Here is a 144,179-nt window from a genome sequence, read left to right on the forward strand (position 1 = left end):
ACTCCAGCCTGGTAACAGAGTGAGACTCCATCTCAGAAAAAAAAAAAAAAAAGGTGTTTTATTAGAAACCAGTATTCTGGTCATTGGCACCTGGGGGAATCCTGAAGTCCAAAACCTACTTGTCACCAGAGCAGAAATATGAACCGAGTTTGCCCTCACATGTTCTTCACGCTCCATGCCACTTGCCAGATGCTGTGCCAAACCACCCCTGGGGACCTGCTCACTTCTGCCTTTTGTCCCAGGGAAAGGGGACTGTTTTCTGAGGGACGGGGCAGTGGTGGGCACCAAGCCTGTCTGCCTGGGGCCAGGCTGGGCTCTGCCACTCACTAGCATTGACCTGGGGTCTGCTGAGGAGGCTGCTGTGAGGACATCGTGTGCAAAAGGCAAATCAGGTCAAGCCCACTGCAAGAAAACCCAGCTACGTGATTGCCCTTCTGGAACCATCTCTCTCCTGACGCCAGAGCGTCTTCCAGCTGCTGGCCCTCTTCTCTGCCCCCTTTCCAGCAAGACTCTGCAAAAGACTTGGTGCTTATGCTTTCTACCTTTTTCCCCCTTTTGTTTCTTGAACCCACCCCAACCAGACTTTTAACCCCCTAGGCCACCAAAATGGCTCGTCAAAGTTGCCAGAATTCAGCTGCCTTCTTGACCTCTCTCCCAGGGGTTTAACAGGCACCTCAAACCAACACTTCCAAACCAAATCACTGACGATCCCCTCTAACCTATTCCAAACTCACTGCACAGTTCGGTTACAGGTAACGTCACCTTGCCAGGTTCTCAGGCCCAAAACTCTGGGATCATCCTTGGTGTTCCGCTTTCATATCCAGCACTCCTGCATGTACTGCTGGCTCTTCCTTCAACAGATGCAGGGATTTGACCCCTTCACAGGGGCTGGAGTGAGCCTTTTTTTTTTTTTTTTTTTTTAGATAAGATAAGGCCTTTCTCTGTCACCCAGGCTAGAGTGCAGTAGCATGATCTCGGCTCAGTGCAACCTCTGCCTCGCAGGTTCAAGCAATTCTCGTGCCTCAGCCTCCCGAAAAGCTGGAATTCCAGGTGTCCACCACCATGCCCAGCTAGCTTTTGTATTTTTAGTGAGACAGGGTTTCACCATGTTGGCCAGGCTGGTCTCAAACTCCTGATCTCAAGTGATCCTCCTGCCTTGGCCTCCCAAAGTGCTGGGATTACAGGTGTAAGCCACCAGGCCCGGCCCGGACTGAGCCTTTTAAACATAATTCAGTCTGACCATGGTGGCTCATGCCTATAATCCAAGAACCTTGGGAGGCCGAGGCAGGAGGATGGCTTGAGCCCAGGCATTTGAGGCTGCAGTGATTAGTGATCGCACCACTGTGCTCCAGCCTGGGCAGCAGAGTGAGGCCCTGTCTTGAAAAATAATAATAGAAATAAAACACAATTTAGATTGTGCCATACTGTTCTTCAAAATGGACCTCCATCTCATTTTAAAGTGGAAAGTCCTTACAGTAGCTTCCGGAGCCTGTGTGACCTGCCCTTCTGCATCTTTCTGGCCTCAACTCCCACACTTCTCCCCCTTGATCATGCTGAACCACACGGGCCTCCTGGCTGTTCCTCAAACGGGCCTAATACAATCCCACCCCAGGGCCTTTGCACTCGCTGTTCCATCTGCCTGGAGGCTCTTTCTCTCAGCTAGCTGTGAGGCTCTCTTCACGTTTCTGGCAAGCCTATGCTGACCCTCTCCAGGAAAAGAGCCCTTCCATCCCATCACCCATATGAACCTACTTAGTTCTCTGTGGCATTGATCACCACCTGACACTGAACATAAACTCAGTGAGGCTTTGTCTGTTTTGGTCATTGCTACATCCCTAGTACCCCACACAGTCCCTGGCACATGCTCAATGTTTGTTGAATGAGTGAGAGAATAACATTACTCACTGTTCAATAAACACCCTTTTTGTCTCCTCATTGCTATCTATCTATCTATCTATCTATCTATCTATCTATCTATCTATCTATCATCTATCTTCTATATGTATGTATTTTTTTTTTTGAGACAGGATCTCACTCTGTTGCCAAAGCTGGAGTGCAGTGGTGCAATCTTGGCTCACTGCAGCCTCTGCCTTCTGGGATCAGGCCATCCTCCCTCCTCAGCCTCCTGAGTAGCTTGGACTACAGGTGCATGCAACCATGCCTGGCTAATTTTTCATATTTTTTGTAGAGACAAGGTTTTACCATGATACCGAGACTGGTCCTGAACTCCTGGGCTCAAGTGATCTGCCCACCACAGCCTCTCAAAGTGCTGAGATGACAGGCATGAGCCACCATGCCCAGGCTCCTCATTGCTAGTAAATGACAAAACCCCAAATTCCTCGATATGGTCACGAGACATAGCCCCACTGATCTCTGGTTTTATCTGGCTGTGTCCAGCCCTTGGCAAACATGCTGGGCGCATGGCTCAGGCTGTTCCCTCCTCTGACCCCAGGGCCTTTGCACTCACTGTTCCGTCTGCCTGGAGGCTCTTCCTCTCAGATAGCTTCGAGGCCCTCTCCACGTTTCCTGCAAGCCTGTGCTGACCCTCTGCAGGAAGACAGCCTCTCCTGTGAAGTCCCCACCATTCTCCCCACTATCTCTTGAGGGGACCAGCACGGAGCCTGTGACCCCCCAGGGGTTATTGCTGCAGCTGACAGATGAGGCATTCAGTAGCCACTGAAGCCAAATGCTTGTCTGAAATATAGATGACTAGAAACGAAATCTAGAATTCATGTAGAGATTAAATTAAAATTTTAATTAATTTTAATTAATATAAATTAAGTCTATCTGAGAGCCTCTAACCTATGATTTTACATGAACACAAGTAAGAATGGACCCGGATGATGTCTGCAGGAAGTTCAGGAGTTCAATGTCAGTTGAATGTGAGCTGCCCTTGTTTCCGGTATCCTGAACTTCTCTGGACCCAAGTCTGCGCATAAAAATGGCACAAACATTGCAGTATTCGAAGCACACACAAACATATTCCTCACAGATCACCCCAAATTATGATATTTATTTGGCAATCAGTGAATAGGCTTTAAATATTTGGCAAAGTCAATTCCTATCAATTTCTCTTCATGGAATCCCCACAACCAAGGGGAATCAATGTAACCTCATATTCAGAAGTTATGACCAGCTGGGCGTGGTGGCTCACACCTGTAATCCCATCACTTTGGGAGGCTGAGGCAAGTGGATCACTTGAGGCTAGGAGTTTGAGACCAGCCTGATGAACATGGTGAAACAACGTCCCTACTGAAGATACAAAAATTAGCTGAGTGTGGTGGTGCATGCCTGCAATGCCAGCTACTTGGGAGGCTGAGGCGTGAGAATAGGGACTCACTTGAACCCTGGAGGTGGTGGTTGCAGTAAGCTGAGATTGCACCACTGCACTCCAGCCTGGGCGACAGACTGAGACTCTGTGTCAAAAAAAAAAATTAATAGAAGTTATGAGCATATTATACAAGGACAAACGTGTCAGCAGGGAGAGGGAGTTTAGATCAATTTCAAAACAAAAACTGAAAAGAGGTTTGTAATTTTTATGATATGCTTATCCAGTGGATAGGAGTGCTCCATGGACAAAGCCACTCCAAATATTAATGGTTTGCTTCTTTATGACACGCAGAAAATGCCCCTTTCTTTTCAGAATGTACTTTGTTTGCAGCTAATTAGAGGAATCCCACTTCTCAGGGTGGTTGTTGTTCATATATGTCCTGGCACAGATGTGAAGCCATGCTGCTTAATGCGAGGGCCATTAGGGTGGAATGACGTGCTCAGTACATTTCTGGGACAAGGTGACACTGTCATTGACGGTCTGTTGAAGGAAAGAAGCTAATTTTCTTTTAAGCGTAAGCCTTTAGTAGTAACTTAATTAGGCCATGCTGTAAAACCATCACTAATAACTGTCAGAGGTACCCCCTGAGTCACCAGGGAATGACAAAGCTTGGCAAACAGCCTCTTCCTTGGAGCCTAGGAGTTCACCTCCCACCTCATTTTGAAATGGTCCTCACGGGTCTTCAAAGACCCCCTGTCTCTTGGCCTGAGTCCCTCCTTCCTCTTCGTGAGACTTCATGAGTGCTTTACATATATATAAACATGCATGCGCATAAACATGCACATGTAATACACAGAAAGACAATGTAAAACAACTTTTTTTTTTTTTTTTTTCTGGAGACTGGGTCTCACTCTGTTGCCCAGGCTCGAGTGCAATGGCATGATCACGGCTCACTGCAAGCTCAACCTCCCAGGCTTAGGTGATCCTCCCACCTCAGCCTCCCAAGTGGCCCAGACCACAGGTGTACAACTACTCCTGGCTAAGTTTTGTATTTTCTGTAGAGACAGGGTCTCACTATGTTGCCTAGGCTTGTCTCAGACTCCTGGGTTTGGCGATCTTCCTGCCTCAACCTCCCAAAGTGCTAGGATTGCAGGTGTGAGCCACCATGCTCCACCAAAACATTTTAAGAAAAGAAAAAAATCCCTTTATTTTCAATTCTGTAAAATGACACCACCAGTGCTTGCCCACAAGCTCATCTTTTTTTTTTTTTTAACATAGTAGTAACTACCTGATATTCTACTTCTTTTATTATATTTTCCAGATTTTTATAATCTTTTAGTTACTATTTTAATGATTACTAAAATTACATTTTGATACTTAATGCACATATTTTGGGCATTGAGGCCAAAAGGTTGAATTACAGGAGAGATGGGGGATTGTGGGGAGAGCAAGGGTGAGTAGGGAGAGGAAGGAGGGAAGAGGGAGGAGTCAAGTCACTGAGGGCAGAGGGCAGAGTTCAGAAGGCCGGTGGGATCCTGGTCCCTGCTCCTCCACTTTTCCTGGGATTCTGGAAGCTATCCAGTGTCTTTCCAACGTGCTTCGTTTCCTCCCTTCCTTCCTTCCTTTCCTTCCTTCCCTTCCTTCCTTCCTTCCTTCCTTCCTTCCTTCATTTCCTTCCTTCCTTCCTTCCTTCCTTCCTTCCTTCCTTCCTTCCTTCCTTCCTTCCTTCTCTCTCTCCTCTCTCTCTCTCTCTCTTTCTGTCTTTCTTTCTTTTCCTACAGAGTCTTCCTTTGTGGCCCAGGCTGGAGTGGAATGGCGCGATCTCAGCTCACTGCAACCCCCACCTCCTGGGTTCAAGCGATTCTCCTGCTTTAGCCTCCTGAGTAGCCGAGATTATAGGCACCCACCACCACTCCTGGCTAATTTTTGTATTTTTAGTAGAGATGGGGTTTCACCATGTTGGCCAGGCTGGTCTCAAACGCCTGGCCTCAGGTGATGCACCTGCCTTGGCCCCCCAAAGTCCTGGGCTTACAAGTGTGAGCCACCGTGCCTGGCTGTTTTCTTAAATTGGATCGAAGTGGTTTCTCTTGGACGTTCGGTTCCGTCCTCTGTCCGACCCTGCTGGCACATGGGGGTGCTGAGAAATATCTGTCAAAAGAGTTAACAAGTCTTAAGTGATTCGAGCACTTTCCATCTTAGAGGACAGTGTGCGAGCACTCGCCCTGGGCACTCCTCCAAGGCCTCCAGGCGCTCCCACACAGCCAGCCTGGGCCTTCAGGAAGGTTCCCCAACTGTCAGCAGCAGGGGCCCCCCAGGGACTCTCTTCACTTTATTTGCCGTCCGGGAATCTTCTTTCAGTTCCTCCTCCTCGGAGGCCACGCTTCCCCGACTTCTCTCGCTGGAGGCTCCACACTCCACTCACCACTGAACGGATGGCTGCCCTGTTCCTTTCGGTTCCTGCTCAGATGCCCCTTTCCCAGGGTGCCCCGAGGGCCCTGTCTGAAATCACGCGTGCCCTGACCACCTGCCCCTGTACTGTCTCCTTGTTATTGCTCTTCATAGCAATAAACAATTCCTACAGCGTATGTTAATGTTGTTGTCTATCACCTCCAGTCAGAAAGTTCATGAGAGTAGAAACTTTTTATTTTGTTCACCACTCTTTCCCCTAAACAGAGACTCCCATAGGGCTGGTGCCGCGCTCACTGATTCAACAAGTATTTATCGAGTCTGCCTACTGTAAAGGATAAATACATAAAATAGTGTGATAGCCAGGTGCAGAGGCTCACACCTGGAATCCCAGCACTTCAGGGGTCCGAGGCATGAGAATCGTTTGAGCCCAGCCTGGGCAACATAGCAAGACCCTGTCTGTACAAAAAATAAAAAAGCCGTACATGGTGGCTTGCGCCTGTAATCCCAAAGGGTTGGAAGGCTGAGGCTGAGGCAGGAGGATCGCTTGAGGTTAAGATTTTGAGACCAGCCTGGGCAACACAGTGAGACCCCATGTGGAAAAAAAAACAATTAGCTGAGCATGGTGGCATGTGCCTGTGGTTCCAGCTATCTGGAAGGCCAAGGTAGAATTGCTTGAGCCTGGGAGGTCAAGGCTGCAGTGAACCATGATCACGCCACTGAACTCCAGCCTGGGTGACAGAGTGAGATCCTGTCTCAAAATAATAATAATAATAGTAATAGTAATGGCCAGGCGTGGTGGCTCACACCTGGAATCCCAGCACTTTGGGAGGCTGAGGCAGGTGGATCACTTAAGGCCAGGAGGTCAAGACCAGCCTGAAGTCCTTTTCAAACCTTTTGTATATCGCCCAGGCTGGAATACAGCGGCATGATCTCAGCTCACTGCAACCTCCGCCTCCCAGGTTCAAGCTATCCTCCTGCTTCAGCCTCCCGAGTAGCTGTGACTACAGGTGCCCGCCACCATGCCTGGCTAATTCTTTTATTTTCTGTAGAGATGGGGTTTCACCATGTTGGCCAGGCTTGTCTCAAACTCTTGGCCTCAGGTGATCTGCCTGCCTCGGCCTCCCAAAGTGCTGGGATTACAGGTGTGAGTCAGCACGACTTGATCAGCTTTTTCATTTTCTTACCATTATCTTGAGCAAATGTTTCTAATTTTGATAAAGTCCAATTTAGCACTTTTGTTCATCTATTAATTTACAAAAATGGAATCTATGGTATACATCATGACTTGTTTGTTTGTTCGTCTGTTTTGAGATGGAGTTTTGCTCTTGCTGCCCAGGCTGGAGTGCAGTGGTATGATTTCAGCTCACTGCAACCTCTGCCTCCCGGGTTCAAGCAATTCTCCTGCCTCCCAAGTAGCTGGGACTACAGGCACCTGCCACTACACCCAGCTAATTTTTGTATTTTTAGTAGAGATGGGGTTTCACCATGTTGGCCAGGCGGGTCTTGAACTCCTGACCTCAGGTGATCCACCTGCCTCGGCCTCCCACAGTGCTGGGATTACAGGCGTGAGCCACTGTGCCTGGCCATTATTATTATTATTATTATTAGTTTGATGTTTCGATATATACATACATTGTGGAATGGCTGAATCAAGCTAATTCGCATGTGTATTACTTCCCATTTTTAGCATTTTTTTGTGATGAGAACACAAAATCGATTTTTAGAAATCTTCAACTATACATTGTTATTAATCAGAGTCACCCTGAGGTACATAGATCTCTTGAACTTATTCCTCCTGTCTCAATTTTTTTCCTGTGTGATTTGTGTCTTGTCTAAGAAATATTTGCCTAACCTGAGGTTGTGAAAGTGTTCATGTTTTTTCCCCTAGTCGTTCTATCATTGTGTTGTAACCATTTTTTTTCCTTTCTTTTTTTTTTTTTGAGACAGGGTCTCGCTCTGTCACCCAGGCTGGAGTGCAGCGGGGCAATCTTGGTTCACTGCAGCCTCAACTTCCCAGGCTCAAGTGATACAGGCATGCACCACCACACCTGGTTAATTTTTGTATTTTTGGTAGAGACAGTGTCTCTCTCTCTTTTTTTTTTTTTTTTTTTTTTTTTTTTTTAAGACAGAGTCTCACTCTGTCGCCCAGGCTGGAGTGCCGTGGTGCAATCTTGGCTCACTGCAACCTCCGCCTCCCGGATTCAAGCAATTCTCCTGCCTCAGCCTCCTGAGTAGCTGGGAATACAGGCACGTGCCACCATGCCCGACTAATTTTTGTATTTTTAGTAGAGACGGGGTTTCATCATGTTTGTCAGGCTGGTCTCAAACTCCTGACCTCGTGATCCATCCGCCTCGGCCTCCCAAAGCGCTGGGATTACAGGCATGAGCCACTGCACCCGGCCGAGACAGTGTTTCTCTATGTTGCCCAGGCTGGTCTTGAAATCCTAAACTCAAGTGATCCTCCTGCCTCAGCCTCTCAAAGTGCTGAAATTACAAGCGTGAGCCACCGTGCCTGGCCTATCTTTGTAACTTTTGTGTTTAGGTCCACAGAAAGTTTTGAGCAAAGAACTACCAAGATCTGACTTATGCAGATGCTTCTGGCATCACTCTGCTGTGCTGAGCCTGTGGCAGGCCCGAAGGCAGACTTGAGGACGCCTGTCGGGGACCTTTCCACCCATCCGGGCTTGGACCAGCCTGGGCAGAGTACAGTTGGGAGTAGAGGCCACATTCTGGAAATGTTTATCAGCGAGTTTTCTGGTGTAAGTCCTTCCTCCCTCCTTGCTGAATAGTAATCAACTTTATGAAGTTATTTCCTTTCTCTGAAGACTGAAGTGCTTGCGGCTTCACATGAGGCCATGTGTATGTACAGAATTGTCTTGAGCCTGGAGCAATGTTTGCTATGTATTTTAACTTTTCACTGTTTTAAAGGAAATAGCTGGTTTTAAGTTTTAATCCACAGATTGTCATTCTTCAGGAATGGCAGCCCCAAACACAACATGACAACTCATCTACTCACTCATGAAAGATTAAAAAATGGAAACCAACGTATTTCATCTTATGCTCTGCGTCACTTCTGCTCGGACTCATAAATCCATGTCTCTTTGCTTTGGCCACTTCAATTCATATCCAAGCCTTTCTTTAATTCATGATTTATTGCTGTAAGTTACCTCTTTCGCCAGATTTATAAACTCACTGTTCTTTATATAATACCTACTTTGTACACTAGGCAACAAGATAGTTAATTTATTGTCTATGACTTGTTACCTTGAAAAATCACATCAATGCAAAGTGATTGCCTTTTAGCCTCCATAGCCAATAAATTAATTTTTTTTTTTTTTTGGAGAGGATGATGTAAGGTCATAGGATGATATATATAATCAGTGAGCAGGCAGAATGAGGAGAGAGTTGAAAGTTCTCTACAACAGAAGCCAAGAAGGAAGCCGTCTACCTTGTAGCAATCATGTATAAGCTGGCCTCCTGCTGTTTGCTTTTCATAGGATTCTTAAATCCTCTCTTATCTCTTCCTCTCCTTGACTCCAGGGAAATATCCTTTCAACTCTCAGGTAAGACTTTTTTTTTCCCCTTATGTTAGTCTTGAAAGAGCCTTTACCAGTCTTAAATTCAATGTTAGAGATAAGAATGGGATTCCTGTTCAAAGGAGTCTTGAGTCTTGTTCTATCAATAGTCCCAGCTTTGAAAAGAATGTTAAAGGATCCTTACTGCACACTTTAGATGTAGTAATGCATATAGTTTTTTTTTTTCTATCTCTACAATGTAAAAGGAGAAGACGATAATTGCTTGTTTCATGTTACCTCTGCAGTTCAAACTCTTGTTTTGGGTAATATATATATTCTTCCAATTTTAAAAATTGCATGAAATTTAAAACATGATTACTTTTAGTTTTTACTTTAAATGAACTGGTTGAATGTAGCACTGGTTGTTCTAATTACAGATTATTAATGGATTTGTTTCATCTTATGTTTAAAAAACCATCTGATATGTGTTCTATGAAACAAAAATGTTTACTAAAAATTTTTTAAATGACAAACTAGGGAGCTAGGGAGTTCACAGACTTCCAAGTATATTGATCGTTTCCTTTTGATTTATGTTAATTCAGTTTAAGTCTAAGTTGAGTTAAAGAAATACGTATCAGTCAAGTAGGTTCTCATTTTGCCATTATCTTTCCATTTAGTTTAAGAAATGAGAAGGCTAATGCTTGGGGATTAGGTTCCATCAAAAACTTAACTAGATTTAATCTTATCTTTAATCTTGAGTACTTCTAGCCTTTTTTTAAATAAAGAAAAAAAAAAACCCCTCTTTTAAGCCAAGGATTTTATAGTTTCTGGTCTCTAAAAGTTCATCCCGAGCAGCTTTCTGATGATCGTCAAGCACTGTCATCAGGCACTGCCAACCAACTTCCCGAGTCACTGAGATGATCATTGGCTGTCCTACTAATGGTTAAACACAGGCATTAACTTTACTGAATCTCTGCTGCTTACAAAGAAACAGCACACATCTCAAGATGAAATAAGTGAAAATATTCAGCTACTACTGTCATCTTAAAAAATTTACAAGTAATTTAAGAAACGTAGATGAAATGAGTGTAGCATCTCACACAAATTCTAAACAAGTGGCAGCTTATCTCAGAATTTGTTCTCATTTATTTCTCCAGAAATGAGCTTTCCTATCAGCATTTATAGATGATCAAATTTTAGAGATTTTCGTTAACAGTCTTCAGAAGTGCTGTGAATGTGCTCAGATGCCTTTATGATGATCTGCTCACTGTCCTGCAATCTGCTCACAGTCAAGGTTGCAGCTATTTGTAAGCCTGCGGCACGCCAGTGCCACACATGGCCTCCTACCCTGACTCCCACAGCCTGGAATCGCAACACAGCAGCAGGTCTGCATTTACCACACGTCACACGCACTTCATTTAGCACACTCCGGAGTGCCCTTCCCACCACCTTAAGCACACTTACCATGCATTCTATATGCCATCTGGTCGACCACATTTCACATAGGAAACGCCACAATCAAGTTCCTTACAGATGATTTTGAAGCCGATTCTAAGTATAATAATCGTATTGAAATCTTGAAGTTCAGTAAGAGAAGAGGTGATACCATCCCACTGGCTTTATAGGAAGATCGTAAACAATCTTTTTCCTCTCCAATTTCACCACCCAAATATCTAAAAGCAAAAAGGCAGTAGGCAGCAGTAGGTAGGTAGAAATGAGGGAGAGTCAGACTTTTTGAACCAAAATGGTTTTGAGAGAGGCTTAGCCCTCAGTTCTCGTTCAAGGCAACTGAGGGGCTCGGCGCATCACGCGGGTGTCAGATCCATGTCTCCCGGCTTCCCGTTCTGCTGGCTGGCACACAGGCTGATAGCATTTCCGCCTCTTTTAGAATACCACTGATGGCCGGGCGCGGTGGCTCACGCTTGTAATCCCAGCACTTTGGGAGGCCGAGGCGAGCGGATCACGAGGTCAGGAGATCGAGACCACGGTGAAACCCCGTCTCTACTAAAAATACAAAAAAATTAGCCGGGTGTGGTGCCGGGTGTGGTGGCGGGCGCCTGTAGTCCCAGCTACTCGGAGAGGCTGAGGCAGGATAATGGCGTGAACCCGGGAGGCGGAGCTTGCAGTGAGCCGAGATTGTGCCACTGCACTCCAGCCTGGGCGACAGAGCAAGACTCCGTCTCACAAAAAAAAAAAAAAAAAAAAAAAAAAAAAAAAAAAGAATACCACTGATGACACATCATGAACTTAGCGTTGGAAGTTTTTCTACTGTTCATCTCCCTATCTCTGGTACTCGCCAAAGACACAAGGAACAGAAATAACTAACTGAAGGATGAACCTAATTGTAAGTATCTGTTTTTACTCTGTAGCACCTCATGAAGATGCGCGCTTAACTCCGGAGGAGCTAGAAAGACCTTCCCTTCTACAGATACTGCCAGAGATGCTGGGTGCAGAAAGAAGGGGTGTTCTCAGGAACGCAGGTAAAATGCTTCTCGTGTTTATAGCGTGTCTGATTTAATTGCTACTGAACTTACCATCTGTCCTGATCCGGAAGAGGTAAAGCCCTATTTTGGAATCTAAAGATGAGCTATATAAAATAAGTAATTACCAACACTCTCCCCTCCCGGCCTGTGCAACCTTCATTTCCCCAGCAGCTCCTTGCATGCACTGTGCTCTTTGGTACCTCAGCATTTTGTCTTTCTGTGTGGACTTTTATTTTTGCAGGGTAGGGGTTGGTGATAATTATTCCAGTTTCCAGTGAGTGCAATTTAAAATCCTAGTTTCCCATTTACTGAAACCTTAAATTAATCTTTCTGTACTCCAGTTTCTTCATCTGTAATCAGGAATGATTAAGTTTCCACCTCAGAAGGTAACTTGTGAAGAGTCAATGAGTCAAGGCCAGTAAAATGCTCGAGTCACACAGAAAGTAATTAATAAAATGTCAGCTTATTCTCCCGTGGCCACATTCCTCCAAGCATTGACACAAATGCTCAGGAAGTTCTGGAAACAAAATTGACCCTTTGCTGGGCGCAGTGGCTCACACCTGTAATCCCAGCACTTTGGGGGGCCGAGGTGGGCGGATCACTTGAAGTCAGGAGTTTAGGACCAGCCTGGCCAACATGGTGAAACCCCATTTCGACTAAAAATACAAACATCAGCTGGGCATGGTGGCGGGCACCTGTAATCCCAGCTACTAGGGAGGCTGAGGCAGAAGAATTGCTTGAACCCAGGAGGCGGAAGTTGCAGTGAGCCAAGATCTCACCACTGCACTCCAGCCTGGGTGACAGAGCAAGACTCTGTCTCAAAAAAAAAAAAAAAAAAAAAAAAAATTGAGCCTTTCAGATAGGTATTGTTTAATAGGAGTTTATTTGTTATAAAATATCTTTGACGAGCTACTGGACTGCTAAGTTACTGAGGACAATGCAGTGACTTTTGTGAACTCGAGATAAGAACAGGAGTGCCTATCTGTCTGCATTCATGAAAAGCTTGCTGCAATGTGGAAAAAGACCAGAAACTAGACATAATTTAGTAATATTATTTTGTATATTTTAAAACAAGCATACAAGAGAAACAACAGATCTGATGCTTCAAAACTGTTTTTCAGACTCAAGTACCAACATTTTTAACCCAAGAGGAAATTTGAGAAAGGTAAGTGACTCTATTTATGAGTTAGGTTTAAAAAGGCGAACATTCTGTACTGATTTTACAGGACTCTGAATTCATGAACTAGAGGAGTGCTCTTGGTGGAAACCACACCTTAAAATAATTGGCCAGCATGGCCAGGCACGGTAGCTCACGCCTGTGATCCCAGCACTTTGGGAGGCCGAGGTGGGCAGACCACCTGAGGTCAGAATTTTGAGACCAGCCTGGCCAACATGGTGAAACCCCGTCTCTACTAAAAATACGAAAATTAGCTGGGAGTGGTGGCGCCTGTAATCCCAGCTACTCGGGAGGCTGAAGCAGGAGAATCGCTTGAACCCGGGAGGCAGATGTTGCAGTGAGCCGAGATCACGCCATCGCACTGCAGCCTGGGGGACAAGAGTGAGACTTCATCTCAAAATAATAATAATTGGCCAGCATTATTTCAAAGCATTAATTTTTCCAAATTTTGATTGATATAAGATCTGAATGCAACAGGAATCTACCCAGTGCCTGTTTTGGATAAATCAAATAAGTTGTGAAAGAATGAAAAAAATAGGTGGGGTCCCTGCTCTCAAGTCTGGCATCCACTTGTGCTGTCATTCACCATCTAATGTGCGGCCCACCGCCAGCAGCACTGGGAGCACCTGGAAGCCAGTGAGAGATGCAGAATCTTAGGCCCACCTAGGACCTGCGTAAGCAAAATCTGCATCTTAACAAGATTCCCAGGTGATTCACATACATGGGGAAGTGTGAAGGGCACTGCAAGATAACATCTAATAGAAGAAGGCCATGCTCTAGACATTGACCTGAACCACGTACAGAAGGCCGGGCGCAGTGGCTCACACTTGTCATCCCACACAGGAGGCCGAGGTAGGCGGATCGCTTGGGGCCAGGAGTTCAAGACCAGCCTGGGCAACATAGCGAAACCCCGTCTCTACAAAAAATACAATACTTAGCCGGGCATGGTGGCATGCACCTGTAATCCCAGCTACTCGGGAGGCTGGTGCAGGAGGATCACTTGAACCTGGAGGTGGGGGTTGCAGTGAGAGGAGATCGCACTACTTCAGTCCAGCCCTGGGAACAGAGCAAGATTCCATCTCAGTACAATAGAATACAGTATACACAATACACACAATACACAGAAGACAATGAATGCACAGAACATGTTATTTTTTATTTTTTGAGACAGGGTCTTGCTCTGTTACCCAGGCTGGAGTGCAGTGGTGTGATCTCGGCTCACTGCAACATCCACCTCCCAGGTTCAAGCAATTCTAATGCCTCAGCCTCCCGAGTAGCTGGGACTACATGAGCCCGCCACCACACCCAGCTAATTTTTGTAGAGACAGGGTTTCTCATGTTGCCCAGGCTGGTCTCAAACTCCTAGGCTCAAGTGATCTGCCCGCCTCAGCCTCCTAAAGTGCTAGGATTATAGGCGTGAGCCACCTGCCCAGCCGCTGAAATGATTTAAGTAGAAATCGGTCAATGAGGGTTTAGGAAAATTCAGGACAATCACTGGGCTGAACAGACTGGAAGGACACTCATTAGAGGTGGGGAGGTGGGCACAGGAGCCCCACAGGCCTGGGACACTCTTGTTACAATTACAGTCCAGGGAAAAATGCAAATACTTTTAAGAAGTCCAATGTCTTGACTCAAGATTCCTTTTTCTTACAGGAATCTTCACTCATTGGTAACTTACCTGTTTTTCTTTTTTTTTTTGGGTTGTTTTAGTTTCAGGATTTCTCTGGACAAGATCCCAACATTTTACTGAGTCATCTTTTGGCCAGAACCTGGAAACCATACAAGAAACGTGAGACTCCTGATTGCTTCTGGAAATACTGTGTCTGAAGTGAAATGAGCATCTGTTAGCTCAGAAACACCCACCTTAGAACATGAAAAATAACACAATGCCTGATTTGAAAACAGCGTGGAGAAAAACTAGGCAAACTACACCCTGTTCATTATTACCTGGAAAATAAGTCTTCTACGTTTTGCACATATCATGAGTGGTTATTTTCCCTATAAACGTGTCCTGAAAATTTATCATTATTCTTTTCTTCCATTTATCCTTAGAAAATTCTTTGAAAATTCAGAAGCAAAGCTAATGAATGAACAAAAGCAAACACTAAGAAAAAGTCACGAAAGTTAAACTTGTTAAATGGCAAATCACTTAAATAAACTACATTATTGTAGCTATGATGTCCTCTCAACCTTTTAAAAAGACAACATATTACTTAAAAAATAAATCATGGCCAGGCATAGTAGCTCACGCCTGTAATCCTAGCCCTTTGGGAAGCTGAAATGGGTGGATCACTTGAGACCAGGAGTTTGAGATCATCCTGGGCAACATGATGAAACCCTGTCTCTACCAAAAATACAACAATTAGCTGGGCATGGTGGCGGGTGCCTGTAGTCCCAACTGCTCAGGAGGCTGAGGCATGAGAATCACTCGAATCTTTGGGGCGGAGCTTGCAGTGAGCCGAGATTGCACTGCTGCACTCCAGCCTGGGCAACAGAGGAAGACTGTCTCGAAAATAAAAAATAAAAAATAAAAAATAAAATAAAAAGAAGCCAGTATCTTAGCTTGGAAAAATCTCTAGTTACGGGTGTCTGAGATGAAGGGTGGGAGCGTCTGATGCTCCTTAGTTTCTGAAGTTTGTGGGGGGAAGTTCATGTGCTGAGATTCTTTCTCTTGGCTGACCAAAGTCCTGAACACTTGACAATTTTAATCTTTTAACATTGAAACTTGTATGATCTCAGTTTCTGTGAGCTCAAGGATCACAGTTTCTTACACTGGGAAAAACACCTTGTCTCTTACAGAGAGAAGAAAGCTGAGGCAAGATTTAATTGTGGAAGAAAGAGCCTGGCTTACGAATTTTTGAAAACTATGTGTGTAAGTACTGACTTCTATTCCGTGAATACATCTGTATAAATGTGGTTTGTATATGTATAGAATACACAGTGTGAACTCCTGAGAGTTGTGTGTGGTTCTCACACAGAACCATGTATAGGGGAGGCCTGGATGTTTATGAGAAACTCGTTTCTCTCATTGAGCTGACATCCCACCACATTCCAGAGGGGTCTGCACCAACCAAACAGCAACACGCAACTTGTGTCAATCTTGTCACTGACCATCACAAGTTTCCTAGAGAGTACAGGTCTGAGAGAGTTTACCCTAAAGACATCAAGAACTTGGCCGGGTACGGTGGCTCACGCCTGCAATCCCAGCACTTTGGGAGGCTGAGGCGGGCGCATCAGAGGTCAGGAGATCGAGACCATCCTGGCTAACATGGTGAAACCCCGTCTCTACTAAAAATACAAAAAAAAAAAAAAAAATAGCCAGGCATGGTGGCGGGCGCCCTGTAGTCCCAGCTACTCAGGAGACTGAGGCAGGAGAATGGCGTGAACCCAGGAGGCGGAGCTTGTAGTGAGCGGAGATTGCACCACTGCACTCCAGCCTGGCAACAGAGCAAGACTCTGTCTCAAAAAAAAAAAAAAAAAGACATCAAGAACAAATCTAAGGGAGAGATGTTTTAAACGAATGAATACACAAGCTCAGAAACATGCTAACATTGAGGATAGCTATGATAACACTGTGGTGTGTCTCTCAGTGTTGAAATTAAACCAGTACTAGTTCTCTGGAACAGAATGTTGGCACCATAAAACTGTTCCTGTATCAGAACTTAGAAGTGGAATTCCACTGCAGAATTCTGAAATCCCTACTTATTTTAGTGTATCAGGTGATGATTCATACAGATTGGGGCTCTGCATCAGGTTTCTAGGGTCAGATTCCTACTCCTAGTGCACACCAGCTGTGAGTCTCTGATCCAGTTACTTGACTCCCCCTGCCTCAGTTTACTTCTCTGTAAAATGAGAACAATAACAATGCTTATTTCACAGGGCAGTTGTGAGGATTAAATAATTCATGTCAAACAAACACTTAGACCAGCACCTGTCAGAGTAGTATACACACAAAGTACACTTAGCTATTTTTCTTCTTGCTCTTATTATGGTTTTTGTTATAGAAAAGAAAGGTGCACATGGTCTGAAAGGTGTAAACTTTAAAAAGCTCTGTTGGCTTCAGGATCTTGTTCCCTATTTTAATTTCTAGATTTTGTTGCCACCAGTTACACAGTCAGATCTTGTACACAGGTTCACCCTAGCTCCCATATGCTTAGCGTTCCAATAATGGAACACTAGGTGTAAATGGGCTAAATAAGCCAATACATTTCAAAGTGCCTGCATCTTCATCCTCCACATAGTAGGTGCTCGGAAACATTGGCTAAGGCAAACACAGAATGTGGCTGAGAAACGCAAGGTTAACTAATATGAGGGCCCTTCAATAGATCATAAGAAACAGTTCTAAATGATACAGAATACACATTCAAAGATTTGTTGTTGACACAGGGCAGGACAATTTCTCACGTTTTACATGTACGGAGTTTATTTGTTGTTTTTACTTAAAAAGATACCCAACTGAAATATTACTAATGATTAAAAACAAATTCAGAGTTAATTATAAACTTAGTTGAAACAAAATTTCAGTTTGGATTAAATTTACACTGTGAATTACAATGAAGTTTCACTCAATTGCAAAATGATTTCCATTCATACAGCATCTTGTTTTTCATAAATCTTGACCTCTGACCAAAGAAAAGACAGCTTTTTGGGTAACATTCATGTAAACACTGAAGCCTATAATATAAATTTTTATTACCACTTTCAATAGTCATTAATATAAAAAGTTAATAAATTTAAACAACAAAGTTTAAGCTGGGGAGAGCCCCCTCAGGGGGCAGCGGTCAAGCTGCTGAGCCCCCTGCTCACTGCCAGCAGCAGGTGCAACCTGTGAGTGAGTGAACGCGTCCACCCACAGGAGGAGCGCTCCTCATGCTCTGACAGTACTGCAACAAGCACCAGTTTCAAATCAAACCTAGTATAACAAGTACTCCATAAAATGTGTGCTAAGGCAAAGAAATAAGCACATTTGGATAATACAAATATCCAGAAACAATGGAAAAGAAAGGCTTCTATTAGAGAACATAAGGCTTAGCATATATGAATGCGCAATGATCCTGATAGCTACAGATACCGTTTTTATTTACATTGGCAAAAACTTTATTACTACAGAAGGTCACTGACAATCTACTGGCTGGTTAACTGTTTCAAATTTGATTCTTTATCAAGCAAAAATATCACACAACCTGATCCACACACACACAAACGCTTCAGAAATCACTTAACTATCAAGATGGAGGAGGCTATGACAGCTATTTATAAAATAGGAATATTTGCATGGAACTGCTTAATATTAGAAAATTCCAAGAACTGTCAAAGGCAGCATTTGAAAATAGTTCTGACACCTTAAGATGGAATTACCATCCAGAAAACCACTACTTCGAAAGGAAATCTGAGCTACAAGGATGGTCATCATGGATAAAAAGGTCAATTTTCCTAACCATTATTGGGATGCATTTACAAAAAGCTGTAAAACTTCAAAACTTCAAAGGAGAAAGAAGTGTTTTCCTTAAAAAACCATAAAAAAAAGAAAAAAATAAGTTAGTTTGTTGCAAGTTATATAAAGACAAAAGGTTACTGTAACCTTCATTTTCTTCTATTTGTTTTTTCTGACCTGCAGGGGTGTGAATTTCATGTATCAATCAATCATTCCAAGTTTAAGAAGGAAATCAGGGACTTCTCTAAAGAGCACCAGAGAGTGAGCTGATTTATCAAGTAAACAATCACACTCACTTCTTAAAAGACACAACTATAAATGCCACAGAAAGCAGTGACTGATGGAGCCTGCAGGGCCCCGTGGGCGAGGACAACTGGGCTCGCCTGGACGTTTTCTCTTTTGCAGTCCCCAAGACACTGACCCCTGTTCAAGGGCAAACAAAAGGCAGTGCCAATCAGACCTGTGGTAGGGCTGGAGTGACCTTTTTTGTATAAATTGATTGGAAAGAGTTAACTGTTAGTTTTGGTAAGAATGAAAATTTAAACACAGAATGATACTAGCTTTTTTACCTTACTTGTAAAACTTTTTACATTATTTTAAAAACATTCCAAAGGGCAACAGCACTGGGTAAGAAGCTCTTTCATTTCAATATTACACATGCAAATGCTAATTGAAACTCTCACAAGAATAGGCCCATGGTAAGCTGATCGATTTTTAAGATAAGACTTTCAGAATTTCACTGGAAGGTCGAAATCAATAGGAAAGGGATCTACAAGGATGGAGGTCAAAACTCAACCCCCAAAATCTGGTTATCCCAGATATGCTAATGGACAATATGTGCTAATGTGTTGTGAGAAAACCGGAATGTTTTAATTATGGAGGGGAACGCCAGGTTGAATGAAGCCTATATGAACGTACTACATTCATGGAAACCATTATGAAAAGTATACAACCTGTAGGTGGGATTTCTTCAAGCACTCTAAGAGGAAAATGACTTATGAACAGAACAAAATAAATGAGGCTAAGGTTTGGGGCTCATTCTAGCTATACTTCTAATTATAATTTACGCTGGGTGACATTTGAAATAAAGATACACATACCTCTTTAGAGGCCATCCAATCTCTTTAGAAGACAATTCAACTACAAAAAGAGCCTAACTGGCCATTTTAACATATCAGGAACAAAGAGAAGATTTTGTATACAATGTCTGCTTCAAAAAGATTATGAGTATTTAAAAATCAAGAAGAAGAAATCTTAACGTTCAATAACTTCATGGTCATTTAAAAGTCTGGGACTTAAAAAGGTCTGTATGTGTAACATGTCTTGGAAAGGGTATGAAGGTTCATCCTCACAGTCACTCAACTGCTGTCTTCTGCCAGAACCTGATCACAGGATGTGGCCGCACCATCAGCTGAATCTTCATTTTCGCAAGGGACACAGGCCTCCAAAAAAGAACAAAAGCAGGCGAGTTACTTGATGTCAATGTCACCTAAAGAGTTTTAAAACAGTAAAAGGCTGGTCACATGTTTCTAACTCCCTAACTTGTTCACGTCTGAAAATATTTCATTATAGTTCATTCTTATTAATATAACTATTTTTTTTTTTGAGACGGTCTTGCTATGTCGCCCAGGCTGGAGTGCAGTGGTGTGATCTCAGCTCACTGAAACCTCTGCCTCCCGGGTTCAAGCGATTCTCCTGACTCAGCCTCCCAAGTAGCTGGGACTACAGGTGCCCACCACTGCACCCAGCTAATTTTTGTTTTTTAGTAGACATGGGGTTTCATTATGTTGGCCAGGCTGGTCTTTGAACCCCTGACCTCATGATCTGCCCACCTTGGCCTCCCAAAGTGCTGGGATTACAGGTAGTAGCCACCACACCCAGCCTCATTCTTAATTATTAAAAGGCAAATGACAAATTGTTTAAATACAGTCATGTGCCACATGATGTTTCGGTCAAAACTGCATATATGATGGTGGTCTTGTAAGATTATCCTACCACATTTTTATGGTACCTTTTCTATGTTTAGATACACAAGTACCACTGTGTTACAACTGCCTACAGTATTCAGGACAGTAACAGCTGTACAGGTTTGTAGCCTAGGATCAAAAGGCTGTCCCACAGAGCCTAGGAGTGATTGTAGCAAGCTACTCCACCGAGGCTTGTGTGAGTACACTCTAGGACGCTTGCACAAAACATCGCCATTACTAAGTGGCGAAAGGACTGTGCTTTTGTTTAAATTGCTGTGGGGCTCATTTTTCATATACCTGTTTATTTACAACCAGAACAACACTGAAAAAAACAAAGACACTTACAATAACCAGCCCAGCTCATGCTTTGTGGTGAGACTGTACCCAGCCATTCTTATATGACTGACACTCATTCTTTTCTTTGAAAATGGAGATGGGGAGATTATTCTGAGAACATGGCAGAGTAGGAAGACTAGGACCCTGTCTCCTCACCTAGACAACAACCGGACTGACAAAATCAGTCCGAGGTAACTATTTGGAACTCGAGTCTATCTGAAGGCCTGCAACTTTCTGGGAAATGCTTAGAGGGTAAGCTGTGGTTGCCTGTGGTCAATTTCAGCTTGAAGCACAGCAGCAACTACCCATCCCTGACTCTGGGCAAGGCACGTATTCTGGAGCAGCTTGCACAAAGCTTGTGGGAGTCAGTCAGCATGGGTAATAAGGACCCTGTCTTCCAACAATCAAAAAACAAGAATCAATAAGCCCTGGGAAAGGGGAGAAGCTGGTTTCCAGAATTACTACGTTATTAGATTCAAATGTCTAGTTTTCAATAATAAAAAAAATCATTAAGGCATACAAAGAAACGCCAAAATACAGCCCCAGCTTGTCCAACCCCCTGCTGCCCATGGGCCACACGTGGCCCAGGATGGCTTTGAATGTGGCCCAACACAAATTCGTAAACTTTCTTAAAACATGATTTTTTTTTTTGGTGATTTCTTATTTTTTAGCTCATCAACTATTGTTAGCGTTAGTATACTTTATGTGTGGCCCAAGACAATTCTTCTTCTTACAATGTGGTCCAGGGAAGCCAAAAGATTGGACACCTCTGGTATAGGCTATTCGAAGGGAAAAAAATAAACCAATAGTAAAAGTCTCTGAGAAAGACCAGATAAAAGAATTGGAAGACAACGATTTTAAAACAACTGAAAGATGATCAAAGAACTGGTAGGGCACAGTGGCTCATGCCTGTAATCCCAGCACTTTGGAAGGCTGAGGCAGGTGGACAGCTTGAGCCCAGGTGTTCAAGACCAGCCTGGGCAACAGACTGAGGCCCCATCTCTGGAAAAAAAAAAAAAAAAACTAGCCAGGCATGGTGGTACACACTTGAGAGGATCACTTGAGACCAGGAGGTAGAGGCTACAGTGAGTCGTGATCATGCCACTGCACTCCAGCCTGGGTGACAAAGTGAGACTGTCTTAAAAAAAAAAAAAAAGAAAAAGCTGGGTGCAGTGGCTCATACCTATAATCCCAGCACTTTGGGTAGCTGAGGCAGGTGGATTGCTTGAACTCAAGAGTTCAAGACCAGCCTGGGCAATGTGGCAAAACCCCATCTCTACAAAAATTAAAAAATTAGCTGGGCATGGTGGTGTGTGCTAGCTACTTGGGAGGCTGGGGTGGGAGGATTGCTCGAGCCCAGGAGACTGAGGCTGCAGTGAGCCATGATCATGCCACTGCACTCCAGCCTGGGTGACAGAGTGAGACCTTGTCTAAAAAAAAAAAAAAAAGAATTAAAAACATGGAGAAAAATCAAGAAAACAATGTACAAACAATGTAAATATCAATAAAGAGATAGAAAACCTAAAAAGAAGCCAGAAAGAAATTCCATAAATAAAAAGTACAAAACTGAAATGAAAAATTCACTAGAGGGATTCAAAAGCCGATCTGAGCAGGCAGAAGAAAGAATACATGTACGAAGACCAGACAATTGAAATTGTCAAGTCTGACCAACAGAAAGAAAAAAGACTGAAGAAAAGTCAACAGAGCCTGGAGGACATGTGGGAAACCATCAAGTGGACCAACATAAGCACTATGGGGGCCCCAGAGGAAGGAAAAGAGAAAGAGGCAGAAAGATTATTCGAAAACATAATGGCTGAAAACTCCCCAAGTTTGATGAAAAACATGAATGTAAACGTCCAAGAGGCTAAATGAATTCCAACTAGGATGTACTCAGAACTCGGAGATCCACACTATAATTAAATACCGTGCAAAGATAATCTTAAAAGCAGCAAGGGAGCAGCAACTCACACATGCAGGAGATTCTCGATAAGATTATCAGCAGATATCTCGTCAGAAACTGTGGAGGCCAGAGGGCAGTGTCCCAGTGTATTCAAAGTGCTTAAAGAAAAAAACTGTCAACTAAGAAATCCTTTGGCCAAAAGTAAGGGAGAAGTGAAGACATTCCCAGACAAACAAAAGCCAGGGAGTATGATACCACTAGACCTACCATCCAAGAAATGCTAACAGGAGTCCTGCGGGGTTGAAATGAAAGGACACTGACAGTAACCTGAAGCTGTGTGAAGAAATAAAGATCTCAGTGAAGGTAAGTATGACTGCAACAACAATGCGCAATTCCACTTTTTGTTTTCTACATGATTTAAGAAACTAATACATTCAAAGAAAACTAGTAGTCTGTAAAATCCAGTATTATTTTAACTTTGATTTGTAATCTCATATTTTGCTTTCTATATTATTTAATAGATTAATGCATAAAAATAATTGTTTTTGGAAACACAATGTATAAAAACCTAATTTTATAACTTCAGTAACTGAAGAAGATGGAGATGGAGCTCTATAGAAGTGAGTTTTTGTAGGTTATCAAAATTAAGCTGGTATAAACTCAAACTGGAGTGATATGTTAGAATGCTAAATGTAATCCCCATGGTTATCACAACAAAAATAGCTACACAATATACACAACAGGAAACGAGCAGGGCATTACATTTCACTTCAAAAAACCAACACAAAAGATGACAGTAATGCAGGAAATTAGGGAAAAAAAAATCTTTTAAGGCACATAGAAAACAAATAGCAAAATGACACAAGTAAGTCCTTCTTTACCAGTAATTACTTTAAATGTAAATGGGCTAAATTCTCCAATCAAAAGACAGAGATCGACTGAACCGATTTTGAAAGGCACTATTCAGATACATGCTGTCTACTCACTTTAAATGTAGACACAAATAGGTCAAAAGTGAAAGGATGTAAAAAGTTACTACATGCAAATAGTAACCAAGAGAGTAGGTGTGTCTGTCAGTCACACCAAGACAAATAATGTATGATTCCACTCATATGAGGTGTGCAGAGTAGTCAAATTCATATGGCTCTTGCCTGTAATCCCAGCACTTTGAGAGGCTGAGGCGGACAGATCACTTGAGGTCAGGAGTTTGAGACCAGCCTGGCCAACATGGTGAAACCCCATTTCTACAAAAATTAGCTGGGCATGGTGGTGTGCACCTGCAATCCCAGCTACTCTGGAGGCTGAGGCAGGAGAATCACTTGAACCTAGGAGGCAGAGGTTGCAGTGAGCCAAGATCACGCCACTGCACTCCAGCATGGGCAAGAGAGCAAGACCCTGTCTCAAAAAAAAAAAGAAAAAAGAGAAAGTAGACCAGTGGTCGCAAAGGGTTGGGAGAAGGAGGAATGGGGAAGTTATTGTTAAATGGGTACAGAGTTTCAGTTTTGCAAAATGAAGAGAGTTCTGGAGATGGATGGTGGTGATGGTTGCATGTGAAAATATTTAATATTCTTGAATTATACACTTAAAAATAGTTCAGAAGGTAAATTTCATGTTATGTGTATTATACCACAATAAAAGTGTTAATTTTTAGAAAGAGGGGGTAGTAGAATTTCATTGCCTTGCTTACTTCATAAGCCTTAATATCATACTTTTTTTTAACACCTAACTTTACTCTCTTTTTTAAAAATATTTTTACACACACACACAAATTGTCTTTTTTGAGACTGGCTGGAATGCAGTGGCGAGATCATAGCTCACTGTAGCCTCAATTTCCCAGGCTCAAGCAATCCTCCTGCCTCAACCTCCAGAGTAGTTGGGACTACAGGTGCACGCCACCACACCTGGCTAATTGTTTTGATTTTTATTAGAGACGAGGTTTGGCTATGCTGCCCAGCGTGGTCTCTAACTCCTGGTCTCCAACTCCTGATCCTCTCACCTTGGCCTCCCAAAGTGCTGGGATTACAGACGTGAGCCACTGGACTAGGCCTACTTGTTATTGTTGTTAACTTGACTCTTCAACCTCCCATATCTTGATGTATGTGGGAATAAAGATCTCACTACTAGTACAACCATCACTACCACTACCACAGCTGCCACCAACACTGGTTGGGACCATTGGTAAATCAAAGCTTTACTGTTCAGGCTATTCACAAATAATCTCATTGAGAAGAACTCATAACAGCAAGAAGACACTTAGGTCCCATTAAAGTTTCTGCTTGGTATGAATACTACCTCTGGTGTGAATCTTACATCTTTTTTAACTCTTTTCAAACAATGCAGACATATTTGAAATACATAACAAATGACCTATCAAATGCAGTCAATCACACATCAAAGCAGGTGTTTTTACTCTTTATCATCCCATAACATTCCAACTGGTAGAAGAAAAAACCACCTGGAGGCAAAAAGACCTGTATTCAAAACCCAATGAACTGCATGGCCTTGTATGTTATTTAACAGGTGTATGCCTTACTTGTTGCTTATTGGTAAAGAGGGAATAATAACACCTACCATAGAGGCAAACTGTGAGGATTACAGTTTTTAGTGGGATCATGCAAGAGCATGACCTATATTAAAAGCACTACTTGGCCAAACTACATGAGTATATGACAGCCATTATTACTGTGCTTACTTGAATGTCGATTTCTTGAGCGACAGTCTGGCTTTGAATCCAATTATACACCTTAGCCAGCTCCTCCTTTTGCCCATGAGAAAACTGGGGCTGCTGCTGCCTCATACTTTCTAGCTTTTCTAGGTCTTCTTTTAGTACAACTTCTTTAACCCTGAAAACAAACAAACAAACAGAATCTTAACAGTCCTGAATAAGACACAGGGTTCTTTTCCTGTCATCTAGGAATAGCACTTCTTTTTGGTTGGTAATACACCTTACATTTTCTAACACATGAGGCATACATTAAAAAAATAACTAGATCATTTCCTTGTCAAGTTGGTAAAGGCTTTTTTCTTGGTGGAAAATATCTATATGATGTTTTAATGAGGTGTATGGAAGAAAGAGATTTCCCTTAGCTCTTTTCTTTTAGAAGGGGCAAAAAAATCAAGAGTCTAAAACAAAAAGTTCTTGTACTTGTGTGCCATCTTGGAAAGCACAGACTTTGTTTCTTTGTCTCATGATGTGTAAGATCTGTTTAGTCTGGATCTGAATATAGGTGACACTACCACTGCCACCCTTATTTTAAGAAATCATTCATCACGACTTCAAATGAATACATTTGAAAATACATTTCTCAAAGGGAATTTATAAAACATTCAATAATTATTTTGTCTTTAAAAACACATTAAGAAACCATAGGCTGGGTGCAGTGGCTCATGTCTGTAATCCCAGCACTTTGGGAGGCCGAGGTGGGCAGATCACCTGAGGCCAGGAGTTCAAGATCAACCTGGCCAACATGAGGAAATTCCATCTCTACTAAAAATACAAAAAACGAGCTGGGTGTGGTGGTGCATACCTGTAATCCCAACTACTTGGGAGGCTGAGGCAGGAGAATCTTGAACCTGGGAGGCGGAGGTTGTAGTGAGCTGAGATGGCACCACGGCACTCCAGCCTGGGTGACGGAGTGAGACTCTCTCACAAACAAACAAACAAACCCTATCTCTACCAAAAATACAAAAATTAGGCGTGGTGGTGCGCACCTGTAATCCCAGCTACTCGGGAGGCTGAGGCAGAAGAATTGCTAGAACCCAGGAGGTGGAGGTTGCAGTGAGCCGAGATCGTGCCACTGCACTCCAGCCTGGGTGACAGGGTGAGACTCCATCTCAAAAAAGAAAAGAAAAGGAAAAAAGAAACCATAAAAATATAAGAAGTGGGTCTTCGAAAGTGCTTTCTTACCTCTCAGGTACCTGATATGTCATGAGAACGCGCTCAGGTGTCTGCCGTATCATTCTCCAGATGGGTTCTTCGGCGACATTAGGAAATGTTTCTTTTTTCTGTACATCCTGAGATTGCCGCCCATTTGGGGAGATTTTAGAAGAGTAAACACTACTAGTAAAGTATATACTGCTGTCGCTGCTTCCTGTCAAAAATCAACAACAAATAATTAGAAAAGACCTGTCTGACTGATTTGCCAAACTGGCTCTCATTCTTCAGACTCTTGCTTTGGACAGTCCTCCTCCTCAGCCAGCCCAACCATTATTTCCGGGAAACTTCCTCCTCCCTGTGGACAGCCTCCTGGTTCTTTGGTCTTCCTGAGATCTCTTTTTCCATTCCTAATGAGCTGTCACTCTCAAAGCTACACATATTGTCCTTTATCATCACCCATAACTGTTCCATCTCCAAAATCATTAACATCTCAGCTTCACTCTCTCATTGGCTTGTTCTATTATTTCAACTATAAATGTGTTAATGGCGTCTTAGTCTTCCTGTAGTGGAGTCCTCAGTTCATCATTCAGTAACACACCTTGCAATACCTTAGACTTCTTTTTCCCTCTGAATTTTCATAACTGTCAAAATGCCAACTCCAATAAAGCCAATTATTGACTTTGTTCTTACCTAAACCCAAGTCGCCAAATACATACAGAAAGTCACATATAACAGGGCACAGTGTTTCTACAATAAACTCATCATCACCAACCTCAAATGCACCATCAAAATGCCTGGGAATCCTGCTACAGTTCTCTGGTCATGCACTAACCTACCCCCAGCAATGATTATTTGCAACCTATTTCCTGCCTCAATCTCACCTATTTTTTAAGGAAAAAAGAAGCCATCAGAAAGCAAATTAATCACCTTTATGATACCAAACATACACAATTAATGACATATGTACCCCCTCCTCACCTTCCTCCTGTCACAACAGAGAAATTGTTCATCCCAAGGACCATCCCTTTATGGCTGCTATGAAGCTTTATGGATCCTTCTTTTCCTATCTTGCATTTGACCCTTCTAGATCCTTCTCACTGACTTTGAAGGAATTAAAAATACAAAACACAAATATTTGTCTAATTTTTTTTTTTTAAAGTAAGTATGTAAATAAAAAAGTAATACAAACATTTTCCTCATTAAAAAATATCTTTAGGTCAGGCGTGGTGGCTCACACCTGTAATCCTGGCACTTTGTGAAGCCAAGATGAGAGGACTGCTTGAGGCCAGGAGTCTGAAACCAGCCTGGGCAACGCAGTGAGGTCCATCTCCATAAAAATAAAAAATTAGCTGAGTGTGGTGGTACATGCCTGTAGTCCTAGCTACTCAGGAGGCTAAGGTTGGAGGATTGCTTGAGCCCAGGAGTTTGAGGCTACAGTGAGCTATGATTGCATCAGTGCACTCTAGCCTGGGTAACAGAGTGAGACTTTGTGTCAAAACAGCAACAACAACAACAACAACAACACCCACACAAAACAACTTTAAGAGGTTGTTACTGTTTAAAGCAAAAATAACAACAATGTTATTGTGGGTTTTTTTTACACGTTAAAATGTATGACAAAAATAGCACAAAAGACAAAAGGGATATGGAAGTACTCTGTCTTAAGGTTCTAATATATAAAGTGATACAATAGGTATAATATTTGAAGGTAAACTGTGATAAGTAAAAGATGTGCACTGTAAAACCTAAAGCAGGCTGGGCATGGTGGCTCACACTTGTAATGCCAGCACTTTGGGAGGCCGAGGCGGGCGGATTGCCTGAGGTCAGGAGTTTGAGTTCAGTCTGGCCAACATGGTGAAACTCTGTCTATACTAAAAATACAAAAAATTAGGCGTGGTGGTGCACGCCTGTAGTACCGGCTACTTGGGAGGCGGAGGCAGGAGAATTGCTTGAATCTGGGAGGTGGAGGGTGCAGTGAGCCAAGATGGCACCACTGCACTCCAGCCTGGGTGACAGAGTTAGACTCAGTCTCAAAGAAAAAAATAAGATAAAATAAAAATAAATAAAAAGTTAATCCTAGAGCAAAAACTTAAAAAAAAAAAAAAAAAAAAGAGGTATGCTTAGAAGCCAATACACAACCCAAAAGGAGGAGGGTAGGAGGAAAAAAACAAGGGCAGATGAGACAAACAGAAAATTAGTAGCAAGATGAAAGATTTAACTTAAACCTAACCATATCAATATTCACATTAAATGTAAATAGTCTAAGCAAGCATTGCAGTTAAGAGGCTGAGACTCTCACATGAATAAAAAGCAATACCCAACTATATGGTGGTTACGAGAAACTTACTTTAAATACAAAGACACAGATAAGTTAAAAGTAAAAAGATGAAAAAAATTTACCATGCAAACACTAATCAAAATAAAGCTGGACTGGATATACTGATACCAGACAAAGCAGACTTCAAAGCAAGACATATTTCAGGATAAAGAGAGCAATTCATCAAGAGGATATAATAATCTTAAGTGTATATGCATCTAATAAAAGAGCTTCAAAATACATGAAGCAAAAACTCACTGCACTATGAGAAAAAATAAATTCGCATTTATACCTGGACATATAAGAGCTGTATCATAATAACTTATAAAACAGATAGAAAATCAGTTAGAATAGAGAAGGATGGATCAACATTATCAACCAACTTGATCTAATTTACAGAACAACTTGATCTAATTTACAGATCTAATTACAACTTGATCTAATTTACAGAACACATGACTCAACAACAGCAAAAAGCATATTCTTTTCAAATGCACATGAAACATTTATCATGATGGACCAAATTCCAGATCATTACGCAATGTCTTGGTAAATTTAAAAAATACAAAACAATGTTCTCTGACTGCATTTAAATTATAAATAAAATAAAAATATCTAAAAAAATCTCCAAATATTAGGAAATTAAGCCTTTCTAAAATAACCAAAAGATCAAAGAAGAAAATACAAGTGAAATTAGAAATATTTTAGACTGGCCAGGCACAGTAGCATATGCCTGCAGTTCCAGCTACTCAGGAAGCTGAGGCCAGAGGATTGTTGAGCCCAGGAGTTTGAGGGTGCAGTGAGCTGGGATCATGCCACTGCACTCCAGCCTGGGCAACAGAGTGAGACCTTGGTTCCAAAAAAAAAGAACTATTTAAGCTGAATGAAAATAAAAATACAACATACCAAAATTTGAGGGATGCAATGGTTAGAGCATTCAATAGCATTAAATGTTTATATTAGGGGGGAAAAATCTCAATTCGAAGATCTAACAAGTAAGCTTCTACCTTAAGAAATAAGAAAAAAAACAAAATCCAAAGTAAAAAGAAAAGAACTAATAAAAATTAGAGCATAGGCTGGACACGGTGGCTGATGCTTGTAATCCCAGCACTTTGGAAGGCCGAGGCGGGCGAATCATGAGATCAGGAGTTCAAGACTAGCCTGGCCAACATGGTGAAACCCCGTCTCTACTAAAAATACAAAAAATCAACTGGGTGTGGTGGCGGGCATCCATAATCCCAGCTACTCAGGAGGCTAAGGCAGGAGAATCGCTTGATCCTGGGAGGTGGAGGTTGCAGTGAGCCGAGATCGTGCCACTGCACTCCAGCCTGGGTGACAGTGCCAGACTCCGTCTCAGGAAAAAAAAAAAAAAATTAGAGCATAAATCAATAAAATAAAAAACCAAAAAAAAAAAAAATAGGAAACAAAACCCCAATGAGATCAAAAGTTCTTTGAAAAGTTATTAAAATTGATAAACATACAGTCAGATTGATCAGGAAAAATATCAATACCAGCAATAAGAGGGGTACATTACTATAAAACCTACAGACATTAAAAGGAAAAGGGAATATTAAAAACTTTATGCCAATATATTCAACAAATTAGATAAAATATACATTTCTTTTTTTTTTTTTTTTTTTTTTTTTTTTTTTTGAGAAGGAGTCTCGCTCTTTCACCCAGGCTGGAGTGCAGTGGTGCGATCTCGGCTCACTGCAGTCTCCGTCCCCCGGGGTTCACGCCATTCTCCTGCCTCAGCCTCCCGCGTAGCTGGGACTACAGGCGCCCGCCACCTCGCCCAGCTAATTTTTTTGTATTTTTCAGTAGAGATGGGGTTTCACCGTGTTAGCCAGGATGGTCTCGATCTCCTGACCTCGTGATCCGCCCGCCTCGGCCTCCCAAAGTGCTGGGATTACAGGCGTGAGCCACCGCGCCCGGCCAAAAATATACATTTCTTAAACGATACAAATTACCAAAGATCACTAAGAAACTGATAACCTGATTAGACCCATATCTATTAAAGAATTTAAATTTGTTGTTAAAATCCTTCTCACCAAGAAAACTCCAGGCCCAGAAACATCCACTGGTAAATTCTACCAAACATACAAAGAAGAAATAATATCAGTTCAACACAAACTCTTCCAGGAAACAGAACAGCATAGAATAGTTCCTAGCTCATTTTTTGAGGCCAGAATTACTCTGATACCAAAACCAGACAAAGACATTACAAGTAAAGAAAGTAAATGGACCAATATTCTGCACAGAGATGCAATAATGGGTAACAAAATATTAGGAAGATAATCCAACAATATATAAAAAAGGATAAAAGAGCATGACCAAATGCAAGGTTAATTTATTATCAGAAAACTGATGTAATTCACTCTATTAATAGAGTAATGGAGGAAAACCACATGATTATCTCAACAGACGCAGAAAAGTCAACTCAGTGGAGCAGCAATAGAAGGGAACTTCCTCAATCTGATAAGGGCATTCAAGGAAAACTTATATTTAACATCATACTTAATGGTGAAACACTGACTGCTTTCCCATTAAGACTGTGAACCAGGCAAGAATGTCTATTTTCCTATTTCTATTAAACACTTCACTGTGGGTCCTAGCCAGTTCAATGAGGCAAGACAAATAAAGACATACAGACGGAAAAAAAGAAGTAAAATTATATTTGCAGATAATAAAGACTATGTAGAAAAGTCCTGCAGAATCTACAAAAGAGCTACTAAAACTAATCAATGAGTTTAGCAAGACTGCAGAATACAAGTTAAAAATACACAATTTGATTAAATTTCTATATGCTAACAACAAACAATTGCAAACTGAAAATTTTAAATGCCATTTTCAGTAGCATCAACAATTATAAAATCCTTAGAGATAAATTTAGCAAAATATATGTAAGAATTGTAGGCTGAAAACTATAAAACACTGTTGAGAAGAATTAAAGACCTACATAGAGAAATCGTACTTGTGGATCAAAATACTCAATATCATCAGGAAGATAATTATTCACAAATTGATCATCTACAGATTCAACACAATTTCAATCCAAACACCAGAAGACTTTTTTGTAGAAACTGAGAAATGGAGTCTATAATTTACATGGACAAAGGACCTAGAATATTCAAAATCATTTTGAAAAGAAGAATTAAGTTGAAGGACTTACTTCACCAGGCTTCAAGACTTACTTGAAAGTTACATTACTCGAGTGTGGTATTGGCCTAAAGCTAACCATCCAGATCAGTGGAACAGAAAAGACAGTCCAGAAATAGACCCACACGTATATGGTCAAGTTATTTTCAACAAAGGTGTCATGGCAGTTTAATGGGGGAAAGATTAATCCTTTGAACAAACAGGGCAGGAACAGTTAGATATCCCAATGTAAAGAAAGTATATTAACCCTTCCTCATACCATACACAAAAATTAACTCAAAATGGATCACAGATCTAAGCTATAAATGCTATTGAGGGTGCATCTCAACAGCATCATGCTAACTGAAAGAATCCTAATACGAAAGACAGCATACTGTCTGATTCTATACATAAATCACAGGAAAAGCAAAACTAAAGTGACAGAAAGCAAACCAGTGGCTGCCAGGAGACCAACGGGCAGGGCAGAGATGGACTGGTGAGGGTCACAGAACTGTTTGGAGTGACAGAAATGTTCTATATGGTGATTGTGGTAGTGCTTACACTAAGGTACACATCTGTCAGAATTCTTGTTTGTACCCCTAAAATTGGTGAATTTTATTGTGTATAAATATACCCCAATATACCTGACAAAAAGGAAAAAGGGAAAAAGAAAAAAAAACCCTGTACTTCCACATCAGTGCCTGGGGTACACAGTGAGAGCTCATCACATAGTGAATGCCTGGCAATGGGGTTTGAAACATTAGTTGTCCTAATCCACTACCTGATGCTGCTGAACCAGTTCCGGATGGAGATTCGCTGGGAGGTGACCCCGTGGACAGAACACTGGCAGTAGGATGGGATGGAGTCCTGCTGGGAAGCAATCCCGTGGACAATGTGCTGGCAGTAGGATGGTATGGATTCTCTGCGGGAGGTGATCCTGTGGACAGAGTGCTGGCAGTAGGATGGGATGGATTCTCCCTGGGAGGTGACCCCGTGGACAGTGCACCAGTAGTGGCAGGACTGCTCTCACTGCCACTGTTGCCTGTAACACACTGCTAGAAAGTAAGGGCACATGAAAAGACACTTTAATCTTCTTATCACAAAATACAGTAGTCCTCCTTTATTCATAGTTTTGCTTTCTGTAGTTTTAGTTACCTGTGGTCAACCGAGGTCCAAAAATAGTAAATGGAAAATTCCAGAAATAAACAGTTCTTAAGTTTAAAATTGTGAGCCATTCTGGTAGTGTCATAAAATTTTGAGCTGTCTCATTGCTTCCAGCCTGTGATAGGAATCATTCCTTTATTTCACACCTCCACACTGTATGTGCTACCCACTTGTTAGTCGCTCAGTAGCCGTCTTGGTTATCAGATCTACTGTTGTGCTGTCATAGTGCTTGTGTTCAAGTAACACTTATTTTACTTAATCATGGCCCCAAAGTGCAAGAGGAGTGATGCCAGCAATTGGGATATGCCAAAGAGAAGTCATAAAGTGCTTCATTTAAGTGAAAAGGTGAAAGTTCTCAAGAAGGAAAGGAAAAACCCATATGCTGAGAGTGCTACAATTTTAGGCAAGAATGAATCTTCTATCCGTGAAACTGTGATGAGTATATTGTTATCACTCTTCTATGTTATTAGTTACTGCTGTTAATCTCTTACTGTTCTTAATTTATCAATTAAACTTTACCACAGATATGTATAGTATGTTTAGGAAAAAACATACTGTATATAGGGTTCAGAACTATCCACGGTTTCCGGCATCCACCAGGGGTTTGAAACATATCCCCTGGGTAAGGGAGAGACTACTGTAACTGGCAGATCTTCAACTCCATATGTTAAACAGAATAAAATTTACATATATAACTAAGAAGTAAAAACTTTCCAGCCTATCCCTAAGAAATAAGTTCGTTTGTAAGTAATATTAAGGCACTACTACTTTCTCAGTACCTGCTACATGCCAGGCACCGCACAAGTAGTTTTTTTGTCACTCAGCAAATACATATCGAACATTTTATATGTTCTAGGCACTGCGTCAAACACTAGGAATATAATAATGAACAAAACAAAGTTCCAGCTCTCCAGGAGCACCTACTGCATAGGGAGAAGTACTATATAAATACATCATTTAGCCCTCAGAGTAAGCTATGAGGGATTCATCTTTCCATTTTCCTAATAAGGAAACAGAAGCAAAGAAAGGTTAAGTAACTTGTCTAAATGAATCCTCCTAACTAGTGACTGAGCTGGGATTTGAATCCATGTCTTATTCCATAGCCCAGGCTTTACTCACTGTAATATACTGCCTTGCCTTAGATTTTTAGCAAGCACACTATATACCAGGGTTTCAAAAGTGAGCATATTTTCTTGATTTGTATCACTAGATTTTGAATATCTGTTAAAGAAGGGTATTACACCTTAAAGAGAAGGTCAAAGAAAAATCTGTGTAAATATTCACACTTGCCTTGGATTCTATACCTAAATACAGGAACATCAGATTCCAAAGTTTAACCTGCTAAATAAACCTGAGAATGGCTTTTTAGGCAAACGGAAGAAAAGTTAAAGGAAGCAGACCAAAAAAGCTTTTGGTTTTGAAAAAATGACATGTTTAAGTGGGAAACTAGGAACTGCCTACTCTACTGATAACAACAAATAAAATAGCTCCTACCTCTTCATACACACCTGTTGTCCTGTGACTGTGCATGAAGTACAATCGTTAAATTGTCAATATGGCTTATTCCTATCTTACCAGACCATAACCCCGGTTGTAAGTAAACAAATACGTATTATAGGCAATGAACACTTACACGTAATACCTGGATCGAATTTTAAAGAGTGGAGGGAATCCAGTTCACATGAAAACTTAAAAGATAGCACTTTGGAAAAAACCTCACAAAGTATGTAAGAAACTAGAATATAGATGATTCTTTCGTGTCTACTTTCCAAACAGAGCCAGGCAGATGTGTTTCGTGTTTACACAGAATTAGGCTAACAGGATCACTCACAGTAGCCATGCAGATTACCTATTGAGGATGTCAGCGCTGAGTCCCAACGCGACCACCTTAACTTTAGTAAGATATTCACTTTCTCACTTGAGTGTTGAAAATGAGCATCACTTACATACTCAGCTTGTGGGCACGTGTTCCTTCTCATCTGATCTGCAGATTCAGAGGGTCTGGGCATCTCTTCCTGAAGTAAGTTTAACTGCAAGGGTGAGCTGCTTCTCGAAGTAATGAACGGGTGCCCCTCGCTTTGTGCCTCCCACTTTTCCTCCTCTCTCCTTTGGTTGGTGACTGAAGGGGGTGGGTTCAGGGTTGGATTCATTGCTGAGGACATTGAGGGTGATATCACAGAAGAGGCTGTCGCCCCCAGAAATGGACATGGAAAGAACGATGGCGACAACAGAGGACAGACAGGGGGGTCAGGCAGGAAAACGGTCATAAAAGTATCCAAGTAAGGAAAAGGGAAAGCTGGGTAAGGCTGCAGGCCCTCGGACAAGGGCGGCCCATGCAGGCCTTCCGGTGCAGTTCCGGGGGCTGCGTATTCTCTTCTGGGAGAGGTCGCGGCTGGGAGGGGAAAAGCTGGGACGAGATAAGGGGCCTGGCTGGGCACCATGGCGGCAGGTGGGAAGGTCGGGCTCGAGGTGTGCGGAGAGGAGGCCGCGGAGGGGCAGCAGGGCTGTGCGTTCTGATGCGCTCCCCTGCGGGGACCAGAGCCCCAGTTCGAGCTGCTGCTGTCCGGCGGCTCCAGCAGCTTCTTCCGCTTGTGCTTCCCTTTCCTGCAGCCGGCCGACCGTGTCTGCTTGGAAGTAGAATCTCCTGGAAGGATAAAGGTAGAGACAAATTATGGAAAATTAAACCCAAAAAGAAGAGAAGGATGCCACTTACAGGTAGTTATAGGTAGCTGACAAATGAATGCGCATTTGCCAATACTACCAGAATGGCAAAAAGTGGCTCTAAAAAGATGAACAAAATTCCGGATAAAAATAGTTGCTATCGAATAAACTTATTTCAGCATCTCTCGATCAGTTTCTCACAAAAGAAGTTTCTCAGATCTAGGATCTAAGAAAGAATTTACCTAAATTGTTGATGTAAATGGATTGTTTCAGCATCTCTCCATCAGTTTCTTACAAGTAAAACTCCTGTTGTTCACTCCTTATCTCCTGGTCCTTAGATATAGTTTGTAACATTTACAAAGATTAATGGCATTTATTTTTAAAAACTTACGTACCTTGAAAATATGAATATTTGGCTTTGCTCCTGCTTTCTTGCTGAAGATAGGAGCTGTAGGGTGATGACAGGATCTTTTCTCGGAATTTATCAACATAATTCTGCTCTTCCTTCTGGGTGTGCGCTGACAGAACAGCCGCTGTGAGCCCCACGTGTTTAAATTCTTCCGAAGTCAAAGGGGCTGGCTGCATGTTCAGGGTCCAGGGCTCACAGAAGAGGGTGGCATCCCTGGCTGAGGTGGAAGAAGACATATTTAATTTTAATTCCTATCAATTATTTGTATTTATTTATTTTACTTTGTTAACTGCCTTTCATTTTTACAAACATTATTATAACTGCTGGAATACAAAAAATCTTCATTAGCCTAGCACAGAAATTCTTGATTTTCTGTCTTCCTTTATATTCTTTGCACCAATGCACATACATTTTACAGTTGTAATAATATGTACACATTTATTTAAATCTTGCTTTTATTGGAAACATTTTTCTCTCTCCTTGAATTCTTCAAAATTTCTTTTTGTCTTTGAACTTACCTTTTAAATAGGTAATATATTCATGTGGTTCAAAAACCAGGAAGTATTAATAAAGACATGTAGTAAATTCCCCTCATCCCTGTCCACGCTCTGTCTAGTTCTCATTTGTTTCCCCTGCAGAAGACCATTCCGCTGGAGTGCAGTGGCACCATCATGGCTCACTGCCACCTCTGCCTCCCAGGTTCAGGCGATTCCGCCTTAGCCTCCCAAGTAGCTGGGACTATAAGCGTGCGCCACACCACGCCTGGCTAAATTAATTTTTTTTTTTTTTTTGAGATGGAGTTTCGCTCTTGTTGCCCAGGCTAGAGTGCAATGGCATGATCTTGGTTCACTGCAACCTCTGCTTCCTGAGTTCAAGTGATTCTCCTGCTTCAGCCTCCCAAGTAGCTGGAATTACAGGCATGTGCCACCACACCGGGCTAATTTTATATTTTTAGTAGAGACGGGGTTTCACCGTGTTGGCCAGGCTGGTCTCAAACTCTTGACCTCAGGTGATCCATCTGCCTTGGCCTCCCAAAGTGCTGGGATTACAGGCATGAGCCACCGTACCCGGCCCTTCCAGTTTATTACATATGAACAAGGATGAATATGGATTATCTTCCTCTCTGACCCCATCTTTACCCAAAGGCACATATGTACATTAGTCATCAACGCACCTTTTTCACTTTACCATATCCCTTGGAGAACTTTATCAGTGGCTAGACAGTTGTCTCATACTTCTACACTGCTGCGGAGTTCCAGTTTATATGAATAGCACAGTTTACTAAAGTGAACACCTGTGGATGGATTTTGGGTTGCCTCTTTTTTATTATTGATATATAATAGTTGTACATTAAAATTACTTTTATTGATATAGAATGGTTATATCTATTTTGGGGTTGCTTCTAAAAAATTACTTCTAACAACAAAAGATTTTGTGGTGGACACTGTAGAGGGCTCCCCCAATATCCATTCCGGCTCACCCCTGTGGTGCAGTTATCTGGGTGGTTTGGGTGGGTGTGGCCCACTCCACATCCAGAAGTGGCCTGTGACTAAATCAGTACCACAGGGGGCTTTGCTTCCGGCCAAGTTGGAGTAACAGGGACCAAACTTACCTTCCTGAGATTAAAAAAAAAAAAAAAAAAAAGCCAAAATATATAAAATAATAGGTTTCAGACACTGAAGGAAAGTGACCCCCGAGGATAAGAAACAAGGGAGGTGAGCCCGAGGACTGCCCCAGCGTGCAGCCTGGAGGGTTTCCAGGGACTCACCAGGGCATTCATGGGAGGAAAAAAACATCTGAGAGGATTAGCAGGAATAAGAGCTGAAGCTCACGCAAGCTGCAGAGTAGTGCCAGTTCCCATCTGCCAGACTAGAGACTGTCCTAACTCCTGAGGCACCACAAGGAGCACTCAGGAAGGTCTTGCCTTGGTAGCAGAGGAAAAATAGGCCTAGACTACACACTATTTGTCCTGCCTAGCAAATTTAAAAAGCAAAGCCTGAAAGGATCGATCTGTTTACAGGTAACTTCACTGGGACCCAGAATAAAGATCAAGAATATTTATAGGAATACAAATATATTTGGTACCCATTCACAGTATCTGGCATCCAATTAGAAAGAATCACCAGGCATGCAAAGAAGCAGGAAAATACAACCCCATAATAAGGAAAAAAGGCACCGAGAAACTGAGTCTACAGTTTATACAAAAGACCTAACAGTCAAAGCAATCTTGAAGAAGAATAAAGCTGAAGGATTTAAACTACCTGATTTCAAGACTCACTGTACAGCTACATGAACCAAGACCACTCTATACTGGTATAAGTTTATCAATTTTGTTCATCTTTTCAAAGAACCAACTTTTAGCTTTAATTTTCTCTATTGTCTGTTTTCTATTTTGTCGATTTTTGCTTTTGTCTTTATTATTTCCTTCATTCTGTCTTGGACTTATTTCACTCTTCTTTTGCTGACTTTTTAAACCGTAACTTTAGATCATTGATTTGAGACATTTCTTCTCTAACAGCATTTTTAAAGCTATTGATCTTCTTACAGGCCCCATTTTTAGCTGTATTCCATACATTTTAGTATGCTATACTTTCAGTATCATTGATTTGGAAATATTTTCTGATTCTCTGTGATTTCTTTTTTGAATCACACTTAGAAATGTGTTGTCTGATTTATAAACATTTGGGTTGAAACATCTTATTACTGATTTTTAATTTAATTCACTAGCCAGAGAACACAGTTCACACACCATCAATCCTTTTAAATCTGAGACATACTATAGCCCAACATGTTGTATTTCTCAGTGAACATACTGTGTGTACTTGAAAAGGTTGTGGATTATGCAGTTACTGGGTCTCACGTTCTCTGTCAATTAGATCAAGGTGGTTGATAGTGTTGTATGGATCATCTGTTTCTTATTTTTTCTCTATGTTTTTATCAGTTGCAGAGAGGGAGTGTACAATTTTCCAAATATAATCATGGAAAGTCTATTTCCTTATTTTTGCTTCATAGCTTTTTTTTTTTTTCGAGACGGAGTTTTGCTGTTGTTGCCCAGGCTGGAGTGTAGAGTGCAATGGCGTGATCTTGGTTCACTGCAACCTCCATCTCCCAGGTTCAAGCGATTCTCCTGCCTCAGCCTCCTGAGTAGCTGGGATTACAGGCATGCGTCACCATGCCCAGCTAATTTTGCATTTTTAGTAAAGATGGGGTTTCTCCATGTTGGTCAGGCTGGTCTTGAACGCCTGACCTCAGGTGATCTGACCGTCTGGGCCTCCCAAAGTGCTGGGATTACAGGCGTGAACCACCGTGCCCGGCTGCTTCACAGCTTTCAGAGCTGTTACTAGTGAATATACATTTATGACTGTTATGTCTTCCTGATGAATTGACCGCCTTGTCATTATGAAAAGATGTCCTGGAATCTATTTTACATATATTAATAAGGCACTGCAGCCTTCTGATGCTTACTGTTTCACTTGTGCATCTTTTTCCATTCATTTACTTTCAATCCATTTGTGAATTTCATTTGTATTTTGCATATAGTTAGCTCTTGATTTTTTAAAATCTGTTTTGAGAATTTTTGCCTTTCATGTATTTACTTATTTTTAGAGACAGGGTCTTGCTCTGTCACTCAGGCTGGAGTACAGTAATGTGATCAGAGCTCACTGTAGCAACGAACCCAAGATGGGCTCAAGCTAGGCTCAACTGATCCTCCTGCCACAGCCTCCCAAGTAGCTGGGACAACAGGTGTGGTTCACCACACCTGGCTAATTTAAACATTTTTTGTAGAGATGGGGTTTCACTGTATTGCCCAAGCTGGTCTCAAACTCCTGGCCTTAAGCAGTCTTACCTCCTTGGCCTCCTGAGTCCCTGGGATTACAGGTGTGAACCACTATGCTTGGCCCAATTTTTGCCTTTTAATTGAAGTGTTGAGTCAATTTTATGTCATTATTGACATAGCTGGATATAGAGCTATTATCTTATTTGGTTTGTTCTCTCTGCTTCTTTTTTGTTAATCTATTCCTCCTTTCCTGCTCTTCTTTGGGATTGAGTATATTTTAAAATTTCATTTTATTGATTGGCTTAGTCATTGTATCTCATATCCCATCTTTTAAAAAATTATTTTAGGGCTGGGCACTGTGGCTCATGCCTGTAATCCCAGCACTTTGGGAGGCCAAGGCAGGCGGATCACCTGAGGTCAGGAGTTCGAGACCAGCCTGGCCAACATGGTGAAACCCTGTCTCTACTAAAAATACAAAAACTAGCTGGGCGTGGTGGCGGGCACCTGTAATCCCAGCTATTCGGGAGGCTGAGGCAGGAGAATTGCTTGAATCCCGGAGGTGGAGGCTGCAGTGAGTTGAGATCGCACCACTGCACTCCAGCCTGGGTGACTCCTTCTCAAAAAAAAAAAAAAAAAAAATTTAATTTTTTTGTAGACAGTCTCACTATGTTGCCCAAGCTGGTCTCAAACTCCTGCATTCAAACAATCCTCCTGTGTTGGCCTCCCAAAATGCTGGGGTTACAGGCATGAGCCACTGTGCCTGGCCTACATTCCATCTTAATTAGACCCTGCTTTAGGTTCAAAATATCTGTAATGGCAATGATCCTAGAGACTAATGGTCAACACTTGATTCCCTACTCTACTACTCAGGGCTGTGTGATATTGGGCAAGTTAAGTTACTTTGCCTATTTGTGGCTTAATTGTTCCACACATAAAATGAAGATATTAACTTGCAAGGAAATGCATTTGTGACCATCGTCCTTAGACACAACTCATCTGAGTCAGGATGCAAACTGAGCTAATGAATATAAGCTTTTCAGAAAGCAAAAGACATAGAGATATGTTTTAAGGAATATCTGGGCTCTGATTCTGCTTTTTCTCCATGGAATAAAGATGTGGCCCTGTAAATGTTGAGGCTGATTGAAGATCAGAAGAAACTAACAGCAGTAAAAATTTCCTAAAGCATACGGACTTTAGTATAAATTCATTAAAAATGGTAATATAAGAGCAGAGTATAGAAAGCAGAGTGGCAGAATATAAAAAAAAGAGCTTTTCATATTGGGTGATACCCTCCCTTCCTGTATGGGCTGTATTATGAACAGCTACATGCCCACACAGGAATGCAAAATATTAAAAGGCACACTAAAAAATGTGCATATGCTCCTCTGTGGAGGGGCTAGCTCAGTTCCAGTGAAAGTCTACTTTTGACTAATTAGAAACGTAATGCTCTCTGATCTTTCTTCACCAATCCACAGATCTGTCAATACCACGCTCTCCATCTCACAGGTTGTTGGAAAGATTTCATGAGATCACACCAGTGAAGAACTAAGAGAAGACAGTGGCACACAGAAATGGCTCAACACATATTAGCTGATAGGCCACTGAAGACTAGCAAAGATAAAGCAGAGATCATGTGAAAATCCAATTTAACATATTCGTCACCATTCCTTCATCTACCCAAATTGTTATGAGTGATGAAAATGTCAAAAGGACAAGTGGCAATAAAGAGGAATAAGAAAGTAGAATAATTTACCAAGAAATTATGGTGTTAAATGAAGAGTTTTAAAGTCCTCTATTCATTGCCATCACACCAATACAAAAATCTGAATGTATGTGTGACTGAGCTCATCACAACAATACAGGATGGTGAAATGCAGGTGAAAGGAACATATTCTTTAAAAGTCAGCAAGGATTGACTTGGCGATGCGGGCTCTTTTTTGGTTCCATATGAACTTTAAAGTAGTTTTTTCCAATTCTGTGAAGAAAGTCACTGGTAGCTTGATGGGGATGGCATTGAATCTATAAATTACCTTGGGCAGTATGGCCATTTTCACGATATTGATTCTTCCAACCCATGAGCATGGAATGTTCTTCCATTTGTTTGTATCCTCTTTTATTTCATTGAGCAGTGGTTTGTAGTTCTCCTTGAAGAGGTCCTTCACATCCCTTGTAAGTTGGATTCCTAGGTATTTTATTCTCTTTGAAGCAATTGTGAATGGGAGTTCACTCATGATTTGGCTCTCTGTTTGTCTGTTATTGGTGTACAAGAATGCTTGTGATTTTTGTACATTAATTTTGTATCCTGAGACTTTGCTGAAGTTGCTCATCAGCTTAAGGAGATTTTGGGCTGAGACAATGGGGTTTTCTAGATATACAATCATATCATCTGCAAACAGGGACAATTTGACTTCCTCTTTTCCTAATTGAATACCCTTTATTTCCTTCTCCTGCCTGATTGCTCTGGCCAGAACTTCCAGCACTATGTTGAATAGGAGCGGTGAGAGAGGGCATCCCTGCCTTGTGCCAGTTTTCAGAGGGAATGCTTCCAGTTTTTGCCCATTCAGTATGATATTGGCTGTGGGTTTGTCGTAGATAGCTCTTATTATTTTGAGATACGTCCCATCAATACCTAATTTATTGAGAGTTTTTAGCATGAAGGGTTGTTGAATTTTGTCAAAGGCCTTTTCTGCATCTGTTGAGATAATCATGTGGTTTTTGTCTTTGGTTCTGTTTATATGCTGGATTACATTTATTGATTTGCGTATGTTGAACCAACCAAACACCGCATGTTCTCACTCATAGGTGGGAATTGAACAATGAGAACTCATGGACACAGGAAGGGGAACATCACACTCCGGGGACTGTTGTGGGGTGGGGGGAGGGGGGAGGGACAGCATTAGGAGATATACCTAATGCTAAATGACGAGTTAATGGGTGCAGGAAATCAACATGGCACATGGATACATATGTAACAAACCTGCACATTGTGCACATGTACCCTAAAACCCTAAAGTATAATAAAAAGATTTAAAAAAAAAAAAAAACAAAAACAAACACTACAGATTAATAACTCAATAAAAAAAAAAAATAATAAAATAAAAATAAAAGTCAGCAAGGAAGTAACCTAACACAGTCCCATCAATAATTGCATTAATAATGGCTAACACTAATTGAGGGCTTACTAATACCCACCTACTAGGTACTGTATTAAGTGCTTTATATGTGTCAACTGATTTCACTGACAAATAACGTAACTGAGAAATACTGTCCAAAATATGTAACCAACATAAACATGATAATGTTTCCAGAAATACTTTAACTGAACTAAAGAAAGGAAAAAATGTGTAGTTTAGAAGTTATAACCGAGCAAATGGTATTCATGACTTTTGTTTTCTCATCACAATGTAGTTAAAGTTGAGTATATTTTCAAAGTAAGAGGTGAGTGTGGTACCTGTCTCTGGGGGTGGGACATGGACAATGGTGCTGCTGTAACTGCACTGGCTTATGCCCGACCCCAAGCTCAGCATCGCCGTGGACAGGATCTGTGGAGCTCCTCCTCCTGTGTCTGTGGACCGTCCATTTGCTGGCATTTCTGATTTAGGTATGCCTGGGATTTGCAAACCAGCTGGTGGTGTAAGAGAAACCGACAGTGAAAAGAAACATTCCAACGAGAAATTTATATAAAAGACCCAGTTTACAGAAGTTTGTAACTGAGAAATTAAACCTTACTGGCCATAAAGAGGTAATATGAAACCAGAATTTTATGCTTACAACAAAATAAATGTAAGACATTAAAGAGAAACAAGAAGGATGTATTTACAGTTCTTTGAATTTAACTCTGAGGGGCATTCTTGTTACCTTGTAAGGTTTGGACATCATCTGCCTTGTGGTTCTGTCTGTCTTCTTCTGAGGAGGAAGAAGTTGTATTTGTACAGGAGATACACTTTCTTTTCAAAGCTGGAATGTTGTAGCTCTTCAGGTATCTGTAACAACATAATTAGGCCACACATTCTTACCTGTTCCCTAACTGTGCCATTTCCCACCTCTTTGCTTTTCTCATGCCACTTGTGTTTGGGATACTTTCTACTTTCCTCTTTGATAAAGTCTTCCCTGACCATCCCAACCTCCATCACTGGATTCTAACATTTCTTTTACTGTAGTCTTGAATTAACCTTCATATCTTATACCACAGGCGTCCAATCTTTTGGCTTTCCTGGGCCACAATGGAAGAAGAATAATTGTCTTGGGCCACACATAAAATACACTAATACTAATCATAACTGATGAACTAAAAAAAATCACACAAAAAAAATCTCATAACGTTTTAAGAAAGTTTACATACTTGTGTTGGGCTGCATTCAAAGCCATCCTGTGCCACATGCAGCCTGTGGGCCATGGGTTGGACAAGCTTGCCTTACACCATTTAATTTTGACAAAATTAGGTCTTGTCTTCTGAACTATACCACAGTTCCTTCAAAGAAGGGATGCATCTTCTAGCTTTTTGTGCCTTCTGAAATGTTCAGCGTATGTGTTAGGCATGCCATAAACATCTACTGATTTATAATGAAAAACCAAGTCAGAGCAGCTATTAAAAATTCTATAAAGTCTCTACAGTGACAGTGTATGCTTCTGGAACAGACTTACATGGTATCTAAACTTGCGGTCTCATACCTGATGACACTGTCGATACAGTTGATCTGTTGATAGGATGGGCTGTGCTCATCGTTCCTCAAATCCTCACAGGGCTCAGTGTACACACTATTATTTTTCAGTGTTTGGTGGAAGGAAGTAAAGGTCTTACATTCACCTGAAACAGAATAAAGGGATGTACAACTAAAAGTACCCAGCATGTAATTAAGAACATATACTTTCTTACCAAAATTAAATCATGGCACTTTATCATGTATATATCAATAGAATATTATGCAGCTATTAAAAATGAGTGCAGATCTAAAATGCACTAATAGAAAGATATCCACAACAAATAATGTGAATAAAATAAGGTGCACAGCACATTACACATAGGATGGCTACAATTGTATTTAGAAAAATAAGGAATGAAACAAAAATTTCCAACAAAGATTATCAAGGAATGAAACCATAGGTTTACGGTTGATGGGGAACTTTCCAATGTTAAGCTGACGCTGCCTGTACAACTGATCAACCCTGGCAATCACTAAGGGTGGAATGTGGGAAGACCTGCGCGTCTTACGTGATGCTGTGTGAAGTACACCGCATCTCCCACGTGGAGCCTGTGTCCAACAGAACTTTCTGTGATGACTGATGGATTATTTGTGCTGACTAGTATTGTATGTGCTAACGTACCTATTAAGCACTTGGAATATGGCTAGAGCAACTGAGAAACTAAATGTTAATTGTATTACCTTTAATTGTATTGAATTTGAATTTAAATTGCCAAATGTGGCAAGTGGACATCATTGTAGATGTAGGTACAGAGAGGAGAAAAAACCTCCAGGCTTCAGCACTAAAAACTTCCTATAAAGGACATTGAGCCAATAAAGGAGACTGAAAAAGGGCAGCTGGAAAGATAACAGAAAATCCTGCAAGGTTCGGCCTCACAGTGACCAAGAATGAAAACTTTCTCAAGGAAGGAGTAACCAATTATGTCATTAACTACTGAGTTACATAATTAACTACTAAGTTCCCCATTAACCTTTCACCTCTAGTTTCATTCCTTGATAATCTTTGCCTGAACCATCTGTTTTATTCTTTATTTATTTGGTATAGTATACTGACCCGTGTCTATCCATCCCTCTGTATATTAAACAAAAGAGGCATGAGTCCACACTGAAACTGTTCTCGCCAGTCCAGCACCATGGAGTTCCTTCCCTTCCACTTTGTGTGGCTTTCCTCTGATAGTGAGGAGTCTGGTTATCGTTATCTATAGCGGCTTCCACAATTTGTTCAACCCTAGTATAAAGTTGCTTTGGAATTGCTAACCCGTACTCTGGTGGGAAACGAATACACCAACTTGAGTATAGTGTTTGTGCACATTCATAATTTTGTATTTAGCCCTAGGAGATCCAGTTGAAGCACTGTTTTCCAAAGCTACTGAGCTCCGTTCTTCCCCACCCCTTCCGTGTGTTTAGGCCTGTCATCTGTAATGCAGTTGGACTCAGTTGTCAACGCCTGCATCTCATCTTGGGTTCTCTCTGCATTTTGGGGTGAGATGGAGTGCACAAATCTGTGGGTTTTGGCAAATGCATGGAAAGGTGTGTATCCATCACCACAGTAACCAAAAGAACATTTCAATGACTTAAAAATGTTCTTACAGCTGTCCCTCTGTAGTCACCTCCTCCTCTACCCAATCATAGTAAATACTGATCTGTTTTCCAGAGCTAGAGCATTCCAGAAAGAACACTTTTCCAGAATGGAATTGTACAATATGTAACCTTTTGGTTCTGCCTTCTTTCACTTAATGAAACGTATTTAAGATTTATATATACAATGGTCTGTGAATCAAGTTCATTTCTCTTCACCGTTAAGTAGTATTTCACTGTGTGGATATACATAGCTTATCCATTCTCCTGCTGAATGACATTTGGGTTTCTGTGTTTGGAGAGTAACAGTGTAATAAATATTCACGTACAAGTTTTTGCGTGAACTTAAGTTTCTATTTCAGTTGGGTACATCACTAGGAATAGAATTGCTAAGTTACAGTGGTAAGAGTATGTCTAACTTTATGGGAAATGTCAAACTTTCCCAAAGTGGCTGTACAATTTGGCATTACCTCCAACAATAGGTGAGTGCTCCGGTCACTCTGTGTCCTTGCCAACACTTGGTACTGTTTTTTAAAAAAACCTTAGCCATTCTCACAAATGTGTGGTGTTATCTCATATGGTTTACATTTTCTTCATCTAATGACTTAGGTTCAGCATCTTTTCATATGCTATTTGCTGTTTATGTATCTTCTTTGGAAAAATGTTTCTAATTGGGTTGTCTTCTTGAGTTTTGAGCGTTCTTTATGTACACTGGATATAACTTCATTATTGTATATATCATTTGCAACTATTTTGTCTTTTCATTGTCTTATCAATGTCTTTCAGATAAGATTGGGTGCGTTCAGGGTGGTATGGCCACAGTTATCAGCTCTTTCAAAAAGGAGAAGTTTTAAATTTTGATAAAGCCCAACCTGTCCTTCCTTTCTTTTCTTTTGTTCAGTATGGCTAAAGACTTATTAATTTTATTACCCTTTAACTTAGTTTCTCTTCAATTCCATTGATATCTGGTCTTTATTATTTCCTTCTTATTGCTTACTTGAGATACAATTTGTTCTTCTTTCTCTTATTTTTAAGGAGGAAGCTTAGATTACTGAGTCGAGACCATTCTTCTTTTTTCCATATAAACACTCAATGCTGTAAATTTCCCTTTAAGCAGTGTTTTAGGTATATCCCACATATTTTATGTTCTCTTTTCATTTTGTTCAATTTTTTTTTTTTTTGAGACGGAGTCTCACTCTGTCGCCCAGGCTGGAGTGCAGTGGCGGAATCTTGGCTCACTGCAAGTTCCGCCTCCTAGGTTCACTCAATTCTTCTGCCTCAGCCTCCTGAGTAGCTGGGACTACAGGTGTGTGCCACCACACCTGGCTAATTTCTTTTTTTTTTTTTTTTGTATTTTTAGTAGAGACAGAGTTTCACCGTGTTAGCCAGGATGGTCTCGATTTCCTTACCTCGTGATCTGCCCACCTCGGCTCCCCAAAGTGCTGGGATTACAGGCGTGAGCCACCACGCCCGGCCCAAAATGTTTTTATTTCCCTTGAAACTTCCTCTCTGACCTGCGGATTATTTGCAAGTATGAAGTTATTTCATTTCTGAACATTTGAGGATTTTCTAGATACCTCTGTTACTGATTTCTAGTTTAATCCATTATGGTTAGAGAATAAACAGCTCTGATATTAGATACATAAACATGTAAGACTGTTCTTACATTAAGGAATCAACTCCTTTATCTGTTATACAGTCTCTCTTTCTAACTATGCTAACATTCCTTGTTCTGAAGTTCACTTTGTGTAATAATACAGCTTCCCACTTTCTTTTGTGTTACCATGGTATATCTTTTCTACTCTTTTGCTTTTAACCTGTTTATCTTCACAATGGGTTCTTGTAGATAGTATGTAGCTAGATTTTTTCATCCAATTTGACAATTTCAGTCTTGTAAATTAGTGTACTGAGATTAATATTGAATATGAATAACTGAATTGAATATGATTCATATCATATTCAGTACATTCAGTGATTGTTGATGTTGTGGATTAAAATATGCCAGCCACTAGCTGTTTTCTATTTGTTCCATTTGCTATTTATTTTTAAGTGTATTTTTAGAGATAAGGTATGGTTACGTTGCCCAGGCTGGACTTGAACTCCTGGGCTCAAGTGATCCTCTCACCTCAGTGTTCTTAGTAGCTGGCACATGGCACCACTCCCAGCTTCAGTCCATTTGGTTTCTGACCACCATTTTGGGTTAAGTGTCTTAAATTCCATTTTACCTCCTCTATTAACTTATTATTTATACTTAAAAAATATTTTCGAATTGTTTTCCGAAAGTTTCCAATATATATTCTTGAGTACTTAGTGTCTACCTCCAAATTATAAAATAGTGTTTCAAATACAGTGTAAAGACCTAATAACAGTATATTCCCAATACCTTCCTCCCACTCTCTGTAGTATTGTTGTTACAAAGATTACTTTTATATATGCTATAAATCCAGTTTGCTGGTTTTGCTTTAGTCCATTATCTTTATGAGTAATTTTAAAAATTAAAAAATAGAATTTCTTTTATCTTCATTTATTCCCTTTCCAGTGCTTTTCACTTCTTTGTGTAGATCCAAGTTTTTGGTCTGGTATCATAATCTTTCTGTCTTAAGAAATTCCTGGCCGGGCGCGGTGGCTCACGCTTGTAATCCCAGCACTTTGGGAGGCCAAGGCGGGCGGATCACGAAGTCAGGAGATCAAGACCACGGTGAAACCCCGTCTCTACTAAAAATACAAAAAAATTAGCCGGGCGTGTTGGTGGGCGCCTGTAGTTCCAGCTACTCGGAGAGGCTGAAGCAGGAGAATGGTGTGAACCTGGGAGGCGGAGCTTGCAGTGAGCCGAGATTGCGCAACTGCACTCCAGCCTGGGTGACAGAGCAAGACTCCGTCTCAAAAAAAAAAAAAAAAAAAAAAAAAAAAGAAATTCCTTTAGCATTTCTTATGGAATAAGTGTGCTGGAAATAAATTCCCATGATTTTTGTTTGAGAAAATATTTATATCACCTTTATTTTCTTAAAGATCGTTTTCACTAGGTACAGAATTCTGTGCTGACAGTTTTTCTGGTTGAGGATGCTACTCTATTGTCTTTTTAGTGTGCATGGTTTCTGAAGAAATGTCTGTTATAATTCTTATCTTTGTTTCTCTGTATGTAATCTGTCTTTTTTCTCTGCTTTCAAGATTTTCTTTTTTCCATCAGTTTGAATATGATATGCCCAAGTGTTTTGTTTTTGTTCTGTATTTAACTTACTTGATGGTCTTTGGCTCAGTAGAAAATTCCTGTTATTTCTTCAAATATTTCTTCTGAGATTCCAATTACACCTATGTTGGATAGTTTGAGGCTGTCTCCAAATTCTTAGAATGCTCTATTCTGTTTGCTTCATTCTTCTTTCTCTGTTTCAGCTTGAATAATGATTCTTTTCCAGGCTGTGTTGAGTGCTATCAAATGCGTTCCTCATCTCTGGCATTGATGTTACAGATGTTACATTTCCATTTGAGGATTTCTTTCATGCCCATCTCTATGCTGCGATTACCCACCCAGTCCTGCATGGTGCCCACTTTGTCCACTAGCCTTTAATACATCATTCATAATTATTTTACGTTCTCTGTCAGATAGTTCCAACTTCTGTGTCCTCTCTGAGTCTTGTTCTGATGATGGTTTCGTCTCTTGGGAGGTTTCTTTTTTCCCTTCTTGCCCATCATATGCTACATAATTTCTTGTTGAGAACTGTGTAACTTCTGTAGGACACAGAGACCGGGCATGCCTCTCCTTCTTTTAGACCTCTGAATTAACCTATTTTTTAGGCAGGTTTGAGTATTGTAATGGTTTTACAGCATGTACAACAGCTTTCAAATTCCTCTAGTTATACTTCTTGTCTCAGCTGGTGGCTGGTTTGGTGGATAATTTTTTTGTTTTTTCTCAATATCTGCTCCACTTTCAGCTTTTGGTCTTTCCTTGGCATTGTGCCTTGGAGAGGGTCTGTCTTTTGCAAGTTACTTAACTCAGGCTGTCAGTGCACTGGAATCCAGTGCTGCATCTTGCTCCTCCCTGCAAATATGTTTCTCTCCTTAGATTTTAGGCCTGCTGGCTGCTCTGTAACCTCAGCACTCTGAAGTCAAGAAAGGTCTTGAACTTGTCTTTCATCTAGATTTTTCTGTTGTTAAGTTTGGGGTGATGCTGTTTCTGGCTCTCTACATCCCTGAGCAGAAACTGGAAGCAATCTCACTCTGAACCTGTTCAGCTTATGGGTCATCTTCTCTCCTTCAGACATTACATCACCCTAGACATGGACACTTACTTTTCCCAGATTTCCTCAATGATGTCTCTTGCAGTTGGCCTCTGTACATGTAGCTGAAGGGGCTTTACATATCCCTGTTATTCCTTGCCCTCCCATATTAACTCATACTAACTTTTAAAATCTCTCTTTAAAGCATTATTTGCTCTTATGTTGTAAGAAAGGTAAATATAAATTTTAAACTTAAGTTCCTATAACATGTAAACAATGATCATGCTTAACTAAGCATTTTCCTTTTCATTGGTATATATCTCTAGTCAATTTCTAACATTTATATTATAACATTTTTAAGTTGCATCCTCATGTCTCTCAAGCAAAGAGTATAAAGGTTTCTGTAGCTCTTTAAACTTGTAGGTCTCCAAATGTTAATAAAATCAAGATCTCCCAGAAACATTGGTTCTCCAAAGCTGTGCCAAATGGCAAGAGATCTTCTTTCTTCTCCAAAGTCACATCCTGTGTGTGCTATTACAGCCAAATGTAAGAATCTATCTAAGGAGTGGGAACATTTCAGTTTCTAAAGTAGCTGCATAAGCACACGGAGTTACCTGCAGCTTCAATTTTTTTTTTTTTTTTTTTTTTTTTTGAGACAGAGTCTCGCTCTGTTGCCCAGGCTGGAGTGCAGTGGCGCGATCTCGGCTCACTGCAAGCTCCACCTCCCGGGTTCACACCATTCTCCTGCCTCAGCCTCCCGGGTAGGTGGGACTACAGGCGCCTGCCACCACGCCCAGCTAATTTTTTGTATTTTTAGTAGAGACGGGGTTTCACCATGTTAGCCAGGATGGTCTCGATCTCCTGACCTCGTGATCCGCCCGCCTCGGCCTCCCAAAGTGCTGGGATTACAGGCGTGAGCCACTGCGCCTGGCCACCTGCAGCTTCAATTTTATAAAAAGTCAATGATGGAATATTGCTGTCTACTTAAAGATATAGCCTTCAAAAAAAAAATAGTACCGATGGCATTACAAGATCCATGGTAGATGATAAGAAATTGAATAATGCAGCAAGTGAGAAAGGAAGCTATACAGAGATGAGGACAGAGGTCAGTGTGTGAAACTGTGATACTACCATGAGATCCTAGGCCCAGGCAGCTGTGAGCAGGACTAGCAGGACCAGACAGTGAGAAAAACATTTAGAGACTTCAGCTTTAAAAACCTCCTAAAAGAATTCTCTCTGCTAGGACATGGAATAATAATCTATATAGTAAAAATTGTATTTAAGATAAATTCTTTTGCAGAAGAGAAATGTGGGGGTTTCAAGGGACAATAAAAAAAGCAGCTGTTATTCCTATCTTGTGCCCTTACATGTAACAGCAGAAGAAACCAATGGAATGCTCAACTTCCTATTGAGGTGAAAAGAAAAAAAATGAAAGAACAGGACTTGCTCTATCTGGGGAGTCCTATGGGCTCTACTATGGCTTGAATGTGTGTGTCCCCCATGATTCCTATGTTGCAACTTAAAACCCAATGTGACAGTGAACAGCCACAGCCTTTAGGAAGTGACAAAGTCATGAGGACTCTGTTCTCATGAATGGGATTTGCAACCTTCCAAAAGGGCTAGAAGGAACTAGCTAAGTCTCTTTCTGCCTTTCTGTCCCTTGTGCCATGTGAGGACGCAGCATTTGTCCCCTTCAAGGAAGTGATGTTCTCTGAGAAGCACAGACCTGGTCCTCACTAGACACTGAACCTGCCGGTGCCCTGATCTTGGACTTCCTCGCCTCTAAAACTGTAAGAAATAGGTTTCTGTTCTTTATCCATTATCTAGTCACAGGTATTTTGTTACAGCAGTACAAACTAAGAAGGTTCCCAGTGATGTCACCTATGGGAGCAGCAGTTTGACTTTTTGTGGCGTAAATCATGTCAAGTCCTGAAGCATATAGCTGTTATCATTATTGACCTTAGAAATTTCACCCCACTGTGTAAAACGTCTACATTTGAAAATGATAGAGGTTAATAACATTTAGTGACCAAGATCCATCACAACTTCCAAATTATATTAACATTCAGGAAGAAAAATGAAGGGAAAGTTAGCTAAATTTAAATGTCAATCTAATTTGATTTCTATATTACTGAACTTCCCCTATGCCATACAATGCAACTAGGTTAACTTTTCAATATGATGCCAGTTTTACTAGTGATCCAGCTCTTTTTGAGTGCTCCTTACCTTGTATTTGAGAAAAGTAAATACATGTCAAGAAAAGAGCCAAAGTTTTTCACTGAATTTAGGTCACAAAGATTTTGTTTGAAATGACAGAAAGGGATTTTCATTTTAATATACTTCATTATTTAAAATGCATTCTAAAATCCACTCTTTTTGTTTAAAGAGATGCCCATGTAGGGAGGGAAATCTATAATTTGTTGGTATTTACAGAAAAGTTAATTCTTCAGTAAAAGTGAACTGCAACTATTACAAATACATTCTAATACCATTTCCTTTCAGAACAGTATTTGCTGCTGCCATTATTATTACTACTATTACTATTACTATTGCTATCTAGGCAAATCAAGAAATATGAAAAGCAGCAACACAGGGTCATGACTTTATGCTCACGAATCACATACGTGACGTCTATGCAGACAGTGACAGCCCATGGGAGGAGATCCTTGGGGCTGCCGGCTGACTCACCACCACCATTCACTGACTCACCACCACCATTCGCTGACTCACCACCACCACTCGGTTCTGTGCGTGTCCCCGTCACTGGCTTGAATGATGATTTGGTCATTGATTCAATGTAGAGCTGCTGACCCAGATTCTTAATTTTGTTCACACTGGCATAGACCTGCTGCAAGGTCATCTTAGGGAAAGGAATGATAAAATATGTTTCAAAAATTATAAAAATGTCCACTAAAAGATACATAAAGAAAATACACTTAGCTTCTGTTTCTGTGAAGATATAATAACTGAAGCACAGTAATCACTTTAATTCAGTTTCCTGCACCATGCCACAGTATACTGGTACCAACAAATTCTAAATAAATCTGTTCACAATATGCTGATTTTTAGAACGCATACAATTAATTCAAATATCACTTTCCAAAGGTGATATTTTCTTTTTACAGACTTTTTTTTTCCAAACCAAAATGGATGAAAATATCTGTTATCAGATGAGGTCTTCAAGTCAGGAATATATACTAAGATGTCACCACATGCAGAACCGAGGTAGTACAGAAAACACGATAAGAATGTGACATAAGCCCATGCACCTGCTCCACTTTCGTCTCCTCCACGCAGTGCCCGCTGGCCTCACTGGAGGAGGCGATGCTGACAAGCTGCTCCTGTGACCCACTGCTCCCCAGGCTCCCGTAGCCGCTGGACACACTCATGTGAACTGGCTGGAAGGACAAAGAGGAACAAGTCCAGAATTGCTGGGTGTTAAAATGCAGCCACCTCAGAGCTCACCTAGAATCATGTAAAAATTAAGATGACAATTCCTGAAATCCTAAATTAGGTGTGTGCAGGTTGGTTTTTTTAATGCTGACGCTGACACAAAAGGCACTCCTCTGTCATTTCGGTAATTCTCAAGGGCAAGGTCTTATGTTCTAGTCTAGGTAGGTATTTCCAGGACAACACATTGTTAAAAAGCCACAGTATAATTAATTTTTTAAAACAGGAAAATAAACTCTAGTTCTTTATGCCCAGTTTAGAATAGAGAGAACAAACTAAATATATATTATACTTTTTCCAAGAATGTGGCAGGTGTCTCATGCACCCTAGAGATTTTATGGGAGACATTCTGAAAACCGCCGAGGACAGTTACTCTACGTGACACCATTAGTTCTATTTACCACTTATTCATTGAATCTCTTGTAGAAAACACCTTTGGTTATTTCAACACATACATTTTCCCACTTTTACCTTACAATAGTTAAGAGAAACTGAGACCTACCATCCCTCTCTTCCCATCTTTAAAACTGAAATTATTTAAAAAATCCTGACGCCAAAACCCAAAGGCTGAGCACGCTGGTGCCTCTGGAATGCAATAATTCTCTCAGTCACATGGTTTGCTGTCTTACAATGGGTTCTTACAAAAATATTCTGTGTAACACAGAATAAGGAACAAAGGATAAAATTTAATTTAAAAACGAAAAGAGAAAGACAAAAATTTATGGAATGTAGAGGGCAAAGATTTGTCTCCCTTTACAGTTTATTTTTGTGAAGTGACTTTACTGAGCATTAAAACAAAACACAATTCAGGGAATTTTGCATTTTTAAAAATCTCACCTTACCTGTAAGAGAAGTTTGTAAATTTGTTCTTGTAATTCTGTTATGTCTTTGTCATTATTGTTCATCTTTTTAATTTTGGTAGCAAAAACATCCTCATTTAGTGGGCTCCTAGAAAATGCCCAGTGAGAGACTGAGTCAAACAATTTAAATGAAGTCGAAAATGATTTTTAATAGACTATTCCAAGAATAGATCTATGCTTTTACAAAACAATTCTTTGACTCCAAAGAGAAAATATGAGGCTAGAATTCTATTCATGAAGGTACAGAAAATAATAAGAAACAAATGAGACATTAACAGGCCCCTTAAGTTTCTCTAAAGCACTCATCTTTCTGTAATGGTTTCAGTGCTATATATGTACAAATTTAAAATCAGGGACAAGTAACCTCCTTACCTACTAAAATATCTTCAGCAAATAACTGGTTTCAAAATTTGACAGTAACTGAGTAACTTACTGTAAGAATTTTAAAGACCCCAAGTTTTCCAAACATTTAATGTTTACTGCACCTAACACTTAAGCTATCTAATTAAGACGGTTCTGCAACCCACCCTAGTGGTGAAAATGTAGCTATTACAATACCTTCGGTCTTATACTCAAATTTTAGAGCATCTTCAATCTATGACCTGAATACAGTGAATGGCACACATGCCAACAGAGAGGATCACAAAGAAGGGAAGGAACTGATGTTTACTTGGACCTTCTATGTGACAGGCACTGTACTGTTTTTTTTTTTTTTTTTTTTTGAGACGGAGTCTTGCTCTGTCACCCAGGCTGGAGTGCAGTGGCATAATCTTGGCTCACTGCAATCTTTGCCGCCCAGGTTCAGGAGATCCTCCTGCCTCAGCCTCCCGAGTAGCTGGGATTACAGGCGCCCACCACCATGCCCAGCTAATTTTTGTATTTTTAGTAGAGACAGGGTTTCGCCATGTTGGCCAGGCTGGTCTTGAACTCCTGACCTCAACTGATCCACCCACCTCGGCCTCCCAAAGTGCTGGCATTACAGGAGTGTGCCACCGCACCCAGCCTGTACTAGTTTTTATAACACACAAGAATACCTAACATTTTGAAAATCCTTATTATTCCAAGTGCTTTACACGTATTTTCTCCTTCACCTGATTAAATACCTTTTCCAGGTGGCCTGGCAGGTAAGGGGGAAGCAGGTGTTGACGAAGGGACCAGAGTCTGGGCTCCAGAGTCCACCCTGTGTGCCACCACACTGTACTGCCTGTGGGTACCTTGGTAAAGCAAGTCCCATTCATGAGGCATACTGAATCAGCTGCATCAGCTCACGGAGTTCTCACAACAACCAGAAAGTAGGAATTATCCCCAATACACAAAGTCAGGGGATGAGATAGTCTGAGGAACTGGCCCAAGCTCACATAACCGAGAAGCAGCAGTTAGGATTTGAATCCGCCTATGTCTGACCCCCAAGCCTGGGCTGTCCTTTTTCCATTATGCCAGCCTGCCGTTTCTCAACTGATACATGCAGCTCAGTTACCTAAAAACTGAAACAGTTTCCCAAAGGCAGAAATTATCAAGAAAATCACAGGATGCTGACAGTGTCATAAAAGCAGTCAGGAATATCTCCACGTGTAGGGACTATTCACTCACCCTGCACATTCCCATCACAGTGGAACAGCTGCACCAATTGCCTTTCTCTCACTTAGCATCTAGACTGTATCTAGATCAATATCTATCTGCATGGCGTCAGGTACACCATATGTCTGTGGCAAGCAGTACCTGAATATATAACCTTATTTCACAACCTAACACACTATACGTTTTATGTAACTGTCTCTCCCTATATGCCACTGCCAGATTAAGCACCACGGGGTGAGGTATTTTGTCTATTTTGTTCACTCCTGGATCTTCAGTACCTAGAACAGTGTCTGGTCCATAGCAGGCACTCACTACATATTTGCTAAAGGAACAAATACATTATTGATTGATCTGGGAATAAAAGTACACCTGGTTCCTAACATAAACACATTGTGAGCTTGAAAACCTTTCAGAGGTATTTGGAATTTGTTTTTTGAGTGAAATGGAAATAGAACAGATTGCTTTATGAGATTTACATATTCCTAGTCGTGAAAATTTCTACAAAACTAAATTGTGTATATATGTGTATGTTTGTGTGTATGTAATATATATATATATATATATATTTTTTTTTAAGAGACAGGGTCTTGCTCTCTTGCCCAGCCTGGAGTGCAGTGGTGCAATTCTGGCTCACTACTGCCTTGAACACCTGGACTCAAGCAACCCTCTTGCCTCAGCCTCCTAAGTAGCTGGGACTACAGGTACGTACCACCATGCCCAACTAATTTTTGCTTTTAAATTTTTTGTAGAGATGGGGTCTTACTATGTTGCCCAGGCCAGTCTTGAACTCCTGGCCTCAAATGATCCTCCTGTCTCAGCCTCCCAAAGTGCTGGGATTATAAGCATGAGACACTAAAATGTATTTTAAATCAGTAATTATGTAATGCAAAACTGATTAATCTGCAGGCAATAAGGAGACAGCCTTCATGAAATAGCAACAAAAATACCATGAAGTATTTATTATGTTGCTGTGTATGTGAAGTGAAGTAGGAGTAAGAGAGAAAACTTGGCTGCAGTCTCCACTTTCACTCCTCCCGAAGTGATCCCTGGGAAGGCTACTCTAGTTTACCGAGTATGGATTTTACCTGTAAAATGAGAGCTGAGGACACCTGACCTGCCCGCCGGCAGTGCTGCTGGGAAGGACTGAGAGAGATACAGGCAGGGTCCCTTGCTGAACAGTCTCGCAGCCCCCTTCCCATTTCAACTGTCACACTTACCAAACTCTAGTTATACATGACAGTGCCATTTTTATTTACTGTCTCTCCCATTACAGTGTGGGTTTCCTGATGGTAAAGAGAACGTTTTGATTACCATCACATTCTCAAGGCCCGGCACACTGTCTTACACAGAGCTTTATACTTTATAAATATAATGAATAATTATTATTTTATGAGCGAGATTAATACGTACTAGACCTTAAATCCCTTCCCTCACATAATCTTTGTCGTTAAAATGTAAATACTGGTGTAATTTTTTAAAATACTGAAAACATTCTGAATATTCATTATATGTTGGGTAATTTCACATATATTTCATCAAAGAACTGAAAAGAGAGCTTCAGAAATCTAGGCCGTATCTTTAACCCTGACTGGGGCAGGGGAACACAGACCATCAACGAGCCCCAGATGGAAGCCTCATGAAGGCATCTTACTGGCTGAGGTTTCCTACATTCATGCCAAGCAACCATCGGACTTCATGTTCATTTCCCAATAGGTTTCCATACTTGGGGGGTATGGGGTGGGGAGAAGGGACAAAGTCCTTTCTGAGCAATACCAATGGTAATTACTTGGCAGCTGTATTTCTTAATACTCAAATTCGTTTTCTAGCACAAATCAGTCTCATGAGTTAGGGCGGCCAGGAGCCCATTTCTTCCATTAAGTTCTAGCCGTGCTCTGCGGAGAGGCCAAACCCTGGAGTAGAAAGAGGTAAGAGCAACCTTGAGACCTCTTCTCACCATGGCTCTGCATCATCTCTACTGTAATATTAACAGGTGATCAAATACGTCTTACTGATAGATCTACTATTCTCAGTTTCATGTTCATGTAGACAATGCTGTATAACAAGATACCAAAAAAACGTAACTTCTCGATCTCAGCATGATACTGAAGTAAAATTTCCATGCTTAAAAAAGATAGACATCAAAGGGAAAGCTAGAGCCAGGTCAAAAGGCCTAGAGTTCAATTAAAAATGGACCAAAGGGTTGGGCGTGATGGCTCACACCTGTAAGCCCAGCACTTTGGGAGGCCAAGGCGGGTGGATCATTTGAGGTCAGGAGTTCGAGACCAGCCTGGCCAACATGATGAAACCTGTCTCTATTAAAAATACAAAAAATGAGCTGGGTGTGGTGGCGTGTGCCTGTAATCCCAGCTACTGGAGAGGCTGAGGCAGGAGAAACGTTTGAACCCAGGAGGCGGAAGTTGCAGTGAGCTGTGATCACGCCACTGTACTCCAGCCTGGGTGACACAGTGAGATCCTGTCTCAAAAAAAAAGGACTAAAGATTCAAGGGCCTGGGGGTACTGTAGCCTACAAGAAGTCGTGGGCCAGGTTGGTCTTGTTCCATTCCACATGATGCTGTTATGTGGATGGGCAACAGCAAGCAAACAAGCTGGTGTCAGCTGTGCTGGCAGGAAAAGAAGTATTAAAAAATGGACACAGGCTGGGCACAGTGGCTCGCACCTTCAAAATTCCAGCACTCTGGAAGGCTGAGGTAGGAGGATGCTTGAGCGCAGGAGTTTGAGACCAGCCTGGGCAACATGGCAAAACCCCATCTCTACAAAGAATACAAGAATGGGCTGAATGTGTTGGCACGCACCTGTGGGCCCAGCTACTCGGGAGGCTGAAGTGGGAGGATCACCTGAGCCAGGGGAGGTTGAGGCTGCAGTGAGCTGTGATCGCATCGCTGCACTCCAGCCTGGGCAACAGAGTGAGAACCTGTCTCAAAAAAAAAAAAAAAAAAAAAAAAAAAGACACAAACAAGTGGAATTTGATGGCAGAAGGCTGATATAAAAAGTTTTACACGCTCACTAAAGACATCTTAAAAAAAAAAAAAAAAGAAAAAAAACACCTGTAGGTCCTAGTACCTACACTTAACCAAAATTCATATTTTATTTCCTTTCAATTCTCTTTTCCTTATTTCATAGTATGTTTGTTTCAAAGATAATTATAATCATAGGTATAAATAATTTTGTATGCGATTTTTGTATTTAAAAATCAAATATTTTTCCATGTTATGTGATATCTGCAAAAATTTTCATTGACCAATATAATAATACATCAAGCAAATATTCCAGAGTTTACTTAATGATGGACATTTAAGCTACTTTAAGGCTGATATTATGACTTGTTTTAGTGGTTTTTTTGAGCTTGAGTCTCGCTCTGTTGCCCAAGATGGAGTGCAGTGGCACGATATTGGCTCACTGCACCTTCCGCCTCCCAGGTTCAAGCAATTCTTGTGCCTCAGCCTCCTGAGTGGCTGAGATTACAGGCATGCACCACCATGCCTGGCTAATTTTTGTACTTTTAGTATAGATGGGTTTCACCATGTTGGCCAGGCTGGTCTCCAACTCCTGACCTCAGGCGATATTATGACTTGTTTTAAGGCTCACGGTACACACTGTCAAACTATCTCCCCAAAGCACCGAAAACAAATCTGTGCTTTATTTAGTTTATGTGTCAACTGAGTCAGAGGGCAGTCAATAAGCTAAGGAATATTATTTTATACAAGAGATGTTTTAAAAAATATGAAAACTGCTGGCTTACGTTCGAACTTTATGCCGACCAATGATGAAAGAAACCTTCCGGCTCCAGGGATTCACAAAGCTGGACCAACTGGAATCCAGTATGATGTAGTCTCCATTTTGAGTACAAAATCGAATGGGAGAATGTTCAAAGGGAGGATGCCCTGCATACTTCAAGACTATATAAAAGAAGAAGACAAAAATAGGATTTACTTAACACAGATACTGATTACAAATGTCCTTTTTAAGCCATTTATTGGCCGGGCCCAGTGGCTCACGCTTGTAATCCCAGCACTTTGGGAAGGCCGAGGCGGGCGGATCACGAGGCCAGGAGATGGAGACCACGGTGAAACCCCGTCTCTACTAAAAATACAAAAAATTAGCCGGGTGTGGTGGCGGGCGCCTGTAGTCCCAGCTACTCGGAGAGGCTGAGGCAGGAGAATGGCGTGAACCCGGGAGGCGGAGCTTGCAGTGAGCCGAGATCACGCCACTGCACTCCAGCCTGGGTGACAGAGCGAGACTCCGTCTCAAAAAAAAAAAAAACAAAAGCCATTTATTTGTAAATGTTTTAGTGGTTTTTTTGAGATTGAGTCTCGCTCTGTTGCCCAGGCTGGAGTGCAGTGGCACGATATTGGCTCACTGCACCTTCTGCCTCCCAGGTTCAAGCAATTCTTGTGCCTCAGCCTCCTGAGTAGTTGAGATTACAGGCATGCACCACCACGCCTGGCTAATTTTTCTATTTTTAGTATAGATGGGTTTTACCATGTTGGCCAGGCTGGTCTCCAACTCCTGACCTCAGGCGATTTGCCTACCTCGGCCTCCCAAAGTGCTGGGATTACAGGTGTCAGCCACTGCGCCTAGCCTGTTTTAGTATGTTTAAATAGAAAACAATTGCTTTAGCAGCTTCAATATAATGCCTCTCTGGTTAAAGGTTGTGCTCTAATGAGATGAAAAGAAAAATTAGAACAAATCAATTAGAGAAAAACATTTCCTCCTATAAAGGAGTAGGTCCTGACCTTTTTGGTGTACGGCAACCATCAGAGAACGATCTTCAGGGTGCAGGTAGCTTAGGATCGATGTTCCGATCAGGTCCTGAGGTAGGTAACCCAGCAAAGGCACTGCTCTGGGATACAGATACAGAACACAGGTGGCATGTTATACTCATCAGGGTAATTCTTATATACTTCTAAAAATACTTCTGTATTTCATTCTAAATGTGAGACAATTTTATGCAAAGCTGTTTATCTTAGCATTTATAAAAACAGCAAAGAACCCAAGTGCCCATCCTGGGGGAAATGGCTGTATAATGTAACACATGTTGGTTATCTGACACACTGCATCAAAATCATCTAGCGAACTTGCTAAAATACAGATCCACAGTCTCACTGTAAGCTTACTAAATCAGCAGCTCTGGAAATAAGACCAGGCATCTGTATGTTTAGCAAGTTCCTTAGAGGACTCTGATGCCCTCCATAATTATGTTTATGTTGCCATTTAAAAAGTCTACAAAAAGCATATCGTAACGTAGAAAGATGCTGATGATGTTAAATGAATAATGCAGGTTGCTAATTCATACAGCATAATTAAAATTACATAAAAACAATGTCACCTAGGCCAGGCACGGTGGCTCACGCCTGTAATCCCAGCACTTTGGGAGGCTGAGGCAGGCAGACTGCCTGAGGTCAGGAGTTCGAGACCAGTCTGGCCAACATGGTGAAGCTCCATCTCTACTGAAAATATAAAAAAATTATCCAGGCGTGGTGGCGTGTGCCTGTAATCTCAGTTACTCGGGAGGCTGAGGCAGGTGAATTGCTTGAACCAGGGAGGTGGAGGTTGCAGTGAGCCAAGACCGCACCACTGCACTCCAGCCTGGGCAACAGAGTGAGACTCCATCTCAAAAATAAAACAAAAAAACAATGTCACTCAAAAGGTAGTATCAGATAGACAGACAGCTAGTACACAGAAATAGTTTCAGGATAAAGGTTCATGGGAAACTTACAATGGTAAGACTAAGGATGCCTCAGAAAAAACTGGATTCCATAAATAATTTCCCTGTGTAGAAACCCACAAATATTTTCTAATACAAGAGATATAAGCTATTTTTAGCATTATATTTAGCTGAATTTTCTTACTTTATACAGATTAAGTATCTCACACATTACTATTTGGTTTCAGGGTAAACTATCAAATACACTGATTTTCAGATGTTAAATTTTTTAAATAAAAAATTATCAAGAAAATGTTTTTGCTTTACAGTTTTTTGTTATTATCAAGAAAATGTTTTTGCTTTACAGACATTTTTGCTTTACAGTTATGTGTGGTGTGGTGCGTTGGTTCCCAGATTTTTGAATTTCATGAGTAAGTAAAATGCTAAAATAAATGTGGGGAAAAAATGTGGGATACTGATGTAGTGATACTGATATTTTCTTTTTCCAAATAAAGATATTAAAAAACAGCATTAAGCAATAACTACTACCTACTATCACTATCCTTTAAATAACAAAGACTATTTCAACATCCCCCAAAAGTAGGAAGCACAGAAGTTCAAAATAAAGAACAATTCTTTACAAAAAATAATCTGTTCTCCCCACCTTTGCCCCCACTTTGGACTAACTGAAATTTCATCATAAACTGATTTGAGAAGCACTTGGCAAGTGGAAATAACACCAGAATAAGTGCTAGAAGACCAGAGTCTTGGTCCCAGTTTGAGTGCAATCAGATACTATACATCTGTTCTCAGCAAACTGGCCCAAGGGTTCATTGTCTTCTCTGTAAAATGAAATAATTCTTGGCCTACCTAAAGCATACTGTTGAGAAATCAAATACAACTTGTAATCACTTTATAATATGCAAGATATTTATATTAAAAATTTAGACAACATACATTTCCATGTAACAAAAATCAAATAGGCAAATGGACAGATTTCAATTATATAATGTATAAACATGCAAACATAATGTAAACTTCACATTTATATTTATTTTCAGAAACAAATTTCTTTTAGGCTTAAAAAAGTACTTACCTTTCATCTACTTCAAGAAAAACACACCCTGGGGTGTGTGTTGTGGTGAAGATTCTTTTATTCACTGGGATCCGAGGAGCTATGGAAAAAAAACAAAGACCCATTTAAAGGCAAATATCTAATTAATTATCCACCTAACTAACCACTTAACATATTAAAAAGAGAACCAAATCTATATGAAATGGTAGAAATCTCATTTAGGGGCCTGGCCTTCAAGCAGCCAAAGCTACAGTTAAATGATAATAATTTCATTACTAACTACATTTTAATTAGGTAAAAATGTGAAGCCTATTAAAGTCAATTTTAAACAGAGAGAGAAAGAATGTGCACATTAAATAGTTTTCTCTCTCTTTTTTTTTTTTTTTTTGGAGACAGAGTCTCGCTCTATCCCCCAGGTTGGAGTGCAATGGCAGGATCTCAGCTCATTGCAACCTCCGCCTCCCAGGTTCAAGCGATTCTCATGCCTCAGCCTCCTGAGTAGCTGGGATTACAGGCACCTGCCATCACACTTGGCTCATCATAAATAATTTAATAGTTAAAACTGGAGTAACTAAAAAGTTTAATCAGATTTAGTAGCTGCATATAACTAAACAAACGAAAATACTACAAATGTTATTTAGTACCATATGGATATTCTTTGTGTAATAAAATTGGTATGGTCAGTTCTATTCTAATGCTTGCTTTAAAAATGAAGTGTGGCTGGGCTCGGTGGCTCACGCCTGTAATCCCAGCACTTTGGGAGGCCGATCACTTGAGGTCAGGAATTTGAGACGAGCTTGGCCAACATGATAAAACCCTGTCTCTACTAAAAATACAAAAATTAGCAGGGTGTGGTGGTGGGCGCCTGTAATCCCAGGTACTCGGGAGGCTGAAGCATGAGAATTGCTTGAACCCAGGAGGCGGAAGTTGCAGTGAGCTGAGATCGTGCCACTGCACTCCAGCCTGGGTAACAGAGCAAGATTCAAGAAAAAAAAAAAAATGAAGTGATTGATATATTAGTGAACAATATGAGCAAATGCTAATATCTCATTTGCTTGTGCACTATTTCATTTTCAAAAAACCTTAAGGGAAGGCAGAAAACGCATCCAGTTGAAAGGAACCACTTACAAATACACAAAAACAGGTGTGATGGCTCACATCTATAATCCCAGCACTTTAGGAGGCCAAGGCAGGAGGATCACTAGAGCCCAGGAGTTTGAGACCAGCCTGGGCAACATAGTGTGACCCTGTCTCTACAAAAAATAAATAAATAAATAAAATTAGTCAGGCGTGATGGTGTGTGCCTGTGGTCCTAACTACCCTGGAGGCTGGGGTGGGAGGATCACTGAAGCCCGGGAGTCTGAGGCTGCAATGAGCCATGATCACACACTGCACTCCAGCCTGAGTGACAGAGCAAAACCCTGTCTCAAAACAAAGCAAAACAACAACAAAAAAAGAATACACAAAAATATGCATACACACCTCAAACATCTACCTGCTACTTCAGTCCGTCCTGTGGTATGAGCCATATCTATTGTAGTGTTTGTATATTTCCTAATCATTTAACATGTATGAAATTATTATCTTTTTTTTTTTTTTTTTTTTTTTTTTGAGAGTTTCACTCGTTGCCCAGGCTGGAGTGCAATGGTGTAATCTCAGCTCACCGCAACCTCCGCCTCCCAGGTCCCAGTTCAAGCAGTTCTCCTGCCTCAGCCTCCTGAGTAGCTGGGATTACAGGCACACGCCACCACACCCAGCTAATTTTTGTATTTTTTAGTAGAGACGGGGTTTCATCACATTGGCCAGGCTGGTCTCGAATACCTGACCTTGTGATCCACCTGCCTCGGCCTCCCAAAGTGCTGGGATTACAGGCGTGAGCCACCGCGCCCAGCATGATTATCATTTTTATTTGATTCCTGTCTTATTTTTAATATGCAACTAAGCTTTTGAGTTTTGTGCTCCTAAACCCATTTTTCCCATAAGCCCTGTGGTTTTTATTGTGTGACTGTTGCATAGGATGGTAATTTGCAGGAAAGCATATGTCATTTTACATCTGAACTGACTTTTCAGTAATACATGGAAGCTGCCTATGTATTGATATATGCATTTAGAAATACAGTTCTGCTCGTAAAAGATAAAATACACGTTTTACTCGGGGAGTTTCAGACTTCAAAAACATAAAATCACTCTTGTGGCCTCTCTGGGAAACAATTTCAGCACTCTTATTTCACACAACACAAGCAAAAGGCTACACTGAATGGGTCACCAGCAGAGAGAGGACTAGAAAACTATATCTGTCACCAAGTCCTGTGCTGAGACCATTCGTTCAGCCATGCTGACCATGAAGGCAATGACCATACAAGAAGCCAAAAGTCAGTAAACAGAGACATCAATGAAAACCAGCTTCAAATGCCTGAAGAGTTTAAGGGTCAAATTGGAGACCCAAGAGCTCTTTTTTTGTTCTATGACTGATGTAAACAGACTTTCCCATGTTCCTATCTGATTGCTGACATTTCTGCATCTTATCTAGTGACCTACCTTCATAACCAGAGTGAATCTTTTCAACCACAGTGAGACAGCAAGGTTCCGATTCCGATTCTGGCTGGGCAGGGTGATGTACATGAATCAGATACGGGATGATCCGGAATGGGGAGTGACGCTTCTCTTGCTTTCTGTCTTCACCTCCACTGAGGAGATTAAAGACATTAGTGCTGGTCCTGACGCATCCTACTAGCCCACGGCGAAACAAGGCTGGGAGAAATATTTTATTGGTAATTTCCAAGAGAGACATACCCACATCTAAAATGTTTAAACATGTTTGTTTTCAAAAGAAAGAATGTTAGCTTAAATTTTCGATATTATTCAACGAGTAAGAGGTTGTGTAAAGAACTGGCTTAGATTACTGTGAGTGTAAAAACAGAATTAGTGGTTCCATGACTTTTCTCCTGGCCTCCATGTGCTGAATTCCCAGTTTGACTTTTCCCCTTCTTCTGTGAAGAGGGACAAGCATAACTGTCTAATTTCACATATCTACATCAGATGTCACAAGAGAGAAAACAGGGTCCCCTGCAATCATGCCCCGGGGCTAGTTCTCAGTCGTCCCTTTCTACACTCTCTAAGAACCAATTTCATCTCCAGCTTCAGTGATGAGGGCCCTTGCATGATGTCATGCGCTCCATCTATAAAGGCATCTGGCTGAGGAGGAAAGAAAAAGTTGAGGCTAAAACTGAGCTCAGCAAGCCCTGCCCCTGGCCCGGAGGGCGCACCCCTTTCCACTCCTCACAAAGAACCTCTCGGCAGGGGCGGCTCTGATTGATGACTTCAAAGATCACCACCCTGTGTTACCACTGCAGCTGCCCAGCGGATGCTTCTACTGGGAGATGCCACTTCACCTAGAAGTCAAAAAGCCCAAGATTGAATTCACACTCCCCAACTTTTACCAATCACCCGCTTACTCTCTCGCCAGCACGTAAAGGTGTGACTGCCAATCCTAAGGGGGTCTTTAGTGCTGCCAGAGATTCTCTAGTCTGTTCCTATTTCCATCTCGCTTTTTTCTTTTTTTTTTTTTTTTTTTAAAAGACGGAGTCTCACTCTGTCGCCCAGGCTGGAGTGCAATGGCACAATCTTGGCTCACTGCAACCTCCACCTCCCAAGTGCAAGCTGATTCTCCTGCCTCAGCCTCCTGAGTAGCTGGGATTACAGGTGCGTGCCACCATGCCCAGGTGATTTTTGTATTTTTAGTAGAGATGGGGTTTCACCATGTTGGTCAGGCTGGTCTCAAACTCCTGACCTCAGGTGATCAGCTCGCCTTGGCCTCCCAAAGTGCTGGGATTACAGGCGTGAGCCACCGTGCCCGGCCCCACCTTGCTCTTTCTCTTCTACCACACACTCCAGAATCTTCTCCCACTCTGCACCCTCAACTGATGACCTTGCTTCCCATTTCACCAAGAAAACAGAATCATCGGGAAGTGAGCTGTGTCCCGGTGCTGCCGACCCACATCCATGCTCACACCTTCCAGCTTCCCTCCACATCCACGAATGCATTTTCCCGGCTCATCCAGTCCAAAGGTTTTAAATGCCATTTACATGCTGATGACCCAAATATCTACCTCTAGCCTGGAAATTTTCCTTAACTCCAGACTCTCACAGAGTCTCCACTTGGATATTCAACAGGTATCTCAAACTTAACTCATCTAAAACTAAGCACCACATTCTTTCCCTCCACCTCCAGGAAGTTGCTTTTCCTACAATTTCGTCTGCCTCAAAAAATAACTCTAGCCCAAAACTCCTCTTCCTTCACACTCACTCCAAACATAACCCATTAATAAATTCTGGTAATTTCTTTAAAAATATCCAGAATATCGCTTCTTGGCCTTTTGGCTAAGATCAAGTGTAAAAAATATCCAGAATATACAAATATTTATACCTTCCCCTGGAACGCTGGCCTATACCCTGTACCTCTGTGACAGCCTCCAACTACCCTCCCTGCCTTCCCTCTTCCCCCTCCAAAGTATCTTCAACACTGCAGCCAATACCAGCCTTTAATAATGGAAACTGTTTCCGGGCCAGGCATGGTGGCTCACGCCTGTAATCCCAACACTTTGGGGGGCCAAGGAGGTTGGATCACTTGAGGTCAGGAGTTCGAGACCAGCCTGGCCAACATGGAGAAACCCCGTCTCTACAAAAAATATAAAAATTAGCTGTGGCAGTGCATGCCTGTAGTCCCAGCTACTCGGGAGGCTGAGGTGGGAGAATTGTTGGAATCCAGGAGGTGGAGGCTGCAGTGAGCCGAGATCGTGCCACTGCACTCCAGCTTGGGGGACACAGTGAGATCCTGTCTCAAAAAAAAAAAAAAAAAGAAACTGAAATGAACATTTCCTACCTCCGTTCACTGAAAATTTCTAGAAGCAATGATAACCCTGTAGCAATAACCATCCCTACCATCCAGATTTGGCCTCCAAATGTGAATGCCATTTCCCACCACAAAGAACCAGGGATCCTTAGAGAAATGACTGATGCCAAGTCTGGGTTAAGGAATGTCTAAAATGAGTCTGGGGCGTCTCATGCTTAAAACAATGGAAACTGTCAAAGACCATGGGGCACTCTCACAAGGGTACAGGGGCCAACCCGAAGGGATTCCTACTGGCCAAAGATGGGACCATTTTGAACCTCACAAACGTGAATGAGAACTGTGTCTCTTAGAATGACATTCTGAAATACTGATGCAGGAAATCAGACGAGATCTGAGCTATGCTGCCTGGTAACCTGGGAAGAGGGGGTTAAAGAACTGGTGCTGGCAGATATGACGCCAGACTGGCCAGGGTTCAAGTTCTTAAAAAGCTGGGTGATGAGACCGTAGCAGTTCATTACATTATCTTCTCTTCTTTTGTGTTATGTTTGAAAATTCCCAAAGTAAAACGCTTTGAAAATAAGTAAGTGATGAACTGAAATAAAACACTTCGTGCAGAAGTCACTGCTTCCTGTGGTGTGGCCCATGCTTGCCCGTCTTCTTCCATCCTCGTTCCTTCCTCCACTCGGGCCACAGCAGCTGCGTGTCACTCCTCCCACAGGCCAGGCATGGCCCACCCCAGGGCCTCTGCGCCTGCTGCTCCCTCTGCCTGGAACACACTTTCTCAGACACTTGCCACCCCTCAGATACTGGTGTGGCTCACCCCCTGCCCTCCTTCTGGTCGCTGTTTCCAATTAGGCTTCCTAAGAGTTCCTGGATCACCCTGAATACAACAGCAATCTCCCACTTCCCAGAACTCCCGCTCTTTGCTTTACTGTCTACACACAACTTATCACCAGCCAACACAGGCATTTGAACATGTGTTTATTATTGGTCTCCTCCTCACAGAATTTAAGGCACATGAGGCAAGAACTCTGTTTGGATCCCAGCACTGATAAAGTGCCTGGCTCAGAGAAAGCACCCCAAAATATTTATTAACATCAGAAACACATATAGCACTTATTAGGAGGCAGGAACTGTTCTAAGATCTTCATACAACTCACTTGTGAATGACCCACTGGAACAAGACAGCCCCTCCCACCGCTGTGCCCTTCCTCAGGCCGTCCCTCCCAAGCATCCAGAGCCTATGAGCTCCAGTCCCCCAATTCCATGGAGCACTGGAATATTAGACTATTTCATCATGAGGGTTTTTCTTCTCTCTAAACATCTTGAGCATTTAGTAACTTCAATACTAAAACTGGCAATCACGATGTCATTTTAAAATATTTGTTTTATTATGAAAGAACATAATATATTATGTCATCTTATATACATAATATATAACATAACAGAATATATATATTACATATATTATGTATATAACACAAAAGGAACACTAATAATATATTGCAGCAAATTTAGAAGATAAAAAATTCAGTAGTAATTCCTACCAGCAATCAACTACTGTTAAAATTTTCATCTATTTTCTTCTGGTTCACTCTCTCTAGATCTTTTAAATCCTTCTCACAAATATAAATCTCTTGCTTTCTTTAAAGCTATTAAAAATTTCAAAAATTAATTTTAAATGTGACTGAAAAACAAAAAGCTAAACAAAAAAGCGCCCAAAACAATGGTCACTTTAAAGTGTACTTCACATCTAGTGATTCTTATACGCTCCTAGAGTTAAGATTTTTCTAGACTTTTTTCCTATCGCATTTATTATTATTATTATTTATTTTTAGTTTTTTTGAGACAGAGTCTCGCTCTGTCGCCAGGCTGGAGTGCAATGGCGCCATCTCGGCTCACTGCAACCTCCACCTCCCAAGTTCAAGCTATTCTCCTGCCTCAGCCTCCCGAGTAGCTGGGACTACAGGTGTGCATTACCACGCCTAACTAATTTTTGTATTTTTAGTAGAAACGCCGTTTCACCATGTTGGTCAGGATGGTCTCGACCCCTTGACCTTATGATCCACCCGCCTTCGCCTCCCAAAGTGCTAGGATTACAGGCATGAGCCACTGTGCCCAGCCTCCTATTGCATCATTATCTAGTTTTCTCATGAGTATGTCTCTTCTTAATCAAAATACGAACTCCTTGTGGCAAGAACCAAGTCTTATTTTTTGTATCTCACAACAGAAGTGAGCTGAATACACAAGAATCAAACTAACTGCAAAATAAACTCAGAGCATAATCTACTGTTGCTGGCTTCCACGAGCCACTATACTTACCGGATCCTGCAGAAAAAAGGTTTCACCGGAGCACATTCATAACGTGGAGCTGCTAGAAAGAAAGATGCCTAGTCAGTCACTCCCTCTTAGCCAGGTCTTTCTCAGTGAAACAATGTTGTACCATTACCGAACAACAAACTATTTTTTAAAAAAGAGAGAGGCCTCCTTGATTAAAATAGAACCCTCTTCCTTCATTTTGAGATCCAGTCACAATACTAGAATTGGGAAATACTAGTATTGGTTTTCGTACTGGAACTGTGAGCCTCAGGTACAACAGTGAGAATCGGCTTTATCTCTTCCCCTTACTACTTTTCATAGTTTCCAAACTGCCCATGTTCATCATCTCAAAGGTCAACGTAATGATCCTTGGACACAATTATTCTGGTGGTTAATATTCCATCCCATTGTAATAGTCTGGACCTTTCTAAAAAATTGGGAATTCAGACTATTTTCAGCTTCTTAGCTGTATGATATATAATTTTCTTTTTTTCTTTAAGCTCTTTGGATAAATTTCAAAAAGTTGTGTTCCTAGGTTAAATGATAGAATCGTTTTATGACTTTATTGTGTATGGATAAACCTCCAGAAAACTGTACCAATCTTCAGAGTTTTATTAATGTTTTCTCACAACCCTCATGCCAATCATTTGCTAGCAATTCTTTTGATTTCTGCACCAGTTTTACTGATTTATGAGGTGACAATTCAGAAATGTCTAAACTTGCCTTAGGAGATGAGGAGACTGAAATTTCTGCCCAGTGTTTGTTGACTATATGTATTTCCTCTAATTAGAGCTTCCTGAATATCTTTTGGGCATTTGTTCACTGAAACAAGAAGTCTTCAGTTATAGGAACCATGGAAAACTGTGAGAAGTTCAAAAAATGTACACTGAAGGTAGCATAAACAGTGAAAATCCAAAAGAACTAAAATATTGAATAAGCAGCCCAGGTCTTGATACTTCTAAGAGACGATCACCGAAGAGTCAGAAAGCATTAATAAAGCACTGAAGATTGGTATAATCTTCTACAGAAAACGGCCTCTACTGTGAGGTCAGTTTGCTTATACCATTTATTCATCACACCAGACACCTGAACTCCAACTGCACTCACTGGAAGTCCTGGACCACTGAAAGCCAGACTACGTGATCTAAGACAGCAGACATGAGCCCACAATGTATTTCCATTCCTAGGCTGTAAATATGTGATGCTTGTTTCTAAAAGCGTACTCTGAAGAAGTAATGGTCAGATCCTTCTAACAGGTTTGTACAAGACATGTTAAATAGAAACAAATTCTAATATAGGACCAGAGGTTGACAACAGCTGAGTGGATGGCTTCCTAAGTCCTCTTGATGTTCTATGTGCTCAAAGTAAGGAATCGAAGGGGGTAACACAGGCATAGCCTAGAAATGGGGTGGCATTAACCAACTGCTCTCAGTAAGAGTATCAATCCTTGAGATTCATAAGGCAGAAGTACAATATAAAGAGTAAACTAGAATTACATCGTGCCTTATGGCATAAGTGAATTTTGGGATCCAAAAGAATTATTTCAGGGCATATTAAGATTTTACATAAAAGGTGATATGGTTTGGCTGTGTCCGCACCCAAATCTCACCTTGAATTGTAGTTCCCATAATCCCCACATCAAGGGAGGGACCTGGTGGGAGGTAACTGAATCATGGGGGTGGTTGCCATCATCCTGTTCTCGTGATAGTGAGTTCTCATGAGCCCTGATGGTTTTATAAGAGGCTTTCCCCTCTTTTGCTTGGCGCTTCTCCTTGCTGCTGCCACGTGAAGGACATGTCCCCTTCTGCCATGATTGTTAAGTTTCCTGAGGCCTCCCCAGCCATGCTGAACTGAGTCAATTAAAACTCTTTCCTTTATAAATTAGCCAGTCTTGGGTATGTCTTTATTAGCAGCATGAAAATGGACTAATACAGTAAACTTGTACTGCAGAGTGGGGTGCTACCATAGATACCCAAAAATGTGGAAGTGACTTTGGAACTGGGTAACAGGCAGACACTGGCACAGTCTGGAGGGCTCAGAAGAAGACAAGAAAATGTGGGAAAGTCTGGAACTTCCTAGAGACTTGTTCAATGGCTTTGAGCAAAATGCTGATAGTGATATGGACAATGAAGTGCAGGCTGAGGTGGTCTCAGATAGAGATGAGGAACTTGCTGGAACTGGAGTAAAGGACACTTCTGCTATGCAAAGAGACTGGCAATTTTTGCTCCTGGCCTAGAGATCTGTGAACTTTGAACTTGAGAGAGATGACTTAGGTATCTGACAGAAGAAATTTCTAAATGGCAAAGCATTAAAGAGGAAGCAGAGCCTAAGAATTTGGAAAATTTGTAGCCTGAAGATGCAATGGAAAAGAAAAACCCATTTTCTGAGGAAAAATTCAAGCCTGCTACAGAAATTTGCAGAAGTAACAAGAAGCCAAATGTTAATCACCAAGACAATGGGGCAAATGTCTTCAGCGCATGTCAAAGACTTCACAGCAGCCCCTCCCATCACAGGCTGAGGCCCACGATGGAAAAAATGGTTTTCTGGGCCTGTCCAGGCCCCCACTACTCTGTGCAGCCTTGGGACGTGGTGCCCTCCATTCCAGCTGCTTTAGCTCCAGCCATGGCTAAAAGGGACCAAGGTACAGCTCAGACCATAGCTTCAGAGGGTGCAAGCCCTATTCCTTGTCAGCTTCCATATGGTGTTGGTCCTGCAGGTGTGCAGAAGACAAGAACTGAGGTTTGGAAACCTCTGCCTAGATTTCAGAGGATGTATGGAAATACCTGGATGTCCAAGCAGAAGTTTGCTACAGGGGCGAAGCCCTCATATAGAACCTCTGCTAAGACAGATGTGTAAGGGAAATTTGGGTTTGGAGCCCACACAGTCTTCACTGGGGCGCTGCCTAGTGGAGCTGTGAGAAGAGGGCCACCATCCTCCAGATCTAAGAATGGTAGATCCACTGACAGCTTGCACTGTGTGCCCAGAAAAGCCATAGACACTCAATGCCAGCCCATGAAACCAGCCATAAGGGAGGCTGTACCCTGCAAAGCCACAGGGGCAGAGCTGCCCAAGGCTGTAGGAGCCCACCTCTTGCACCAGCATGACCTGGATGTGAGACATGGAGTCAAAGGAGATTATTTTGGAGTTTTAATATTTAATTATTGCTTCAGCAGATTTCAGACTTGCAAGGGGCCTGTAGCCCCTTTGTTTTGGCCAATTTCTCCCATTTGAAATGGGTGTATTTACCCAATGCCTGTATCTCTATTGTACGTAGGAGGTAACTAACTTGCTTTGGATTTTACAGGCTCATAGGTGAAAGGGACTTGCTTTGTCACAAGAGACTTTGGACTTTTGGTCTAATGCTGGAATGAGCTAAGACTTTGGGGGACTGTTGGAAAAGCATGATTGTGTTTTGAAATGTGAGGACATGAGATTTGGGAGGGCTCAAGAGCAGAATGATATGGTTTGGCTGTGTCCCCACCCAAATCTCATCTTGAATTGTAGTTCCCATAATCCCCATGTGTGGCGGGAGGAACCCGGTGGGAGGTAATTGAATCATGGGGGCAGTTTCCCCATCATGGGGGCAGTTTCCCCCATGCTGTTCTCATGATAGTTAAGTTCTCATGAGATCTGATGGTTTTATAAGGGGCTTCCTCCTTCACTTGGCTCCCATTCTTCTCCTTCCTGCCATCATGTGTAGAAAGACATGTTTGCTTCCCCTTCTGCCATGATTGTAAGTTTCCCAAGGCCTCCTCAGTCATGTGGAATTGTGAGTCAATTAAACTTCTTTCCTTTATTAATTACCCAATCTCAGGTAGTTCTTTATAGCAGCGTAAGAATGGACTAATACAGAAGGGAAATATCCCAGTAATTGGCAAAAATGAAAAGGTTGAAAAGACACAGGCAGTGCTGAAGGAAAAATACCTGGGGGAAAAAATGGGAAAGACGTGGCAGACAATATTGTGTATGTCCTGTTCACAGCTGTATCTGCATCCAGACTAGTTCTTGACCCACAGTGATTATTAAATAAATGTTTACGGAATGAACAGCTAACAAAAGCAGAGAAACAAATACAGACAATTAAAGGTTGAAAATGTGTATTTAGGAAAGGGGATGAGAAATAAAATCAATATTTTTGAAAGATGGGAAAAGAGATGAGCTAGAAGCAAGCAGGGATAACACGCATGTTTTCTGGAGCTTATGTAAAAATATTTTTAAAAGATGGGGCAATCTATAATTGGAAGAAGAAACATGCAAAGCTATCCTTCATTAAATTAACTACTGGGTAAAAAATTAGAAATAGTAGATAGAATTTCAGATATGAAGATGAAAAAGTTATGGAGATCTGTTTCACAACAATGTAAACATCCTTCACAGCAATGGAGTGAATGCCTAAAAATGATTAAGATGGTGTATTAGGTCCGTTTGCATGCTGCTGATAAAGACATACCCAAGACTGGGCAATTTACAAAAGAAAGAGGTTTAATGGACTTACAGTTCCACATGGCTGGGGAGGCCTCACAATCATGGCAGAAGGCAAGGAGGGGCAAGTTACATCTTACATGGATGGCAGCAGGCAAAGAGAGAGAGCTTGTGCAGAGAAACTCCCATTTTTAACGCAATCAGATCTCATGAGACTTATCCACTATCACGACAAGAGCATGGGAAAGATGCCCTCATGATGCAATTATCTCCCACAGCATTCCTCCCACGACACATGGGAATTGTGGGAGTTACAATTCAACATGAGATTTGGGTGGGGACACAGCCAAACCATAACAGATGGTAAACTGTATGTGTTTTTTACTACAATGAATTTTTTTTTTTTTATTAGAGAGAAAGGCTTGGAATCAAAGAGAAGGCTGATATATATAGATACATGTATCTATATATATAGATATTTAAAGCTCTTTAAGAGACACTTCACGAAAAATATAAAATAATAAAGGATGACTAAAAAGAAATAAACTAAGATCACACGAGACTGAATGTCACAAAGAAAACTGCAACAGGCATCTCTGAATTAGGAAAAAAAGGATTCCAGAAGGAAAACAAAGTAATAAGACTCATAAGTTTCAGGGGCAAGAAAAACTGTAAGAGAGCTAATGATCTGAATTTTTTTTTTTTTTTTTTTCAGAAACAGAGTTTCACTCTTGTCACCCAAGCTGGAGTGCAATGGTGTGATCTTGGCTCACTGCAACCTCTGCCTCCTGGGTTCAAGCGCTTCTTGTGCCTCAACCTCCTGAGTAGCTGGGATTACAGGCATGCACTACCATACCTGACTAATTTTTGTACTTTTAGTAGAGATGGTGTTTCACCAGGTTGACCAGGCTGGTCTGGAGCTCCTGACCTCAGGTGATCCATCTGCCTCAACCTCCCAAAGTGCTGGGATTATAGGCGTGAGCCACCATGCCCAGCCTAATGATCCGAATTTTATCTCCAAAGTAAAATTTCTCATACAAGGAAATCATGAAGGAGGAAAAACATTTAATTTTAACTTAAAGGAAACAGAGCCTTCATAGCAACTAAACCACTATACAATATGCTGGGAATGAAATAATATTTATGACATATAATCTGTGAAACAGACATGACAAAATGGAAACAAATGTATTGAGTCTTTATGTTATCAGAAGCTTTTAAAATGCTGTTTTCATCACATGACTTTCTATAACAGGAATAAGAAAAACCAGATAGTGTGCATGTTCTAAATAATGTTAATTTCTGTACTATTCCTTTAAGAATGAAACTGATCTTGATGAGGAAAGATAGACATCTGAACATTGGTCCTGTTACCTCTTTGGGTCCAGTTGTTCCAAAAAGGAAGCTGAGCTCTGGCAGTGTGCGCGTAGAATACCCTCACGTCCTGAGGTGCCAGCAGGTCAACAAAGTGAGAAGATGCCAGGACATCTTTCTTACGATTCAGGATCAAAGCAGCCTGTTCAGAAATGTGCACTAACCTTCCAGACAGAAATGAAAATACTGCCACAAAAGTATCCTATGAAAAACATTTAAAATAAATGCAAATATTGAGATATTCACTAGCAATATTCCCTGAAAGGTAAATTTCTTCTGGATCTCTAACATGATCAGTATCTTAAAATACACAGGCACAATCTACAAATGCAACAAAACTCCTCAAATAATTTTCTCCAACATCCTTCTTAAATATTCTCCTAAGACCTGCACTTCACCTACTGAAGGTTCAATTTCTACGCCAAAAAATATACTAGCTTATTCTATGCAGACTAAACATACGTATGGCACATAACTTCTCTGCAAACTGTGCCATACACCTGGGTGGACGGTGTTCTCGTCATCAACGCAGATTCTATGCTTTAAGACATGCTGAAGATTCACCTTCTTCAAGAAGCTGTCCTTGACAAACCTCATTACATAAGCATCACTGCTCTAATTTCTTCCATTACACATAAATGAAACTTACTTATAATCAGCAGTTTGTGTTTGCTAGCATTGGCATACTTTCCTCTCTAGCTTTATTTTAAATATCTTACAAGACAAATATTTTCTTAAGCTATCTTAAAAAATCTCCATAGCACCTCCTGCAGCACATAAAATAAGCACTGTTATAATAGTAGGGATAGCTCATGTTCCACTATTACAAAATCTTTAAGTAACAATTATGTTGAGGTCTGTACATAAAAATAAGTAATCTCCACTGTAACAACCAAACATGAGGCTCAATTACTCTGTCAAACAAGAAGAGAGATTAAAAAGATATACTAAAGGTCTCTTCCAAAATTTTAGGAAAAATGACAGCATCTCAACTCACCTGTTCTATAACATCCAGTTGTTACAACTTGAAGTAGTAGGTATTGGAACTAAGAATGATATAAATAGAAATTAACAATTTGGAGATTAGAATAAGATGCAGGAAATTACTCTGCAGTGTAATTTTTGTTTTCTCTTAATTCAAGAGAGCTCAGGAATGCTAAGGAGCTAAAAGCACCTCATAACCAAAGTCACTGAACTGCACAGCACACAGAATGGGCTGCTTCTGCTTTTAGATGTTTTCTCTGGCAAGGGCGGAGAAGCTACACCATGCCTCTTTAGCAGTTCCTCCTTTGCTTCTTTCAAATTGTGGTTGCTGAAACGTTGTTATCCTTCTTAAAACCTACATCTAGAGCAGGCCCTTAGGAAAAGTCACCCAGGTTGATATGGCAAAATGCATGAATTCTTACTGTGTTTTTGGAAGTGTGTTCTGAAGCAATAGTGGCCAGCTCCTCAAGACTGTACATGGTCACATCTGCCTGAGGTGCTCCATTTTGACTGAGAATCTGGAAAAACTCACTGTTTGCTAAGAAACACAGGGAGATAAACAGGTAGTCCAGTGACAACAGTATCTTCAGGAAACCATTTTATCACTATCAAGCTGGATTATTTTTTTTCGGATGAGAACACCTCAGTGCATTTTTCTCAAAAACAGATCATTTTCTGCTTTTACCTAAAATACTGATAGTTGTGCAAACTTAAGATTTGATTTTATGAATTCTGCATGTTCTGGATCACAGGAAGCAAGATACATTTAAGGTACTAACTAAAAATTTCAGATGCATACACAATTTTTTTGAGGGGGAGCAGAAACAGTACTCCATCATTCAGGAACATATCATATATCAAGCACTGAGGTTTGTGCTAGACAGAATATGGCTTTAATGAAATCCCTTGAAATGTCAGAGAGAAGTGTTTACAATGGTTCATTTTTAGTTTGGTAAATTCCTAATATATCATTACTGCATTTTTATTATTATTATTTTTTAGAGACAGAGTCTCGCTCTGTCGCCCAGGCGGGAGTGCAGTGGCGCGATCTCGGCTCACCGCAAGCTCCGCCTCCCGGGTTCACGCCATTCTCCTGTCTCAGCCTCCCGAGTAGCGGGACTACAGGTGCCCGCCACCACACCAGGCTAATTTTTGTATTTTTAGTAGAGACGTGGTTTCACCGTATTAGCCAGGATGGTCTGGATCTCCTGACCTTGTGATCTGCCCGCCTCGGCCTCCCAAAGTGCTGGGATTACAGGCGTGAGCCATCGCGCCCGGCCTCATTACCGCATTTTGAAAGTATGTGTATGGCATGTAAAGGTAACTATTTCGTGGAATGCATTTTTTTCCCATAACTTCCATAGAAGACAATGTTTCTTTAAAAGGTCAGCCTTCAAAATGTGCTTATGCTAAACTCTACTCTCTTGCAACAAATCCGCAAAACATTGCATAGTTACTATACACTATTATAAAGGTTTCCTGGTCTTTCACATGTGAACAATTAAGACACGAATGGAATCGGCGTAGATCTACTCATCTTCCACAAAGCACCAGAAAAAGCTCAAATTATTTGTCTAAGACCCCACTGACCACTCCTTTGGCTGCTTGTGTGAGTCCTGGTGCATTGGTAGGACCAAATTTCTCTCCGGCTTGTTTACCTTGCACGCTGTGGACACAGCGGAGGGCATAGTTGAGGGCATCCAGAGTGCTTGCTTTATTGCGTCTCTCTGAGGGGAAGTATTTTTTCATTTCTTGGACAACCATGATAAGTTCTTCAGAAACTCTGTTTCGATCTTGCTGTTCACTGGAAGATAAAAAAAAAAATTACAACTTCATCCCGTGAAGACAACAGCATCTTGCAGTTTAGGGAACACAAACTGCAAGCCAGGTAAGTTTCTAAGTGCTCTACCGGCATCAGTTCATTCAGGCCACAAGGTGGTGACCCCTCTTCCTCCAGGTGGGGAACTCCAGGAAAAACAACTTGTGAATGACAAACATTCTCCACTTACTTTCCCTTAATCCACTTGAGCCCCAACTCAGCTAACTTTTGTAACCACTTTTCCCTCCTGATACTCTTCGGTAATTTTCTTCAGTGTCACGGATCACTTCATCCTACACTACCCAAGTCTCCCCCTTACACTTTCCCCCGGGCTTCAAAACAAAAGAATAAAAAGATTTAGGTCCCCCTTTCCCTGCTCCAGAGAAGGACAACGAACGCATGGGGCCTTGGGCCTGAAGCCAGCGCGTCACCTGTGGCTGCTGTCCGCCAATTTTCTCTGCAGATGGAACTCGGGGCTCCACCGCTCCCCCGATTCTTCGCCCAGGGCCTCGTCCTCAGCTCCCCGTCTCCCGGGGCCAGGAGCCTCCCCGCGGGGCATCTCGAGGTCTCCGCGGGGCTCCACGTCGTGCTGGGACGGCCCGCAGCCTGCTTCTCGCTCACTTTGCAGTCAGCGACAGACACCGGTTTCTCACTCTGGTCCGCGCCATGGCGTTAGTGAGAACAGGCGGCCACCACGAGCCAGGGGGTCACGCTCATCTCCGAGGAGTTTTTCCCTCCAGCATTTCCAAAACCCGGAGCTCGCTCGACTTTCAGGAGTCCAGCCTAAGGGGAGGAGACAAGGGTAACAAGGGACAAGTGGAACAGACAGTCCGACGCCAGCGGCCCGGCTGGCTGGGGCGCCCCAACCGCGCGGTCCTCACCCCTGCCCCAACTTTCCCGCGCGCCGAGGGCTGGGGCCCGGGGAGGCGGGTGGCTCGGAAGCGCCACGCTCCGGGGGCCCCCCAGTACCGAGGGCAGGGCTCGCGGGGCTCCTTCGCCGCGCCCGGGTGCCCAGAACTGCCGCCCGGCCGTGCACTCACCTGCTGCCCCCGCCCTCGGCCCCGCGCGCAGCCGCTCGCTCTCTGGGCCGCCCGCGCGCAGTCTCGAGGCCCGCCGCGTGCCGGTCAGCAGCCGGCACCGCGCCCCACGCCGCCGCGTGACCGGCCCCGCCCCCGGGCCGCGCGATTGGCCGTCGGGGCCGACTCCGCAGGCCTCCATTGGCCCTGGGGCGGGGCGTGAGCCGGTGCGCCCGGGTTATATAAGCCAGGGCGAGGGGGCGGGGCCCCCGGGGCGCGTTACATAACGCGCTGGTTCGGGCGGAGGCCGGCGCTCGGCCAATCCCGGCAGGCCGGCGCGCGGGCAGGGGGCGGGATGGCCCTGAGCGGCCTCGGGACTGTGCCGCGCGACTGGAGTGTCCGGCCCCCTGGCACGGCGCCGGGGCGGAGCCGCTGAAGCCAGCGCAGAAATGATAGGGCCAGGAAGCTGCCAGCCACGTGGGGGCGGGACCCGGGCCCTGTGGGGCGGGGCAGGTCCGGCCCAACCTCCACGTGAGAGGCGGGCGGGGAAGGAGAGGGGAGAGGCGGGGGCAGAGAGGGGCGAGAGGCGGGGTCGGGGGGGGGCTTGAGTCGGGGCCAGGGAGAGGCTGGAAATGGGGACGGATGGGGGCGAGAGGCGGGGACGGGGGTGGCTGATGGGAGCGGGGGAGCCGACAGACTTGGGGAGCGAGAGGCAGGGGCGGGGGGGCGAGGGTGTCGAGGGCGGGGGCAGAAGGGGGAGGGAAAGGCGTGGACTAGGGGCGGGTAGGGGCGGCCCAGGCCAGCTCTCTGGGGTGCCGGCTCCCGGCTGCCCGAGTGGGTGTGGGGAGGAGCCCAGGGTGGGGCGGGCTGCCGGCAGCGGTCCTCATCGTGCTTGGGGCGTCTTTCTGGGTTCACAGGGTTTTCAGCACCCGTGACCTACCGAGCCCACCCCAACCGCCCCCATTCTCCGCTAACTCTTTAGGTGAGTGGGGTAGACTTGGAGGAACCCGGCCATAAAGCAGCCCTGGTAAAAGCCCACCCGATTTTTAGAAACAGATTTTTTATTTTTTGAGACAGGGTTTTGCTCTGTCGTCCAGGCTGGAGTGCAGTGGCGCGATTTCGGCTCACTGCAACCTCCGTCTTCTGGGCTCAAGCCAGTTTCCTGCTTCAGCCTCCCGAGTAGCTGGAACTGCAGGTGCAGCCACCGCACCTGGCTAATTTTTGTGTTTTTGGTAAACATGGTCTGTGTTGGCCAGGCTGGTCTGAAACTCCTAAGCTCCAGTGATCTGCTGGCCTCGGTCTCCCAAAATGTTGAGATTACTGGCGTGAGCCACTGCACCGGCCCAGAAACAGAATTTTGACGGTAGAACTTAAAACACTTCCCTGCACTTCCTAAAATTAGATTCATTTGGCAACTGGAGGAAGACAAACGTAAAAGACACTGTTTCAGAAAAGGAAGGTGTAGAGCCCTTTAAAAAAAATGTCTTGAAATCTCAGTTTAGATTGTATCTCAACACGTTAGAAATGAAAGGTACAGCGCAGAGTGCCGCCCCTCTCTGCTGCCTGGTACAGAAAAAAATATTCAGTATTTGTTGGATGGATGAAATTGTATGTAAAGGAAGAGGGGAAAAGTGAAGTGAGTGTTCATGTTAGGTATTGAATAAACCATATTCTTCCAAGCGATACTCTAGGTTGGCTTGCTCTCCTCCGAAGCTGGGTTTTGTCAAACTGCATTCGTTCAGCAAGCATTTATTGCGTGCAGATCTGGGTAGGGACGCTTGGAATCCCAGGGGATAGAACAGTGGCCCAAAGTCCCTGCCACCCAGGGAGTTGACGTTTTATTGAGAAAGCCATGCAAACAACCCCATAAACAAGTTCATAAAGCCTAAAGCGATGTGTAGAAAACAAGCTACTGGAAGGAAGAGTAACTGGGAGAAAGGTGGAGGGGGGAGGCCAGAGCCTCCTTAGTCAGATCAGCACGGCAGGACTGTGGGAAGGCGGATTTCAACCCGAGATGAGAGGCGCCTGCCGCGGGTGGGGAAGGCGGATTTCAACCCGAGATGAGAGGCGCCTGCCGCGGGTGAGGAAGCAGACCCGGCAGAGCTGAAAGTACCTGCAGAAGACCTTTGGAAAGAAGTCAGTTTGCTTATGAGAAACCGAAACAAACTTTATCAGGTCCGTTTCTCCCTCAGGGCTTCCTTGCCTGTTTTCATTCATAGCTTCACTCTGGCCTTCAAGCCACACCCTGATGTTTAAAAGTCTCATGGGCACAAGTCTCTCCAATATCAACAGCTATACTTTGAAGGAGTATCTTGCTTGGAGAGTCGTGTGACATGAGGTCAGAAAATTAGAAAGGACCAGATCATCGTGGGACCTGTAATTCGGGAAAGGGACTTGGATTTTCCTGTTGTAAACATAAGCAAAAGTCCTCTTCCACCCATATTATATTGTTTCCTAGGGGTTCTACAATAAGAATGGAAATACATTCATGAGGAAAAAAGGATCTACAGGAACCGTCATGTGTCTGGGGATGTCCCTCACCTATCCAGACTTATCTATCCCAGGGTCCATGTCAGCAGCCGTCTAGTCTACCACATACAGGGTCAGCTCTGCACATCACTTTTGAAAGACCATCTATTTAGGGAACTCCAAAGCCAAATCCTGAATTTTGGTAATTGCGTAAAAGCCAGTTTCCTCCTCATCGCCTATACTAAAAAGCACTTTTCACAAGGGGAGTGGTTTTCTTCTGTTCACTGGGGTATGGGGAAATGCTGGGTACTAAAAGGTAGAGTACCTAGAGAGGGGCTGGTGAGAAAAGGGGAGACACAGCTTCAGGGCTTCTAAGGGACAGGTATGGGGAGCAGCAAGGAATGGCAGTTTTAGGACTTGGACCAGGCGCAGCTATTCCTCTACAAGGAGCACAGGTGCCACAATCATGTTTATAAACACTTTATTTAGGTGATTACAGTGGGTAAGTTCCCAGCTAAGTGCACAGATACAAGCGAGGTATTTCTGGGTTAATGCAGGAGCCAGTGGGTTACATGGGTCTGAACACTGTGGCCAAGGGGCGAGTACCAAGGTTTCAGAGTCAGACCCGGCCAGAGACCCTGCGTTGAGGGTGGGCTAATGTCCTAACACTGCCAGCTGCTTTCTCCTCACAGCTGGCCACACCGCAAGGCATGTCTTCAACATTAAATCATTTCAGCGGTGTTAAGGGAACAGACGTTAAAGAAATGGAAGCTGGGTCCTGGTGCGCCTCAGCTGTTGCTGCTTTATAAGTCATAATAGCATGTGAACAAGAGTTTTAGAATATTCCAGTAACGATGAGCCACAGAGCGATAAAGTCTGTGTCTTTCTCCCTCAGTGCCTCCTTGCCTGTTTTCTTTCATACCTGAATTCCCACCTTTAAGCTGTGTATCCTGATGTTGAGTCTCATGCATACAAGGAAAGTTTCTCCGATGACAAAGTTTCTGCTTCCAGCATCCCATCAACAGCATTCTCTGCAGCTGATGATATCAAAGCAAAGGTCTCTGGTTGGCTACTCTCTGTGAAAAGAGCCATTCACCCCTGACCAATGCCTAATTGCAGGCCTAATTTAGAAAACTGATTTAGGAAGCAGAATGTGAATACAAATAGGAAACAAACTCCAAAAAGTTATAGTTTATCTTCATATTTGGGCCAGATAATGATCAAGTTCACAGGTGGTCTTACTTGAGGCTACAGAATTGTTGCTTGCATAATTATCAGAAACATGTTGGAGTCCACAGCTGATAATCTGCCAACTGCTGGGTAAAACTCTTTTAGGAGACAGAGTCTACCTCAAACCTCTAACCCCCATGCAAAATACTGAATCAGAAGGGGAGCCGCACTGTCTACAGCCTTTCAAAAGGAAGAAAGGCCTATTAAGATGTAGAAGGTTCACACACAAGGTAATGATTTTAATTCTGAAGGGGCACCTTGAGTTCCATTTGGCACGTTTCTGAATTTAACTGTCAGGAATACACTGAAGGCCATTTTATCGGTATTTAACTTTTTGGCAAAATAGAAGCTTTGGTCATAGCCATAGTTCTTTCAAAAATTTTTTAAAGAGGTTATTTCTGATTAAAACAATATTTTTAGCAAGTGATACATAACAATAACAACAACGTAAACATCTTCAAATCTAATGCAAGAGCAAAAGCTCTTCACCAGCATCTTATCTTAAATACAGCAAGAGTCAGTAGTGCTTACAAAAAGTAGAGGGTTCTCTTCTAGGGAATCAGAAAATTATCAAAATAAGGCACAGCCTGTTGTTATCACAGACTTGTGTTAGGCAGTAGTGTTTTTTTCTGGAAGGCACAAGTTGGAAATCTGATTACCCAAAGGTTTAAAATGTGGTTCTGAAAATAATGCCGAATGACAAGGGTAACTAACTGGGAGTAATGGCAATTAATTAGTGACAACATTACATCTAGATTATAGCACTCTGGAACTTACGAAGGCCTCTTCATCAGCCCATACGTAAATCTGTAAAGGCACTGTGCAAAATGTGGACGGGGCCGGCCTTACTTCTAATTTGGAGTGCATATTAAAAAACAAAGGCACGTTTCCTAGAAATTCAACTTTACATTAACAAAAAAAATATTTTAGAGATAACAGTAGGTAAGCTTGATAATATAGCAGGTTCTAAGTCAAAAGTCTTGAAGAGGTTTCTTGAACACACTTTTGAGTTCCGCTGGTTCTTCATGAAGAGACAACCCACACTAAGAAGGAGGAGAGATGCAAAAAGGCAGGAGAAACAGCAGGTTAGTCTCTCAGTGTGAATCCCAAGCCAACATCCAATTGCTGCAGTCTAAATGTGATCAGAAATTAGACTGGGCTGATTTCCTACTACTGGCTTCTCTCCATTCTATAGAGGGCTAGAGGAAGGAGACTAGAGTCAAAAGGATCCAAGTAACTGTACCTTCCTGCTAAAAGGAAACATCCACTAACATCCATCTATCAATGAAAGAAGTCATGTTTTGGTTCTCATGTACTGGGCTACAGATGGCAATGAGCTGTTTGAATATTATATAATAATAGTTGTATGTGTGTGTGTATACATATATTATTTATTTATACAGCTATTATTTTTATTATTATATGCCAGGCACCAACCTAAGCAATCTTTATTTTATTTATTTTTTTGAGACAGAGTCTTGCTCTGTCGCCCAGGCTGGAGTGCAGTGGCACGATCTTGGCTCACTGCAAGCTCCGCCTCCCGGGTTCGTGCCATTCTCCTGCCTCAGCCTCCCAAGTAGCTGGGACTACAGGCGCCCACGACCACGCCTGGCTAATTTTTTGTATTTTTCGTAGAGACGGGGTTTCACCGTGTTAGCCAGGATGGTCTTGATCTCCTGACCTCGTGATCTGCCTGCCTCAGCCTCCCAAAGTGCTGGGATTACAGGCGTGAGCCACCAAGCCCGGCCAATTTTTATATATTTACCAGATCTGTCCTTTAACAAACAAACAAACAAGGCAGGTACTATTATTATCCCCATTTTACAAATGAGGAAACAGAAACCCAGAGATATTAAATTGCTTGTCCACTTGTCCACGGCCATACAGCTGGATGGTGGTGGAACCAGGATGGATCACAGGTACTCCATGCTTTTAACCACTACATTACATAAAAGGAAATATATGAAAAAAATATATTCAGAGAAAAGAAGTGGAAATGAATAAATTTTCTCTAACTTCAAAGGATTAATGTTTATATCAAATCTCAGACTTATACAAAACTCAAGCACTTAAAACATTTATTAAAGAAAACTGAAAACCTTAGAATAAACGAACCTTTATTTTTTTTGAGAAAAGGTCTTACTCTGTCACCCAGACTAGAGTGCAGTGGCATGATCATGGCTCACTGCAGCCTTGAATTCCTGGGCTCAAGCAATCCTCCTGTCTCAGCCTCCTGAGTAGCTGGGACTTACCGGTGTGCACTACCATGCCTGGTTAATTAACAATTGTTTGTAGAGACGCTATGTTGCCCAGGCTGGTCTCAAACTCCTGGCCTCCCAAAGCTTTGGGATTACAGGTATGAGTCACCGCACCTAGCCAAAACTAACATTTCGGAGGGAAATTTTAATCTGAGTTCTTGTACACAAAATCAATGGTCTGTGAACACATGGCGAAGACTTTTCCAATCAGTTTAGAAAAGGGTAACTCACCAATGATGATGATGATGATGATAACCAGAACAGTAATCCCGATTGCCCACATCTGTAACAACACATATGTCCATATCACATTTCAAATGCAGACGTAACATGCTTGTTGAAGAGTATCATATAATATTCGTCTAGTCACAGAAAGGGAAATTCAGGTGCATACAGTCTGGAATAATTCATAATTTCTAAAGCCTAAATTAAATGTTCTCAATTAGGGCCTGAAGGTAACTTATCTGCTTTTTAAAAGATGTTCAAATGATGTGTGGCCTCTAGCTAGGCATTTGTTTGTGTATACAAGTTTTCCACATATGGAAAGGCTGCTCAGCTTGCCCTGTGTCTCAAAGTGTCACTTGTAAACAAGGTAGAGGACAGGATACATCTGGATCTGGTCCCAGCACGCTAACTGTATAAAATCTGCTTTGGCTCGTGCTCCTGGGAGAGCTGCTTTCTACTCTTCTGTTGGGCACACTGTGGCTTTCTAGCATTTCTTTCCCTTGACCTTGGAACCATTCACAGAACTATAAGAAAACTGACCAATTCCAGCCCTCTCCTATCTGTTTGGTGCCCTGCTGGGGTAGAGGGTTGGGAGGGGCTGATGACTGTGAGTGATTTTGGATATTCCTGTTCTACCTGCATCTTCTGAAGATCAGCCACAGCACGTAGAGGATTCCTAGTGTGGGGCTAGGAAAGGGTACGCAGTCAATGTTTCGGATTCACAGTGGACCCACATTTCCATGTGGAGGAAGTCAAACCCACCTCCCAGAGTCATGAAAGTCCATTATCTGTAGCCTGTTAATTCTCTGAGAATGGAGAAGGGGGCTTAAATGTAAAGGTGAGTTAAAAGATAATTACCTTGCAATTCTTCCACCAATATTTCCTCTTCAACTTGGCTGCGCTCGTTTCAAATTGAGAAGCGCCTGCCTGCAGTGCGTCTGCACGGTCGTCTAACTCAGAGAGCTTCTGGTCTCTTTCCAGAACCTTGTCCACGTTAACTCGCATTATGTCCACCACCTAGATGAGTGTGATCACAGCAAGTAATGCACAAAGAATGGAGGAACAGGGCCAGGTGCGGTGGCTCACGCCTGTAATCCTAGCACTTTGGGAGGCTGAGGCGGGTGGATCACCTGTGGTCAGGAGTTCGAGACCAACCTGGCCAACATGGGGAAACTCTGTCTCAGTACTAAAAATATAAGAAAATTAGCCGGGAGGGGTGCTGGGTGCTTGTAATCCCAACTACTCAGGAGGCTGAGGCAGGAGACTCGCTTGAACCCAGGAGGAGGAGGTTGCAGTGAGGTGAGATTGCGCCATTGCACTTCAACCTGGGCGACAGAATGAGACTCCGCCTCAAAAAAATGGAGGCACAGAGACTTCAAAGACTGTCTACGGGCACATTGTTCTTTCAGGTCAGCACTTCATTACTTTGAGCCAAACTTTCACTTTAAAAAAAATGGGCTCACTCTTTCATGATCAAAACAATCAGCATATTAAGGATAGAAGGGAATTTCCTTAATATGATAAAGGGCATTTATGGGAAAATCCACAACTAATATCATGCTCAGTGGTGAAAGACTTCCCCCCTAAGATCAGGAACGAGGCAAGGATGCTCAGTTTCACACTGCCACTCAATACTGTACTGGAAGTTCTGAATAGAGCAATTAGTCAAGAGAAAGAAAAGGCATCCAAATTGGAAAAGAAGAATAAACCTATCTGTATTTGCAGATGATTCTCTCTATATAAAAAATACCAAAGAATCCACAACAAACTGCTAGAGCTAACAAATTCAGCAAAGTTGCAGGGTACAACAACAACACATAGAAATCAGTTGTGTTTCTATACACCAGCAACAAATAATCTGAAAAGGAAATTAAGGAAACAATTGTGTTTACAATAGCATCTAACAGAATAAAATACCTAGGAATAAATTTAACCAAAAGGTGAACAACTTGGACAATGAAACTAGAAAAAATTGCTAAGAGAAATTGCTAAGAGACATCATTAAATGGGGAAACATCCTATGTTCACACACTGGAAGACTTAATACTGCTAAGGGGGCAGTACTCCCCAAAGTCACCTCCCAATTTCAAAACTTACTACGAAGCTACAGTAATCAAAACAGTGTGGTACTGGCATAAGGACAAACACACAGACTGATGGAATAGAACTGAGAGTCTAGAAATCAACCCAAGCATCTATGGCCAACTGATTTTTGACAAGAGTGCCAAGGCCATCCAACAGTCTTTTCAATAAACAGTCTGGGCCAACTGAAGAGCCAACATGCAAAAGAATGAAGCTGAATCCCCACCTCACCCTATATGCAAAAAGTAACTCAAAATGGATCAATAATCTAAGTGTAAGAGCTAAGGCCATACAACTCTTAGAAGAAAACATAAGGGTAAATCTTCATTACTTTGGATTTGACTGTGGATTCTTAGATTTGATACCAAAATCAAGAACAACAAAAGGAAAAGCAGATACATTGGACTTCATAAAAATTAAAAACTTTTGTGCATCAAAGAACATTATCAGGCCAGGTGCGGTGGCTCATGCCTATATTCCCAGCACTTTGGGAGGCCCAGGCAGGTGGATCACCTGAGATCAAGAGTTTGAGACCAGCCTGACCAACATGGTGAACCACTGTCTCTACTAAAAATACAAAAAATTAGCCGGGCAAAGTGGCGGGCGCCTGTAATCCCAGCTACTCTGGGGGCTGAGGCAGGAGAATCACTTGAACCTGGGGCTTGGAGGCTGCAGTGAGCTGAGATTGCACCACTGCACTCCAGCCTCGGCGACAGAGCAAGACTCCGTCTCAAAAAAAAAAAATAAAAATAAAAATAAATAAAAAAGGATGTAAAAGACAAGCCACAGAATGGGAGAAAGTATTTGCAAATCACGTCTGATGAAGAAAGATTTAATATCCAAAATACATAAAAAACTCTCACAACTCAAACAACCCAATTAAAAAATGGGCAAAGCCTGAACAGACATTTCTTCAAAGACATACAAATGGCCAATAAGCACATGAAAAGATGCTTAACATCACTAATCATTAGAGAAACGCAAATGAAAACCCAAAGAGCTCAGTAGGATGGTTATAATCAAAATGGAAAACAAGTGTTGGCAAGGATGTGGAGAAACAGGAACTCTTGGACATTACTGGTGGGAAAATAAAATGGCGCAGCTATTGTGGAAAACAATTTGGCAGTTCCTCGTGAAATTAAACATACAGTTACTAAGACCTAGCAATGCTACTCCTAGGTATATATTCAAGAGAAATGAAAGCCTATGTCTAAACAAAATCTTTCCTGTGAATATTTATAACAGCATTATTCATAATTGCTGAAAGGTGGAAACAACTCAAAGACTAACAAATGAATGGCTCAACAAATTGTGTATACACATACAATGGATTACTCAACGGGAAAAAGGAACATGGTACAACATGTTACAACTTGAATGAATTGAAAAACTTTGTGCTAAGTGAAAGAAGGCAGATGCAAAAGGCCACATATTGTATGATTCCTTTTATACGACATACCCAGAACAGGCAAATCCACAGAAAGAGAGAGCTGATTAGAGGTAACCAGAGAATGGGAGGAAGGGAAAATAGTGAATGATTACTAAATGAGTATGAGGTGTTCTGGGGTGATGAAAAAGTTTTGAAAATAGAAAGAGGTAATGGTTGCAAAATATTATGAATATACTAAATAACACTCAATTATATACAGTTTAAAATGTTTAGTTGTATGTTATGGTAATTTTGCCTCAGTAAAAAAACAACTCTCCTTAAAATTCCTTTGGTTAAAAAAAAATCCAATTTGATTTTGTAAGTAAACAGAAGTTTCAGGCAGGACAGAATTACAATGGGTTTCTTACTGTTAAAATCTAAAATGTTTTTAAGTTCATGAACAAAACCATCAGATCAAAACATTACTATATTATTTAACAACAGTATCTGACATAACTTTAACTGTTTTTTTAGGGCAGCTAAATGCACAAAGACCGAAATACATTTGTCGGACAGTGATAGCTTTTAGGAATATGGAAATACTAGTCTGAAATTCTCAATCTTTTGCTGTGGTTCTCCACATACAGCACAGAACAAAAGACGAAGGTCCTCTAGCTCAAGAATTCTACAAATAGAGATTTGCTGAGCTAATGGAGTTTGACAGTATCTACTTTGTGTGTGTCAATGGACAAACATTAGAGATGAATTCCACAGAGAAGCTTGCTCAGGCTGGACAATTAGTAAGTAGACAAAGCATTTTGGTAAAAAATCTGATCAGAATTGGTCTTGGCTTGAGCAATCTAAAGACCTAATCCTTAACATTGTATTATCCTATTTTATAAAGTGGTTCTTGGGGAATGCACTCAGGGAGTGGTGTTCATATTTTAGGCATATGATTTTTTATTTTGCCTGAGCTAAATGTTATGAGCAGGTTTCTATCACAGGAAAACAAGCATGAAACCTAGGAAGTCTGACTTTTGCTTAGATCTTCCAGCACAGCAGGGAGCAAAGTTTTGTTACAATTATGATACACTCAGAATTTGCTTTACATTCACACTTTGATACTTTTTCTAAACAGATTTCCAGAGTACTCATACTTGTTTAAAATTCATATTTCCAACATTTCAGAGCAATACCTCATCTACTTGATTTTGTGTCTGCTGAAGTCTTCGATTACTGCCAGTGGCAGCAGTCGGACCTGTAGACCTGGAACATGTAAAGGCAGGAGCATGAGTAAATTACAATTCCAAATACATTTTCTTAAGTATAAAGATGTTACTCCGGGACTCTCACTGTTAACAATCTCTTACATTAGAACTAAAGCAGAAAAAGAAATTCTTCTCGAAGCAATGAACGAAAGTTTTAGTTGCATTTCTTCTAATTTCTCTATAATTTCCAAGACTGTACCACCTACTAAAGGGACAAACGTTAAGGTTTAATAGGACCTACTTTGTATCCCTGAAGTATCTGATCCCACGATAGGTAAGCTCTACTGTCCATTTTTGAAACTTGTTCTAAGGCACACATCTGCTTGAATGTACTCAGTACTCTCCTCATCTTTTCACTGTGGCAGGAACTGTTTTCATAGTTACAAACAGTTATAGAATGCCCTTTTTCCAATATGGAAAAATAGATTAATTTACAGAAACAGAGTCAGGAACACTGGGATGCAGGGAGCGGGTGATGTGAGTGGAAAGGTGTGCTGAAGAAATGCCTCCTCTTTTAGGAAGGTACTCCTTTTTTTTCCCCCTCTTTTGAGAGAGGGAGTTTTGCTCCTGTTGCCCAGGCTGGAGTGCAATGGCGCGATCTCAGCTCACTGTAACCTCCGCTTCCTGGGTTCAAGCAATTCTCTTGCCTCAGTCTCCCAAGTAGCTGGGATTACAGGCATGTGCCACCACGCCCGGCTAATTTTGTATTTTTTAGTAGAGACGGGGTTTCACCATGTTGGTCAAGCTGGTCTCGAACTCCTGACCTCAGGTGATCCGTCCGCCTCGGCCTCCCAAAGTGCTGGGATTACAGGCATGAGCCACCGCGCCCGGCCCAGGAAGGTACTCATCTTTTAAAATCCTCATCAAAGGCTTTATTTCTCCCCATGCAGATCTTTCTTAACCACTCTGACTCTCAAGTCATTATCGGCTCCATTACTTGGAAAGTATCACTTCGGTTTTTCAGGTATAAAATCCTGCCTCCTCGAATAGATCACAGGTTCCTGGGTCTTCTTACTCTCTTCTCTGTATCCTAGATAGCACCTAGCATGTGCCTTGGTATACAACAGTCTGATGGACTGTTTGAACAGTCACTTTACATCTGTCATGTGTCAATGACCAGGGCTACAACAGCTCTCATCACCGTCCTCACAGAGTTTAGTGTCTGGTAGATAAGTAAGGACCATGCCGTGGTGCTAGACTCTTTCCATGCGTCTTCTCCTTTAACCCGCATAACTCTCTGAGGGGAATATTACTCCCATTTTACAGATGAGTTAAAGTGTGGTTTAGAAAGTCAACACAGCTGGCTGCAGGACAGCTTGTTTTTAGATCAGGTCCTGTGTACCTTGGATCTAGATCTTAACCACTGTGATCTATTGGCACAGCAGCCTCAGCAGGAACATTTCGAGGTGGGTCCCCAGCTCCTGGAAGAAACCCGGGGCTTCCTCCGACGGTGAGCAATGAGCAGAATGGAGGTGGAAGAGGGAGTCCTTGTGATTCTTAACCATTAGCATTCTCTGAGTCTTACCACTGGAAGCACGGGTTTGCAAGGTGCTTTCGCTTAAGAGAGCGAAGGCCCACGGTTAAGTGATCTTTCCAGTGCAGATGCCCCTAGCTAGGCAAGGAGCCCTTCGGCCCATAGGGGCTCAGGACAGGGCCGAGGTCCTTTCTTTCGCAACTTCCGGGGCCCAGTGCAGCACCGGGCCGAGAGCGGGCGCTCCCGAACCAGGGCTGTCGTCCCCGTTCCTCTCAGGGACCTCGGGGACTAGAAGTGGAAGGGGCGAGGAGCGGGCTGCGGGCGGGCAGCTCACTTCCTCCGGGAAGCGCCTCGCCGCCCCGCCCTTGCCCCTTCCGCGTCCGCCCGATGGCCGCGGGACCCGCCCCGTCTGCAGCCCGCGACCCAAGGGCCACCGCCCACCCCCAGGCCTCGGGATCCCCGCGCAGCCCCGGACTGCGTTCGAGTGGCGGCCGGCGGCAACTGGGCAGTATGCCGGTCCCAGCGCGAGCTGCCGCCTGCGGGGCCCGAAGCCGCCCGCGTTGCGTAGCGTCACTCACATTTTGGCGGCGGCGGCGGCGACGAGCGAGGGTCAGTAGAGAAACGAAGTTGGGACCGGAGGCCAGGGAGATGGGCGGGACGGCGCGGCGCGGGGCAAAGACGTCACTAGGCGGGGCCGGCGGGAGCGGGCGGGGCGCAGAGGAGGCGCGCCGGAAGTGGACGGGGCCGTCGTGGGTGGGCGCGTCCAGGGCGGGGTCAGAGCGAGACGTCCCCTCCCCGGACGAGGTCACTTGGGAACTTGAGGGCCACCGGGGTCCCAGGGCGGTCCGGGCTCTGAAACGCAGAATGCAGGTCAATACAGCTCCCTCTCCGCACCGCTGTCCGCGCTGGCGCTTGGGGACGTAGTCTGTAAACGTGGTGCATTAGCCACTGGCGAGGGACTGTGTGGATAAGTGAGGGTGGGGGCAACTCATGTTATTCTGGGCTCGGGACCATTTCTAACAGTATTAGAGACAGATGATTGGCTTCTGCTGAATGTTCCAGATTAACCTAGTGATCCGGAGGGCACCATGTTTCTCTAAGAAAGTAGTTGAAATAGAAGTCCATTTCGGGTATTTGTCACATGGGGTTGGGTTAGGTTCCTGCTCATGTTTTCATCGGTGACACAAATATTTGTCACTGCAGATCATACTATAATCTGCTTACGAGAGCCTTGGCATAGTTCCTTCATTTCTGTATTTTCAGGCCCTAGCACAGAATAGGTCCTCAGGTTTTGGTCGAAGGGAGGGAAGCACAAATCTGAACGCAGTGAGTTACCTTGTATATATTTGTTACTGAAATATTCCTACCAACACAGTTACCTACATCAAAAAATAAAACACTAATAGGTCATTGGTGGGTCTCTTAGATGAGAAGTGAAAAATACAGTACTTAAATACTATGCTGTTTTTTCCAACTCTAAATAGAATACTTTGAAAAGGGAAACGTTAGTATATATTCGAATAAACGAGAGTGTCACAAAGGCGGTGGGATTTGAGCTGGGTACTAGTGGAAAAGAACTTTCCAAGTAAGGGTTGGACAAACACCATGAACAAAGACAGCAGTGAAAATGGACGCAGTGTGCGCAGACCACCTAGAGGGTGCAGGTTGGGTACAAGTGAAAAGACTGAATAAAGAGGATAAACAAACAAGAAAAATGTCATTTAATTGTAATGGGCCCTGGAAACCATTGACTCACGGACGTGGGAGATCCATGATACAAAATTTATCTGGCAGTAGCGGCCAGATGGATTAGATGGAAGCGGGAGCACTAGGGAGATAAGGAGAGGCTCTGCAGTGAAAGGGAATGGAGCAGCGATGACACAATACTCAGAAAGGATGACGTTCATAATCTGCTGGAAAATGCCTTTTAGAAGACTTCAGAGGATTGTAACTGAAAAGGTGAATTAAATTAATGTCTTTATCTTTCAAATAACTGCACTGCCTTACACAAATGATTGATATGTTGAGAGGTGTCTGGAAAGATAGGGGAAAAGCTCTCTGAATGGTAGCTGGAAGACATTTTTCCTTTCATGGACCTAGCTGAAACAATGTAACATTCAATGTCAAAACATTACATCTGGATCGGAAGGAAATACTTGACATTATTACATATGTTTTGAAACATGTGCCCATCACCTTAGATTTCACTACCTGGTCACATTAAAGCAAAACACACACGTAATATGGGGAAATTTTCTTCATTTTTAATTTACAGCAGAAAGAATATAAAGCATTCAGAAAACATTTTCCATATTTTAAGGGCAATTCAAAACATTTTGCATGGTTTCCAGCAGCTGAGTTCTTCAACAGATCCATTGATTCAATGATGCTTTACATGCACAATTACAAAAATAAAACTTACAAAAAAGAAGACATCTAGACTAGTTTTACATGCAAGTCTCAGGGACCCCCCATTGGGCGCCAACTACTGTGTGGAACTGCCATAAGCGACCGTGCAGCCAGAGAGGGGTTCGTATTATTGTCTTTATTTCGTTCACACAGTACAGCTGATTTCGAATGGGTAACAAGAATAGCAATTAAATCTTCAGGAGATAGAATAAGATTAGCTATTAATTTTATAATGAAATCCTACTCCTGGCACTTGGGAATTCAGATTATCCAAGAAAGCTGCGCTTACCTATCATCTTATATTCGAAATTAAGATTCATAACCAAGAAAAAGCGGTCAGAAATGCTTCGTTTCAGTGGAAGTGCATTTTTGCCTCACCTAGGATTCACAGTTGTACGGGTAGTTTACACCGGTAGGCTTTAAACCTACTTCCTATCCCCTCCATGAGAACCCTCTTAATTCTATGGAAATCTCTATCATCTGTCATTTTCTAACGTATTCAGCTAATAATGTAACATGTGAAACATAAAAAAAAAAAATGTGAGGGTTAAAGCAAATCCACTGAGGTCATTACTCTGGTTAAAAGATCAGTTATTTGTACCATAATAAATGGAATAAAGATATCTAAATTCAGTATTAATAGAGGATATTCTGAAAGAGCTGGCTTTCACGTTCTGTTCCCATTTATGAATGCAGTTGTGTTTGTAAATCACTCAGTGTCCTCCTATAGGTCAAATTGTGTAAAATAATAGGTATCTGGGGGACTGCAACAGCTGCAACATAACCCACACATTTAAAAACAAAATTGAGTCAGGTCAGTTTACAAATGTACAGGTGGCTACTAGTTGTGGGGCTGTCACTGTTGTCAAAGCTGATCACAAGCAGAAAGACATATACTGTACAGTAATTCGAGGTTGGCAGTGAAAGGAAGTAATTAAAAAACAAGTACAATTATAGAAAAGGCACCAAGAGCACTGACCCCAGTTTTTACCACAATCTTTTTGTATCTACCTTCCTTCCAAAGACACCAGTTTAAAAGCTTATTTGTGAATATTTTTAGGCTTCACAACAAGCCTTGAGTTTTAACTCACAGTTGGCAGCCAGAACCAAGAAAAAACATCTCAGCTTTACACCAACTGATCCTCAGACATAACCTGGGAATTTTAAACTGGCATCAGCAAATGCGAACTGTATTCTCTCAATTTAACATTAGTAGTTTAATTGTTAAAAGCATCAGATTTCTTTGGCTCCTCATTATGTGGAAATAGTAATATACCATGCCATCTCTAAAAGATCAGTCTGCATCTTTTTCATTGTTATATTTTTTGTGCAATTTTATTACATTTTCTGATTTCCAGCAGGAGATATGGAAACGTGACATTTTTCTACTTTTCATACTATTTCTTTTGTCAGGTTTTTTTTTTTTTTTTTAATCATTCTAAGTGTTCTTTGTTGGAGTGAGTGGATGGTGTTAAGCTACATACTGATTCATCTTATGATTATCTGTTTTGCAAAAGTAACTTAATTTTCTTAAGCAGTATTAGCATTCACATTACTTGGCACCATTGGCAAAAAAATTTTAAATAAACTAAACTCCTGGTAGCCAAAATTAAATGTAAACATATCCTTTTTTTTTTAAGTAATGTTACTCTGCCTTTTTTCCTAAGTCTAAATACAGTAGCTCTTTTTTTTTTTTTGCAGTTTAGTCATGCTTTAGCAAAATGTTCTTCTAAAGAACATTTAAAATAAAGTACTCTTATAGTGAAATAAAGTTTTTTTTGTTTCATTTTACAGACCATAGCCACTAATGCTTTGCTTTTGTTCATTTCTTTTTTCTTGATTTCATGCACATATCTCTGTTTTAATATATACAATATATACAAACAGTATATCCACATTTTTCTCGCTCATTCAGACAAAACTATACAAATAATTTTATCTTGCCATGTTATTGACCTTTGTGAATAAAATATTTAGCAATTAATATAATCCCTTTCAAATATTTTCTCACTTTTCATTTCTACCTTCTATATATACACAGAAACTGCTCAGTTTGGATGAGATATAGCCAAAAACATGGAATTTACTGGCCAGAATGCAGCACCACACTGATCGTTTAGGTGGCAAATGTCCAGGCAAGGTTCATGATTCCTTAGAATTACTACAGCTTCCAAGGTTACTAAAAAAGGCTACATGCTTTACCAATTCTTAAGTAATTCTCATTGCACATGAAAGTAAGGCAAAAAAATTAAAGTGCTGAACATGAAAAAGGGGACAAGATGATTACTACCCTCGCAGGTTCTTGGAAGGTGGTGGGGACAAGAAAATAGTTTAAACTCTGTGAGCTGCTTCTCATTATTTCCCATGCATTACCCGTTTACCACACACCTGCCCCTCTGCAAATTTCCACAAGACATTAAAAACCTGCAGATTTCAAAAGTTGCATTAAGTGTGCTGTAGAGATTAAAACAAACAAACAAACAAACAAAAATAAACAGTGAAGGAAATGAGAACACACGGACCCAATAAAGATTTTTGTATGATCTAAGCCCTCCACTGAGAATCAGTCCCAAAGATTCAGCTTCTTGGAAATAACCAGCAGGTGCAGGAACAGCATTCTTTTTTTGTTGCTAGTATAGCCCCACCTTTTCTTATCTATATTTTTGGTATAAATATTTGTACAGTTCCACACGATGTTTGAATACAGCCCTATATGAGAAGGAAATGGCTTCTTCCTGAGAAGAGGAAGCCTCTTTCAATTCCTCCTGGGTGTCTTGATTTCCCGTGATCCAACAGAAGATTGAGTTCCAAGATGTCTTGCTGATCAAATTAAAAGTTGTCCATGAAAGTGCAAATGCAATGACCAAACATTCCTGTTAAAATCCTGCAGCTGATCTCCCCAAAACTGCAGAGGGATTTTGTATGTGTGTGTACGTGTGTGTGTGTGTGTGTGCGTGTGTGTTGTTGTTGCATGTCTCTGCTAAAAACAGAAATGAAAACAGTCTGAAAAGCAATGTCACATTGCTAAGGGATGCTGCTGTATGTCTTCAAGTTCCTTGGCCTTTTTCAATTCTTTCACTCTGGAAGAGAAACAAAACAAAACAGCAGGCAATAACTCTATAGTGAATTGTGACCAAGTAAAGGAAAGGGGTATTACCACTCCCTCTGAACTGAAAAGCCAAGACTAAAACCCTTTTGAGGACTGACGGCAAAAGAAACTCCTGTGAAATTGTTGGAGAAAATATTCAAAGAAAAGATGTGACCCTACTTAAGGTGAAAAAAAAATCATTCTAAAGCTTTGCTCTACATCAAGTGCTCTAAGAGTAGAGCAAAATCAAAGTCTAATGTATTAAATCAAGTGTGACAATCACATGTTTATCTTAAAAATTTAACTATTCAAATAACTTTCTTTTTAGTCTGGTGGACCACCATTAATGTCCTATCACTCTGTATGATGTAAATTAGGGAAACTGTATGTGCATTTATTTAGCTTTTTTTTTTTTGAGACAGAGTCTCACTCTGTTACCCAGGCTGGAGTGCAGCAGCACCATCTCGGCTCACTGCAACCTCCGCCTCCCGGGTTCATGCCATTCTCCTGACTCAGCCTCCTGAGTAGCTGGGACTACAGGGCCCGCCACCACGCCCGGCTAATTTTCTGTATTTTTTAGTAGAGACAGGGTTTCACCATGTTAGCCAGGATGGTCTTGATCTCCTGACCTCATGATCCGCCCACCTCGGCCTCCCAAAGTGCTGGGATTACAGGCGTGAGCCACTGCGCCCAGCCTATTTAGCTTTTAATATATCTAGGGATTAAGCTACTACTGCTTTGTTCATAGGCTCAAGATTGTTAGCTTTCTTGAACCTAATCATACATCTGTACAACTCTACTCCTTCACACAGGTTTTGTGGAGACTTTGATTTTTATAATTCCTTACTTTCCTCCCATTCCACATTATAACTTAAAAAGACATTCAGGTTCCTCCTCCCAGTGATCCCAGATGGACAGCCGTAGGGTGCGATACTGATAAGGTACTTTGTTCTATTCATCACACATACTGTAGTAAACAAATTTAAGTAACATTGTTATAGACTGAGTCATGGAAAGTTCACATCAGCAAATTACTTATTATCACTGCCAATCTGTAATTTTTAATATAAAAATCAGTCTCAGTTTTTTTGGCTATGGCCACTTGATATAGATGGGGTGCTGGGGAAGCAGCTGTCTGCTGTAAGAGTATTTCTCTATACTGACAATTACGAACCTGCCTTAATAGCAGAATGATCAAATGTAAGGCAATGCATGTGGTTTAAGTCACAGTTTGTGGTACTGCAAACCATATAATAACATTTGTTTCCCAAAAATGGGTGTGAGAGGCTGATTTAGCCAAATAGGAGCAACAGTTTCTTAGGACACCATACTCTACTGCAACAGCATGATCAGGAAAAGGTGGATTTGTCGTGGTGCTATACAGAGGGCCATAATCTCAAATATATTTTTCTGATTCTCTAAGAGGCTCTCCTATTATCTTAAGTTATAACAGTAAAGTAAAACTTTTTTTTTTTGAGACGGAGTCTATCTCTGTTGCCCAGGCTGGATGCGATGGTGCGATCTCAGCTCACTGCAACTTCTGCTTCCCGGGTTCAAGTGATTCTCCTGCCTCAGCCTCCTGAGTAGCTGGGATTACAGGCACGCACCATCACGCTTAGCTAATTTTTGTATTTTTAGTAGAGATGATGTTTCGCCATGTTGGCCAGGCTGGTCTTGAACTCCTGAGCTCAAGTGATCTGCCCACCTCAGCCTCCCAAAGTGCTTGAATTACAGGCATGAGCCTACCAGGCCCGGCCTCAAGTAAAACTTGATAATACTCAGGCAGAAAGAAAATATTGTGAAAAAACCAGTAATCAGTTATTGCTATATTGTAAGGTTGAGAATCTGGAATGGCACATATGGTACAACAGCAATTTAAGAAAACATATTTACCACTTCCAAGCAGAATCATTTCTGAGTATTCTGCAAAGTTGATATAATCTCTTCATAGAGAAGATGCTCTCTTTTAGAAGAAAAGCTTTATGACGTTATCAGTAATACTAAAAAGAATTATAATCTTTGAAAACTTGCTTATTTGTCTGATTTACTTACTACATATACCAAGCCATAGCTTCGTCCTAGTGTGATTTTTATAAATGACAGTGACAAACAGTGTATCTCTAAAACTGTTGAATCTTTTTTTGTTAACAGGTACAGTTAGAATACATTGCTATGTTCATGAGTGATCCAAATATCATTTAGTTTTAAATTTTATAATTAAATATACCATGGATTAATTTGGGTCATATTACAGTATAGAATTGTACATCACTATAGGTCCCTAATTTTGGACATGCATACTTGATAAATAAATGGCTTTTTAAAAATTGAAACATGCTATAGTCTGTTCAATTTTTAAACATGCAATATCTATACTAACATCCCTTTGGCTGGAAATGCAAGGCATGCACTGATGCCAACTTTGCTCTGGACATGCAATATCTGTACTTGTGCAGACCTATCTGCTGAATTTCCGCAGCGTGTGCATGCCACTTCAAATGCTACGTTTTCTTTCTGCACTAGCACAGAACTCATTCACAAATATGCGACAGTGACTCCATCACTGATGAGATGTCTAGAATTTGAGGAATTCTGAACTCAAAATCTGATCGCATAAACACAAAGATGTTATACATTCACAATTTTTCTAGAATGAACAGGAATGCTTTAGAAATATTAAGTTCATCATTGAGATGAAATAAAAAGGAGAGTGAATTATAAAACGGAAGTGTTTTATGTGGTTTCATACCAAAGAATCTATAATCAGCTGGTCAGGGTAGGTATACCCTAAAACATTTTCCTTATAGTTAAAATGGTCACATTTGTTTTTGCAGTTTTTTCAGTTTCTTTCAGAACTAATTAAAAAGTTAAGTTTTCATACGGTTTTAAAGTTGTCATGTAAATACTCTATGAATTAGTGATGGCCTTACAGACCACTAGGTTAAGGAGAGGTGCATGTCCACGTACAATATCTACACAGGAAAAATGAGAACACTGCAATTTTCAGATATATTTTCCAGGCTTTCACAACTCCTGAGTTAAAGTGGAGAATTTAGTTCTTAGCTTCATGATAAAGTTATCATAGTATGCTAGCATTATACATGACATCAAAATGACTTAAATGGCACAAACATTTTTTACAGAAAGTCGTTCAAGGAGGAATTAGAAAAAAAGGGAAAAATGAGAGAGAACAGTATTAAATTCCAATAGCTATACAGGTTACTTAATATCTGTCACTTTATGTAGTCCTCACAACACTGCCATTAGCTCTAATTTGTAAATGCAGAACCTGAGATTTATAGGAATTAAGCAATCTGCCCCAATTCACACAGTTAATAAATGGCAGAGCAGGGAATTGAGCCCAGGTTTGTCTGACTTCCAAACCTATAGTTTCAACATTCCACTGCCTCTAAAAATATCTCCCAGGATAACACAGAAATTTTTTAAAAATAATATTTTATTGTTTTTTCCAAAAGACTTTATAAGAAATATGCACTTGGAAAATTTCCATGGTATGAGATGAAATTAACAACAATTACATTTTCTCAATTCTAAGGTGTCATCTTTTATAAGACACTATATTGATTTTATTAATAAAAAACACTCTTGGTGGGGAAAGACCCTCATATAAAATGTACTTATTGATTTTACAACACAATTATTTAGCATCCTAAAACGTGTGAAAAGAATGTTTGTAAGCATCAACGGAGATTTTTAGCCTTATTCTCCAATTTGCAATTTATAGACCATATAGATGTTAACTTACCTCTGAAAGTTAACATGAAATTGAGAGGCTTACTATCTGCCCTAGTGAAATCATAAATGAAGTTTTATGTTACTTGAGAGTAGATTATTAGGATGAGACAGTGGGGCTTAATTTTTGTTTTGTTTTAAATCAAACATCAACTAGATAAAATAATGTTTGAATGTTATATTGCCTCCAAAGAAACAGAAAACAATTATATCACCAAAGTGATTTAGAATAACATATACTAGAATTTTAAAAGAAATTTTAAGAAATAGATGTTTCAAATCAGAGTGTTTCAAATGACTAAATTTAAGATCACCTTGTTATTAGTTAAGGACACGAATGATTATTCAGGCAGATGTTAATTAAAAATAAGTCTTTACCAATGAGAGGGATACAAAATAGAAGTTTAACCATTATTATCTCTGGGTGATTCTCCTTGGTTATTTGTATTTCCAGAATTTACTACAATTAGTATGTGCTGCTTTTGTAATAATAATTATTCCTGCTTGTTAGCTTTTATTTTCTCCACTTATTTAGAGACAGGGTTGACCAGCCTGGAGGGCAGTGGAACAGTCATAGCTCACTGTGGCCTGGAATTTCTGGGCTCAAGCAATCCTTAGCCTTAGCCTCCTAAGTAGCTAGGACTACAGGTACACATCACCATACCTGGCTAATTTTTAAATTTTTTTGTCTAGACAGGGGATCTAAATATATTGCCCAAGCTGGTCTTGAACTCCTGGCCTTAAGCAATTCTCCTGCCTCAGCCCCCAAAAGTGCTGGGATTACAGGCATGAGCTGCTTGTTAGTCTTAAAAAAAAAAAAAAAAAAAAGTGAATTAGATGGTTTTCTATCCATCTGTTACTAATCTGTCTTACAAATGCTGTGTTCATATTATGTAAAAACAACTGAAAAATTCAGAGGAAGGAAAAAAACTCAATTTTGTAGACTGAAACCAAAATCAATGGACTGAACTGGTTTCATTAACATTACCTATGTTGTAAGCAAATTTTTCAGTATACAAACTGGGTAAATATAGACAAGAATTTTTGAAATTGGAATTTGACTTGAAAATCCAGGACCTGTGGTCACCATATCTTATAGAACTTGGAACACAGGTGCATGATAAACTTTTGTTATGTTACACAAACTTAGCTAAGGGTTACTGAGTGCTCGGTTCTCTTAAGGAATTACAACTGTTAGACTCATTCAGGGCTAAGAAAGAACTGAATCTAAAAATGTCCAGGCTACCTAAAAAAAAAAAAAATTATAATTGCACTTACTTCTAAATTCCCTTACACAGAAGACAGGCAAAGCAGTCTTCCCTGAGCTCATAGAGGCAATGCAGGACAGAAGCTACAGTTCCCACAGCGCCAGTGCTGCCCTCAGGAGAGCTGTGCGGCCAAATTTCTGACTCCTATCAGTAACTTGCAAAGTAGAACTCTTACTGGCTCGGACTTACAGTAATTAGAATAGCAAGACTGACCCGTTACCATTCAGCTATTAACATTAAAGACAATCCCAGTATTTCCCCAAGCATTCTAGGCTGAGAATAATCACCACTCTGGGATACCGTTGTAGTCTCAATTCCCCCTTCCCAAAAAGTTGCATTGTAATGTACTGAAGTGATGTCGTAAGCAACAGCACTGAAAGCCAGCAAAAGCCCACAGGGTTTACTTCCATCAGACGTCCAATGATCATTTATGAATCAATGAAGTAGGCCTGCTTCAGAAACTTGTAGCAAACAATGGCTCCATGGGTAAAGCGTAAGGCAAAGCTGCTTCATTACATCTACTCAGTGATGCTCAGCCAGAGAAATGTCTCATGAGTCAGTGGAGTTCAGCGGGAATATTCTCGCAATGCTGGACGTCAAAAATAGACAGGGCAGCGGATGCGGCTTTCTGATTATTACCTGTTGCTTTGAGAGCTGCAATAGCTTGTGGGGAATTTAGGAAAAGAGAGATCTTGCCATTTTCCAGAAATCTCATTTGGATTGCAAAACAAAAAAGACAGAGAGGCCCAATAAGAATGACACAGACCATGCTGTCTGCAATTTAACACACACCACTGTGTTCCAAAAATATTCATTTCCTAAAAGAGGCAAGTGAGACAAAATTACTTTGGAGATTTAAAATACATCCATGATGACACATCCCACATTCATCACGTCTTACTTCTCATGAACACATCGGGCCACTTAGAAACTATGCCTCATGCCAAATTGAGCTACGGAAGTGTGAGAACACATTTGTTGACCCTAGAGCACTGTTTACTTCTCAGCACACTTCCCCACATTGTTAGAGAACCGTCCCTTGGATAAAAGTGTACATAACACAGCCAAAAGTGTAAGCGTAATTTTCAGAACTTGGTAATGACCCAGTGCAGCTATGACTCGGGGCTGTTCTCAGAAGCACACGGCAGAGCTGCTCCGTTGAGACCACTACTTACCAGCTTCTGGCAAAGTGTTTGGAAACCCGGTTCTCGAATAAAAAGAAAATATGTTGTTTGAAAATATGTGACTAAAAAGTGTTATTTTTTCTTCCTCCAATTAAGGTTTTATTCCAGTAAAATAACTGCACCTGCCTTTACTGAACACAGGTGACTAGGCCAGCAGTTTAAAAGAAATAGGTTATTTAAATACTAGCATTCCCACTGCTTTTAATAATACCCACAGTGATTGTTACAGTTTATAAAGCCTTCTCACAGAAATAGTGTCTCGTATCGGGAAAGGAGGAATTTGTCTAGAAATTGCTTTTCAGAGAGCGGTGTCACTCATCTATGAGAACACTTTCTACTATCCATGAAAAATAAATGTCTTAGAGAAGTGGAAAGACATTTTCTGTCTAGAAAAACAGGCATTTTAGTTTTTATTTTTTAGGTCAAGCAAGTCTCAATACCTTGAGGATAAATCTGTTATGTAACTGAACTATCTGCTAACATATGAGGTATCTTGGTTTTTCTCTATGCAACTGAATAATATCCTGTTAGATATACTCAAAATCCAACTGAAAGTATCTTTTCAGCATATGTACTTTAAAAGTTTCTTAAACCTTAAAAATCCTTCAGTCATTTGCTGAGAAATCACTTTTGTTGATTTAAATAATCTCTTTGTGTAGAACAAAAGTTCTCTCCTAAATACAGCTATTGTGTCCAAGACAAAAAACAAAAAAACAAAAAACCACCAAAAACCCTGATGACAGTATCTAGAGTTTGCTAATTTCACTTTAAGTTACTGGATAAATTAAGAGGTAGGCCTGAAGGAAAGGGGGGATAAAAATGAGCTGTACTCAGTGAAAAATATTTGGTGCTTTTCCTTAGCCTTCCCCAAGCAAAGACTAAACATTTCAAGACACAAATGGTATTTTCTGATTGCTCTGCTGCTGGAATTTGTCTGTCGTGTCTTAATTCTGCCTTTTTAGATCTCCCCCTGCTCCACTGACGTAGGAGTTTGGGTCAGTATTAGTGTTTTACAAATGCTGTCCCATAAAATTTAATTCTGTGTTTCCAAATATTAGTTTTCTTTTCTTTTCTAGGACAGGGTCTCACTCTGTTGTGCAGGCGGGAGTGCAGTGGCACGATCATGACACACTGTAGCCTCAACCTCCTGGGCTCAAGCAATCTTCCCACCTCAGCCTCCAGTAGCTGGGAAAATATTATTTTTCAATGTATAAACCATGTTTTAAATATGGAATACTTTACAAATTAACAAAATAAGTATATTATCTTTTTTTTTTTTTTTTGAGACAGAGTCTTGCTCTTTTGCCCAGGCCGGACTGCAGTGGCGCTATCTCGGCTCACTGCAAGCTCCGCCTCCCGGGTTCACGCCATTCTCCTGCCTCAGCCTCCAGAGTAGCTGGGACTACAGGCGCCTGCCACCGCAACCAGCTAATTTTTTGTATTTTCAGTAGAGACGGGGTTTCACCGTGTTAGCCAGGATGGTCTCGATCTCCTGACCTCGTGATCCGCCTGCCTCGGCCTCCCAAAGTGCTGGGATTACAGGCGTGAGCCACCGCGCCCGGCCCCAAAATAAGTATTTTATCTTAACATAATTTCCAGGACTATAAATCTTCCTCAGAGAATGCTCTGCCTCCCAAGACTAATTTCAACTTGGGGATTGTTAGAGGGAGTGCCACTGTGACTTCTCTGATGGAAGAACGAGGGAGAGAAGATCTTATTGGTAATCACACAAAGCCATATATACGCTATTCCTCGGTTCACAGAGTTAGCTAAATATCACCAGGATAGAAGGAACCTTCTCAGCCCCTATCCCTCAAACTTGCATAGATGTCGTGAGGCATAAGGGGTGTCATGAGATTCCAACTTTCCATGCGTGGATAGGAGTTTCAGGAGTTCACAATAGAATGCAGCAGGCATTAAAGAAATTGAGGTTGGGATTCTGGTTTGCATTGAGAAGCACCTTCTGAAAATGTGCTCTTAAAAACGGTCATTAACATACCAGAAACTAACAAGTTTCAAAAATGCATAAGCAACCACCTCCCGTAAAATGTTGTCCTTGCAGCAGGTGATATTAATTGCATATAACATGCATGATACTACAAGTTGTAGTTAAACTGAACACTAGGGCATGCATCTATTCTCTTGGAGGTTTTTTTAAAATGGAAAGAAATATTATCTATATATACGCAGAGGGTGAGAGGGAATAGAGGGAAAAATGGAGATTTTTGTCCTCTTTTTTTCTTACATTTCAAAAAAAACGTCTCCGAGCCAGCTCTATCACAAGGGACCCGAAATATTTTAATTGAGAACAATTCCCTAAGTCTAAAGAGGATTAATTAGTTAAGTTTACGTAAGAGTATAGCTGCTTTTTTTCCCCCAAAAAACAAATTTTTCCTTTAGCAATTATTTATAGTTTTAAACAGATGAGCCTTTAAATCTTTAAAATTTTAAGGCTTTTTAGGCTTTTCTCTTTTTTTTCTTTTGAGACAGAGTCTTGCTCTGTCGCCCAGGCTGGAGTGCAGTGGCACAATCTTGGCTCACTGCAACCTCTGCCTCCCGGGTTCAACAGATTCTCCTGCGCATGCCACCATGGCCAGCTAATTTTTGTATTTTTAGTAGAGACACGGTTTCACCATGTTGGCCAGGCTGGTCTCGAACTCCTGACCGCAAGTGATCCGGCTGCCTCGGCCTCCCAAAGTGTTGGGATTACAGGCATGAGCCACCATGGCCGGCCCTTTTAAGGCTTTTAAATCTAGGGTTAAGGTCATTATTAAGAAGAACTTATAAAAACTAAATTATTCTATTATCAAGTTGGCATACTACAACCTGTGGGCCAAAATCCAGTCCAGTATCTATTTGTATAAATAAAGTTGTATTAGAACACAGCCATAGCCATTCATTTATGTGTTGTCTGTGGCTGCTTTCCTGCTACATTAAAAGAACTGAGTAGTTGGGACAGACCGTACAGCCCACAAAGCTTAAGGTATTTACTATCTGGCCTTTCAGAAAAACATTTGCCAACTCCTGGGTTAAAATATAATAAATAAAGATTAGCATCAACATAAGTCTAGTTAGATGGGAAATAATATCTCCAGAAACATTAGCAGTTTTAAGATTTTTTGAACTATGACCTTTTCTCAGAAATCTTAAAGATGACTAAATAAAGTATTAGTGTAAGGTTAAGAAGAGGGGGCATTGAATATAGTTGAGTTGACAGAGATAATTCCCATGTTATAATTTCAACTCATTTTTTCTCTTAAGATTATATATAAGAAGCAAGTTGTCAAATTAATCTAAATTCATTTAATTAGATTTTGATGAATTCTATTCCTGGCCTTTTTAAAATTTATTTTTATTTATTTATTTTTTTGAGACAGGATCTCGCTCTGTTGCTCAGGCTGGAGTGCGGTGGCGTATTCACAGCTCACTGCGGCCTCAACCTCCCAAGCTTACATGATCCTCCCACCTTAGCCTCCCGAGTAGCTGGGACTAAAGGCATGCCCTACCACGCCTGGTTAATTTTTTATCTTTTGTAGAGATGGAGACTCCCTATGTTGCCCAGGCTGGCACTGAACTCCTGGGCTCAAGCAATTCTCCCACCTCAGCCTCCCAAAGCGCTCAGATTATAGGCCTATTCCTGGCTCTGAAAAAATGGTTTTCTAACACTAAATCTTTTATTATAATTCAAACACATTATAGTTGCTTCTGGGAGACTTTTGCCTTTTGCCCTGCTTACAAATTAGCATCATATTCTAAAATCTCAGGAACTAAAATTATTCATTGTAATTTCTTTAAAATTCAAAGCCTATTGGAATCCCTACTCTTGTTATGTAGAATATAAATATTTGAGACATTTCACACCACATTATCATTATTCAGCATTACCATCAATGCTGGAAGGCCAGTTCACTATTTTGTAATGAATGTCCTGGGTTTGTTCTGAAAGGGCAGCCTTGTATAGTGACTTACCTCACAGCACCAGGGAGGGAGAGATTTAGAAAATGCAAGCACAGGAGCAGGGTATAGGGAAACAATCATTCTCAGTAAGAAATAGATTCATTTAAAAAAAAACAAAAAACAAAAAACCCCTAGTACCACCTCCTAGTGAGCCTCCTTGCTTTAGAAATTTTGACAAAGCAATTGTTGAGAAAATTTCATGTGGCAAATTATCTTAATCACAAAAAGCCACTTGCTGAATGTTTTCGTATAACGCAGCCTTATTTGGCCGTGTACGTGGCCCACCAGCCCTGTTTTCATCCCGAGGCTTCCTCCACCGCATCCTAGGCATGCCCTGCAGTGGTTTCAAACGGCCCTCCCTTTTACTCACTCATGCATTTGTACATCTAATGTATGTGACTGTTCTCCTGTCATATAAAATAGCAGTGTTAGTAATTAGGGTTAGTTTTTACTTGATTTTATTTCATTCAAAATGGATGTGAAACTTACTGGCATACCTAGGCTGCAGCCTCATGCAAGCAAGCAAAAAGCAAAATACTGAAAATGGAAGAGAAGAGAAACTGGCTAGCAGGCAGCTAAACTCACCCTTTTGTACAGCCTATGGTCCACCAGGGGGCTTTAGACAGTAAAACAACACCAGAGAGCTATTAGCACGTGAGGGTCACAACAGAAATCTTATAAATAGCTTTATTTCAACAAAAAAGAATATAACATGGTTTCTTTTTTGGAAAGAAAGAAAAGGAGAGTGATGGTGGGGTACGTGAAATGAGTAGGTAAAAAATTCATCAATTTAAGTCTTAAAAAATTGGGGTCATATGACTTAGAAATGGGATACTTCTGACTGATTCCTGAAGATACTATCTACCTACCTTTCTGAGAGTGTGTCATATAAAGTTTTCCTTTTTTTTTTTTTTTTTTTTTTTTGAGACGGAGTCTCTCCCTGTCGCCCAGGCTGGAGTGCAATGGTGCAATCTTGGCTCACTGCAACCTCCACTTCCCAGGTTCAAGAGATTCTCCTGCCCCAGCCTCCCAAGTAGCTGGGATTACAGGTGCGTACCACCACGCCCAGCTAATTTTTTGTATCTTTAGTAGAGACAGGGTTTCACCATGTTGGCCAGGCTGGTCTCAAACTCCTGACCTCAGGTGATCTGCCTGCCTCGGCCTCCCAAAGTACTGGGATTACAGGTGTGAGCGACCGCACCCGGCCAAGGTTTTCTATCTTAATAAGATTTTAATGCTTCTAAGGACAACAGACATGATAGTTTCTTTTAAAATAACATTAAATAACTAGACCGAGAATAAAAACAGGATTATACACATCCTAAGGAAAATATGAGTTTAAAACAAACTTCCAGGATAGATTTTTAGGATTTCTTCAAGATCCTTAATTGAACGTATTAATTGAATATATAGAAATGGGAAGTGAATACTGATCTTATTACAGAGGTTATTAAAATTTGCCTATTTTTCTAACATCTAAACTGTAAATGGTCAAGTAAAGAGCCAATAACATTTTTTACTTCATTCCAATTAATGCACAGGAATCCAGAGCCCATATCTGATGTTCTCTTCACAATGAACCTTCTTGTTATCCATCTTATAAGGTTATTAACAGTTAAAATATACGCTTATGAAAGGCAAAAATCTTCATGAAATTTTTCTCTACCAGTTTACAGAAAGAGAACTCTAAAAACAAAAGTGAAAGGACTCCTTTGTTCAGCTTACTTTGTGGGGGCAACCTTTCATGAATTTATGTTTTGTTTAAATATCTCATTCTCTTAACTCTCCCAAAGTAAACACGGGACACAGCTTTGGCAAAAACGAAAGGGAGATGAGTGTAGGACTTTATGCAATTTTGCTCCTACGTTACCCACACATTCATTCAAAGTTTGAAGATCAGACTAGAAGAAATGAGGAAAAAGTCTAGCACGACTTAACTTGCAGACATTCTGGTTTGTCTGAAGTGGCCTAAAGAAGAGTGGTATTAGGTAATTTTCTTGAAAATAAAATCTCTCTGGAAAGTATTAACCACAGTGTCATGAAAGAAGATATGATTCTGCTCAAAGTGGCCAAAGTCTATTGGTTTCAGTGCTAGATAGGATCTTGCTCAGGTTTTTCATTTTGCAGGTCTAAGAGGAAAAGGGAGGAAGGAACTATGAACGTATTGGAGAATGTAAGGAAAAGGGTCCAGGTGAGTCCTTGATCTGTTCACCAAATACAGAAAGTCAGCTACTCTATTTGGTCCTAAGTCCCCTGCTAAGTAAAAGGTATGACTGAATAATAAAGAAAAGAGGCTGCCTTTGGTTAAGGCTTGCAGAATTAATTTCATGATCTTAGAGCCATACCCGTTTGGGGGATGCATTTCCTGACAGGACTTCCTGTTTCAGAGTACTGACACTGGTACGTTACTCATTAGCTATCATGGTGAAAAATCTCCCATCCTTGCATGGTGGAAAGTAAACGTTGCTGAGGCACAGGGCGAGTGAACATTAGCTTCTGCATGGCATCGTAGCTGGGGAAAACCATCTATCCTAGTGAATGCCGTTTTTAAAGTTTTTATGATGTTAATGCAGTGGCTGGGCACGTTTCCTTCTATGGTCACAAAAATAAATTCTTTTGTTAATTTAAGTAAGAGTACAAATAACCCATTAAACCTAGTAAGTCTTAAAGGCAAGATATTTTCAAAGCCGGCAATCATATGGTTATAGGAGTAAGAAAAACTAAAGCAAAATGGAACATCCAAGGAATCCAATTAAATATGAATACTAGGACTTTTGGTATAATTAAATAGGAAGAGGAGGTAAGACATTAGAGAGTCTGGTTTAATGTTTGGTATTATAAACTGCACAGCTCCTGACACACAGAGCAACAACCTAACCACACAGAAGGTGGTCTACACCCAGCTCGGACGGCCGCAGTTATAGACGTCAGACTGGAATAGTCACCTGGATAAAGAACACAAACCACTTTCACCAGCCCTCTGAAATCTAAGTAGAGACGCTAGTCTTCATAAAGAAAGCTCAAATTTGAGGAACACAGAGAAATTCCTCTGGCTTAGTTCCATGAGAAGATGCTGCATCCCACAGGGATGGGGTCACAGGACCCCATTTCCTACTAATTGAAGATGCGCCCAGAAATCTCAGATGTCTTTCTTTTCCTGAACAGCTGCATTCCAGTGATCTCTCCTGTTCCTCATCACGGACCAGCTTTAATTGATAGTTTAATAATAGAGCATGTTGGCGATTACATGACCAGCAGAGGGCAGCAGCTGTTTGGTGGAAATTCTACATCAGAAAACTTGTTTGGAATTCATGGTTTTCTTTCCCTTCCTTGAGACTAGAAACTGTTTTCTGTTTGGACACGCGCTAGCATAGTAAAGGATTGGAGCAAAGAACATACTGCAATGTGGCATATCAATCGCAGGTTAAAGAGAAACTTAGAATTAAAAGCTAGTCCGACTAAATTGACCTCACACCCAAATTAAAACAGAAAAACACAGGCATGAAATCTCCATTGTTCAAACAGCATCGTCTGACATGGTTACCAGCATTCCAAGGGTAGCAACCTGATCCCTAGTTAAAGAGCTCTACAGCCCTATTGTAATTTGGGACGTCTGCCCTGATTATCTGCAGGGGGATGAGCTTTACATAGGAGTTAGTGAGGGTTAAGAAGGTCAGGGTTGCTTCATCATTCTCCCTGAGCAGAATGTATAAACGAGGACTAGTGTACCTGTGGCGACAGCGGCGTAGAAACCTCATTATTTTTCGAGCAGCTTGATCCTGCTTTTTGGTTAGCAAACTGCTCCTGAAAAAGTCAGAATATTATTGTCACAAGAAGGGTACAATAAAGCCCAATATGGAAAACTGGTCAGCAGTGACACAGGACACTGAATTAAGCAGTTCACGTAGCAAAGCCAACAGCATACGTTAAAGATGTATACAATCTGAAGGGGGATGAGTGCATATGCTGTTTCCATAGTATCGAGTCCGGGCATCACTAGAGGCGAAAGGAGGGCGTGTATAGGTGCTCTCAGCTTCAAGAGAGACTATACAAAGACTGAAAATAAAATGTCACTTAAATATTCTTTCACAATTTATTATAAGCTCATTTTGCCACAAAAGGCATTCTGGCATTAGAGAGGCTTTCTTAGTTTGCAAGGTGATTCACCGGAGCTGATACACTCTTTGGGCTATTTTGTAAATGTACCGATCAATGTATTTTACTTGGCTCAACATTTTTATTACAGTCTCTAAAATGGAACAGCTTAACCCTAATTACTCTCCCAAGGTCTCACATGCAGTAATTCTACAATTTCACTCATTTCTCATTTGTCCCAAGAATAGTCTTGTCTCTAATCCGAATGTTAGCATCATATACATTTCAGTTACATTAGGATCAGGGACAAGTTCTGATAGAAATAACTCCAAGAATAGTTTTCATATTTTACGTTCACATTGAAAATCAGATTTCCTCCAGCCTCAAAGAGCACGTTTATGTAAAATTACACGAGTGCTGGCAGTGGGCTGTACTTTTTTTTTTTTTCTAAACAGGAAATGGGTTAAACTACTATAATTGAGTGGTAACTTTCTGAGTAGAAACCGGTGCTGCCAAATTCTGATATAAGGTAAAATTGGGTGGCAATATCAAAATAATTGGGTGGGAGGTGGAGAGAAAGAGCTAACTATTCAAAACCAGACTCAGCACAGGTGTACATATACAGCCACGACGCCTAGAACGTTCTGGAGCACAGTGACTGCCAATGCTTTAGGCCCGCCCCAGACTCCAGTGTCAGCCCAGGACAAGTCTTTCAAAGAAGTCAGAGTTCTCTTCCCTAGGGAGCTTTACCTCCACGAGCTCTTCTCCACCCACCTGAGTTTCTGTTGTACAATCACAGCCGTCCGGCGAGCCTGCCGTCTTTTGCCACATTTCTTATAACTTCGGTAGTACTTCTGGATGAGCACAGCAGCCCTTCGGCTCTGCTGGAATTTTTTTTGTTCATAGTAACTTCGGAATTTGCTCTGGATAAGGATGGCAGCCTGTGTCATCTTTTTATAAAGTGCATACTGCAGGGGAAACAAGAACAAGCGACACAGTAACAACAGGGGCCGCACGGGCTCAGCATCCTTCGAGCTTACCGGGAAGGGAAGAAGAGAAAATGCTTTTCCCCTCTATTATCACATTCTCTGTCTGGGGTTTAATCACAAAAGAGGCAAACGAGGAATCTTTACACCTACCTTTCCAAAATGTAAAATATTACTTTAAGGGTTGCCTTCAGAGATACTTTTGTTCCCTAAAATATCAAAATATTTTACCCTTCTTGGAGAAAAATTTTAATAGCAATACCCTTAGACGTTTATGAATCTAAAAAGATTTCGACAGTAAAATTTTAAATACTTTGGATTAATATTTTCTATCCAGTTTTGAAACACATGATTTTTTTTATGCCTTCCAATTCCCACCATACACAAATCTACTTAGCATTCAGCCCGATTTTTAACTATCTTTCCACACGACAAGTTTCTGACTGAGTTGCAAGGTCCCAAATACAAGGCTTATCATGAAACGCTGACACCTTTAAGCCCTTTTAACCTGTAAAAGATGAACATTCGTAAGACCAACACGGTGGTGAAGCCGTGAAACCTGGACGGCTGTCACAGAGCTGCGGGCGGCCCAGGAGGCAGTGCCAGGAGTCCTCCACCCAGCCTGCTGCAGAGCTACAGAAGTGAGGGACGAAGGCCCAGGGTGAATTCTCAACATCAGTCTCTAGGCACCAAAAATACAGAGCTCTCCATGGTCTTAAAATGCTACGTCCAAATTTCTAATCAAACAGAGTATGACTCTGGGGATGAGAAGTTGCAATGAAGCCCTTTGCTTATAAGAAGGCAACTTACCGTTGCAAGGAAAAATATTCCCCAGAAAATCCCTGTATCTGCCTAACTGTATCTCTGGATGTATGAGGAGGTGAAATGAGGGAGGGAAACTGACTTCTCAGAATTGTCCAAGAACCAGGACCCTTCTGCAAGAACCTTCTTTGGTCTTATCTGACCTGCTCTACCTTTTTCACTGGTCTGAAAGTCTTTGAAGACAAAAATGCTGTAGCCTACAGAGCCCCTGTGGTTTCCATCATCTCCACCTGTGCACACTACACACTCAGACCCATCAGGCCACAGTGAAGCGCTTTGGGAAAAAGGGTATTTACTTAGTGGCCACAGGGCTCACAGGAACTGGCTTAGATGGATTAACACCAGCCAAAAAATGTCCAGTTATTAATGTCGAAACCCACTCCAACTGAATAACCACGTGGTCCCCAGAGGACAGATGCACTGTGCTTAGGTGGCCTGGCAAGGGGGCTATGTTTACTCCATGACTGTGCCATCTTAATGGCCCCTCCCTGTAGCTGGTGATGGGTGTGAAGTTTGTGACTCTGGTGGAATGGTTTGTGAGAGGGCTTGGGTGTATCATTACCTTCAAGGCTATCCATGTCAGCTTGGGGGAAAAACAGAAAATACAAGATTAATGTTACATTGCTGAATATAATGAAATTAAAAACCAGAATCAATAAAACTCCCAACCAAGAAAAAAAAAAAAAAGGCAACCTGGCTATATTAATGCCTTCCGTCTTCCAAAATATTTGTTTTATAGTTGTTACTCTTTCCAAAAATAATGCCTTCTGTCTTCCTAGCTGTAGATGACAGTTTCTGGGGAGGGTTTTGTTTTTTGTTTTTTTTTTTAACCAAACTTATATTTTGGAATCAATACCTGTTGTAATCACAGACTTGAAACCTTCATTCTGTGTATCACTTGTGCTCCCAGGAAGCCTGCTCACCAAACAGAAGCCAGTGCGGCTCCCTGCTATAGAGCTACAGGCACTGTGGTGTCAGCGTTTGCACAATAAACCTTCCTTTTCTGGGATCATGAACTCAACTGGCTCGAAGCCGAAGACGTCCCCCCACCCCCATTAATAGGGCTTAATCCTAGAGAAGCTTGAGGAAACGGCAACCCGTATCAGAAATTGAGGCAAGTCCTGGATTATGACAAAGTAATAGAATCCCTAGTTTCTATGTGACCATTATATATATTAGAATTTATTATTCCTTAAATAAAAATTTAGAACTACCTAAAGTACAATCTGATAAAAGGTTCTAGAATCTACTGACAGGCCTGAATTTTATCGTGTGAACCAGTCAAAACTCCATTAGGCAATTTTTAATATTTTATAACCACCTTGATGATGAGAAAAGCCTAATATTCATGTAATTTCTCTGAGCTTCAGCTTCTTCATCTGTAAACTGGAAATAAATACTGCTTACTTCAAATAATTGTAAAAAGGAAATGAGATGGGGCACCTAAAAAATCTAGTACATACTAGCTGCCCCAAAAATATGACTTCCCTTTCGCATCTGACTAGTTACATAACCCTACAGGTTGGTTTGCAAACAGAAATACTGCATGAAAGAGTACTTAGATAATCTTCTTGCACCTTTAACTAAGGTGCACAAAAGCAGTTTAAGATGTTCTGACCTTCTTCTGATTTTCAAAGATTTTAACAATTCTTCATTTTAAAATGGATAAGAAGCTGAAAGGAAAATGGCCAAAGATTAAATACCTTATATAATTCAAACTCAAAGGTAATAAATAGCCAGCATTTACCTTCTCCAGTCACCATATCACACACTGGATTCCCTACAGTTCTCTAATTACTAGTGAGTTTATCAAAGTATTGGACCACGGATCCTCACTGCAAAGATACTGGTGTTAGATCAGACCAGTATCTCAGGTAGGTAATATTACTAAAAGACCAAAAATTTGGACAAAAACTCATTTGCGGTGCAAGTCTAATTGCAGATGGTTTTAATTTGTTTTCCTCTTGTTTTTTTTTTTTTTAGAGACAAGGCCCAAGCTGGACTTCAACACCTGGGCTCAGGAAGATCCTCCGGCCTCAGCCTCTTGAGGAGCTGGGATTACAGGCACAAACCATCATGTGTGGCTTCCCGTTTTTTGTTTGTTTGTTTGTTTGTTTTATCACGGCAGTTCAAATTAAGTCTCTGGCCGGGCACCGTGGCTCATGCTTGTAATCCCAGCACTTTGGGAGGCCAAGGTGGGCAGATCACTTGAGGTCAGGAGTTCAAGACCAGCCTGGCAACATGGTGAAACCCCGACTCTACTAAAACTAGAAAAATCAGCTGGGCATGGTAGCATATGCCTGTAGTCCTAGCTACTCAGGAGGCTGAGGCAGGAGAATCGCTTGAACCTGGGAGGTGGAGGTTGCAGTGAGCCCAGATAGTGCCACTGCACTCCAGCCTGGGGGACACAGCCAGATTCCGTTTCAAAAAAAAAAACCAAAAAACAAATTAAGTCTCTGTAATGAGGTACTAGATGTAGTGCTCTTTAGCCAAACTGCACACCAGGATCCTCAGTGACCTTGGGTGGGGCACAGTTTCCTTCTGTGGTGCAAAACTGAGGTTTACCTGTTTATATTTTCTGTAACAACGCTGAATGACAGCAGCAGCTACTTCTTGCTGTTCCCGCAAGGGTCGGCCCTTAAGGGTAAAGTTAAGGAGAAAAAAAATCAGTAATGATTAACTACCAGAAATGTCAGCTTTTTATTACTACTCATTTAATGCACCTTCTCAGAGTTGAGATCCCAGGTTTACCAAAAAATATTGATAATTAATTATAAATGAGGAAAAATGAATTTATAGAATAAACCTCAGACTATCCTTGCTTCTAAATAAAACTATGATATTGGAAGGTTAAGCAGACTAAAAATATATTCCTTTTTAAAGTATTTAACAAGTTAGGCATCCAACTGTTTGTCTTGCCAGATCTCAACTATCTTTCCTAAGATAACCCCAACTACTTTACTTTTGGATCAATGATTAATGGCTTTTAACACCTTTTTGGGAGCGGTTAGAGACCACTTTGAGAATCTGTAGAAAGCCATGGGTCTCCTTCCCACCAAAAATGCACATAGAAAAAGCTTTACTGCTTAATTTTAGGAGTTCAGGGGCTGCCTGGAGTCAGTCCCCAGACCTCCAGTTGAAAACTCCTGCTTTAGGTCATGACCTCCTAGCAGCAGAGGGGTCACCTTACTTTATATTAACTGAATAATAGGCATCCATTATCACTACTAACAGTATGTTGACATGGTGATAACCATTACATTGTTGGCTAATATTATTTTACTAAAGCTTCTGAGAATTATTTAATGTGACATTAATAACTTTAATTAAAAATTCTATAAACTCATGAAATTTGTTTTAAGGAATAATAAAGAGACATTGTACTTGGGATGGCAAGGTAGAATAGAAAAATCAAGGCCGGGTGTGGTGGCTCATGCCTGTAATCCCAGCACTTTGGGAGGCCAAGGCAGGCGGATCACTTGAGGTCAAGAGTTCGAGACCAGCCTGGCCAACATTATGAAAACCTGTCTCTACTAAAAATACAAGAATTAGGTGCATGTGGTGGCAAGCGCCAGTAATTCCAGCTACTTGGGAGGCTGAGGCAGGAGAATCACCTGCACTGGGAGGTGGAGGTTGCAGTGAGCAGAGATTGCACCACTGCACTTCTCCAGCCTGGGCAACAGAATGAGACTCCATTTCAAAAAAAGAAAAAGAAAAATCAGTACTGTTCTGTGCCGCGAGAGCCCCATTCCTGCCCTGGCCTAACCATGGATGGGCCCTTGTCCCAGCCAGTTAATTCTCTATGCCTCAGATAACTGAGAAGACCACGCTTCTGAAACTCTTCTATGAAGGTGCTTTAGGAACTCTGTAGACATTTGATAAAAATTTCACGTTTAACTGTTTAAAAATTGGTGGTTAAAAGCAAACAGTTTAGGAGAATGAGAAAGTTCTGGAAATGGGCAGCAGTGACAGTTGCACAGCACTGTGAATATACTTAATGCCCCCACATTGCATACTTTAAAATAGACAAAATGGCAAACTTTGTTATGAATATTTTACACAATATGTTTACAAAGCAGATACACACACAGATATGTTATATAGTGAATCTTAATAAATTGGAGACTTCCAAAAAAATTCTACAAATTCAGAGGAAAAAAAAGAAATGGTAAATGTTTTCGTTCGCTTGATTCTTTCATCTGTCCTCCCTGATCTTAAGAATGTCACAAAACGAAGGTTCTGTTCTAGTTTACCTTGTATTTCCGGAAAGCTGTCTGGACAAGCCTGGCAGCCTCATAGAGTTCTCTCTGTTCATGATCAGACAGAGTGAGCTGAGCAAACTCGTTCTCTACCTTCTCACTGGTAGATGCACTCAGGAATTCTGACCAATCCGCGGCGGAGGGAAGGTTAGGTTTCTCGAAAGCGATTTCACTGACGGGAGAGCCAACAGGGCTCAAGCTGGTATTAGAAGAAGGGGTTAGAGGCTCGTTATATGCACTTCTGAAACAAGAGGAGAAAAAGGAGAGACAGATTAATGATTGATTTGCACAATCCATTAGATATTAATGAATGAGCCAAGATGGTATTTGCCAGAAGCCACTGTGTGCAATTAGGAACATGCCTTCATTCAGTTAGGCAAGTTGCTAAACACACCCAGTGTCCTTCGATTGAGTAAGTTCATACTCAGCAGCTATCATGACTTTAGTACTATGCTAAATACTAAAACCTAGTAGCAGTACACTCTACTGCCCTTAGAAAACTTCAGCTGAATTAGGGGGAAACATTATGCTACATTATCTCTTTTTTTTTTTTTTTTTTGAGACAGAATCTTGCTCTGTTGTGCAGACTGGGGTGCAGTGGTGCAATCTCAGCTGACTGTAACCTCCACCTCTTGGGTTCAAGCAATTCTCCTGCCTCAGCCTCCCAAGTAGCTGGGATTACAGGCGCCTATCACCATGTCCGGCTAATTTTGTATTTTTAGTAGAGACGGGCTTTTACCATGTTGGCCAGGCTGGTCTCAAACTCCTGATCTCAGGTGATCCACCCGCCTTGGCCTCCCAAAAGTGCTGGGATTACAGGCATGAGCCACTGCGCCCAGCTTAACATGATCTCTTGTGCTCTCATAGCAGTAAAAAAAATAATGGGAGAGGTAGGAATAGGAGCTGGGCCTTGAAAGTGGCAACAGAGCTTGTTCTAATGCTTCCTTCCTTCCTTGGTATGGTCTTCTATGACACGGCATTCATCAAATACAATCAGCCACCCCTGCCTTCAGTTACATCCGGGAATCTATGCTGGGTAGGGACCTCCGTAACTTTACTCACCGGATCTGGGCAGCACTGGGCAGGCAGTCAGCATCCGCTAGGTAACTGGCCAGCCAGCTCATTGTACTGCTAATGGTGGCAGGGTCTGTTCTTTCCAATCCTGAGGACTCCATGGGCACAAAATTCTCCTGCTTGATTCGGTCAGGTGTGGCTTCAATAATGTGTTCTGCCAAGGTCATCATGTTCACCTGAAGTCAGAAGTTCACAGAACACTCAGGTTAGAAAGGAACCTTAGATGTTATCCGGGTCTACCTCCCCTGCCTCGCCTTGGAGAGAAAAAAATAATAAGGCAGGAGGGCAGACTTCCACCTCAATCCAATGCAATCAAATATCATTTTAAGGTTATAACATAAAGCACTGAAATGTGCTGAGATCCTGAGACCTGATTATCTCCAAGTCATAGTCTGGCCCCAAACCTTTAGCCCAGTCTTGGAGAACTTCTGGCCTGTATGTACTCCCTACTCTCAGGGTCAACCAATTAATGACACTGGGCAGTTCTAGAGTAACCTGTAATATTAATGAGGTGTCACTATTAGTAACATAACCAATATCTAACCACCCCCTTTTGCTTGGCCTAGAGAACCCCAGTCTAGGCTGGGAACAGTGGCTCATGTCTGTAATCCCAGCACTTTGGGAGTCCAAGATGCGTGGATCACTTGAGGTCAGGGGTTCCAGACCATCCTGACCAACATGGAGAAACCCTGTCTCTACTAAAAATACAAAAATTAGCCAGGCATGGTGGCGCATGCCTGTAATCCCAGCTACACGGCAGGCTGAGGCAGGAGAATCGCTTAAACCCGGGAGGTGGAGGTTGCAGCAAACCGAGATTACGCCACTACACTCCAGCCTGGGCAACAGCGCGAGACTCCAACTCAAAAAAAAAAAGAGGCCAGGCGCAGTGGCTCACGCCTGTAATCCCAGAACTTTGGAAGGCCGAGGTGGGCAGATCACAAGGTCAGGAGATCAAGACCATCCTGGCTAACACGGTGAAACCCCATCTCTATTAAAAAATACAAAAAATTAGCCGGGCGTGGTGGTGGGCGCCTGTAGTCCCAGCTACTTGGGACGCTGAGGCAGGAGAATGGCGTGAACCCGGGAGGTGGAGCTTGCAGTGAGCCGAGATCACGCCACTGCACTCCAGCCTGGGCGACAGAGCTAGACTCCATCTCAGAAAAAAAAAAAAAAGAAAAAAGAATCCTCAAAGCTGGTCTGGATTAAGATATTCTTTATGAGAATCAGAGATGTGGACTGATTCTTAAAAATGTCTGTGCATACCTCTTAGGAGTGGTAACGGAAACACAGCACTTTGGGTTCTTAAGCGAACTGAAAATGTTCTCGATGGAACTATACAAGGTGACAAAATGCTTCTGCTGCAACATGAAGGAGCCTCAAAAACATCCTGCTAAGTGGAAACAGCCACAGTAGGCTGCATGGTGTATGATTCCACTTATATGAAATGTCTAGAAAAAACAAACCTCTGGGGATAGAATCAGATCAGTGGTTGCCTAAGGCTGGGCAGAGACAGACTGCAGATGGGCACAGGGCACTGTGGAATGAGATGGAAGTGTTCTAGAAAGGGACTGTGGCGATGGTTGCTCAGATGTATATATTTACTAGAAGCTATCCCCTGAGCACTTAAAATGGGTCAATTTCATCATATGTAAATTATACCTCAATAAAGCTGTTAAAAATGCTTATTGTGGATAATTTTATAAATTTTCATCGAAGAACAATAATTAGTTTTTGTAATAATAATAAAAATAAAACATTTAAGAAAAACATATTGGGCCAGGCATGGTGGCTCACGCCTGTAATCTCAGCACTCTGGGAGGCCGAGGCGGGCAGATCGCCTGAGCTCAGGAGTTCAAGCCCAGCCTGGGCAATATGGCGAAACCCTGTCTCTACCCAAAAAAAACCCCAAAATTAGCCAGACCTGGTGGTGCAGGCCTAGCGCTTTCTTACAGTATCTGTAATCCCAGATACTAGAGAGGCCAAGGCAGAATTGCTTGAACCCGGGAGATGGAAGTTGCAGTGAGCCAAGATGGCACCACTGCACTCCAGCCTGGGTGACATAGCAAGACTCTGTCTCAAAGAAAAAAAAAAAAAATTGCAGCTTTCTTTCACCTTCTCTATTGGCCTTCTTGATGTGTGACTCAAACGGCAGGAAGTAAATCTTGCCTTTATTCTTTTTCCATGAAAGTAATCAAATATATTAAAAGGTGGAATTTCTGAAGCCTAAAAGGTTATCACTCTATAATCACTTTCCTAAATCCTCCATTTTATAAACATGTAACAATGTAAAAACATCTTCAGTAACATTCTCAGCAGTTGGACCCAAAAAGTCACGTCACTCATTTCTAAATTTCATGGATTGTGCTCAGAGAAGATGGCCTTTAAATGAGTAGCTTTGGATTTTTATTCAAATTTTCTTTGTGTCTTAGTATATGAGCAGTTTTCATAAACGTGCCTTGGACATCTGAAAAGAACAATTATATACATAGTTGCTATGTGTATTAACTACATATATGCATATAGTTATATATATCATATATTAAATCTATCATATAGTAAATATATATTAAATCAAGCCTCTGATTTTGTTGTTCAACTTGTTCATATGCTTTTCATATCTGCTTGATCTGAAAAATTCTGAGCAACGTGTGTTAGTAGCACACTGTGATTGTGGGTCCATATTTCTTTGTATTTACTAGTATTTGCTGTAATGTTTCAAGGTTATGGTGCTAGGTACACAATAGTTTATAACTGTCATATCTTCTTGATAAACTGTATATATATACACAGACATATATATAATTTGCCTTGAATTGTACTTTTTATCTTTGTTTTTATACTCGTTTATCTGTTATAGCTATATCTATCATTTCATTTTCATTTTCTTTCAATTGTATTTCTTACAAGTAGAATATAGTATATCTTGCTTTTATTAAAACAAAACAAAACAAACAAAACAAAACAAAACCAAGGCCGGGCGCGGTGGCTCACGTCTGTAATCCCAGCACTTTGGGAGGCTGAGACGGGCAGATCACGAGGTCAGGAGATCAAGACCATCCTGGCTAACACGGTGAAACCCCGTCTCTACTAAAAATACAAAAAATTAGCCGGGCGTGGTGGCGGGCGCCTGTAGTCCCAGCTACTTGGGAGGCTGAGGCAGGAGAATGGCGTGAACCCGGGAGGTGGAGGTTGCAGTGAGCCGAGATGGCGCCACTGCACTCAAGCCTGGGTGACAAAGCGAGATTTTGTCTCAAACAAAAACAAAAACAAAAACAACCAAATCCAAGAATCTGCCTTTTAACAGAATTATCACTTCCTAAAGTGTGAATGAATCACATGGGAAAACCTTCCTCTGTTTCCTGTGATTTCTATTGTTACGTTTTCCTTTGTTACCATTCCTGAACTTTTTCCAAATGGGCCAAATTTTTCTTTTTTCCCCTTCAATGACTTAGAAATTCTGTAGCCTGTTTTTTGTTTGTTTTCTTTCTGAGATGGAGTCTTACTCTGTCACCCAGGCAGGCAGTGGTGCAATCTCGGCTCACTGCAACCTTCACCTCCCAGGTTCAAGCAATTCTTGTGCCTCAGCCTCCCGAGTAGCTGGGATTACAGGCACCAGCCACCACACCTGGCTAATTTTTGTATTTTTAGTAGAGACGGAGTTTCATCATGTTGGCCAGGCTGGTCTCAAACTCCTGAACTCAGGTGATTCTCCCACCTTGGCCTCCCAAAATGCTAAGAATACAGGCATGAGCCACTGCACCTGTCCTTCTGTAGCCCGTTTTTATGCTAGCTACTAACTTGACATTTCTAATTAGCATATTTCAGCCTATCCAGTGCACATCTATCTATATCACGAGTGGAACAAAATCTATTACTGTCCCTGAACCAGAGAGCTTTAATACAGTTTTACTCTCTTCATTTCCCTACCCTCCCTGGTTTTGTTAAAATAATTTAGAATTTTAGTTCTAGGAGATTAAACATTTTTCGTCTTCTATTTAAAGAGTCCCTTCCTAACAAATGCCTCTCACATATACCACACTATCGATAATTGCTCAGTTTTACTGGTTTGATTGTTCACTCCTCTATGAATGATTTTGCCATTTTCTAAAATTATTTCATCATTTTTAAGTGTTATCTTCTCATTTGGCTACAAAACTTTCTTTAGACTGCTGCTTTTTTCATAGACACATGCTCTTAATTTGGCAAGATGTTATTCTCTTACAGATCTGTGAAAATAGGAAGTGGATTTTTTAAAGGTTATTTTCTATTTCCTGCATGAACTCTGTTTCAGTGAAGGCCACTTTCTGAAAAGCTGTGCTATCCAATGGCTATTTAAACTGAAATAAAATTAGAAGCCCAGTTCCTGAGTTGCACTGGCTATATTTCATACATATGCCCTTTACAATGGCTAGACAACAGCTGTGCTGACCAAGTGCCTGATTCCACATGTGGCACCAAGTGTCTCCCATGGTGGGTGGCATGGATACAGGGCATGTCCACCACTGTGGGAAGGTCTAGTGGATGGCACTGTTCTTGATGCTCAATTGGTTCCCCTCTTTTGAGCTACTGATTTTCGATGTAATCTGACTTATTCCTAGATATTTATAAATATAGTTCTAGATTGCTCAGTTTTGGTGTCTGGTGTGGGTTCCTTCAGGAATTGTGTATAACAGGATTTGGCAAACGATGGCAGGCTGAATTCAGCCAGCTGCCTGTTTGCGTAAATAAAGTTTTACTAGGAAACAGCACACTCCTCTGTTTAATGTTAAGGCTGCTTTGGTGCTGTTAGGGCTGATTAAGTAGCTAGGAAAAAGTCTGTATGGCCTACAGAGCCTAAAAATATTCACTACTTGGCTCTTTATAGAAGAAATGTACCAGCCTCTTGTCTAAAACATTATTTGATTTTTCTGGTCAGTCCTCCCCATGACTGCAATGGTCGGTAGGTGATATGGTTTGGCTCTGTCCCCACCCAAATCTCATCTTGAACTGTAGCTCCCATAATTCCCATGTGTTGTGGGAGGGAAACTGCAGTGGTCGGTAGGTGATATGATTTGGCTGTGTCCCCACCCAAATCTCATCTTGAACTGTAGCTCCCATAATTCCCATGTGTTGTGGGAGGGAAACTGCAGTGGTCGGTAGGTGATATGATTTGGCTGTGTCCCCACCCAAATCTCATCTTGAACTGTAGCTCCCATAATTCCCATGTGTTGTGGTAGGGAAACTGCAGTGGTCGGTAGGTGATATGGTTTGGCTGTGTCCCCACCCAAATCTCATCTTGAACTGTAGCTCCCATAATTCCCATGTGTTGTGGTAGGGAAACTGCAGTGGTCGGTAGGTGATATGGTTTGGCTGTGTCCCCACCCAAATCTCATCTTGAACTGTCGCTCCCATAATTCTCACGTGCTGTGGGAGGGAAACTGCAGTGGTCGGTAGGTGATATGGTTTGGCTGTGTCCCCACCCAAATCTCATCTTGAACTGTAGCTCCCATAATTCCCATGTATTGTGGGAGGGACCCAGTGGGAGATAACTGAATCACAGGGGTGGGTTCCTCCATACTGTTCTCGTGGTAGTGAAGAAGTCTCTTGAGATCTGATGGTTTTATAAGGGGTTTCCTCTTTCGCTCAGCTCTCATTCTCTCTTGCCTGCCACCATATAAGATGTGACTTTTGCCTTCTGCTATGATTGTGAGGCCTCCCCAGCCACGTGGAACTGTAAGTCTATTAAACCTCTTTTTCTTTATAAATTCTCCAGTCTGGAGTATGTCCTTATCAGCAGCATGAGAATGGACTAATACGGTAGGTCAGAAGTGGTGCCCCCAGCAACTCCCCAGAAATGGGAACACATTGGTGAGCATGCAAGCTTCTTTCTCAACCTCTGCAAACAGCAGAGGGCTGGCATGAAGCGGCCCCTGGGATGCAATGAGCAGGAATGGCTCAGAAACCAGGCCTTTCCCAAGATGTGCTGACCAGGACATGTGATCTCCTCTACACACCTCCCTCTCCTTGTATCACTTCTACAGGCATGGGTGCCCTGTTGAATTCTGAGTCGTTTTTTTTTCCCTTTTACGTTTGTTTTAGGTTGCATCAATGGGAAGTTGGAAAGAGAGGAAGTCAAACATGTTTTTAGGCTGCCTTTATGGTCCTCCCCTACATATTTTAATAGATGGAATTTGCTTATTAGCCTAATGTCAAGTTTATTTTGGTACATATTCTCTTAGTCTGTAACAAGTTTAAGGTCCTAAAAGGATTCTAGAATTTTTAGATTTATTATAAGGGCAATCAGTTATCAGCTTTAGGAATATTTCACTGCCCTAGTGAGAGCCTCACGCCATATATGCCCTTAACAATGGCTAGATGATACCTATGCTGATCAAGGTCACTCAGATAATTCAAAATCTATCCACAGGCTTCCTGTTCTAGCTATTTTTAGGCCTTGACTATATTCTAACTAGTACTTAAAACAGTGAAATCAATCAACCTAAATGCAAGGAGGAAGCAGATGACGTACTGTAGGGTCCTGAGTGAGTTCTGAGGAGGTGGTACAAAGAGGGAAGGCTTTGCTGAGACCGGGGTCACTGGTATTCAGGCCCTATTCCCGGTGCCCGATTCACCGAATGAAAATGTGGCCCCAAGGAAAGAAGATACTCCAACGACGTTCTGCACAAGACCAGACTTTGAAGCCTTCGCGGGGAAGAAAATGACACAACCTTCGGAAACGGACTGTAAAGATCACAGCAACTGGAACACACCGGCCTCTGCGGGCTTACCCTGTCCCTGCTTTTTACCTGTATGTCATCCATGGGCTGGGCGCATTCTTCATTTTCTGCACTATCACGGTAGGACCCCAGCTCTGTATTCACCACCTCTCTGTTAGCCATCATCAGGACACTCATTGGTTCCCGTGGACGCACCTGTGAAGGTGCTGCCTCCTTTCCTACACTGGTCCCCTTCGGATTTCCAGTCACCTGTACTGTAGACACACCAATGTAAAGATCTTTGGAATTCCACTTTCCTACAGGCTGAGATCCAGAGGCTTGAAATGCTGCAGTCTCTGGAGTGGGAGGGGAGAGTTCCCGGCTGAAGTCCCTCACTCCTTCACTGGGGCTGAGTGTCTCGGGGACAGACTGCTTAGAACTAGGGCTTTGCTTCCTGATATTTGGCTCTTCCAGACTCAGTGCAGTGGGAAGCAGCTTCTCCTGCCTTGTCTGGAAGTACTCAGGGTTCAATTTATGCTTTTTGGGAGCCGGATAATCTTTGTGGCTCTCACTGCTGTAGTAATTAGAGGGTTCAGAACGAGGTCTTCTCAGCTCTGAAAAGTACAGTAGAAAGGATAGTCAGGACAGGAGATACAACTATGAATCCTCAAGAATCAACACTTTCTCTATGCCTGAGAGACACAAAGTGCAAAGCCGGAACTCAAGACACGCCCCTAACATTTAAATATCCCCAGTAGCATACATCAGATTCAGATCATCCTCCTCCAAAATTATGTATTTCTTGCATGAACATAGAACTTTTGCTACTTTCTTCTGTACTGGGGGAGGGGGGAGCACTAGGCATTCTTAAAGAAAAATCAGAAACATTAACAAAAAAATCTGAAATGTATGTGACTATCCTATGGACTTTGCTGAGGGCAGCTGCATGAAAGCAAACGGGATCTCTGTCAAGCTCTGAGATGTCATGATTCTGAATTCTTACCTGGGTTGGTGCTTGCAATAACAGTGACTCCCTTGGGTATTTCTGGAGAGCTGATAGCTTCGCTGTGCCACTGGGCCATCCAGCTCTCTGTGCTGGGCTCTTCACTTGCAGGACAGTGGATTCTGGGGTTCTGTCCCAGCTGAGCCTGCTCATCTCTCTGCAGGTGCTCCAGACACTCTGCTAATTTCACATGACCCCGTGACCTGGCAATTCCCAAAGGCAGCCTTCCTAGAGAGTCAGGAATCGAGATGGCCCGACGGTCCCACTTGTACAGCACGACGGCAGCTTCCAAGTGCCCTAGGGCACACGCCCACATCTAGAAGACAGGGAGACACAGCAAGCGTTCTCAATCAGAGGTCAAGACCAGACCTGACTTTTGCCATTGCTGCCAAATGACAAACTGGTCTTTGCTGGCAATCTCAGTGGGGCCACTGAAGATTCCCATCCCAAAGTATCTCCAAAACATGCCGTGTGTCAGCAAGAGACAACGGTGGGAGCCAGGCAAATCCTATGCCACACAGGAAGAACGGTGAGGGGGGCTACAGGAACCCATTCCTTACCAGAGGAGTACAGGAGAAGTGGTCCACATTCAAGGGGTCAACTTCCAGTTCCAGGTCAATGCTATCCGCGTGCTTTGTACTATAAGGGAGAGCACCAGAAATTACCACACTATTCATCACCGTTAAAAGGAAACACCAGAATATTATAAAACCCCACCAAGATGAAACCCAGCTGGGCATATAAGATCCCCATGGTGAAGAAACAGAGAGTCCCAGGGCAGTGTGGACGCTCCATTTGGCTAAGGGTCCAAAGAAAATAACAAGTCCAACATTTAATTCTTATCTTTCTGGGTATTTCTTGGGAAGAAGTTCATAAAACTCCCTTGGAAACTGTCCAAGGAGAAAGCCCTTTGCTCGCTGGCTATAAAGCGGACTGAACGGGTAGATTTCTTCCACGGGTGGCAGTGCTCAGGAAGAATGTGAGCGAGGACGTGGGAGGCTGACCCCCAGCCAGCTGCACCACAGCCTTACCGCCATTTGATGAGGGTCTGGATTAGGGTGGCATAGCCCTGGGCAGCGGCCAGGTGGAGGAGGGTCATTCCGCGGAAAGTCTTTGAGTGGATCAAGTGCTTGGACTTCGCCCAGCAGGCTCGGCTCATCATCTTCTCGCATACCACGACCACACGGCTCTCAAAACAGCTCCCCAAGGCCCCAGTCCCAGAAGCACACTGTCAAGAAAAAGCGCACGTTACAACCTCAGGACTAAAGGCCCTTGACCCCATCAGCGCTTCGATGAGGGGAAACAAATGCTTTACGATCAGAAACTCACAACGGAAAACATAAAACAATGAAAATAAAGAAACATTGGCTGGGCATGCTGGCTCATGCCTGAAATCCTAGCACTTTGGGAGGCCGAGGTGGGAGGATTGCTCGGGAGTTCGAGACCAGCCTGGGCAACATGGTGAGACCCTGTCTCTACAAAAAGTACAAAATTTAGGCTGGGCATGGTGGCTCATACCTGAAATCCTAGCACTTTGGGAGGCTGAGGCGGGCAGATCACATGCAGTCAGGAGTTCGAGACCAGCCTGGCCAACCCTAACCCTAACCCCATGTCTACTAAAAATACAAAAATTAGCCAGGCGTGGTGGTGGGTGCCTATAATCCCAGCTACTCGGGAGGCTGAGGTGGGAAGATCACCTGAGCCTGGAGAGGTCGAGGCTATAGTGAGCTGTGATCGCGCCACTGCATTCCAGCCTGGGTGACAGAGCGAGACCTTGTCTCAAACAACAACAACAACAAAAAAACCCAAGCCCCCAAGAACCATCCACGAAATTGAGACTAGAATGTGCTTAGCTTCAGCTCAGTAGCACTTCTCTGAAGTCCACAGCTCTGCAGACACGAGTCTATCTATTAGGGCTGACACTCTGATTAGGAACTTCATGCCAATTCTTCTTGGGGAAAGTGTACACAGCCTTAAAAAAAAAAAAAGTGGTTCTAGCCTTCCTGTAGGCAGTAAACTGCTGTGAGACAGTGGAGCAGAGTAGCTTTCCTAATGTTTCCACTGGCGGATATAGCGGCTCTTTCACTCTCTTGCTTCTTCTTTTTTTAATTTTTTTTTTTTTTTTTTTTTTTTTGAGACAGAGTCTCACTCTGTCACCCAGGCTGGAGTGCAGTGGCATGATCTTGGCTCACTTCAACCTCTGCCTCCTAGGTTCAAGCGATTTCTAGCTAATTTTTGTATTTTTAGTGGAGATGGTGTTTCACCATATTGGCCAGGCTGGTCTCGAACTCCCGACCTCAAGTGATCTGCCCGCCTCAGCCTCCCAAAGTGCTAGGTTTACAGGCAGGAGCCACCGCGCCCAGCTTCTTGCTTCTTCTGAAGGAGAATTAGATCACTTAGATACGGATTGTTTTTTCCTTAAAGTAATGACTAAAAGTATCCAATAATAATCCAGTCCTTTGTGTAAAGTAAAAAGGATACTGAGAAAAGCATTTAGAGATCAATAAGGGCTATAGGAAAGAGAAGTTTACTAATTTTAACCACATGGGTTACTTCCTATGAACCAGTTGTAACGGAAGAAAAATAAAATCAAAGTAACTTCAACAGCTTATCTGAGTCTCTGTGATAGCAGTTTTATGTTTAACACTCCCCCAAATAAATGGCACTTCTAGGCTAATTTGTATCTCTGGTGTTATTTAAAAAGCACTTTTTTTTTTTTCTGGCAATAAACTCCATAAGCTTTACTTACTACAGAAATACTATGGCTCCTCGCTGATTTTTATTTTTAAATGTGGAAAAATGCCTCCCAAAATAAAAAAGGCAGATGATGGGATTGTTATCTCAGCCTCATCAAAGCTGTAAAAACACCTACAAGAGGCCGGGCGCGGTAGCTCACGCCTGTAATCTCAGCACTTTGGGAGGCCGAGACGGGCGAATCACGAGGTCAGGAGATCGAGACCATCCTGTCTAACATGGTGAAACCTCGTTCCTACTACATATACAAAAAATTAGCTGGGCGTGGTGGCGGGTGCCTATAGTCCCAGCTACTCGGGAGGCTGAGGCAGGAGAATGGCATGAACCCGGGAGGCGGAGCTTGCAGTGAGCTGAGATCGCGCCACTGGACTCCATCCTGGGCAACAGAGCGAGACTCTGTCTCAAAAAAAAAAACAAAAAAAACACCTACAGGAGCAGAGTTAGGTGATCCCAACATGCCGCAAACTGACCTTGACTCAAAAGGCCAAGGCACAGCCATTCTACACACACCGGACACATTCATGAGCACATGGAAATGGCCAGAGTGAACGAAACGGGAATTTTTTTTTTTTTGTATTAAACAAAAACAGCCACGTCTCTATCCTGCGTGGCAAACACAGACGTTTACTGAAGGCAACTTAAACTGATGAAAGGATATTCAGTAGTGGTTAATATGGGATGAGATTCTAGGCCAGTTGCATAGTGTTTGAGCCAGTTGCACAGTGGTTGAGCTTTAAAATGACATTACATACCATTCCTTTTATGCCACTTTTGTTGGTGAAAGGAAAAGTATTTTACGGAGATCTCTTACGTGAGCCATGAGGTAAATTAAACAATGATTACTTCTTTTATAAAACTCAGTACTATCGGCCGGGCATGGTGGCTCATGCCTGTAATCCCAGCACTTTGGGAGGCCGAGGAGGGCAGATCACCTGAGGTCGGGAGTTTGAGACCAGCCTGACCAACGTGGAGAAACCCCATCTCTACTAAAAATACAAAATTAGCCGGGCGTGGTGGCCCATGCCTGTAATCCCAGCTACTCAGGAGGCTGAGGCTGGAGAACCGCTTGAACCCGGGAGGCAGAGGCTGCAGTGAGCCAAGACTGTGTCACTGCACTGCAGCCTGGGCGACAGAGCAAGACTTCATGTCAAAAAGAAAAAAAAGAAGCCTATCTTAGCCTTAATAATATTTTACTGTGTGCCAAGTCGTTTCTTTCCTTCTGATTTCTGAAGACAGGGGAGCAATATGAAAACGTGAGGAAGAAGGAGGCTAGCTTTTTTGGGTGTGGCATATGATGCTCTTTTAACCTATTATTATTTAAAATATGACTAAACTTGATATTTATGAGGTTCATAAAACCAAAAATATTCACCTAAAAACTTAACTGTGTAAAGGAAATCGTCATTTGTCTTGAAGAGAAAGAGGGGGCATTATTTGAGGTTTTTTTTTTTGCAACGACTGAGTAGTGGAGATAAGAAATACCATCAGTTCCTTTAAATTTATCTCTAGGGTCCCCTGAAAAATAATTTCTCCCTGGGAAACTTCCCCAAAATGAACTTCCTAAATGAAATGTATATAAAGCCTTCAAGACCAATGGGACTCTGAAACAATGTTTGGTAATTTACTTGTACTTGGCAATATCATACATTCTTCATGGAACTTACAGAAAGTTTGTGAAAGACATTGTAATGTATAATGTCATTCTACACTGAATCATTACATAAACACTTTCTCTGGGCTCTTTTCATACTGACCTTGAGTTTATAAAAGGCTTATGAATTACTGAATTCAATTATGTTTTATACCTATACTTAAGATAGGGATAAAATACAGAATAGAAAGATAGAAAGTAGGAAGATTCTAAATTAATTCTGAACCCCAGCAGATCTAAGTTACCATCTGGCCTTTTTTTTTTTTTTTTTTTTTTTTTTTTTTTTGAGACAGGGTCTTATTCTGTTGACCAGGTCAGAGTGCAGTGGAGTGATCATGGCTCATTGCAGCCTCAACCTCCCGGGCTCAAGTGATCCTCCCACTTCAGCCTCCTGAGTAGCTGGGACCACAGGGATGTACCACCATGCCTGGCTAATTTAAAAATTTTTTTTGTATAGAGACAGGGTCTCAGTATGTTGCCCAGGCTGGTCTTGAACTCCTGGGCTCAAGCAATCCTCCCGTCTTGGCCTCCTACAGCGCTGGGATTATAGGCGTGAGCCACCACGCCCAGCCGGCCTCTATTTTTCAATTGGTTGTCCTTAACTCCCACTGCCCTGTAATTTAGTAGTGAATTCTGAGATTAATAGAAATAACTTAAGGATTAGGGGGGTAAACAACTGAGAAGCTCCACATTCCAAGGCTTCTTCCATACTGCACAGATTATAATGCTTAAAAGCACAGGTACCATAAAGTACTCCCTCAGGCCTTCTGCCTGAATCCAGGGAAAGCATCAGCAGCAGAGAAGAGGGCTGTGATCCATCCACTGCCTCGCCAATCCATTAACATGAAGCGAAATGGGAGCTGACCATCAGCACCGCCTCGTACCTGCGCCTGGCTCCCTCCATTCCCGCTCCCGCTGCCGCCTCCACTGCTGCCGCCTCCGCTCGCCTGTTTGTGCTGCTGGGACCCCGTCATCTCAGCCATCCTCCTCTCCATCTGCTCCAGTCGTTCCAGGATGGACATCCTGAACTGGTTATCTAGGGCAGAACAGGAGGAAGAGTGAAGAGTGAGGTTGTGTTCTGGAAGAAAAGCAGTCAACATGTGGCCTCGCCAGCCTTGCGGGACCAGCATACAAATGCTGTCCGTAACTTCACCAAACCTGAGAGGTCTCTGCAGGCCAGAGTTCCCCAGCACGATTGTGAGTCTGTCACCTCACACAGGATGGTGGCATCTTCAGCAGCCCAAAGTTCTCGGATAAAAGACCAGAAAATCTCTTTTTGTCAAAGATCAAAAAGAGGTTCAGGTTCCTGCCCCCCAGTTTCTTTGTCAAATTCCCCAGTGGAAACCCTCACATGAGATCTGGTAGAGAGCCCTCTAGAGCAAGCAAAATAAATAAATACAATTTAAATTAAACTAGTAGAAGAAAGCAATCACAGCAAGAAAGGAAGGTATGTTAGACAAAAAAAAAAAAAAAAAAAAAACGGGGGGAGTATATCTTTTACCAAAACACTGAGTTTTTATAAACAAGTTTTCCTAAAACTTTATTTCCTGAGCCAAGCTCTAGCTTTTATAATTTATTTCAGGAATAGCATCATTCAGTGCCTGAGACTATTACACCGTTTTTTGTTTTGAGACAGTCTCACGTTGTCGCCCAGACTGGAGTGCAGTGGTGTGATCTAGGCTTACCTGCAACTTCCACTTCCCAGGCTCAAGCCATCCTCCCACCTCAGCCCCCCGAGTAGATGGAACCATAGGTGTGCACCACCATGCCCAGCTAATTTTTTTTTTTTTTTTTTTTTTTTGTAGAGATGGAGTTTCACCACGTTGTCCAGGTTGGTCTTGAACTCGTGGGCTCAAGGAATCAAAGTGCTGGGATTACAGGCGTGAGCCACCGCACCCAGCCACATTTCTTTTTTTTTTTGAGACAGAGTCTCATGGTGTCGCCCAGGCTGGAGTGCAATGGCGCAATCTCAGCTCACTGCAACCTCTGCCTCCTGGGTTAAAGCGATTCTCCTGCCTCAGCCTCCCAAGTAGCTGGGACTACAGACGCCTGCAGCCACACCTAGCTAATTTTTGTATTTTTAGTAGAGATAGGGTTTCACTATGTTGGCCAGGCTGGTCTTGAACTCCTGACCTCGTGATCTGCCCGCTTCAGCCTCCCAAACTGCTGGGATTACAGGTGTGAACCACTGCGCCCAGCCCCACATGTCTCATCAGAGACAAACATAAATAGGTACTTCACTTCTACATCAGAGAAATAACAGGAATTACTGTTGGAGCTAGGATTGAAACTCAAAGAGAAAACACGTTGTGATTCTGTACCACTTTACTAAGATTAGAACACGTCTCTCCACATTCCTGCATTTACACACACATGTGCGTGCACACACAAGCATACACATGTTAGAACTGGGTCACCTATCCATGTACATAAGAGGAGTTAAATCGATGTTAAAATCAATCATGCCCATACTCGCTTCATATATCTATCTATATATATACTTATATGTCATAATATATGACATATAATCATATATATGTTAAATATATATATATATATATATATATATATAGAGAGAGAGAGAGAGAGAGAGAGAGAAAGAGAGAGACTTTGAGATGGAATCGCACTCTGTTGCCCAGGCTGGAATGCAGTGGCATGATCTTGGCTCACTGCAACCTCTTGCCTCCTGGGTTTAAGTGATTATCCTTCCACAGCCACCTGAGTAACTGGGACTACAGGCACGTGCCACCATGCCCAGCTAAACTTTTTTGCATTTTTAGTAGAGACAGGGTTTCACCATGTTGGCCAGGCTGGTCTTGAACTCCTGACCTCAAGTGATCTGCCCGCCTCAGCCTCCCAAAGTGCTGGGATTACAGGCGTGAGACCCCGCGCCTGGCCACACTTCACAAATTTTAAGGAACACTGTGCCAAATATTCAGTAGCAAAGAGGGGAGGTCTCTCCCTGCTCTAGCACAGGCAGACCTTGGTAAGTGAAGAAGACAGGATAATAAGGAGGGATGGGATGGGGACAGAGTTTAGGTAAGTCAGGAAAGGTAACACTTCGAGTTTAATCAGAATGATGAGAAGGAGCCAAACATGTCCAGAACTTAGGCCTGGTAATAGCACGTGCAAAGGCCCTGGGGCAGGGCTTTCAGGGAGCAGAAGACCATGTGGCTGGAGCACAGAGGGAGGGAGAGCAGGAGACAATAGAGCTGGAGGTGTGCAGGACCCAGACAGTGAATGGCTGTGCAGAGCCCTGGCTTTGCCATATAATTGCTGTGTAGCTTTGAACTTAGAACAAAACCTTTCATGCCTCCGTTTCCTCAACCCTTAAATGGGGACAGTAGTTATACCTACCTCAGAGGGCTGTTAATCTATGTAAGTGCTCAGAACATGATAAATCCTAGGTTAGTGTGCTTGCCATCACCATCATATTTAGACAAATGAAGTCAATGTCTGTGGAAGCTGACTGAACAGCTGTGACCACATATTTCTCCTCCAACTGTTGAGAACATAACTATTTTCAAAATACAGTCATCTGAATCATGCAAAGGGATAATCTGGAGAAGAAATATTTTATCACCACTCCTTACCATCCTGACTATAAATTCCAAGACTAGTGAGCAAAGTGTACGGCGGTTCCATGTGAGAGAAAACAACAAGCAGATAGCACTCACAGAATGCTTCCTGCACACCAGGCACCACTGCGTCACTGTGCATATTAACTCATCTACTCTTCACAACCATCATGTGAGGTAGGTGTTATTATCCTCATTTTCCAGATGAGAAAACTAAGGCACATGGAGATAACCCATCTGTCTGGCCCCAGGACTGGGAGTATAACCAGATATGCCAAGAAGAAGGAAGGGTGATGGGAAGAGAAGATGCACAGGCATGAGGCAGCCTTACCAGAAGGAGACAATATTCTCACTCTCCAGAAAGCTTAGCTCTACTCAAAAGACAGTCAATACGCAGTCAGCAGTTCAGTCCTCACTTCAGATCAAACTGATTTTACTTTACTAAAACACAAAAGCAAGAGGAAGCCTGCTTTTTAAGAATCTTGATATTATTTTCTGGCTGGGCACGGTGGCTCACACCTGTAATCCCAGCACTTTGAGAGGCTGAGACAGATCACTTGAGGTCAGGAGTTCAAGACCAGCCTGGCCAACATGGTGAAACCCAGTCTCTACTAAAAATACAAAAAAGCTAGCCGGGTGTGGTGGTGTACGCCTGTAGTCCCAGCTACTCAGGAGGCTGATGCAGGAAAATCGCTTGAACTCAGGAGGTGGAGGTTACAGTGAGCCGAGATGGCACCACTGCACTCCAGCCTGGGTGACAGAGTGAGACTCTGTCTCAAAAAAAAAGATTCCTCATATTATTTTCTAACAAACTACTTCCAGGAACAACGATGCAAGAAAGATACTTCCTCTTTTAAAGCGAAAAATAACATCTTCCTTCCAATTGCACAACTATGGATGGACAGACACAGGCAGACTTGGAGGATCCCGCCGCTAAGTGTCTCACTCAGTGGCAACTCCCCGCAGGGAAGTAACTGAATACGCGCTGTGTGGGGTAACCTGCACACGGCCCTTCTCATCCTGTGACCACCAGCAGAAAACAAGATGATTACAGAGGTGGCGCTGGTGTCCTTACTCCAGATGCCATGCCTCTCCGTTAGAAACCTGAAATCTTGCAGATCACAGGTCTCTTCCATCTGAAGTCTAAGAAGTTGACTCTTCAGTTAGAGTTCAGTTCCAAGCAGCATGGCAGTTGCCCTTTGCGGGATATTATAAACTCCCCTGCTTATTCCTAATGCTGCTAAGTCAGACAACCATTTTTCTCGGAACCTATTCAGAGACCGTCATGCATCCCATTGAAATGACTTGACTGAATTTTAAACCTCCATAGCCACAGATCTGTGATTTCTTCTGCAAGTCTACAAATCTTGCATTTGGTTAACGAGTTTTCAGTATCCATTTCACTTGTTCCAGAGCACTCTGGAACCAATCTGCAACTGAGTGGCCAAGATCAACATCCCGTAGCAGACAAAGGGGCAGAAAAGCACCAAAGGCGCTCTCTGAGCTGTGGTCAGCCTGGAGCGAGCCTGCCTGCTGCCCGTGGAGGTGGATTTGTGCTGCAGTGCGCTGCAGTGCAGTCCCCACATCAGCTGTCCCCTGCCCATCCCCCTGCCAAGCACAGACACTGCAGAAACAGACCTTCCCTGACATCACTGAGTCAGGCCCTGCCCACGGCATCGCCCGGTCAACCCCTCCAACAGTCACAGTGACTCTGTGTGTGCCACAGAGGTGACCAGCTTTTGTTCCCCAGCTGCATTCCCTGTTGCTATGCCATGAGTGCATGATATTAAGCTGCTCTGAGAAGCACTTCATGAAAATACTCAGAAGCAATTATGTGCCTCTTAACAAAATCATATCATGCATAACGGCATCTCTGAGCCTCTCAATTCCAAAGGGGAAGGGAGTGATAATTAAAATAAAAAACCAATCTCAAATGCAAATGACTGAGCTGGCACCCAGGGAGCGAGGTCTGAGGTCTGCTGAACTGTGCTGCTCAAGTTCAGAGAGACTTTCTCCTCACGTCCTTTCCTCTGCACAGGGGCAGGGCCCAGCTCTTGGGGTTGTAAGGCTTAGATGGATACAATGATGGTCTTTACATCTCCACACTAGCAAACCAAAAGCAACGCCTTTATGCTTGTTTTGGTTTTGCAGCTTTATCAGGATAATTAAAACACTGTGAAATATTTGGCAAATTGAGAGCTGTGCATTGCTTTTACTGTATGCTGTGTGTGATTACGGGATACAGGGAATATAATTACTTAGAAGCAAAGAAGAATTTCTGATTATATTAGAGTAAAAAAGTACATTTGAAAGATTCACTTATTCATGCACAAATATTCACTGGAGCACCTACTATGTACCAGGCAGTAGGGAGTACTCAGAACAGCAGTAAAAATATCCTTGCCCTCTTTTGTTGACCAACAGGTAATTTCTGCAGCCCGAACAAACCTGGAGTTTTAAATTAATACAAGGCAGAGGCCGGGTGTGGTGGCTCACACCTGTAATCCCAGCACTTTGGGAGGCCGAGGCGGGTGGATCACAAGGTCAGGAGATCGAGACCATCCTGGCTAATACGGTGAAACCCCCGTCTCTACTAAAAATACAAAAAATTAGCCGGGCGTGGTAGCGGGCGCCTGTAGTCCCAGCTACTCAGGAGTCTGAGGCAGGAGAACCCGGGAGGTGGAGCTTGCAGTGAGCCGAGATCGCGCCACTGCACTCCACCCTAGGCAACAGAGCGAGACTCCGTCTCAAAAAAAAAAAAAAAAAATTCATACAAGGCAGAGAAAGGGGAGTAGGAATAATGCATAGATTTAGGGGGCTGATGACTTTGGTCCTAGTTCTCAACCATGATGCTTAAAACAAAGACAACAGGGTCAGCTTTGAGGGCTTCCAAGTGGATGTCCTTAGGACACTCCGAGTGGAGCAGCTGAACTACTCCATCAGGAGAAAATTCTGCACAGAAGGAAAGTTACAAGTGTAAGTTTCCATGGGCACATGAGGCTCAGAGGTGGCTCAAGGCCACAGGAGGCTCCAGAGGTCCCAGTAAAGAAAGCCAGCTGCTCTAGCTCCGCTTCCTGCCTGGCAGTTCTGAGATTTTTAGTTCTTATCCTGAAATATTAGGCTATATCCGTCGCACCGGAAGAACAAGTTCCTGCTTCATCACAGAACAGACACTCTATATTTGCTGCGGCAAGTGAACTCTGGGCAAGGGTATGGAAAAGAGGTGCACAGAGGCCTGTTTGTAGTAACACAGCTTGGCCTCCTGTTGAAGACAAGAGGATGACAGACGCATAATCCAGAGACAGACACGACCATTCTAAGCATTTTACCCAAGAAAATAAAAATTTACATAACATTTCTACATATACATGCTTCGGTAAAAAACAGTATAAAGAGCCACCTACTTAGAGCCTTCTAGGTATCAATACAAACTTCACCAAAGTTAGTTGCAATGATATCCTACCTTCAAGTGGGAAAAATGATAGAACTTTTGTGGCCACATAGAAGGCTATAAATAAATACATTTAGTTTATATCCTGCGGGGTGTATAGGTGAATGTTAGACCCAGAACTACACTGAGCTATCAGCCATGTCCTCCCCAGTGAAACTATAAACTTTCCGAGGGCATGGAAGAGCAGGGCAGAGTAGGAAAAGGCAAAAGCAAAAAAAATCCTTTGACAGACAAGGAAGTATCAAATGATACAAAATAAAGTGTCAATTGGGCTGAGGCTCCCCAACTCTTAACCTCCCTGGGTAAGTCCCATAACTCCTGGATCTAAAGACTCAGGCAAAGTGAGCTCTGAATAATGTCTTACTTCTGGTGCAGAACCTCTGGGTGTGAGTCTCAGCTTCCCTTCCAGTGGCAGTCTCTGCGCGTGACCCACCTGCCTGTTCCCTGCTAGAGGCCGTGTGCTGTGAGTCTGTGTGTGTGTGACCCACACGCCTGTTCCCTGCTAGAGGCCGTGTGCTGTGAGTCTGTGTGTGTGACCCACACACCTGTTCCTGGCTGGAAGCCGTGTGCCGTGAGCCTGTGTGTGTGACCCACACACCTGTTCCTGGCTGGAGGCCGTGTGCCGTGAGCCTGTGTGTGTGACCCACCCACCTGTTCCTGGCTGGAGGCTGTGTGCCGTGAGCCTGTGTGTGTGACCCACCCACCTGTTCCTGGCTAGAGGCCGTGTGCTGTGAGTCTGTGTGTGTGACCCACACGCCTGTTCCTGGCTGGAGGCTGTGTGCCGTGAGCCTGTGTGTGTGACCCACCTGCCTGTTCCTGGCTGGAGGCTGTGTGCTGTGAGTCTGTGTGTATGACCCATCTGCCTGTTCCTGGCTGGAGGCTGTGTGCTGCCCTAGATGGGGGCTTCTGCTCATCCCAGTGACCATTCCTCTAGACCAGAGGTTCTCAAACTTTAGGAGGGCTTCTTCAGACAGACTGCTGGGCCCTATTCCCAGAGTTTTGGTCCAGCAGTTCTGAGTGAGACCCAGAAGTTGCATTGCTAACAAGGTCCCAGGCAGTGCTGATGCTTCTGGTCTAGGGCCACAATTCAAGAACTGCTGCCCTAAGACCCTGGCCTGTTTCCACAGTAAAAGAATGACTCCTCTCTCCTTCACCCAAGTGCCTGTTAAAGAATGATCCTAGAACCACCTGCTCAAACAGAAGCAGAGACTCCTACCCAGCATGGGTACGTGAGGCATCACCTCATGTGAACCGTGCCAGAGCCATCCACAGTAGCTCTGTCGACAACAACTGGGTGCACATTTTCTTCTCAAGCACCCCACCAACTCAGACCAGGCAATACTTGAAAACGATTTAAAACCCAGCCACCTGCACTGCTGTCTGCAATGGATCAAGTACTCCTCTGCCATTCCCATTGCATCTGACCTCTTTATTACTTTGTCCTTCACTCGGCTGACAACATGGGCTGTCTTTCCAGGTGTCTGTCTCCGCCTCTCATGTTTCTCTAAAGCACTCTATTTTCCTGAATGGTTCCAGGGAATGAGGAAGGACACATTCACCTTCATGCAGTAGTTCCTTCCTGCTACCTTCCAGACATGCACGCGTATGTAAATCCCCGGACAAAAACTCAGTCATTCTGATGGCTTTCGTAGCAACCCTCTGGCTCGTGATTCATTCAAAGCTTCTCTTCATGAACCTCTTCTCCCTGCACTCCTTTTTTGTGGAAGCAGCAGTTTTAGCCTGGGCAGCTCTGAGACAGTGCAAAGAACACTGGAGTAGAAATAAGAGCCCCAGGTTTAACCCTGTCACTGTGTGACTTTGGAAAAATAATTTCCACTTTGCACCTCAATTTTCTCATCTGTAAAATGGGGATATTTATATATATATCTCTCTTCTTGTTTGTGAGGATGAAATAAACTAATACATGCAATCTTTTTTTTTTTTTTTGAGACAGAGTCTCACTCTGTCGCCCAGGCTGGAGCGCAGTGGTGCCATCTCGGCTCACTGCAACCTCCACCTCCCAGGTTCATGCCATTCTCCTGCCTCAGCCTCCCAAGTAGCTAGGAATACAGGCGCCCGCCACCATGCCCGGCTAATTTTTTGTATTTTAATACAGATGGAGTTTCACCGTGTTAGCCAGGATGGTCTCGATCTCCTGACCTTGTGATCTGCCCACCTCGGCCTCCCAAAGTGCTAGGATTACAGGCGTGAGCCACCGCGCCCGGCCCATATATGCAATCTTTTGAAGGAATATGGCTCTGTTATGCCTGAGCTATTATTAGACTGGGGCCTTCTGCCCAGCCCCATCTATGGGAGCATGGTTAAAAAATTAAACATTTTTTTGAGTAATTTTAGATTTACAGATAAGTTGCAAAGATCGTAGAGTTCCCATATGCCCCTCACTCAGTTTCCTCTAACATGGTATCTTATGTAACCATGGCACATTTGTCAAAACTAAGAAACTAGTATTGGTATATTAGAGCCATTAACTAAAGACTTGAATCCGATTATAGCACTTTTTCTATGAATGTCCTTTTTTTGTTCCAGGATCTAACCCAGGATCCCGCATTGTGTTTAGTTTTGAAGTCTCCTTAGTGTCCTTGGATCTGTGACAGTTTCTCCATATTCCTTTACTTTTCAAGATTTTAACAGTTTTAGGCCGGGCGCAGTGGCTCGCGCCTGTAATCCCAGCACTTTGGGAGGCCGAGGCCAGTGGATCACCTGAGGTCAGGAGTTTGAGACTAGCCTGGCCAACATGGTGAAACCCGTCTCTACTAAAAATACAAAAATTAGCTGGGCGTGGTGGTGGGCACCTGTAATCATAGCTACTTGGGAGACTGAGGCAGGAGAGTTACTTGAACCCAGGAGGCAGAGGTTGCAGTGAGCCGAGATCACACCACTGAACTCCAGCCTGCCAGACTGGGTGACAGAGTGAAACCCCGTCTCCAAAAAAAAATTTAACAGTTTTGAAGAATACTGGTTAGGTACTTTGTAGACATCCCTCAATTTAGGTTTGCCTGGTGTTTTCCAATCCTTAGACTGGGTTCTGGGTTTTTAGGAAGAGTATCAGAGGTGAGGCGCCCTGCTCGTCACATACAATCAGAGGGTACAATGATGTCCTGGTGAGGTCAGCCTCCATCATTTGGTTAAGGCAATGTTTGCTACATTTCTCTACTGTGAAGTTCCAATTTTCCTCTTTCCAATCTTTGGAACTAAGTCACTAAGTCCAGTCCCAACAGCAAGAGGGTAACTAAATTCCACCTCGCAGATTGGGGAGTATCTACATATATTATTTGGAGTTCTCCTGTAAGGAAGATTTGTCCTTATTTATTTATGCATTTAGTCAATCACTTACTTATATCAGTATGGACTCCTGTACATTTATTCTAAACTTTGGGTCACAGTCTGATACTGTTATTTTGTTGCTCCAAGTGTTCCAGCTTTGGTCATCAGGAGCTCTTTCCGGCTGACCCTTGTGCCCCTCTGACATGCCCTCATCCTTTTTTCTTCCTTTTGGCACTTCCTTCCTTTCTGGCATTACAAGATGCTCCAGATTCATCTCTCATTTCCCCTGTGCCAATCCTAGAACTGTCCATTTCTCTAAGGAGTGGAGCTTTGGTTCTTTTTACTGGAGAATGGTATTTAGAAACGAAGATCTGGGTGCTGAGCGTTCATTGCTATTGAGGTATCACCGCTTCTAGGCCTTCTCGATGGGCAAAGCTAGGAAATATACATATGTATAGTATCCATGTATGTACACTTATCTATAGTTATTTCTGCATCTACCTGTATACACACTAATGTAAACATGAGTTCCTACTGATGTCTCTGTGTCTAATACAGCACTGCAGTGTTTATTAGAGTCTTCTGAGGGTATTTTTTTTTAGAGCTGCAGTCTTGCTATGTTGCCCAGACTGGTCCTGAACTCCTGGCCTCAAGTTATCCTCCTGCCTGCCTCAGCCTTCCAAAGTGCTGCAATTACAGGCATGAGCCACCATGCCCAGCTGGCATTTTAAAAATAGATCAAATGATGATGAAAGTAACTGTGTGTGTTACCTAGCTGTAATAAACTGATATATGAAATGCTGAAAAGAAACCTTATTGATATATTAAACTAAAAAAAAAAGAGACCTTCAGGTTTAATTCCTATATCTCAAAAGTATAAGCATAGGGTATAGTATAGTAGTATATTCATTTACCTTATTATACTTCAATTCTTAGTTTCCAACAATATTAGAAAGCATAAGCATAAATAGAAATAGACTCATAATCCCAGAATAGCTTTGAGTATTACAACGATCAAGAAGAAGATGAAAAAACTCTTGCAAACAATAACTGGCCCAAGGGTCAAGGAATGGTTAGTTGGGGCTTCAGATTCCCTTTTCTTTTGCCGGGTCGACCTCATCCTAGCCTCTCCATCAGGGCTGTTCCACGAAGTGTCACACAGCACAGTCATGGGACATCTTTTCCTCTTTCTCTGACAGGGATTCCTAACCTTCAAAGGGACTCACTTTAAAATGTCCCAAGTTAATATTCACTTAAATGTTTAAAATTCCTTAGCAATGTTTTAAAGACAGAGACAATTTCATGAAATCAGACACCCACAGTGTGTTCTAAGTTTAGAAGGGCTGGGATTTGCTGCTGTAAAAGTGGAGAATCCCGAGTGTCTGGGCGTCTGCTGTGAGTGAGAAAGTGTCTACGCCAGGAAACCAGCTCCTAGCCAGATTTCCCAAGCCCTCAGGCCCCAGCAGCACCTACTGCTTCCTCTAGATTTTACACAACTCACTTTCAATCTGCAAATCTAATCAGTTTTCCTGGTTGTACTGAGCAATACACCAGGGGGTGGTTCCTGATATTTTATCAGATAATTTAGTTTAAAAAATTAAGTCCCTTCTCTGGCCGGGCGTGGTGGCTCACACTTGTAATCCCAACACTTTGGGAGGCTGAGGTGGGCGGATCACCTGAGGTCGGGAGTTCAAGACCAGCCTGGCCAACATAGTGAAACCCCATCTCTAATAAAAATACACTGCACTCCAGCCCGGGCAATGGAGCGAGACTCTGTCTCAAAAATAAATAAATAAATAAAAATAAAGTAAAATAAATCCCTCCTCCTGAACATACAAAATAAAATGTAAACTCTTTGTTGTGACACAGAATGGACTGTTCTTTACCAACTATCCCAGGCTACGTTTATAGGATTCTCTCATAACTCAATGTTCTCCAAAATTCCTGGCTCACGACCAAGAATTTTACTTACCTCTGGGCCTCTGCCGAGGCCAACCTTTCTCCTCATCCACCTGGTGAACTTCTTAACTCTTCAGAGTGTGGCTCAGACATCACTCCAATATTATTAATAATAATAATAGCAGCTACTGGACATCTACAGTAAGCCAGACATTCTACATGGATTATGTCTAATCCTCAAAATGACTCTGAAAGATTTTCCCCTTTGTTTTCGGATGAGGAAGCTGATGCTAAGAAAATTTGTTACTTACCCAAGAGCATACCACTTGTAAATATCAGGGCAGAGATCTGAACACAGACTGGACTCCAGACCAATGTTCTTTCTGCTGTGCCTGGTAAACCTTCCACATTTTGCCCTGGGTCCTAACAGCACTGAGCAAATGAAGGGATAGTTCGTTTCCTATGTGTCATTCCTGCTAGAGGCCAGAATGTGAGCTTTTTGAAAGCAGGGACCTTGTCTTGTATCCCTAGCACCATTCAGAAAGTGAGTGAGTGTGGAAAGGATTATTTTCTAATTTAAGCTCCTGGAAGCCTATTTATTGATGAGGTCATCCAAACTCTGGGGAAAGAACCCTGAGCAGCCTCCGCTCCCCACGGTGCAGTCCAGGTGGCTCATATACCAGTGAGCAGCTTTATCACCTGTCCAGGGGCAAGAGAGGATGGTCAAAGTGATCCAAGGCCAGTAGAGCTGACTTGGAAAGCAAGTGTCTGCCCGGCTGGCTGCCATCTGCTTTAAGCTCAGGGAAGGAAACCACGCAGCTACAGTGAAGACTCTGGAAGCAAGGCTG

At 42.2% G+C, this 144,179-nt stretch overlaps 4 protein-coding genes across 32 annotated transcripts in view; 1 reads left to right on the forward strand and 3 right to left on the reverse strand.

Annotated features, from left to right (window-relative positions):
* The first annotated feature begins 8,653 nt into the window (after positions 1 to 8,653).
* UTS2 (urotensin 2) lies at positions 8,654 to 14,832 on the forward strand. Its single transcript, XM_055261630.1, has 5 exons — positions 8,654 to 8,838; positions 9,221 to 9,243; positions 11,565 to 11,675; positions 12,800 to 12,843; positions 14,566 to 14,832. Exons 1-5 carry the CDS (start codon positions 8,714 to 8,716, stop codon positions 14,680 to 14,682), a joined length of 420 nt encoding a protein of 139 aa, XP_055117605.1. The 5' UTR covers positions 8,654 to 8,713; the 3' UTR covers positions 14,683 to 14,832.
* Positions 14,833 to 17,251: 2,419 nt separating this feature from the next.
* Positions 17,252 to 79,930, reverse strand: PER3 (period circadian regulator 3). Of its 14 annotated transcripts, XM_055261228.2 has the most exons (23): positions 79,770 to 79,929; positions 79,161 to 79,512; positions 78,569 to 78,714; positions 77,333 to 77,448; positions 75,927 to 76,128; positions 70,134 to 70,185; positions 65,498 to 65,646; positions 62,981 to 63,059; positions 60,974 to 61,080; positions 59,980 to 60,136; positions 54,624 to 54,729; positions 53,601 to 53,729; positions 53,041 to 53,191; positions 44,508 to 44,643; positions 43,695 to 43,819; positions 43,288 to 43,461; positions 36,045 to 36,275; positions 34,935 to 35,632; positions 32,810 to 32,879; positions 32,606 to 32,755; positions 26,400 to 26,583; positions 25,185 to 25,335; positions 17,252 to 19,731 (listed from the first exon to the last, which is right to left on the reverse strand). In XM_055261228.2, exons 2-23 carry the CDS (start codon positions 79,286 to 79,288, stop codon positions 19,648 to 19,650), a joined length of 3,525 nt encoding a protein of 1,174 aa, XP_055117203.1. In that variant the 5' UTR covers positions 79,289 to 79,512; positions 79,770 to 79,929; the 3' UTR covers positions 17,252 to 19,647. The 14 variants fall into 14 exon arrangements, with proteins under 14 accessions (XP_055117203.1, XP_055117201.1, XP_063488004.1 ...); XM_055261226.2 differs by having other exon boundaries at positions 32,606 to 32,876; positions 53,062 to 53,191; positions 70,134 to 70,182; positions 79,770 to 79,928; XM_063631934.1 differs by having other exon boundaries at positions 32,606 to 32,879; positions 53,062 to 53,191; positions 70,134 to 70,182; positions 79,770 to 79,928.
* Positions 79,931 to 82,678: 2,748 nt separating this feature from the next.
* Positions 82,679 to 92,823, reverse strand: VAMP3 (vesicle associated membrane protein 3). Of its 3 annotated transcripts, none has more exons than XM_063631162.1 (5): positions 92,699 to 92,822; positions 90,575 to 90,644; positions 86,786 to 86,944; positions 85,934 to 85,985; positions 82,679 to 83,251 (listed from the first exon to the last, which is right to left on the reverse strand). In XM_063631162.1, coding segments are annotated over exons 1-5 (357 nt in total). In that variant the 5' UTR covers positions 92,701 to 92,822; the 3' UTR covers positions 82,679 to 83,177. The 3 variants fall into 3 exon arrangements, with proteins under 3 accessions (XP_063487232.1, XP_055117756.1, XP_063487231.1); XM_055261781.2 differs by having other exon boundaries at positions 82,679 to 84,487; XM_063631161.1 differs by having other exon boundaries at positions 82,679 to 85,985; positions 92,699 to 92,823.
* Positions 92,824 to 94,362: 1,539 nt separating this feature from the next.
* The window catches only part of CAMTA1 (calmodulin binding transcription activator 1), a 990,108-nt gene continuing 940,291 nt past the window's right edge, over positions 94,363 to 144,179 (reverse strand). For 5 of the 14 annotated variants that reach the window (XM_063631878.1, XM_063631876.1, XM_063631875.1 and 2 more), the window contains 13 exons: positions 132,003 to 132,154; positions 127,745 to 127,941; positions 127,274 to 127,352; positions 126,714 to 127,029; positions 125,801 to 126,324; positions 119,004 to 119,191; positions 117,936 to 118,182; positions 116,248 to 116,319; positions 114,245 to 114,265; positions 112,649 to 112,842; positions 111,509 to 111,583; positions 108,365 to 108,395; positions 99,855 to 103,456 (listed from right to left, as the gene is read on the reverse strand). In XM_063631878.1, the coding sequence (XP_063487948.1) occupies positions 103,274 to 103,456; positions 108,365 to 108,395; positions 111,509 to 111,583; positions 112,649 to 112,842; positions 114,245 to 114,265; positions 116,248 to 116,319; positions 117,936 to 118,182; positions 119,004 to 119,191; positions 125,801 to 126,324; positions 126,714 to 127,029; positions 127,274 to 127,352; positions 127,745 to 127,941; positions 132,003 to 132,154 (2,279 nt within the window). In that variant the 3' untranslated portion in view covers positions 99,855 to 103,273. Of the gene's footprint in view, positions 97,610 to 99,854; positions 103,457 to 108,364; positions 108,396 to 111,508; positions 111,584 to 112,648; positions 112,843 to 114,244; positions 114,266 to 116,247; positions 116,320 to 117,935; positions 118,183 to 119,003; positions 119,192 to 125,800; positions 126,325 to 126,713; positions 127,030 to 127,273; positions 127,353 to 127,744; positions 127,942 to 132,002; positions 132,155 to 144,179 lie in introns of those variants that run through there. The other 9 variants (XM_055261958.2, XM_055261956.2, XM_055261966.2 and 6 more) reach the window with 7 other exon arrangements.

Source organism: Symphalangus syndactylus, chromosome 22 (genome assembly GCF_028878055.3).
Source record: "Symphalangus syndactylus isolate Jambi chromosome 22, NHGRI_mSymSyn1-v2.1_pri, whole genome shotgun sequence".
Lineage (NCBI taxonomy): Eukaryota > Metazoa > Chordata > Mammalia > Primates > Hylobatidae > Symphalangus > Symphalangus syndactylus.

Excerpts from the sequence above, each read along its gene's own strand:
- VAMP3 (XM_063631161.1), bottom strand. Across the intron at positions 86,945-90,574 it reads CACAAAATCAAGTAGATGAG|GTGGTGGACATAATGCGAGT; the intron begins GTATTGCTCTGA and ends ACACTCATCTAG. Across the intron at positions 85,986-86,785 it reads ATTGGTGGAAGAATTGCAAG|ATGTGGGCAATCGGGATTAC; the intron begins GTAATTATCTTT and ends GTGTTGTTACAG.
- PER3 (XM_055261219.2), bottom strand. The coding sequence starts at position 79,288 with ATGCCCCGCGGGGAGGCTCCTGGCCCCGGGAGACGGGGAGCTGAGGAC. Across the intron at positions 77,449-78,568 it reads CTGTGTCCACAGCGTGCAAG|CAAACAGTGAGTTTTTCCAG; the intron begins GTAAACAAGCCG and ends TGTGTTTCTTAG. Across the intron at positions 43,462-43,694 it reads TGATGTCCAAACCTTACAAG|CTGGTTTGCAAATCCCAGGC; the intron begins GTAACAAGAATG and ends TTACACCACCAG.
- UTS2 (XM_055261630.1), top strand. The coding sequence starts at position 8,714 with ATGGAAACCAACGTATTTCATCTTATGCTCTGCGTCACTTCTGCTCGG. Across the intron at positions 9,244-11,564 it reads AATATCCTTTCAACTCTCAG|CACCTCATGAAGATGCGCGC; the intron begins GTAAGACTTTTT and ends TTTACTCTGTAG. Across the intron at positions 11,676-12,799 it reads GGGTGTTCTCAGGAACGCAG|ACTCAAGTACCAACATTTTT; the intron begins GTAAAATGCTTC and ends ACTGTTTTTCAG.